We start from the raw sequence: 144179 nt of genomic DNA, 5'->3' as shown, positions 1-144179 counted from the left end.
TTAATTCATGTGCTTGAAGACTTGGTCTAGACAATGAGTGCTAAATCATCCTTGATCACTTGTTTTGTTTGGCAGTTCTTCTTTGTGAATTAGTACAGTTCTTAGTCTTCAACAGGGTCGATACTAAAAATGTTGTTTATTATGTTATTACTTTGGTTGAACTAATCAACATATGCTCACGTTGATTGTGGTTCACTAGTCATCAAGTTCTCTCTGTCGCTCTATTTTTTTTCTTTTCGGTTTAGCGGTTAATTTTTTTTTTTCTGGGTTTTTTTTTCGTAGTTTTCGGTTTAGGTCTTTTTCCCCCTCTTTTTGTAGCGCTCTTTTCCAGTTTGTCTCTTTCATAAACAAAACCATAAAAGAACAAAGCTTTTGGGTCCACAAATCTTTTTCTACTTGCGTTCTCTGTTTTTCTTCGTACCTTCATCTCTCTCTATCCTTTTCAATTCTCTTTTCCCTCTGATTCATGTCGACTTCAAAGCCCCTAATCACTTACCAACATCACTCCAAATCCACACCTCGTGGTGGTGTGGATATCATTCCAATTATTCTTAGGGCACCTAGGTCTCGTTCCTCTCTCTCTGCCCCCATAGGAGACTCCTCCCTCTTTGTGACGCCTGAGGCAACCTTCTTTTTTTCATGATGTCGTGTCCAAATGGAAGTTTGTGCCTGAGAGATCGTATCAAATCGATGCTCTCTCCTCAGAGGCTTGGTGTGCTGCATCTCAGATATTTGAGCACTACCATCTTCATACTCTCAATGCTCTCTCAAGTAAGTTCAACGCCTCTGTCATCGAAGAATTTTACTCCAATTTTCCTGCTAACCCTAGAGGGTCCAATTATCAAGTCGTTGTTCGCACTATGCTCATTGTTCTTCTACCCTCTGTCATCAATCATGTTTTAGGGTTTAGGTCATGCCCTGGTTTCGATTATGAGAAGTTTGCTCTTGCTTCTTCTCAATATATTGTTGCTCTGTTTAAAACCAGGGCCTCCCAATCAAGTCCTATATGTCTCCATATTTCAAATTCCTATGGGATTTTGTTCGCCACAATGTTCTTCCCACTGGGAATAACTCCAATCCCACCTTGGCTGGCTGTCAAGTCATGCTCTCCATGGTTAATCGAGATAAAATCCCTTTTGGTTATATAATCTGTCATGCAATCCTAGGAAAAATAGTCGGTCATGGTACTAAACACAAGGGTAACCTTGTGTTCCCTTGTCTCCTTCAACGTCTCTGTGAGAAAGCAAAGGTGTCTTTCAATGACACTAATAAGTGGAATCCTTCCCTTGCTCCATATGGCAAGGATTTTGTTGCCCTTAGCTAGAAGGTCTCAAACACCTTTCTCACCACTATGTCATCGCCTCTGATAGTGCCACTCTTAGATTCCAACTTGCTGCGAAGGAGAAGTAGATTCAGCATCTTCTAGGCCTAATTCCTTCCTCTTCTAATTCAGCACTTGGGTATGAGAATCCCTCCTCTACTGCTGCTGAAGAGGGACACAGAAGGAACCAGACACTGAGGACTCTGATGCTTATGACGATTCTACTAGTTCTCTAGTTTTTTAGCTAGATTTATGTTATAGGAGGTGTCTTAGATAGGGGGAGTATATTTAGACAGTGTTGGGTGGTACATTTTGTAATCACATTGTGGGGGTAATCTTGGTTTGTGTAGTTTGTGTAGTAGATTCAGGGGTTATGATCTTGTATCCTCTATAGTTCGATAGGGGGAGCTGTTTTGTATTGTTTTGAACACATGCTTTTTGCTTTAATCAAATTGTGCTATGTACCTTGTGGTTAATCAAAATGTGTGTTGATTTTCTCTTCTTACCTTTTTGCACTTTCCTTATCAACAAGGGGGAGAGCATTCTCAACCCCATATTGTTCAAATTTTTGTGATAATATGCTTGTTTTGTGCCTAGGAGATTATTTTTGCAGGTACTTAAATTCATCATCTCTATGGATTTGGTTATGGGTTGAGTGTACTTACAGAGTGTGTTGTCAAGGAAAGCCAAAAAGGGGGAGATTGTACATGTATGCATTTTGTGTTTGACAAAGGTAATTTCTGCATTGCATCATATTGCATTCACTAAATTTCTTAAGATTATGACTAGTCATCTTTCCTTCGTATGACTAGTCAACCTTTGCATCAGTAGGATTTCCAGCTCACTGGTTTCCAGCTGGATCCTAACCAACTTTTTTGTCCTATTCTACGAATTTTCTCAGTTGCCATGTGTACTTTCTGACCTAGGAATTTTTGGGTAAAAGCCAAAGAATTCCTCATTTGGCAGCCGTCTCTTTTAAGTGTAAGTTTTGGAAAGTTTTCTTGCAACTTTTTCTTCTTCTTCCTTAAGAGAAAACCATCATATTTTTCATCTGTGAGTTCTCCAAATTGATTTTTTGAAAACTGCTTTTGAAATATGAAATTTGCATCTAGCTAGATCAAACACTCTCTCATATATATCTAGGTCAGATTCAAGATTGATTTCTTCAAGAGTATGGTTTCTTGAAGAAATTGGTTATTTTTCCTTTGAATCCAAATTTTGGTTTCTGGCTGAGTTTGAGATGGCTAACTGGTACCATGGGATGAAAGAGCTGAAGAAGGAGCTACCATTGCCATAAAGGACTAAGCTGCTGGTTTTGCTAAGTTGGAGAAGAAGATTGCACAAAGGAGGTATAGCTCATCTTCCTAAATAGATCTAGGATTTCTTGAGCTTGCTTGTGTTTCTTTGTAAGAATCTTTTTTGCTTAGTGGATTGCCTAGTCGGTTGATGACCCCCAGTTTTTCCTAATGGTGGGTTTCTGAGTGAACAATTTCTGGTTTGCATCTCTGTAATTTTCTAGGTTTGTGTTCTTGATAGTTGACTAGTCATCGCATGATGTTTATGTATTTCTGGGTTTGTGTTCTTGCGGTTGACTAGTCATCATTATATGTTGTTTGGTGTTTACATGATTATGATGCCTTCACACACTTTCCCCATAGTTGTTGCTAGCACAGGGGATGCCTAGATTGACGGGTCCTTCTGAGTACCTAGGTTGTCACTAGTAATCTTCTAGGTTTGCAGGTACATGTTGGTTTGCTCTGTGTGTGTGTTCTTGGTTATGGTTATTCATGACTAGCAGTTGACTAGTCATAAGTATATTTGGTCAAGGTCTAAAGTGTGTGAAGATTGTTGTGTTTTGTTTAAGTATCGTGCAATTTTACCCCTCGTCACCTAAGTACCATTTTCAAAGTTTTCCCATATTCAACATTTTGTCAATTTTTGAGACACCAATGGTCAAAGATATAACCTTACTTTTTGCCTCATTCAATTCACTTATGAGCTATTTGTTTGAATTCTAGAAACCAATGTTGCTCTCTTTGAGCACATTTACTTAATTTTCAAGATTTCTCCTAATTGACAAAAGCTCAACAGTTTCATTTTCTAAGGACTCAAATTTGTCACTCAACTCTTTTTTGAGATTTTCTTCTTTCAAGGAAAAAGTCTCTTTGAACAAGCAGTCATATTTTCTTCCTAAGGACTCGTATGACTAGTCATCTGAATCTGAAGCAGATTCATCTGACAATAGTTGCACAGAGGCAATGAAGACAATTTGTTGGTGTTGACCAACGCGAATCTCACGGCCTGGTGCTCTGGGCCGAAGGGATCTACGCCAACACGGGTCGTCCTTCTTTGGCGCGGTACGAGTGTGCGTGGGCGTGCCAGCACGGTTTACCGTACGTTTGAGGATGAGTTGATTAGGTGAATAGATGAGTAGTGCGCCTGTTTGAGTCTAACTTCTAATTAGAGCAACTGTGGCCGAGAGAGGGACTGATCTCGGTCGTCAAGTTCACGGCCTGAGCTACAAGGCCGTTAATGGTGATGCTGATGGTGGTTTTTGGGTGGTGCTCCGGCGCGTCGCTGGGTGGCGACGGTCGTATGATATATGAAATGAACGAAAGAGTAACAAAGATGGTGCTCCGGTGCCTTGAAAATCAAGGGTCGTATGATATATTGTTGAATGGATTTTCCTACAAACTGCCACTACTCCTAAGAAAGCTAGTAAAAGTATTGAAAATACATTACAAGAAGATAAATGACAGGAAGTAAATGACAGGAAAATATAATCTGCTCTGTGGGAGGCTTGTGTTTGGTGTTGAACCCTTTAAATGTAATTGGAGCCCGGTATTTATAGGAAAGGTCCTGAGAAGACCATGATTCTGAAAATCTGTATGATGAGGCTGATCAGAGATAGTGGGTAGTCAAACTGACGTTTGGGGACGTGAAGTATGGTGGTGTGACCCCCATAAATCCCGGCCACCGCCCTGATGGTGGGCTCTGCATCTCGGGCGTTGGAGGAACATTTAATGCCCTGGTCTGATGGTTGGTGACTTAATCTTACAAGTTGTGAGATTTTCGCACATAATCCCTGATTTTACTCGCCATATCCTAACTTCAATCACTTCCTATCTTCTCTTGCACATTAAATGCTCTTACGTGACGTGGGTCTTCTGCTGTAGTCAGAGGCGTTACTTCATTAAATGAGGCGTGGGACCTTGTTACCATGTGGCGACACCACTTGACTTTCCTATCTTGGCCGTGTTTCTGAGGAGTTGTTGCTCCCTTTGTCCTCGGCCAGTATCACCGAGGCCGTGATGACTTTGCCTTACAAGCTCACCTTTGCTTTTAACGAAAGAAAGCGAACAACAACTTGCAACGTTCATCCGTGGGTAGGCACTAGGTCCGAGAGGAAGTTCCTTCGGTCAGCTTCATCGGCCGAGATTTATTAGGCACAAACAGTTGGTCATCATCGTCAGAAAAAGATGAATACTCTTGAGATACATCACTTTCACTCTCGCTCCAGCTTACTTTCATGGCTTTGTCCTTTCCTTTGGAGTATTTTTTCTGGTTGTTTGCACAATCGGTAGCATAGTGCCCAATGCCTCCACATGTGAAGCATTTGACTGATTTCTTAGAGTCTTTAGTGAAGGATTTGACATACTTGTTCTGCTCATTAGACCGATCAGTTGATGGTCTAAATTTTCTCTCACTTTTAGAACTATCCTCTCTTGCAAACTTCCCTTTATCCTTGAGGAATCTTCTAAACTTTTTGACAAGCAAAGCCATCTCATCCTCAAAAGCTGAGGATTTTTCACCACCTTTCAGTGAGGTATCATGCACTCCTTGAAGTGCAACATTTTTATTTTTATTTTTTAGTGTCATTTTCCTCCATATTCAACTCCATCTCTTAGGTTTTTAATTTACCTACAAGCTTGTCAATCTTAATTTCATTTAAGTTTTGGACTTCCATGATTGCGGTTTTCTTTGCTCTAAACCTAGAAAGAACACGAAGAATTTTCTGAACAACAAGAAGTTCTTCAATAGGTTAACCAAGACTCATGGCTTCATTTGTGATCTCAACTCTCCCATAAAACTCAGATATAGACTCAGTTTCAGCCATCCTAAGTTCTTCAAATTGAGCAAGCACCATTTGAAGTTTTAGTGTTCTAACTTGATCATCCCCTTCATGAACAACCCTTAGTTTGTCCCAAGCCTGTTTAGCATTAGGAATGTGTTGCATGTGTGAGAACTGTGTGCTAGACAAGGCTGTAACTATGGCATTTCTGGCCTTCTTGTTGGAATGTGCAGCAAATGACTCAAATTCAGTCCATCCAGACCTAGGTTTGGGCACAATTTTACCCTCAACAGTCTTGACTGGAGGTAACCACTCTGTTGTGAGATATTCATTTGCATACTCATCAAGAGCATCAAGGAATATCTTAAATATTTCTCTCCATGCAGCATAATTATTTCCATCAAAGAAAGGGGGGGAGTTACAAGATCCTGCAACTCGTTCCCTTTCTATAGTGAGAACACCTAAACACCAAAACAAATCCTAGGATCTGTCTATTTGTGTTAAGAGCTGACGCTTTGATACCAATTGAAATTGGTACTTAGGTGACGAGGGGTAAATTTAAAAGCTATTCAAAGAAACACAACAATCTTCACACACTTTAGACTTTGACCAAATATACTTATGACTAGTCAACTGCTAGTCATGAATAACCATAACCAAGAACACACACACAGAGCAAACCAACATGTACCTGCAAGCCTAGAAGATTACAAGTGACAACCTAGGCACTCAGAAGGACCCGTCAATCTAGGCATCCCCTGTGCTAGCAACAACTATGGTGAAAGTGTGTGAATGCATCATAATTATGTAAACACCAAACAACAGATAATGATGACTAGTCAACCGCAAAAACACAAACCCAAAAAATGCATGAACATCATGCGATGACTAGTCAACTTAAAAAGCATAAACTTAACAATATAAAAATAAAAATTGAAAAAGACTAAAGTTATAATTCCTGTCATCTATTTCCTAGTTTCAAAAGCCAAAATCTTTTTGGTTAAATGGAGCTAGTTTCAATTGTTTCGACATTCTCAGTAGGATCCTTGTACCTTGCAAATACCAGCAACATCACTTTATAATTAGACAATCTTTCAAACAGAAATATGTTGGACATATTCGGATACCAGCAACGTTCTCTTTAGAATGCATGTTTTTCAACAAACCTTGATTGGAAATTATGAAATAGAACTGCCCAGAAACATGTTACATCAATTCCATTCCATTGAATCAGAGACAAAGTAGGATGTGTAATGAAAGCATTAGATAAATCTGGTTGGAACCAATTCTGTTCATCCACGGATAAATGCTGGATGCATCAGTTGAGAAGAATGGTATTGCCTTTTGCAACTTAAAATGGAATCTCAGAAACTGTTGGCGTCTTATTAACTCACCTCTTGCCTCCCAAGATCATTTCCCAGAAATTTGGTACGTTCCTAGTCCGACAGCAGAACCACTTTGTAACTTCATTGCCTGAAAATTTGATCGTGAATGTAGAGCACTGAGAATAAGAATTTAATCCAAACCAAAAAATATTGCTAAATTTGAATTGAACACAAAATGCAGATATACGACTAGAAAATGCATTTAATGGATTGACATACATTTGCTCCTCATCAATATTAATATGCCTCCGCTTTGGGTGATCCGCTAGTTCTGAAGACGAACGAAGCCATTGCTCTTCATGATGATGATCATGATCATCAACTGCGATGATATTTGATCCACGAAGCCTCTTCCCTGATTCATTCATGTTCATCGTTATATCATCGTCAACAGCCATGACATCACTCTCACTGACATCAGCAACCTGGTGGCCTAATAGGTGGACCCCCCAGGGGATTTTAACGGGTTTGGGCCCTTTGCCATACAAGTCAAATATAATTTGACACATATTACCCTGCTGCAACCGCGTCGGTCCTTCCCCCACACATAATTTGTCCGGATCCAATAATGGAATACAGTAGAGCCACACATGAGTTTCATCTGTCTCTGCATCAGTCATTCGTTCTTGAACGCGTGTACCATTGATGCGTTCTCCATTGATAAGAATATGGGCATGAAAATTTGGATCATGATAACTAACAATACATAGAACCAATCTTAACGTCTCCCATTTTAAATTTGGAGGAATTTCAAAACAAACTTCACATCCAGCATCATATTCCTCTTCACCATCTGGATTAGGATAATGTTCAACTAGTGCTGCATCTTTACAACAGCTGAACCACTTTAGAACTTCATCGCCTGGAAGATGAATTTCAAATTCTGAATATACCTACAATAGAATGGTTTGCTACAATCATCATCTTGATGACATAATATAGAGGGGGGGAGATTGAGAGAGAGAGAGAGAGAAGAGATAGAAACCTGATTCAGAAAAATATTTTCTCCGATGTCATAGCCACGTAGTCTAATGCAATTGATCAAACTCAGATGCTCAACCGCAGGTGGCAGTTTTGGAATTTTTTCCAATGATGTGCAGTTATCCAGGACTATGCAAGCTACTCTTGGTGGAAGCACTTCGTCTGGAATTTCCAGAAGACTCCTGCAATCATGCAAGTAAAGGTGGCGCAAGTTGATAAATTTGTTAATGCATCCCGAAAGCCTGACAAAATTGTTTCCTGATAGATCAAGATATGTTAGTGTGGACCAACAATCAAGAGGCAGGAGGAAATCACTTTCTGATAAATTGCATCCTTTGACATCAAATTCAAATAGGTTGGGAAGCGCTAAGGAGATGTTTGAGTTAGTTGAAAGCAGATGTAATTTGGTGTTGCTGGATGAAACTTCAGAGTTCACCTTATCCCTAAATGAAAGGAGTTTTGGGCACCCATTGAGACTGAGCTCAGTGAGACGTTGCAATCCATATATACTACGTAATGACGTAATTGTAAGGTTCTCACAATAATCAGCACTCAGTTTTCTAAGTTCAGTAAGATTTGCAATTGATGAAGGCAATTCTCTTATGCCACTTCCTTCCATATACAAATTCCACAGTGATTCCATCTTCACCTCTATTTCTGGGAAACTCTCAAGCCTTTTGCAATCAATAAGAACAAATCTTCTAAGAGATTTCAATCCAAGTCTTGTTGCAAACCTCGTAAGCTCGAAGCATCCACCAAGATCCAATTCAACAAGTTTATCAAGGAATCCAACAGAACCGTCAACCTCAACCAAACTCGTACACTCACTTAGATTCAGGCACTTTAAGTTTGGGAGTCCGGATAAGTCAGGGATTTTTTTTAAGAATTGACAACCTCTTAAATTCATAGAAGTCAACTTTGGCAAATTCTGTGATACATAAAACAAATCAGGAAATGATTAATACGTTTCAAAAGATAGAAACTTAGAACAATATATATATTTGTGAAAATAAGAACTGTATTTGAACTAATAATAGAGAAAGCTATTTAAAGTACGTACCTTAAATCTCTCCAATATTCTGATATCACTGCAAGGCATATTGAATACAACAAGATGTTTTGCACGAAAATTGGATGGCAAAAATTGTAACTGACATCTACCCCAATCAATCAACCTTAACTCATTTGGCAGATATTCAATGTGTCCAGATAGAAATGCATTACGGTTTATGAAAATTTCAAGATTTACCATCCCAACGAAGCTTTTTTCATTCAAGGGTATCTCATCTGGTTCTGGAAGCTTCACCATGATGCCTTTAATTTTTCTTGTTCCCTAAGATGGAAAATATTAACATACAGAAACCAGTGTTTACAAACCAAAATGCAAGCACGCATTTTGTTATAAGAAAATTATAGGTTACATATGCTATTCTTTCTTGTCCAATTGGTAATAATAACATATATTATACTCACTGTATTTTCCATTAGAACTTGCTTGACATCCTCGTGAAACCACAATCTACTACGTTTGCCGGGATCATTGGGGGATTCTTCACGAACTATATCCTTGCCCAGTTTTTCTAGCAAGTCATGAATTAAAATCTTATTGCATTCAATGGTTATCATTGCCTTCTCTACAAGGACTTCAATGCAATCTTGTGTGACCTTGTTCTTAGAACTGCTTACTATTTGTAGCACATAGTTCTTATGTTCACCCTTGAAGAAACAAGCAATGTCTAGAAAAACTTGTTGCACGGAATTTTCCAAGGCATCATAACTTTTTCGAAGTACTTTTTGAATACCTGTATAAGGTTCTCCTTCATAATCATCTAATATAACTTGCCAACGATGTATTCGTTTATTACAAAGATGGGAACCTAAAAGTGTTAGAGCTACTGGAAGGCCTTGAGCATAAGCTATTGCACGTTGTGCGAGTTCCGAAAAATCCTTTGGAGGTTCACTTCTTCCAAAGGCATTCAAACTGAAAAGCTCAAGAGCTTGGTCGTCATTTAACTCTTGGACATGGTATATCGACTCAATTCCATGGGAATTTAGCAATCCACTATCTTTTGTAGTAATGATAACTCTACTACCCTCCCCAAACCAACCAACTCCAGCCAAGTTTTCTAACTGCTCCAATTGATCCACATCGTCAAGAACTAATATAATTTTTTTATGCCTCAACCGTTCTTTTATAACACCGATTCCTTCATCAGCACTGTGAATTTTCAACTTTTTGCCTAGATACTTATGAAGAAGAGTCTCCTGTAGCTGGATTAAGCCTCCATGTGGCATTGAATTTTCTCTAACATTTGCCAAGAAACAACTTCCTTCAAACTCATGGGCAATTGCATTCCATATAGCTTTTGCAATTGTTGTCTTACCTATTCCAGATGTCCCCCATATCCCAACCATGCGACGACCATGTCCACCAACATCTAAAAGCATTTCCACATTTTGTACACGAGATTGAATTCCAACTGGGTGCTTGGCCACATTCCAATATGTGCCGCTCAGTACTTGGACTAAGATTCCGTCAACAATGTTGTTGATAAATGTAGCTTCATACCTGCCAGTTTAACCAAATTAGACACATTTAATGAATCAGATTTAAACATCCAACCACGCAAAAGAACGCAACATACTGATAGTTCTTCTGACCAAAAAAAAAAAAAACTGACGTAATAATAGTTCTTTACCATAGACCTCCCAATAATGACTTAGTTTTTTCCTGAAAGTTACTATAGTATACAATGTTTTGAATCATTGATACTTGTATCAAAGTCAAAGGACTTGGATCAAAGTCACCAAATCCGAGGATTAAACCAAACTTCTCAATGGAAATTTGGATCTATATCAACTTTTCTATTAATATTATGGGTTTTGAACGTACAACTTTCGAAAATACAAAAGTACACCAAATACTTTTCTACAGTTTTATATTTTCACAAAAGAATACTTTTCTTTAATGAGTAACAATTAAATGTAACCAAAGAACAAAGAAGGAACAAAATTAAGTTGAAAAAGATAGATAAGCCTGAAATATATAGATTAGAATCAAGACATTAAATTAAACATAATGCACTACAGTGGGTAGAAATATACTCTCCATCCTTGAAAGGATGTCCGGACAAATTTGCTGCTTTTGTAAGAGCTTTCCTCCATATGAGCACCTTCTCCTCGTTATCTTTGAATTTGCTTTCAATAAGGCCTTTAAATGCATCACCAAATTTACTTGTTTGGTTTCGCACATGAGATGGATCCACCTTGTAAAAAATGGGCAAAACTATTTTTTGCTTTGATTCTTTACATCGAAAGATCTCAACAAGTTCATCCAAACACCACCTCGAAGATGCATAGTTTTCAGAGAATACAATGAGAGAAATTCTTGATTCTTCAATTGCTTTGACAAGGGCTGGCGATATTTCATCTCCTCTTGTAAGCTCTCGATCAATGAAAGTGTAGATGCCCTTATCAGACAAGGCATTGTACAAATGATCTGTAAAATTGGTGCGTGTATCCTCGCCTCTAAAACTCAGAAAGACATCATATGTAAATGTTGACCATTGACAAAGGAAGTTCTCCTGATTCGCATAGCCACACACAAGGACTTACATCAATTACACATATATAAAAGTTGAGGAAAAAATATTGCAAAATAAATAACAAAACTTACAGGAAGCTTTCTTCTTTGCACATTAGTAGGTGGATTCATTTGCCTTGAACCAGATGCAAGCAAGGGAGAACCAGATTCCCAAAAAGATTTTTTTTTGAGAATCCTAGCCCCCAAAGTCGACCCCAATTTGGAATGGAAGAGACCAGGATGGCCTGCCTTGTCCCCCAAATGTTTAGTTTCAGTTGCCAGGCTTAGAGATTGATGCTTCCGGTCTGGGGATTGTCGCTTGGCCTTTTATCTAGGCGTTAGTTTTCAGCTAGTGTTTGCTGTTCTTGGTCTTTCTGTTTGTGTTTTGATGTTTATAAAATCTTTCTGGCTGTTGCTGGTGCTTTCCGTTAATAAAATCCTCTAATGACCAAAAAAACAAAGAGACCCAACGTGGCTATATCTCTTGAACGGAAAAAACTAAGAAAAATTGGCTCTGTACCAGCTTAAGTATGATATAAAAAAAATAATATTAATATTGATCATCATTTAGCAAAAATTTGGAAACAAAGAGTCCAGGAAGCTATTTCACATATTAAAGTTTTTTTTAGCATAATTATTGAGAAACCCAGTTTGTAAGAGGTATACCTAAAACAAGTACCAAAAAAACAAAAACAAAAACAAAAAAAATAAGTGAAACTTGCGTCGAGAACAAGAAAGAGAGAGAGTATTGATGAAAGTAAATTACGTAGCCGGCCATGTAAACAAATCATAGATTGTAGAGAGAGTATTGATGAAAGTAAATTACGTAGCCGGCCATGTAAACAAATCATAGATTGTGGTAGCCAACATGGAAAGATAAGGACAGCTCATTATTGACGACGTTGGTGTCATCATCATCATCATCATCAACGGCCATGAGAGCTGAGGGTTCATGATCATCCACATCATTTGTTGTGAAAAATGGACAAACACTTTCACTCTTCCCTAATGATCTTGTTGTTGATGGACTTTGTGACACACACAATGATGGATGAATCACACACACATACTTGAGACAACAACCAAGCACAAAGTGACACAAGAATTTATAGAGGTTCAGCAATTGCCTACATTCTCTTGGTGATCCCCTTGAGAAATTCACTTCATGAAAGAATAAGTTACAACTTTGGTTTTACACAGAAAACCCCCTTAGAACTCTATTATCTCCCCAAGCTCTCTTTTCTCTCACACCCCTTGCTCAACACTTTGATGCACTTGTGAACACTCTCACAACCCTTGGTATTTCCCTCCTTGGTGTCTAGACTCTCAAGACCCCAACTCAGCTCTTAACTTGAACTGATTGCTCTCCCTCACGTTCTCCCTTGGTGAGTTAACCTCCTTTGGACACACTAGCTCCCAGCTACTTGACCACCTTGAGATTAACCACACCCCTTGAGGAATAAAGAGCACTCCCTTGGTGAACTAAGTCACCCCTTGGTGAACTAAGCCACCCCTTGGTGAACTAAGCCACAGCCATAGCCACTCCTAACTTCAACTTGCTTTCTCATCTTATAATGTCTTGCTTCACATCCCATTACTTACACAGACCAATGGACATAAGATAAGGCACCATCTTGTCTTCCACGTTCCTTCCTTTAGTCTCCCACTTAGACTAAAGATCAGATCATGTAAGTAAACAAATCTCACTTCAGCCACCTTCCACTAAACCAGAAAATGGAGAATGGATCCTTCAAAGCAAGACAACCAATTAGCAATGAGTGCTCTCCCAACTATCCAACAGGTAGTCCACCTTCTTTTACCTCAGAAGTGACCCACTAAGCCTCTGAAATCTTGTGGAAAGCGATAGCCCTCGAAAACATAGTTGAAAACACGTAAGGAAAACATCAGCACAGCGCATGGGCGACCGGTCGCGGATACCTTACGACCGGTCGTTGAGACCATTTGGATACCTAACGACCGGTCGCGGATACCTTGCGACCGGTCGCTGCCTGCGAATTTTCCAGACTTCGACTCTGTCCAAAAACGACCGGTCGCCCAAACCTTGCGACCGGTCGCTGCCTCCTTCACTTGCAACCTTAATGTGAGCCAAATTTCCAACATCATTATCATTGCCGTCACTATCTTGATGGTATTCTAGGTGGACTCCACTGTTGTGTGCAGCATAAGCGAATTGCACTGGGTGGACAATACGGAACTGTTGAAACAACAAGACAAATATGAAAATAGCAAAATCCAAGAGACCCAAGGATTTATACTAGTTCGGCCCGTGTGTAGCCTACATCCAATTCGAAGATGGCAAGAACTTCCACTAGTATCCCAAAGGAGATTACAAACAAAGGAGATTAAACACTCTCACCTAGTTTAGGAATTATAGAGTTTAACTCTCACAACCCCAATTCCAAATACACCCAAGTCACTCACACACAAATACCAAAAGAGAGAGAGAGGCTACGTAATTTATAAACAAAGAAGTTCTTCACATCACCATCCCTTCCTCACACAAAAGGTGCAGCAGCAAAGACACCATGGGGCGTACGGCTTGCCCCATGACAATAGCACTCTCTCACCTATTGTGCTCACCAAAACTGCCCACACCTTTCTCTCTGCCAAGCCTTCATTAAATAACCAAGAACTTGGTCCAACATCTGCATGAGCACCTTCAAAGTCCTCCACAAAACAAGGGACATTAATGCCCTGAATCAGCTCAACCACCAGCAATGGAAAAGAAACCAGCCGCTCCTCTCCTGCTGCCAACGAAGTCCCTAATTACGCATAGCTCTAGTTGGCTTCATAAATATAGTAGCCAATCCGTTAATCTAGGGATAAACAATCACATGCAAATAGTGATCAATATGCAGCTAGTCAAACTTGCTTTTCCCATTTTCAAGCTTGCTTCACATGGCTTTTTGTTCCCTTCTTTTTGACAAAGGCTGACTTCAGCCATCATTCCTTTCCTTTGATAGCTTGCCCACGTGCTGCATGTCTTCCTTTTGTACTTTTGTTAATATAAAATTCTATCAACCAAAAACACTCTTCCTTTGCTTTCAGCTAATACATGAGAAAGGAAAGAATAATCTCTTCCTTTCTCAAAGCGGACGACATGCAACACAACAGAGATAGTAAACAAAACAATATTTGAGCCAATATCCACAACTTAGGATTTTGATGCATTTGGACCACCGACCCAATGAAATGTGAATGTTACTTCACAGCTCCTTCCATCCAGTTGTCCCGAGGATTTGTCCCACGGACGACTGTACTTGAACCACACATAAGTGGACTCCAATTTTGTCAAATGAGGATCAAAGCTAAATGAGCACACAAGTGTTCCATCGATTGTAATGGCTACATCACCCGGCAAACGATAATCTCCACTGTAGGTAAATGATTCATCACTTTCAGTAAAGTCAAAAACAGCACACACGGGAATTAAAAAACAAGTCAAAAAGAAAAAAAAAAAGAAAAAAAAAATAACCAAAAAGTTTTTTTGCGACTCTTCTTACTAGGAACTGCCGTTGCGGTGGTTTCCGGCTATCGATCTATTGTTTCCTAAGTGTATGTCTCCCTGAATTTCAATTGCCCATAGAGGAAGGATCCCCTGGTGTCTTTCCCAAGCATTCTCATGTGACGAAGAGGGTTCGGGCTGCTGCGGATTGCGATTCTGAGTGCGATGTGGAGTCTGACTCAAATCCCGATGCAGGGGTTGATCCAAGCGACTAAGATGGATCTGATGCCGGAGTCTGAGCATACTTCTACGCCGATGGTTGATTTGTTGAAAGAATATAATGGTAATAAGATGCCTACTTTCTTACCTGGTATTCATAGCTTTCATGATAAATTGATTAATAAAGTTCATATGACCAAGAATGCGGGGATTGATATTAACTGCTTGGATACTGATTATGAGGGTTTGAATGATGAGGATGATGTGTTCATTTCTCATGGTGAGCGTGGGCCGAGTATACAGTTCTCTGATCGTTGCTATCGCTCGATTTTGTGAACCTTGGAAAAATGCTTTGTTCATTAAGCTCCTTGGTCGCTTTCATACGTATAAGAGTTTGCTGGGAGGGTGGAAGCTTATTGACTTGGTGAATGATTATTTTTTTGTGAGATTTGATCTGGAAGAGGACTTAAATTTTGTGTTGACTGGAGGGCCTTGGATGATTGCGGGGCAATACTTAACAATACAACAATGGGGGCCTGGTTTATGCTTTTCTACCGTGCACATCACAAGAATGGCTGCTTGGATTATAGTATTTGCCATACAACTTGAATGTTTTGATGTTTGGTCTCTTAAGAGGATTGGCAACCTTCTTGGTAAATTGCTGAAAATTGATTCATTGTGTTAGTATGAAAATTGGATTGTCATTTGCTAGACTCTAGCATAGGTTGAAAATTAGTTTGTGAAGAATTGTTACTGGACGTTTTGGTTCAACTCTTTCAACCACATACTTCCGAGGCATGACTTGAGCATATGAGAAACTTGACAACAGGTAAATCATGACATAATCATGCATTCATTATAGGAATTCCTAGTTTGAATTATTTTCACACAAGTATTTTTATGTTAATCCTATTTTTAATAGGATTAGATTTTATCTCTTGATATTATTTTCTACTTGATTGGTCTAATTAATTTGTTTAGGTAGATATTGTTTTAAAAGATTGGCCGTAGTGGAAAGTCATTAGGTTTCCTCACATCTTGCATTAGTTGGCGTCATCACATAGCATGTAAATGGAATTAGAATTCATATTGATAATTGTATAATTGGTTGGCCGCTGTTTTGGCGTCTCAAGGAAGAGACCTTTTTGCATGATGTTTAGGAGTCTTAGTTGAATTGGATTGAGTATCTTTGTTGCAAAGGAAGTGTGGTAACGTGGGTTTCTCTCCAGTGAGAGAAACCTGCATGGAATAAAACCATTGTTGGTTCCTTTCATCAGTTTGCTTTTTCACGCATTGTTCTGGGAGAGCATATTGAATCTGTTTTGTGAAAAAGCTGCTGCGTTTATTTTCTTCAATAAGTCATCAAGTGCGCCTTTGTTGCTTGGTGATTTATTGAATCTTTTCATCATTCATAATTGCATACATATGCATGTCGGTGACTCATATGGTTGAGGGCACCAAGATTGTTGTGGTGTTTATCCTCCGGTGAGCTTGAAGCAATCGTGACCAGTATTGCGTTCAACATAAGGAGTGTCGAAGATCATCCCGTGACAGAAGTTGAGTTATGAAGAAGTCGGTAAACATTATCTAGAATATGTCTAGGATAAGTGTGTGAGTACTTCTTGTAATCATCGTCCTATAGTGGATTTGTGTTGGACTGAGGAGTCCCGTGGATTTTCCCTAGAGGTGGGGTTTTACCACGTAAAATAATTCTCTGCGTGTTCTTTTATTTTATGCCCAGCACGTTTCAAGATTGATAAGCCATATCAATCCTGCTACCGAAGTTTATTTTCTGTTTATTGATTATAATATTAAATTGGCCTATTCACCCCCCCTCTAGGCATTTTTAGTCATCCTACAGGTATTTTCAATTGGTATCAGAACCGGTCGTTAGACACACTTAGCGAGATCCGGATTATTTGAGGATGAATCGTGCCACGGGCTCAATTGTACATCCACCATATTTCGATGGCAACAACTATGGCGCTTGGAAGGCCAAAATGAAGTCGTTTCTTTGGTCCTTAGATGAACGTGTATGGAATACAGTGGTTCATGGATTTCCTAAACCCACAAAGAAGATCGGAAAAGGAGATGAAGCAACCACAGTTGTCAAAACTAGAGATGAGTGGACCACTGAAGAAGTCACACATAGCACTAATAATCAAAATGGGTTAAGTGCTTTATTTACTGCTGTTTCTTCCGATCAATTTGAATATATATCTGGTTGTGATACTTCTAAGGAAGCTTGGGATATTTTGCAGGTTACTCATGAAGGAACAGATACTGTCAAGGGAGCCAAGCTTCAAATGCACACCTTACAGTTTGAGATACTCATGATGGATGAGAATGAAACTTTTTCTGAATTTTATGCTAAACTTTGTGTAATTGTGAATGCTTGTTCAAGTTTAGGTGAAAAAATTCTAGAAGATAGGGTTGTGAAAAAGATTTTGAGATCCTTGCCTCAACGGTTTCAACCAAAGATCACGGCTATTGAAGAGATTCGTGACTTGAACACCTTGAAAGTTCAAGAACTCATATGGTCCATACAAACCTATGAGATGAAACATCTAGCTCCTAAAAAGAGTAAAAGTGTTGCTTTCAAGGTTGTGAATGAAGATGATGATGGGCATTCAGATGAAGATTGCAGTGATGAGGAATTAACGATTCTCACAAGACGATTCATGAATTTTCTCAAGAATCAGGATCCAAGGAATCGAGATTCAAAAGCTATAAATTCTAAAAATAGATTTGTTGACTATACTGATGGTGGGTCTAAATTTCGCAGGTCAAATGAACGAAAGAATCCAAGAGAAAAGGTCAAATGTTTCGAATGTGAAGGTTATGGACACATATCTTTGGAATGTGCCAACACCTTAAAGAAACAAAAGAATGGCAAGAATAAGGCAATGCATACTACTTGGAGTGACAGTGATTCTGACTCTGAAAATAATGAGAAGGCCATTGCGCTTATCACGACTGTAAGCTTGGATGAACCAACAAAGAAGGATGATGATTGTGAAGATATGGATGTTGAGTTTATCATGAACAAATATGATGATTTGTTGGCTGCTTCTTAGAAACTTAGCAAACAAAATGAAGAGCTCATAAAATCCATTGCCGTGTTGAAGCTGGAAAATTGTAGGATTGCAAACGAGTTTCAATCCCCCAATGCAGATTCCGAAAAGGTAAGTGCAGGTATGAATGGAAAATTGATGTTTTTGCAGAAAAAATTGACTGATCAAAACAAATTAATTGCATCTCTAACTTCTAACAACAAAGCCCTTGAACTTGAACTTAAAAATTCAAAGGAAAGGATTGTTTCTTTAACCATTGGTGCAGAAAAAATTGACAAGATGATTAGCATGGGAAGAAGAGATGGTGACAAACGAGGCTTGGGATTTGAACCAAGTAATAAGTCTTTCGCTGTGTCTAAAACAAAGTTTGTCAAATCCTCTTCACCTATTGAACCTTCTGCAGCTCATGAAGTCAAGAAATTCATTCCAATTTGTCACTTTTGTGGAACTCGTGGGCACATAAGACCAAGCTATCTTCAAATCAGTATAGTCAAATCTTATGTTATGGGTGGAAAAGTAAGTATCCAACATAGTATGAAAATTGGATTGTCATTTGCTAGACTCTAGCATAGGTTGAAAATTAGTTTGTGAAGAATTGTTACTGGACGTTTTGGCTCAACTCTTTCAACCACATACTTCCGAGGCATGACTTGAGCATATGAGAAACTTGACAACAGGTAAATCATGACATAATCATGCATTCATTATAGGATTCCTAGTTTGAATTATTTTCACACAAGTATTTTTATGTTCATCCTATTTTTAATAGGATTAGATTTTATCTCTTGATATTATTTTCTACTTGATTGGTCTAATTAATTTGTTTAGGTAGATATTGTTTTAAAAGATTGGCCGTAGTGGAAAGTCATTAGGTTTCCTCACATCTTGCATTAGTTGGCGTCTTCACATAGCATGTAAATGGAATTAGAATTCATATTGATAATTGTATAATTGGTTGGTTGTTGTTTTGGCGTCTCAAGGAAGTGACCTTTTTGCATGATGTTTAGGAGTCTTAGTTGAATTGGATTGAGTATCTTTGTTGCAAAGGAAGTGTGGTAACGTGGGTTTCTCTCCAGTGAGAGAAACCTGCATGGAATAAAACCATTGTTGGTTCCTTTCATCAGTTTACTTTTTCACGCATTGTTCTGGGATAGCATATTGAATCTGTTTTGTGAAAAAGTTGTTGCGTTTATTTTCTTCAATAAGTCATCAAGTGCACCTTTGTTGCTTGGTGATTTATTGAATCTTTTCATCATTCATAATTGCATACATATGCATGTCGGTGACTCATATGGTTGAGGGCACCAAGACTGTTGTGGCGTTTATCCTCCGATGAGCTTGAAGCAATCGTGACCAGTATTGCGTTCAACATAAGGAGTGTCGAAGATCATCCCGTGACAGAAGTTGAGTTACGAAGAAGTCGGTAAACATTATCTAGAATGTGTCTAGGATAAGTGTGTGAGTACTTCTTGTAATCATCGTTCTATAGTGGATTTGTGTTGGACTGAGGAGTCCCGTGGATTTTCCCCAGAGGTGGGGTTTTACCACGTAAAATAATTCTCTGCGTGTTCTTTTATTTTATGCCCAGCACGTTTCAGGATTGATAAGCCATATCAATCCTGCTACCAAAGTTTATTTTCTGTTTATTGATTATAATATTAAATTGGCCTATTCACCCCCCCCTCTAGGCATTTTTAGTCATCCTACAGGTATTTTCACATTGACTACTTCGCAAAATAGGGGTAAGTTTGCTCGTTTATGTGTGGAGTTGGATTTAACTAAGCCCCTTGATGCCTTTGTACAAATAAATCAGAACGGGTACAATATTGAGTATGTGGGATTACCTGATATTTGTTATCTATGTGGGTGTTATGGTCATAAAAGGGAGAGTTGTACTTTGAAATCTGTGAATTTGTCAGATGAGGCTGGGAAAGCTCAAGGCGCAGGAGTGGGACCTATGAATCATGACTCTGTTGGGGATACAGAAACTGCGAAGATGGCTGAGGATAGCTTGCGAGGCCCTTAGATGAATGTGCAATCTAGAAGGCGACCAAAAAATATTCGTAAGGATGTTCCTAGGCAGGGTTCTGGTGGAAGGAACAAAGGGTCTCGTTTTGATGCACTTAATGAGATTGGTGAAGATTTTGACATAAGTGGACTCGATAATGTTACAGGTGTTAACCAAGTTCCGACGAAGGTTTTCCCTATTTTTAAATCTGTGGAGGAAGTTGGTAAGTTTGGACTAAGTCTAAACATGCTAACTCGGGTTCTAGGCATATCCTGAATGATATCTCCAATAAGAATGTGCAGAAAGTCTCTACTAGTAAGGTGATGGATACGAGTTCGGGTTCTTCTGATAAGTTTACAATGGGGGCTTCTAGACATTCTCGTAATCTTGTTGTTGGTGGTAGGAAGCCTTCTACTCTTAGTGCTGTCACTAAGAATTTGGAGAGTTGGGGTGATGGTCAGCATATTCACCAAGAGAAAGAGGTTTATATTTTTGGGCATCAACCTCCAAATATAACAATAGATTTTGAATTTCATGATGAGGTTACTAATTTTCATAAGGATGCTTTTGAGTATGATGATGATAATGTTGCTGTGCCTAGAGTGACTAATTAGCTGGGGCAAGTTGTGAAGATGGATTTGGTTGAGGGCCAAACCAGCACTTCTGGTAGAAATTTTACTAGTAATACCACAGCACTTCTGGTATGGCTTTTGCTTAAGTAAAGGGTTTACCCTTAGTGACTGTCTAACTTTTAGCATATTTTTTATGAATATTATTAGTTGGAATGCTCAAGGTGCTGCGTGCTCTAAGTTTAAGACTACTGTGATGAATTTGAGTCGTACTCATCATATGGATATCATGTTCATTTGTGAGCCTAGAATCAGTGGTAGGAAGGCTACTGCTGTGGTTAAATCTTTGGGGTTTTCCAATTATGAAATTGTGGATGCTAGTGGTTTCTCTGGTGGCTTGTGGTTATTATGGCATGCTAGTAAAGTCACAGTTGATATTGTTGGTACCTTAGCTCAATCTATTTTTGCTTGTGTCTGTCAGCCTGGTCAAACTCCTTGGATGTTTACTGTAGTGTATGCTCATGCTTGTATTGCTAAGTGAGAGAAATTAGGGCATGTTTGGTATGCCTCACTATGCCTCACTGGATTGGACTGGATTAAATAACACTTAAAATCCATGTTTGGTAAGAGAGGGGATTAGCTTAAATGAGACTATATAGTCCAATAGTGAAAAAATAACCGGACTCGCATGTCTAATAGAGTGAGCCCCAAAAGCGGTTCGCAAAATAGCACCATCGCTATTTAGAACTCGCTAGTCTGGCTGGATGTCCTTACGGCTTGAATCAAAACCAAGCCACCACAGACCCAATCGACGTTCTATGGTAGAACCCAACGCCCAGCACTCCCCCTTCTCCCCAGGATTTGTTCTCCCTCATGACCCCTACCCGCAAGCCAGGCACAGACCCAGCACCGAGAAGCCCAAGCCACCCGAAGAACCATCTCTTTTCGCCACCCCCAGCCAGCCGCAAAACCCAGAACCATCTCTCTTCACCATCTCTGTTTGTACACAAGAGAAAAACACGAATTAGAAAGGGTTTAGGTAGGGAATTGGTAAAAGAGAAGAACCAGAAACAGAGAATAATGAAACCCCAAAACAAAGAAGAGAAAAGCAGTTCCAATTCGCAGAAGTTCCAAAAAGAAAAAGCTGGAAATAATTAAACCATAAACAGAGATAAGAAAGAAGGAAAGAAAGAGGAAGAAAATAAAAGAAGAAAATGAGATCAAAAAGAAGAGAGAGAGAGAGAGAGAGAGAAAAGAAGAAGAAAATGAATGCTGCTGCTTGCTGGGTCCTCTTGCTCTTTACTTGATAACGCAAGGGAAAACACTAATTAAATATTAGAATTAAATCCGTTCTTTCCTTGTTGTATGTGGTTTAATGAAATAATGAATTGACAAAAAAATAAATATTAGAATTTTAATTATTTATTTTTAGGTTAAAATTTTTAATTAAATATTTATTTTTTTAGTCCGACACAGCACCAAACATAGGTTTTCACTATTTTTACAATCCAGTTTCTTAGTCCGACATAGCACCAAACGTAGGTTAGTACTTAATCCAGCTTAAGCCAATCCGAGCTAATCCAAGACAGTCCCAGGATTTAGTCCTGTCCATGACAGTCCGCCGTACCAAACGACCCCTTATGGGACTATCTTTCCTTTGTTGGTGCTAATCATAATATGCCTTGGTTAATTGTTGGTGACTTTAATGAGATGTTGAGGTTTGAAGATAAGTTAGGATGAGCTTCTTTATGCAAATTAAGAGGGTTTAAAACCTAGTTTGACAACCATGATATGGTGGATTTGGGTTTTTATGGATCCAAATACACTTGGACTAATAAAAAAGTTTTTGAAAGGCTGGACAGAGCTATTTGTAATTTGAGTTGGCGAAGGTTTTTTGCTGAAGCAATTGTGAGACATCTCTTGAGGACGAAATCATATCATAGTCCCATTAAAATCTGGTGGGCTTCTTGTTTTATTTCTTCCCCCCTTTTCAGACCTTTCAAGTTTGAAGCTATATGGCTCCAAGGCTCCAACATGAGAAATTTCAGGATGTTTTTTATGCTTCTTAGGGGCCTGTTATTGGATCTGCTCTAGATAAGTCCTATGCTTTAATTGCTCCTCTAAAGCAATGGAATATTCAAGTGTTTGGTCATCTGAGGCAGAGGAAGAATAGGTTGTTGGCTCGCATTGATGGTATCCAAAAATCTTTGTGTATGGGTCCAAATTGTTTCCTTAGTAATTTGGAACCCGAGTTAGTTAAAGAGTTTAATGATGTTCTTGAACAAACTTGACCTTGAAAAAGCTTAGGATGTGCTTGATTGGAATTATATCAAGGAGTGTTTGCTTCAATTTGGTTTTTACCCCATCTGGTGTGACAAAATCATGAATTGCATCACTAGTACCTCTTTTTCTCTTATCTTGAATGGTACACCTCAAGGTCATTTTTTTCGCATCTAGAGGCATTCAACAAAGGGACCCTTTATGTCATTATATTTTAATACTTTGCATGGAACCTTTTATAAGGCAGTTCAATCGTCTAGCTCTTTCTTCTAAGTTTAATGTAGGACTGCTTTCCTCTCCTAGAGGTTTCCACATTGCCAATTTGGTTTTTGTGAATGACTGCCTAATGTTTGCTAAGGCCACTCCTATGGCAATTAGAAATATAAATAATGTGATTCCTTTTACAAAGCCTGAGGACTTCATATCAATCTGCATAAATCTACTGTCTATTTTCTAGGAATTTTCCTACTAATGTGAGAACAAATTAATTTGAGTACTTTGCTTCAAATTCAGCATAAAGCTACCTTAAGGTGGTATTTAGGCATCAATAATATTGTTTTTTGGAAAGACCCTCTCAATGCTATGCTTTTGATTGATAGAATTAAGGCAAGTTTGCTGGTTGGAAAGCCCCTCTCATACCTTATCTTGCTTTAAATGTCCTAAGGAAGTTAGTAATAAAGAAATGAACATTAGTTGATGACGATTTTTTTTGGACATCTTCCACTAAGGTTCCCCCTGTGTCTTGGAAGGATGCTTGCCTTCCTAAAGACATGGGGGGTCTTGGTGTGAGATCTCCTTCTCTTTTCAATCATGCTACTCTAGCTAAGCTGGGTTGGATCTATCTAACTGACAACTCCAATTGGTGGGCACAAATTGTTGTTAAAAAATATCTTAGAAGGGATTCCTTCTTAGCTCTCAAGAAAAAAACCTTCTCACTTATTGACCTTCCTTTTACCCTAAGAGGTGATATTGATACTAATATTTTGGTTTCCGATTTTATCATTAATCAATCTTGGAACAAATAAAAGTTGAAAGAAATTTTTGATGAAGACATTACTGAAAAAATTCTTACAATCTTGATCCCCTTCTCCCCTTTGAATGATCAATTAGTCTGGTGTCCTAACCCCCATGAAAAATTTTCAATAAAAAGTGCTTACAATGTTCAAGGGCAGGATAATAAATCCCACCCCCAAGCTACCTGTTGAAGAAAATGTGGGGGATTACTTAGCCCCCTAAGGTTAAACTCTTTTCTTGGTTGCTGATATGTAAAATATTACAAGTTAGAAGCCATCTCTACAAATTCCTCCCTCATCTTAACCCTGAATGCCGTTTGTGCTTGAATCAGATTAAAAACATTAACCACCTCTTCCTAGAATGCCCGTTTGCCTTAAGTGTTTGGCACACCACGACCCTTCTTCCAGCAAACTCTCCACCACCTTTGGATATGTTACATTGGCTAAAAAAATACTCTTGACACTTTCTAGCAGCAAGGCCTTGACAACCTCTCTAAATTTTCCTTCTTTGTTGGCAAATTTGGGAAGCTAGAAACCTTAAGATTTGCTAAGATATTTCCCCTCACCTTGCCAGAGGGTTGAATGTGGCAAGTCATATTGGGGTGAATTACTCGAAGGAAAATTCTCACCACCACTTAAAACAATCACTCCCTGCCTCCATTAAATGGGAGCCCCCTCCTACTGGTTGGATGAAGCTGAACTTTGACGGCTCAGTTCGCAATAAGGTTGCGACTACAGGGTTTGTAATTAGAAATTGGGATGGGCATGTGATGCTTGTTGGTGTCAAGAAAATTGGACAAACTTCCATTTCTGTTGTAGAATGTCTGGCTCTTAGGGATGGTTTGGCCTATGCGGTTCATAAGAGTTGGTGTAAAATTATGCTTGAGGGAGATTCGAAGCTTATCATTGACTGTGTTAATCAGGTGGCAGCTTCCCCCTTAGAGTATCAAGCTTCTGATCCAGGACATCCTCCTGCTTTGTTCTCTTTGTGATGATGTATCTTGCGAACATGTTTACAGGGAAGCAAACTTTATAGCTGGTGGTCTTACTAATTTGGGTCATAGTCTCTCGCTGTCCAAGATTTGGGAGAATGGTCTTCCCCTGGCGTGTTCCTCTTCCTTTTATTTCGATCTTTTTGGGCCTGCGTGCCCACGTCGTATTTTTTTGGTAATTGAACTCTTTTTCGCCTAAAAAAAAGTGGATGATAAATTTGAAAATTTAAAATTTGTGTGAGGATATAATAGGTAAAAAAGATGGATTCCTGATGGGCTAGGTCTCCTGGAATTAGAATACCACATTTCTTCCTAAGAGTCCAACTCCTCCAAAATGAGGAGTGGAATTCCTGAATTTGTGTGGGCTTGCTCACTTTTTCATTTATTTATGTCAAGTAAACATATGAGTAATCCGTAATCGGAATTCAACTCCGTATTTTGATTTTCATTAGTAAACATGCTATAAAAGTAAATTAAATATGAGATATTCTATTTAAACCCCGCACTTCTCTTTGTTTACCACAATACTTAAATTATTAAACTGTTTGTTTTATTATTGTATAAAAGTCAAAAAAAGGTTATTCAACTTAATATTTAACCCTAGTATATCTATCTATACACACACACCCCCACCACTCTTCATATTAAGTTTTAGAAAAATACAAACTCCTCTACATTCTATTGCTAATGGAGTCTAGTCCTGTATAAAAGGGTCTTAACTTGCATGTCAGTGGTCTGAGGTTTTGAACCCTACCACACACATCTTTGTTTGATTAGTTAACCTTTTTATCACATGATAAAAACAACCTTGTGAAAACAACAAAATCTCATGTATACTACAAATATTGTTTAATGATTTAAGTATTGGGGTGAACAAAGAGAAGTGTGGGGTTTAAATAAAAAAAACTCTTGTATTTCTTATTTTTTTCAGCTTGGGGTGTATTTCAAGGTAGTTTGTGAAGATAGTGGAGTTTTCTTAGAAATTATGAAAATTTAAATTAAAAGTTGGGGGGAACTTAGGGTGAACAAAGAGAAGTGTGGGGTTTAAATTGAAAATCTCTTAAATCTACCCACCGTTTGAAATCAACCACCTTCGAGTTTACCTATAAATATTCACCTCCAAACCGTAATCAAACTTACATCCAAACCCTAACAAAGAAATACACAATGACTTAATCTTTCAATGACAATATGGGCTAAGGTGAGAAAACCGGGTGCAACGGCGAAGGCCCAAAACCACAAGAAGCAACTGTAGAGAGTTAGAGGCCATAGACACACAATATGTGTAGAGCGGGGAAAGTTCGGACTTGAGAGCGGAGAGCCGAAATGGCGCCACACTTTCAGAACTTAAAAACCCTAAAACCCTCAAAAGGTTCTCTTCCTTCTTAAACCCTCAGACCACATTTATTCACGAAATTACTCATCAGGAAATGGGGTTGCTCTTCCGTCCTCTACTTGCACAACGTCTTGGTCTGGCTTTCTTCAAGCAACCTCATCTCTCTTCTCTACTCTGCTCCGTCCACCAGGTTGGTTGGTCTCTCTCTCTGATTGTTTTCTTCAAGAAACCTACAGTAGAATAAATTCTTTTTAATTTAAAATAATTAACATTTATTTTCATTGTTTTGGTGTTTTTGCTCCAGAGAGGAAGAAGATATTCGACAACTTGTGTTGGTAATTTTCACATTGCTTCAGTTGGAATTTAGAGTTTGTTATGTGCAGAAATTTTGATGCTTTATTTTTCACAGCTGAATGTGATGGTCTGCTGGATGGTGATGATAATGATGATGCCAAAGCAAGAGAAAAAGATGATGCACTGCGTTTGGCTCTCTCACGGCTTTCTGGCGATTTCGGTAGAGAGTCTATGTTGTCTTTGCAGCGGTTTTTTTGCTCAAGACGTCCACCGGTCATCTCCACTGGCTCCTTGAAGCTTGATTTAGCTCTTGGGATTGGAGGATTACCAAAGGTAGTTAATTGTGTACCTATTACTTCTTCATTAAAACTCATTTTAGCCACCTCTTTACCCCAATCTAACCCGGAAATTCCGAAATTCCGCATATGGCTTGATGATGGTAGGATTTGATACAGGCCTCTTGTAGGATGAAAACAGACAGGTTAATAAGAATTTCAAATATAGGTGCATTGAATTCATGTGATTTTCTTTTTTAGCTGCAAATGGATGAAATAGTGTCAATTTTAGAACTCTAGTCTGAGATGTACATTGCCCTCTGCAGGGAAGAATCGTTGAAATTTATGGGCAAGAAGCATCTGGGAAGACCACACTTGCACTTCACATCATCAAGGAAGCTCAAAAGCTTGGAGGTGTGTATTTAATTTGTGGTCTCATTCTTTGTATAGGAAGTTGAGACAATAATATATTCACTGACTTAGTTTGATAAGGAACACGGAAGATGCCATTTTGCTCATCTTTGTAAAACTGTGATCATCCACTGTACATAAACTAAATATTTTATGCTTTAATTTTGTTCTGTGTGTGTATAATATTGCGTAAGTAAATGAAGTTTTATAGAAGAGAAGGGAATTGCCACCAGTACATGAAGGTACACACAGTTGGAGCATATATCTATAGAAAACCGAAATTTCTGAATGGTAGAACATGAGACGAAATACAAAACTGATATCCATTGATTTAGGGATGAGAGGGTAATATAGTTTTATTTGGTGGACTCTCTAGGACCACACTATTTTCCCTCCATATATGCAACATAATACAGTGAGTGATAGCCTTCCAAATAGAGCTACTGTGATGCTTATTGAGTAACCGCAACAACATAGAGTACGGGTCTTCCACCCACTACTAACCTCAACCTATTTGCCAATATCTTAACTATCCCTTCACACACACTGCGAGTGTAACTTATTGGTATGAAATCTTTAATGAGAAGCTCTAGGTTTCTTCGGGGTTAGAGCAGTGGAGGCACTGAAACTTTTTGTAAAGGAATCAAGATCCTAAAAAATTCCTAGCAAACTGTTACAACGTCTCTCTCAAGGGCAGGCCTACGGACCTGGAAATTTCCATATTAACAACATTAGGGTCCCAAGTCTTATGACCATTCAAATCATGGAAAAACCTCAAAGATTCCTGTATCTGCAAATGGATGTTCCAACCAGCATGTTCCTCTGTATTACTAGATTGAAAATTTGAACCATCCCTACATGAAAACTTATTTCGTTCTAGCACCTGGTAAGAAATATTGAATGACTTCATGGTATCTGTTTTTTGTTCATTTCTTTCTATTTGTCTTCGTAGGAGCAAATCCCTATATGTGACTCATAGGGGTACTTGTTCCATATAACAGAGCTTGGTATTTTTTTTTATAGAAAAAAGTTACAATGAATGCAACTTACCTATAAGGCCTGCCATCTTCTTGACTCCTTCCTCGACAGAGACCATTTGCTCTTAATGAAATTGACTATTTAACCCAAAATTGCTTCAAAGCAAAGCACGTACAGAGAGTTATAATGTGATCTGGTATAGACCCTCATACTTGAACTTTTAGAACTTACTAACTACTCAGTGGAACAATGTAGTTGGTAATATCTATATCTTACTAAGAAGAGATGTTACTCTAACCATGCAATGTTAAGTTCTCTTTCTCCATTTGCCTCTGTCTCCTCTGTGTGTGTATCGTTTTGTATATTTTTTTATTATATAATTTATATATTTTGAGTATGAAATATGTGCAATTTTCTTGCATCTCCTTCACTCATGTGAAATTAAATTATTTAGTAAAATGTTATGTTAAGTGAACTGGGCTTTCGTATTTTCTAATCTTCCTTCCTATCATGAGAAGTCTCATACAAGTAAGATAGAAAATGTTTCTTTTAGTTTTCTCATAGGGGGAAAGCACATATATATATTAAGGGCAGTTAAAATCTTAGTGGTTCATCTCTTTTAGAAACTAGAAATGAAACCAATAGAAGGCATAATCACTTTCACCTAATCATTATGTTTTGATCTATTTCTCATTTATTTGGTTGTGATGTATGGGGCTGGTATATCATATGCCCCTGCTAGCCATTTGTTTAATTCTGATAATTATATTGTTCTTTATCGTCTCTTTTCAGTTCATTATTATAATTGCTTAACCAGACTGTCCTTTTGGCCAGGATATTGTGCGTATCTTGATATAGAGAATGCAATGGATCCTTCACTTGCAGAATCTATGGGTGTAAACACAGAAAACCTTCTTTTTTCACATCCCAATTCAGCTGAGAATGTGCTAAATGTGGTTGACACTCTGACTAAAAGTGGTTCTTTGGATGTAATTGTGGTTGATAGTGTAAGTGATTAAAACTAAATATGCTTGTGGTGTTATTCATTGGAGAATTTGCTTCTTTTGATGTTACTCTTTGTTGAGATTGGATATTTTGGATGTCTCTTACCAACATAGCTGCCCAGCTTTTGCTTTACTTTTTGTCCATGAAGAAAAGACACATCTGCCTGTTTTTAAACACCAGTAACTGCACCAAAAATGCTGATATATAGACAAACATATTATACATACATGGTAGTGGTGCTCAGCCCTCTGTTTGAGGGAGCCTTTGTCATTTGGCAAAGATATGCTATCATCAAGTTATGAACAGGAAAGGTGACATTGTCAAATTGTTGTATTTTAAATACCAATCAAAGAAGGTATATCCGTGGTGTGATTAGACAAACTAGGAACTGAAATGCTCTTTGACTTGTAACTAATGAGATATATAAAGATAAGTTAATTGAGTTGACTGTTGGATGTAAATTAGAGAGTTCATTATTGGACTTGCCCCTTCCTTTTCTTTAATGGGATGAATTTATGCTGCTGTGTTGTCATGGATGTAGATGATACTATTAATCATTTTAGAGTATTTCACGGATAAAGAAACTAACAATTATTGTTTGGGACTTTGATATTTCAGGTAGCTGCCCTGGTCCCCCAGTGTGAACTAGATGTTGTAATTGATGGTGCATACCGAGATGCACAGTCAAGAATTATAACCCAAGCACTACGAAAAATACATTCTTCATTATCCCGTTCTCGAACTCTTATCGTTTTTGTTAATCAGGTTATAGCCACCCTACTTGAACATTTTTACCTATTTATTGTCTATTATAAATTCTTTCTTTTAAGCTGCAGAAGGAGAAATGATGTTTACTATCTAATATTTTATTTTTGGGTATCCAGGTTAGATCAAGTCCAAGCGCAGGGCAAGATTTTGGACCTATGGATGAGGTTACTTGTGGTGGAAATGCCTTGAGATTCTATGCGGCAGTACGATTGAGAATAAAAAGGACACGGTTGCTTAAGACTGAGGATAAGGTAAATCTTTTATTAGTTTAGTAATGACAAGAATACATACAAGCTATCAAAGGTTATTTTGAGATATGCTCATTTTGTGAACAAATTTATTGATGTTATGCTGCGTTTAATGCTACTTGATGCTTCATGCTGTTGTGCTGTTGGTCTCTTTCGATCAGTCGAATCGCTGTTGGGCAAATATATTGGCATATCTGTTAAGACTATCTAATAGTCTGCAAAATGCCAGTTTCTTTGATGTTCTGAGCACTGTTTTAAAAAGCGTTGCCTAGGTGCGCCTTGAGGCGAGCATTTTGTTTAGCTAACTTACCATTTAACTTATGTGAAACCGCTGACGCTGTCAGATGCATTGCAAATCACAGCTGAGGTGCTGCAAATTGCAGCTGATGCGTAAGTGAGGCAAGGAAGAAGAGTGTTTGTGCCCTATTTCTTTTATTCAAAGCGCCGTTGTAGTGCCTTAGCTCAGGCTGGTTCAAAGTGAAACTTTAAAGGCTTAAAAAACAGCCTTTCATTATTCGAATTTTTGAAATGCTAAAGTTTCTTTTGCCACAACCTCTTCTTTCATCTCAAGTCCCACCTACTCAATACTAACAGCCTAAATATCCGTGTCAATCCCCAAGGTTTCAACTGCACAACCCCCTCTTCCCCTCCCAAGTTCCACTCAATTAATAAAGTGAGATGAATAAGTGCATTGTTTGTTTTTGTAACGAATATCATTTGACTGAATGAATATCTTGTGTGTTGGGATTGATTTTTATGCTTAATAACAATTAGTACTTATATTGAACTATTTTATATTATTTATGTATGTTTTTAATTAAAATAATACATGTTCGAAAAGGCAGATGCATTGCCTTACGGGGTTAAAAACGTCTTGCCCTTTAAAACATTGGTTTTGAGCAGTTGGAGTAGTAAAGAAGAGTACCACAATGCTGCTCTTTTTCATAATGCAAAACAATAAACTAATTTTTTAAGAAAACTGATAGGACAAAGAATGCCCGTCCTTAAAGGAGCAATCCTGAAACCAAAGAACAATAAATGGAATGCAATAGGGCTGCAAAGAGAAAGCAGTCAAATAAAAAGTTCGCTTCTGCAATTGAAGAATACTTTTGTCCGTGAATTTCAGCGTGTGCAATCTTGTGTCCTTCCCTGAAAGTTGAGTACCAAGAGAGCATGGTGTTGTCATTCCTCCACAGGTTAATGCGGATTAGGGCCACTTTTCGAGCATTTCGCTTGACAATTATGTAGATGTATGAAAAATTCTATTGCTTAGTATTAGGTTGAGCTACTTAGACTGGTGGTAAAAGCTCCTTAATGCATTGTGTGTGGCGCATTTACATTTCCATAAACAGATGCAGAACACTACGGATATTCAATTTATATGGTTACTGAAGTTTCCATCTTTCAGTTTACTCTTTACTTAAAAATTTTGCTTACCAGATTTTTTACTGTTTCCTTCTGAGGAATTCTGTTCTTTCATTTGATCATAAATTCCATCTTGTTATAGGTTACAGGTCTTGGGATTTCTGTGCAAGTGGTGAAAAATAAATTAGCACCTGCGATGAAGAAGGCTGATCTGGGGATACAGTTTGGGAGAGGCTTATGCCGTGAATCTGAGGTATTTCAGTTGGCTTGTGAGCATGGTCTCATTGCCAAAGAAGGAAGCAGTTACCTCATAGGACGAAAGGTGTTTAGTACTGAACATGCAGCTGAACAGTATCTGGCCAAAAATGATGCGCTTTTTGACAAAGCAGTTATGATCTTAAGGAAAATGATGTTCGAAAGATAGTCGTGTTATGGAGATCCCGAGTGAAGAGCATTATTCAAATGTGAAATTGAAATTGGAGGGCCCTAGCTACATCCGATGGCACAATGCTGCTTGAAGGATCTTTGTGATGACATTTGCAATGGAGTCCCTTCCTGTTTAGGAGGTAACATTTCTATTAAAGATTTGGAGGCTAAATGTGGCCCAATCCATTGACTTTGGAAGTTCCTTCCATCATCCATCACCTTGCAGTGATCATGATTCATATGCAAGTATGATCGAGCCGCTCTCTGGTGTGTCGGACAACTAAATTGCAGCAGTCCATTTGTACGTGTATATAGAAACTTGATTATATATGAGTTGGACTTTATTTTCTACATTGTTTATGAGAAGCATACATCTCGATGAAACTTTGCAGGTATCTCTGATTTTGAATACAAATCATCAGTTGCTAATTGCTATACAAGCTGACAGAAGGCATTGCGCATGCCCACACCCATTTTCTGATATAAAATCAAAGTGAATTCTAGCATCAGATGTCCATCTTTAATGCCTTCTCTGGTGTATTATCTTTTAGTTTTTTTTTTTTTTGGTTTTGAAAACAAAAGTTAATTACAAGGAGGATCCTCTCAGGATCTATAGTGCCTTCTATCATACAACTTTTTAGTAGAAACACTAAAAAGAGGCTTAGGGCCGTTTGGCATTGATTACTTAAAGAATAATAAGTGATTTTTTTAAAATTTTGAGAAGGCCAAATTGTTTGGTAAGATATAAGAAAAGAAAAGAAAGTAATAGTATTAATGATTTGATAATTTATCAATTGTATTGTCAATAATTTATCGAAATTTAATGATTTGATTTTTTTTTATAAAAAAATTAAGGATTTAATGAAATACTCCATTACTAAAGTACCTATTTGATGCCTTTTTAAAGTCTTTTTAACTACCATTGAACCCTCTAATGGTGTGTTTACTAATTAAGAATTGAAATTCTCATCAGGAATTGAATTGCACTTATGGAGAATTCCTGTGTTTACTTCACATTAAGGAATTGAAAAGTAAGTGAGGCCCACACAAAATTAGGAATTGAATTCCTGATTTTGGAGGAATTCAATTCTTGGGTGGAATGTGGTATTCTAATTCCCGGAGAACTAACCCATTAGGAATTCATCTTTTTTACCCATTACATCCTCACACAATTTTCAAAATTCCAAATTTATCATCTACTTTAATCCAACAACGAGGACATTTTAGTAATTAGTACAACTCCTACTCCAATTCCATATGGTTTAGTAAACAACTTCAATAGGAATCCGGAATCTAATTCTCCTCGATCCATATGGTTTAGACATCTTCAATAGGAATCCGGAATCTAATTCTCCTCAATCCATATGGAATATAATTCTTCTCAATCCATATGGTTTAGTAAACAACTTCAATAGGAATTTGGAATCTAACTCCCCTCAATCCATATGGTATGCATTAGTGAACATGCCATAAAGTCTTACTAAATATCAATTGTAATTTATTAAAATTTTCTTCTTTTTAATTTAGCAAGGGCAAAAAAATAACAAATATTAATATCTCAAGCAAATTGGATGCAGCATCAAAAAAGAAAAAAAACATGAAGAACCAAACCAAATGAAATGCAGCATCAAAAATAAAAAAAGGAGAAAAGTTAACCCTAAAAAAAAGGAGAAAAGCTTTTATTTGGGAATATGACCCGATCATAACCCTAAAATATTCCAAAATTTCAAGTTCTGCCAGGGTAGCAATTGAATTTAGGTATTGGTTTTACCTTTGAGGCCAGGGTAGTAACCGATACGGTTGAGTGCCATTTTTCCACATGGGGAATGATATGTTTTTGTATAATTGAGTGAAACGATTTTTTTTTGGTCGAAATCAATCATGTTCATTCAAAACCCATAAATGGGAAGGAAACAAACAAAGAATACAAAGCCAAAAAGGCCAGCTAAAGGAACAAGATGCCACAAACACAGAGAAGATTAAACTAAAACCAGTACAGTCTAGTATAATAGTCTTCCCCATCACAAAACGATGTTAATACAATGTTTGTCATCATGTCTCCGGAGGAAGTCGGCAATATACAGTTGTCAAGGATGAGCACAAACACCATCTCATCGCATGCCATTAGATTTATATTGTCTTTATTAACATCACGAAATTTGGAAGTCAAGCGTAAGCAATACGGATCGCAGCTTCTATAGACTGGTCTGGGCTTCAATTGTCTTATATATCCACCACAAGTTAATTAACTATAAGATGAGGCCAGACAATTATATTTGAAGTGTATGAAAGTGGATTTGAGACCTAAAGGGTTGTTGGCAAGTTCTTACTTCGTTAGGATTTTGATTTCTTACTATGTTAGAATTTTGGTTACTTACTCATTTATCTAGTTCTATTATAATTGAGATTTATTTCCTATTGTAATTTATATTTATTTTCTATTGCAATTCGAATTTATTTCCTATTTTACTAAGGGTTATATTTCTTTATAAATACCTCCATATTGGAGAAGAATAAAAATATGAGCATATATGAGCATAATTGAATATTTGCCTTATTTTGTTTGACTTGGTATCAGAGCCAAGTTTTCTCTTGACCTGTGCTCGCATTCTCCTTGCAATTTAAGTGCTCTCCTCCCCTTCTCTTCAAGGGGAGAGGGGGAGTGAAAAAGATATGTTTATTAACGTATCCCCATTACCTTGACGTACTCCCATGAAAATATTGCCTATTTTTTGGACTTCGACGACCCCTTCTCTTCAGGGGGAGAGGTGGATTGAAGAGACGTTGTGTCTGCGTGAATTAGCTAAAGTTGATATGGAAGAAATGCTGTCACATTGTTGTTGTCGTTGTTGTTGTTGCTGCCGTTGATGTTGCCTTTGCTTGCTTCGCTTTCCGTTGCTTTGGTTGTGCCCTTTGCCTTGCCTTGCCTTTACTTTGCCTTTGCTTTGTCTTTACCTTCCCTTTACTTGGCCTTGCCCTATTTTTAGGGTTTGGTTTTGCCTTACCTACTGTCGTGTTCACAGAGTTTTTGTGTTATTTGCCGTGTTCACAAGGTTTCTGTGTTCTTTGCCTTACCTTTGCTGTGTTCACAGAGTTTCTTTGTTTTGCCTTATCTACTGTCGTGCTCACAGGGTTTCTGTGTTATGTTTTTATGTGTTCTTCTATGTGCCCTATTTGTTAGGGTTTGTCAGTTGTTTTACTCATGGTTTATGACAAGGCCTTCTCTACAGTTGTTCGATTGGTCAATGTCGAGTATGGTGTTCGATGACTCGCTTGTCAAGTTAGGCATGCGAAATATCTTTGCCCCAACTTGAGGGAGAGTGTTGGCGAGTCCTTACTTGGTTAGGATTTTGGTTCTTTACTATGTTAGGATTTTGGTTACTTACCCATCTATCTAGTCCTATTATAATTGAGATTTATTTCTTATTGTAATTTATACTTATTTTCTATTGTAATTTGGATTTTTTTCCTATTTTATTTAGGGTTGTATTTCTTTATAAATACCTCCATATTGGAGAAGAATAAAAATATGAGCATATATGAGCATAATTGAATATGAGTGCTGCTAAACAAACCCTAAAATTAACTGAGTATACCCTATGATCTAAATACACCCTAATATTTTAATCAAAATATAAAATTAACTAAGTACACCCTACTTTACTACCAAAATACCCTTAGTAGACCCTAATAAACTCTATCAAACAACACCCTATTTGGTATTCATGTTTTAGTTCAACAGTTTAATTAGCCAAGTGGTGTTTTCTTTCACACCACGACACTGCAATAGAGTTGCACATGAGGTGGCAGCCTATGTTTCTAGGATGGGTGGTAATCATGTCTGGGGATCAAGCAGGTCCAGCATGGGTCCTTAATATTTGGCTAGTGATGTAAACGATCTTATTCATCTTTAATAAATTAACCTGATGTTTTGACCCAAAAAAAAGGATGTACTAGTATAGTTACAATCGTCAGGAAGCTCACAATCATCCCTCCTAGAAGAAAGCCCTATCGACAACCCCCCATTCACCCAAACTTCCTTGGGTCTGCTCTTGCTTTTTCTGGGGTCACAAGCCTATTTCATTCTCCACAGGTTTCCCAACATGGTTCTTTCGCTTCCTCAGTACCCTAAATTTTGTTGAACACTAACAAGTCTCATAATGGTTGGAATTAGGGAAGCATTTTTCTTGCTTCGGCCTTTCATTAGGGTTGAATATGGTGAGTAGGGTGTACTTATTAAAATTATATTTGTTTCACAATTCAATATATCTTTTTTGGTCATTTTATTTTATGGTAAATTAGTAATTCAATAAATACTTTGGTCGTAGGGTGTACTCAGTTAATTTTAGGGTTCATTTAGCAGCACTCTTGAATATTTGCCCTACTTTGCCCTACTTCATTTGTAGCTCAAATCATTAAGAGTATTTATTATGTACTCAAGGTTTTAGATTAATTCGTTTAATTCTCCGTCCCATTATTACCTGTATAAAAGGAAAATTGGATTTGAGGCCATTGAAAGACTATTGGGTTTAGCCATGATTAAACAAGGCAACCCTCATGAAATATAATGCAAATTATTAAGCACAAAAATGCAGTAGAGAAAGATGGAAATGATTAATTAGCAAACACTTGACCAAGGGATTGACTATTCTTAGTCGTTGCAGGCCACTCTCTGATGTCTATAAATTAAAGAGCAAGAGGCAACATGGAGAGGCACACTTGCAATACTTCTTAGAATATCTATCTTTTCCTTATTATCATGGCTAAATCCAATTCATCAGTTGGTATTTCGATAGTATTTCTACTTGGGCTGCTGATGGCTAGCTTCGAAACAACAGGTATATATCTCTCGCACAAATGCACCCACACCCACACACAAACATCTGCAGGCATGCATGCCTGATGCACGCACATATGTAGACATGTATGCCTTATGTGTGTATATGTGTGTCTGCTCGTCTATGAATCGAGAGCTTCTCCAATAAGGATTTGTGTTAAGGACTAGTTGAAGAATTTTAATCTCAGCCATCCTTTAGATATATATATGTTAGTGAAATACATATTTTTGTTCATATGTATCATACATGCGATTCAATGGGTGAGATTAGAAGTCCTAACCTATGCTTAACATAAAATCTTTAATTAATGGAGAGAAACCCAAAGAACTTTACATTGGCTGAAACAATTCATACATTTTTTGAGCTCCTGTTTAAAATGATCCACATAGAAAATCGATCATAAAACCTCATTATAATTTCTTCTTCAATATTGCAGGAGCCCAAATTGGTGTATGTTATGGAATGCTTGGAGATCGTTTACCACCCCCATCAGAAGTCATTGCTCTGTACAAGCAAAATAACATCGGAAGAATGCGACTGTATGATCCAAACCAGGCTGCTCTAGCAGCCCTTAGAGGCTCTAATATTGAGCTCATGCTAGGCGTTCCAAATGACAACCTTCAAAGCCTTGCCTCAAGCCAAGCCAATGCAAATACTTGGGTCCAAAACAATGTGAGAAACTATGGCAATGTAAGATTCAAATACATTGCGGTAGGAAATGAAGTCAAGCCCTCAGACTCCTTTGCACAATTTCTTGTCCCGGCCATGCAAAACATTCAGAACGCAATTTCTAGTGCTGGTTTGGGAATTAAAGTTTCCACTGCCATAGACACTGGAGTGCTTGGAAAGTCCTTTCCTCCATCGAACGGAGAGTTCAAGTCCGAATATGGAGCACTTTTGAACCCAATCATCCGCTTCCTAGTGAACAACAGATCGCCGTTGCTGGTTAATTTGTACCCTTATTTCAGCTACAGCGGCAACACTCGTGACATTCGTCTAGATTATGCTCTTTTCACAGCTCCATCAGTTGTGGTACAAGATGGCCAACGTGGCTATCGTAATCTTTTCGATGCCATTTTGGACGCTGTTTATGCCGCTCTTGAGAAGGCGGGCGGAGGGTCTTTGGAAATTGTCATATCCGAAAGTGGTTGGCCATCAGCTGGTGGAACGGCAACAACAATTGATAATGCAAGGACTTATAACGCAAATCTGATTCAACATGTGAAGGGAGGGACTCCAAGGAAGCCCGGAAGGGCCATAGAAACCTACATCTTTGCCATGTTTGATGAGAACAGAAAGAACCCTGAGTTGGAGAAACATTGGGGGCTGTTTTCACCAAGCAAACAGCCGAAATACCCAATCAATTTCAACTGAGTAGCTAGGCAAGAGTAGTTGTGGTTAGCAATCTAACCACCAATAAAACTGCAATAAATAGGCTGTCATGTATCGCATCACGTGTACGCAAATAATGCTCACATAGAGCAAATAATCTTATAAAATTACCGTAACTTAAAATATTATGTCTTTTCTTGGCAATATTGATGTATTATAAGTCCCATTATAATCTCATTATGTTAAGAGCCTATTAAAGACAAATTGCAGATATAAGCTTAGTCAAGTTGGATTAGGGGATGTGCTCCCTACTTTACCCCGAGTTTAAATCCTTCTTCCCATAATTTAGAATAAATTAAAATAAAATATTGCTTGTATAAAAAAAGACATTATTTAAGTTGAGATAGATATCAGTGGGTTATTTCGTAAAGGAATATGCCCCATACTTTCCCGACTTTTCTCCCATCTTTTTTGTCTAACCTATTTTACACTTGATAAAGACTACTCCATTAACTCCCTTTCAATTTTCTGTACCCATTCTATTATGCCAACTGTAATTTCTTTGTAAAAACCAGCACTGCTTTCGTATTGCCCCATCTTGTATAGTTGACTTGTCCTTATTAGGTTTACTTGGACTTTCTTATTTACAATTACAATATAAGAGATTTACATTAACACCTTTGAGGTTTTCGGTCTTTTCACAAAACTCCCTAAGGTTATTAACCTCAATAAATGCATGTGCAATTAATCTCAAAAACTAACAGTCATTTGGAGAAATTTTTATATATATAAAATCATCAATATTAAAACGAAAAATCAATGAAAATGGATTTTGGGAAAACAATTTAAAACTTCAAGGGCTGGTCGTGTAATTTCTGAAAACCTCAAGAGATTTTGTGAAAAAATTGAAAATCTCAGGAGTTGTTGATATAAATAACTCAAAATATAACCCTCCTGCGCTCTCAAAGAGCCGAATACATGTTGAACTATTACCCTAAATTGGTGGTCTCAAAATTACTTAATCAAAAAAGTACAGTAATTTATGTGGTTTTCTTGTCTCATAAGGTACGCGAGAGCGATGTTCGACCCTCTCTGTTTACACCATAATCAACCGAGCATATCCAGCATCAAAACGACTGGCACCAAGGTAGACATGCCTTCTCCCCTACTAAAATGCCCCAAAGGGACACACAGACAAATCCCTAGAAAGTGAATGACGTCATCACCTTCTAACATGCCGAAAGAAGACACTCTCCTAAAACGGCAACCAATTGCCGAAGCTCCCAACTACCGAACCTAATTTCCAGGGACACATGTCGCCTCCGCAACAGCTTGCACAAAGTCCCACATCGAAACTTTGTGCAAGACTCCCATTTTCACTTCCCTATAAATGGGGAACAGTGCCCAAGTAAAAAGGGTAACTATTTTCTCACCTTTACTGTTACTCTGCCAAAATTACCACACATAGCTGACTTAAGCATCGGAGAGCCTTCGGCAGGCACCACACCAGTGTCCGAAGCTTGACAACTGCTTCTTCCTCTTTGTCTTCTGCAGGTCCTCCAAATACCGAAGGTCCTCACCTTCTCCCCTGCTGAAGATTCAATCCTCCTTACCTAAGTTGACCGTCTCAAAAAGAGCATCAATAGTTTGGCATCGTCTGTGGGAAACTGACTTCTAAATCCCACCTCCCTCTACCAATTCCGCTGGCTCCCTCATCCATCACGCCCCGTCGTGTCTTCTACCCCCCACACTCTGCCATACCAAGCGAGGCCAGCCTTGATACCCAGCACCTTACCCCTCGTGGAGAGTCATCCCGAAAGAAGCCTTCGGCCGATGCACACCTCCAGGCCGAGGTGAAGCACCTTCGTGCCAGTGTCACGAAGATGACAAAGAACTATGAACACCTTCATACCAAGAATGTTGAGTTGGAGCACGACTGACGAGCCCTAAAGCTTAATTGGGAGAACGCTCGCCACCAGTTCGTTCAGCAAGATCTCACCCAGGGTGTTGAACACACCCAGCCGAACCAACCAGTCGTCTCCCGTTATAGCGCCCCCATTCAATCTAGGCCTAACAAAGGCAAATGCCATCTTCATCCAGAGACAACCAAATCGCGGCTTCTCCATATCTCCCAACCGAAGGATCAGCCCCATGTCCCGACCAAGATCTACAAAGATTGCAAGGACCGTATCTAGGAGCTTCGACCAAGGCCTATTCCTATTCCCGTCGACCTTAGCGACCCACATGTGACACACCTCGACCCCCTACCGAAGCCCACCCGCTTACCCACCAAGGAGGGCACGGGGGACTTGGACGACTGGGAATCTTATCATCCCGAGGATTGGGAGCCTTACCACACCGAAGCGTTCGAGGAGTGGGAAGCTTAGCCACCTCCTACCCACGCAAACCACAAGCCTTCGGCACTCGGTGCTCTCCCTCATGCCGACCCTGCAATGAGACTTCTCTTTGAGAAAGTCCGACGTCTCGAAAGTGAACAGCATCGCAATCATCAACCCCTCTGGACGAAGCCGCGCCTTGGCCCCTTCACTGAGTGCATCCTCAACTATCGTCAAGACAAAGACATTTAGCACGAGCAAGGAGGATCCCAGTAATTTATGTGGTTTTCTTGTGTCGCAATCATCAACCACCTGCCGAAGCTCCCAACAGCCGAACCTAATTTCCAGGGACACGTGTCACCTCCGCAGCAGCTTGCACAAAGTCCCACATCGAAACTTTGTGCAAGACTCCCATTTTCACTTCCCTATAAATGAGGAATAGTGCCCAAGTAAAAAGGGTAACTATTTTCTCTCATTTACTGTTACTCTGCCAAAATTACCACATAAAGCTGGCTTAAGCATTAGAGAGCCTTCGGCAGGCACCACACCGGTGTCCGAAGCTTGACGACTGCTTCTTCCTCTTTGTCTTATGCAGGTCCTCCAAATACCGAAGGTCCTTACCTTCTCCCCTGCTGAAGATCCAATCCTCTTACCTAAGTTGACCCTCCCAAAAAGAGCATCAACAGTTGTTATATTTGAGACTAGTTGGCCATCAGCTGCTGAAATAGCCACAACAATTGATAATGCAAGGACTTATATATCAAATTTGATTCAACATGTGAAGGAAGGGACTCCAAGGAGGCCAGGAAGGCCCATAGAAACTTACATCTTTGCCATATGTTTGATAGCTAATAAAAGATTGAGAAACACTGGGGGCTCTTCTCCCCCCAAAACAGCCTAAATACCAAATCAATTTCAATTGATTAGCTGTAGGTAAGTTTATTGTGACAATAAAAGGGAAGTTGTGGTTGCCAACAATATAACTAATAAAAGATTTTCTTTTGTCACAAGTACCCAAAAAACAGCTCATATAGAGCAAATAGTCTTAATAAGAGATTGTACGAATTATAATTGTATGTATTCTTTGGTAGTTTCACGTATTACAATTTACAGCTGTCATTGTATCCAAGATTGTACGAATTATAATTGTATGTATTCTTTGGTAGTCTTAAAGTTAGTCGGATTTCTTATTAGGCGAGTAAAGTTTTGTCAAGGATAATTGTTGTGAATTGGTTCATCCATGGTTTCTAAATTCTAAAAGGTTTTTGCCCTTCCAAATTCTGTCCAATTCGACATGTCAATAATATTAACCTCGAATTTGTAATTTTACATTGAAAACTCAATATATATATATATAAGTTAAATTAAACTATGTAAATATGCCCTTTAGGGAAGAATGTCTTAGAGTTGACCTCCTCAAAAATAATCTCCTCACAAGAACAGTGTCCAAAAAAGAGGCTTTCATATCAAAGCGAGGTCCAAGGCATATGCCTTGCCTTTGGCCCGGCCCAATATTTTTGAAGACAATCCAACATTTATAATAACCGTATTTCTTTTAAATTTTTTTATTTTTGGTTCAACGACTAGAAGTACTCTTTCTATTTCCCACTATTTTTTTAATTTTATTTTTGAGTCCACCTCTCTGTGTTCATGATGATTGTCTCCTAAACGCACAGGACTTGGTGGAATATTCTGCGATTCACAATGCATCAGGGAAAGTTTATGTATATATACTTTTATGTTTTACTTTTTTTTAAAAAGGTCCATAAGCCAAGCTTTATTTTTATTATTTTTATTATTATTTGAATACAAACGATGGTCTAAATTACAGGGAATGATGGTTTCTCAAGCACACACACAATTAAAATGCCATTATGGTTCGAACCTGAGACCTCTGATTTACAAGTCAAAAACATTATTCCACTGGACTAGGCAGACTAAGCTTTATTGATCTAAGGCAAGAGTACAAGGCAAAATCCACAGGCAAGAAGCCTAACTAACTACTAAAAACCATATTAGGCTAATTAGCCGTAATCGTTGCCAAAAATGCCAAATGAGCCATCAGATGGTGGTTGGCTATCTACTCGATATTTCAAGTCATTTAAACGTAAGAAAGGAGCAACATATATGCTCCTGGACCATTAAGTCAAGTCTATGTAGTCGGTCAATGCAACTTATAGTGCTTAGAGTTGTTCTTTCTTATTTGTATTGCTAATAATCATGGCTTGCTTGACTATTAGATCTATTTCAGAAATTTTTGTTATCAGTTTTGGTCCACAATTAATGCATCCTCACCCAACAAATAACATTCTACAGCTATATACATAAAACACATAAACACTAAGTATGAACACGTAAAACCCTACGGCCATGTTTGGTGCTTATAATTGGATTGAAATTGATAATTCACAAGATTCAAGCTATGTTGAAGTCAGAAATGAAGGTAGAATTGAAGAACTTTTCTTTGTGTGGGCATTAAAAGAGATTAGTTACAAGGTGTATATGTGGGGATTATCAATGGCCCAATACCTTCAATTTGTACAAGATTTGAAAGTTTGCCTCAATTTCTTCCTTTAACATATACATCTTAAATCGAGTGAGCTATCCTATCCAATCCAATCCAATCATAGACACCATATGTGCCCTCCGTATACTCATACTATATGAAGGAACAAATCAAAATGTGTACATCTATATGCATAGACTATATGGTGTTCTATGAAATAGTTTCCACATATAGAAACGTTTGTCTAAATTAAAAGCTTCAATTTTGCATAGTCTACACGCACATTAGTAATGGAGAGTGGAGCCTACAAATTAAGACGTGGTTAGAAGACTATAGATATCATGAACACAAATACAGTTGAGTCTCCACCACTCACATGTCTTTGTGGAAGAAAAGTCTAATAGGGTGTGTTTCGAGCAGTACCGTGCTATAATTAATGCAACGTTTTCTGCAAGCTATACCAAAATTTTGTAATTTCTTGGTGGAATATTTTAATTTCCGGTCCATTGAGTGCATCTTTGAGTCTGTGGCTCCATCTATAAAGAGGGAACCTCAGAACTTGGAGAAGCAGTGCCTCTTTCCTTCTCAGCTTACTTCAACTTTCGACCTGCAAAAATTTGCACAATGGCCAAGTCAAATGTAGTTGGCAAAAGCCCTTCCATGGTTTCCATAATGCTGCTTTGTGGTCTGCTAATGGCTACCCTTGCCACAACAGGTTGTCTACTTTCTCACATAGACAAGAAATAGGAAGATAGAAAAACATGGGAATATATTATTTTGTGCTTTTTCTTATTATTTAAATTATTGTTGATTGTTTCTTTAATTCTATTAAATTATTATTTTTTTACTTGATATAAATGTAAAACATGCACATCACCGGAATTTTGTCAAAAAATTCTCTTAAATTGTAGTATAGATATATACACGTATACCTTGTACATGCATGACTTCCAAGTTTGTAGTGCCTTAGCATACTTTTGTTTCGTCCTCTATGTATATATGTACTTAATTTTTTCAGCGTATATGGATGCTATAAAATTTCTATTCATAAAACGAAAATAAGAAAAACTGACATATATATATATGAATCCGATCATGCAGAAGCAAGGATTGGTGTTTGTTATGGAACACTTGGAGACAACTTACCTCCACCAAGAGAAGTAATAGCTCTATACCAGCAATACAACATCCAAAGAATGAGGCTCTATGCTCCTAACTTTGACGCACTCCAAGCCCTCCAGGGCTCCCCAATTGAGCTCATTCTAGGTGTAGAAAATGAGCGCCTTGAAGAAATTTCTTCTAGCCAAGCCAGTGCAGATGATTGGGTCCAAAAGAATGTCCAAAGCTATAGCAATGTCAATTTCAAATACATTGCGGTTGGAAATGAAGTAGATGCCGTAGGTCCTCGAGCACCCTTTGTTGGCCCAGCAATGGACAAAATTCAAAATGCAATTTCTAAGGCTGGTCTTGCGAACAAAATCAAAGTCTCCACTGCGGTTCACCCTGTAATTCTTGGAAAATCCTTCCCTCCATCAGAGGGCTCATTCCGGCAAGACTATCGTCCATTTCTGGATCCGATCATCAGCTTCTTAGTGCGAAACAAATCTCCGTTACTCTTTAACATGTACCCGTATTTCAGTTACATTTACGATCGCAAGGATATTAAACTTGAGTATGCTCTTTTTACATCTCCCTCAGTTGTAGTGAATGATGGGCAGCTAGGGTATCAAAACCTGTTTGATGCACTCTTGGATGCGGCTTACTCAGCATTAGAGAAGGCTGGAGGAGGTTCTTTGGAAATCGTCGTATCAGAGACTGGTTGGCCCTCGGCTGGCGGGGATGGGACAGTGACAACGACGGAGAATGCTAGAATTTACAACTCAAATTTGATCAAGCACGTGAAGGGAGGGACGCCAAAGAGACCTGGAGGCCCCATAGAGACTTATATATTTGCCATGTTTAATGAGAATCAGAAACTTGGAGAAGAGACTGAGAAACACTTTGGGCTGTTCTTTCCAAACAAACAGCCTGTATATCCCATTGATTTCAATTAAGGGTCTAGTGTTCTAAGGGTACTTGTAACCCTAAATAAAAGCTAAGTGTCTTCTTATGTATGGGCAAGTTTTTTATTTATTTATGAAATCTAAGGCAAAAGCCAAATGTCTTGTGATGTATCCAGGGGGAATATATAATGATGAAGGATTTACAGAATTTACTACTTAGAAGATGAAGTTTACTAGGTTTTTTTGTGTGGCCAAAGTTAGAAAGAGGGAAGGGAAAAACTAACACACACGGGTACCATGAAAACTTGAATTCAGAACCACTTGAGAGCACTTCAAAGGCCTGGGCTAATCCAACAACCCCATTGGTGAAGTTTACTAGTTCAGTAGGTTCTTTAGGAAGTAAATTTCAATCATATATATATATATATATATATATATATATATATATATATATATATATATATATATATGTCAATCACAAAAGCTCGGTAATATTGTATCACACATCCTGTCACGACTCTCTTTGGTTGACCCGGAACATATTGAAAACGTAATGAATAATGTGAATCATAGCACGAACTCAACTCACACAAAGATATGTACAAGAAGAAAACTTATTAGTTTCATGGATAGTGATAATCATAATGATATGATGAGGGTACTCTATCAGGGGATAAAGGTTCTCTCTAATCGCCTTGGCAAGGTGAGGGGTGCTAAAATATGAATATGGGTTTTCAATATGTTCAGATTATTTATTCTTCTCCATAAGGAGGTATATATATAGGTTTACAGAGTGCTTTACAAGGAATAAGATACTATCAGAAATTAGGAAAGTGTCTCCTAATTATACACAGATTTGTCAACTAAATAGAATGGGAAAGTAAATCCCTTAATTAATCAAGGAAATAATTCTCCTTGATTAATTAGGAGACTCACGTCAACACTCCTCCTCAAGTTGGTGCATATACGTCACCAATGCCCAACTTGGTAAGTGAGTCATAAAACACTCTGCTACAAACAGCTTTGGTTAAGATATCAGCTAATTGATCTTCTGATCTTACGAATGGTAGGCGGATGATCTTCTTCTCAATTTTTTCTTTGATAAAATGTCTATCCACCTCAACATGTTTGGTTCGATCATGTTGAACTGGATTATGGGCAATATCAATCGCTGACTTGTTGTCACAATGCAACTCCATTGGCTTTTCTGGCTTGAAACCCAGTTCTGTCAAGAGTCTTCTGATCCATAGCAATTCACAAACTCCATGAGCCATTCCTCGATACTCTGCTTCTGCACTAGACCGAGAAACCACATTTTGTTTTTTACTCCGCCAAGTGACTAGATTACCTCCCACGAAGGTGAAGTAGCCTGAAGTAGAGCGTCTGTCAGTAATGGATCCAGCCCAATCAGCATCTGTATATCCCACAACTTCAAGATCTCTATTTTTTGAGAACATTAATCCTTTTCCAGGGGCTAACTTTAAATACCTTAAGATTCGATCAACTGCATTCCTATGAGACACACTAGGTGAATGCATAAACTGACTAACCACACTCACAGCATATGCAATATCTGGTCTTGTGTGGGCTAAATATATTAACCTTCCAACAAGGCGTTGGTACTGTTCCCTATTGGTTGGTTCTTGATCCATACCTTCACACAACTTGTGATTCATCTCGATTGGTGTGTCAGCAGGCTTACATCCAAGCAATCCTGTTTCAGCAAGTAGATCCAATACATATTTCCTCTGTGACAGAAATATACCATTTGCGGACCTTGCTACTTCAATTCCAAGAAAGTACTTCAGATCACCTAAATCCTTCATCTCAAATTCCTGAGACAAATACTTATGTAGTTTCAATTGCTCTCCTGTGTCGTTTCCAGTCACAACTATGTCATCCACATAAACAATCAGTGCGGTAAGTTTCTTTCCATCACGCTTCAGGAACAAAGTGTGATCCGCATTACTCTGTGTATATCCAAAAAACTTCATGGATTTAGTGAATCTACCAAACCATGCCCTGGGAGACTGCTTTAACCCATACAATAACTTTTTGAGCTTGCAAACTTGATTCCCTTTGTCACGAGTGAAGTTACATCCTGGTGGTAAGTCCATATATACTTCTTCTTCTTCTAGGTCTCCATGTAAGAATGCATTCTTTACATCAAACTGATGTAATGGCCAATCGAGATTTGCTGCTAGAGACAGGAGGATTCTGATAGTTTTGATCTTGGCTACTGGGGCAAAGGTTTCTTGGTAGTCTATCCCATATCTCTGTGTGTATCCCTTTGCCACCAATCTAGCTTTATATCTTTCAACAGATCCATCTGCCTTGAGTTTCACAGTATAGATCCATCTGCATCCCACTGTCTTCTTTCCATGAGGTAATGGCACGAGTTCCCATGTGCCATTCTTCTGGAGAGCTCGCATTTCTTCATTCATGGCTTCTTTCCATTTTTGATCTTCTAGTGCTTCAGTTACACTGTTGGGAACAGGTATTTCGGCTAACTGCTTCACAAAGTGTACTCGTGACTCAGATAATCTGGTGAGAGATACATAATTGTTGATGGGATATTTCCCCTTTGCATTAATATCTGCTTCGTAGTGTACTGGGGGTTTACCACGATTCTTCCTTTTTGGAATCTGATATGTAGGCTCTGCGCCTTCTGAAATGCAATCAGTTATTTCATTAATGTTATCAGTTTCAGGTAGAGAAGTTACCTGAATGACGTCCTCAGCAGATGATTGGTGTGGTACTGGAGCTGAAGAATTTTCCGGAGCAGGCATAAACTCTTCAATTCTCTCCTCCTGAGTGTGATGGCTGGGATCGGACTGAAGCGGAACAATTTCAGCAAAAACTGGGGGGAGCGACCGGTCGTGAGGGTCAGGCGACCTGTCGTTTTCATGCAGAGTCGGGATCGTGCGTTGCGACATGCGGGGCGACCGGTCGTGAGAAGAATGCGACCGGTCGCTTTCAGGCAGAGTCGTGGGCGACCGGTCGTTTTCATCTGGCGACCGGTCGCTTTCAGGCAGAGTATTTGGCGACCGGTCGTTTTCATCTGGCGACCGGTCGCTTTCAGGCAGAGTCGTTTGCGACCGGTCGTTTTCGTTTAAACGAATCTGGAAAAAAAGCTGGAGTAAAAAATTCAGAAATGTGAGAAGGATCCTCCTGGGCATCCAAAAAATAGCTCTCCTGTTCCCGGAACGCAACATCCATGGAAGTATATACTTTCTGACTCGGCGGATGATAACACCGGTAACCTTTCTGATGAGGTGCATACCCAATGAACACACACTTGTCGGCACGGGGATCTAATTTGCCGCGTTGGTGATCATGTAAGTGGACAAAGACCACACAACCAAATATGCGGGGTTCCAGGTTTTGGGTGGGAGGTATTTGGCTATGGTGTTGGAGTGTTTGAAGAGGGGTTCGGAATTGGAGGATACTAGAGGGAATCCGATTGATAAGGTAAGCCGCAGAGAGGACGGCTTCGCCCCAAAAAGACCGAGGCATATTTGCACCAAAGAGGGATGCACGAACTACTTCCAGTAAGTGTCGATTCTTTCGTTCAGCCACACCATTCTGTTGAGGAGTGGACGGGCATGAGCGTTGATGGATGATACCGTGAGCTTGGAAGAACTCATTAAGATCATGGTTGAGAAATTCCCCGCCATTGTCAGACCGAAGAACCTGAATTCGGGTATGAAATTGTGTCTCCACCATGTGATAAAACTGTTGAAACTTGGAACTGACTTCCCCTTTAGTTTTGAGAAGGGAAACCCAGGTCATGCGTGTGCAATCATCAATGAACGTGACAAACCATCTAGCTCCCCCGGGAGTGGTAATTTTAGAAGGGCCCCAAACATCAGAATGAACAAGGGAAAAAGGAATTAAACTTTTATTGGAACTTAAGGGAAAGGGAACATGATGGCTCTTGGCCAGTTCACAAATGTCACACTTAAAACTAGAACTCTCTAAATCTGAAAATAATGAAGGAAATAGCTTCTGTAAATATCCAAACGAAGCATGTCCAAGACGGCGATGCCTGTTCGGTTCATTTTTACACATGATTTTTCATGTTATTCACCCACTATTTTGAGTTAGTTCTTGACATTTTATAGCTTTTTACTTCCTTTTTGTGTTTTCTTAGATTTTGCCTTGGTTGGGATGAAAATGAGCTAAAAGTGCATTATTAGTTATAAATTCTGTTTTTGTTCATTTTCGTAGGTCAACTTCTTGGCCTGGGATCAACATGCTCTGGTGCTCGGATGAGGTCATGATCTTCATGAGACTTGTTCCAATGGATGTTAACTACAACATATCCAAATTTGAGCTCCATTGGACAAGTATTGCCTATCCAACCAATCCATCATGTTACCACAGTTCTGGAAATCCGGATTTGGCCAGCTTTTACCTCCCTTGTGTCATCTTAACTTCTTGTTACCATAACTCTTGGTAACAAGGAATTACATTTGTAAAATAGATATTTTCTGAGCTTTTGGCATCTTTGTGAAGTCAAAGCTCCATCATGGCAAGGGGACAATGGGCTAAGGCTTTATCAAAGGTGGTAGTTTTATATTAAAAGGTAAAAGCTGGAAAGGAGGAGAGAGGGAGGAGAAGTCAAAATTGCAATCTGATATTGGGAGCCTTTTGATCGTGGGAAATCAGGCTATTCCACATTCTACACAACTTGAGAGCAGCTTTTGGGGAGCTAAGAGCAAGGAAGGAGAAGGAGGTGCAGCCAAGGAAGAAAGGAGAAGACTTCCACCATTGAAGACTTCAAGCTTTCATCATTTCCAAATCTGTAAACTCCTTCTAGTTATATTTCGAGTTTGTATTTGGAATAAGTATGAGCAACTAAACTCCATAGCTAGGGCTTAGGTTGAAGCCCTAAACATGATTACCTTATTGTTTTGATGCTTGAGTGTATGAATTTCTAGATGTTGTTGATGAACCCCATTCACTAATTGAATTTTATGATATGTGTTTGCTTCCTTTGCTTAATCACCTTAGGTTGTATGCATGTAGCTAAAGTTGAGAAGTTGTGTAAGATAACCAAGAACACAATTTCTAATTAGCAACAAATGATTGAACTTGTTTAAGTGAGCATCATGTGAATTGGTTTCTTGACAACAATTGATGAATTCCAATTCACCAAATTAATCTATCCTTGATGTGTGTTTTCCTTGATTGATTACCTTTGAAAGCATGCTTCTTGAGGTTGTTGGGATTATGTGTATCTTCATGTTTTCCTAAGCAATAGATGGATGGAGTAAGAACCATCCATGTGAATTGGTTTCTTGAATACCTAATGTAAACACCATGCTATTAGGGTTCTTGTGATGTTCATATTCTCTTTGAACTTAATGGGTTTTCCTTGCAATCGAATCGAAGTACGAACCATACCTAGGTTCGGTTATGAGGAGGGCACAAGTATTGTAGCACGAACCATGCACTTTACGTATATTAGAGAGAATCAATGCGTCTTGAGCCACGACCCATGGTCTTGATTGCGAACATCTTCATCAATACATTTAGAGTTCATCACTTGAGTATCCATGAACATGGGTAGAATTGTTTAGGGTGGATTCCGAAACCCTAGTGTTTGTTACATTTTAATTTCACATTTTGATAATTCATCTCTGCCATTCACATTTAAATTCAAAGTCCATTTACTTTCATGCAATAGAAATAGGTCACTTGAACCAAATCAAAAAACCCCCCCCAATGTGTGTGTGAGTTGCGTGTTTGACACGTTTTGTGTCTTTGTCACTGAATTTTGTTTGTTTCCGTAATTGTTTTGGACTTTTGGTCCGCGTTGTGTTCTTGAATTTTCTGTGCTGATTCCAACCGTATAAAGAACGTGAATTTTGGATAAACGGTTGGAAAGTTATAGGTCAAAAACTGGACAGAGGTCGAAACTGAAAAACAGAGAAACGAATCTGTCCAAATGGTGATAAACGGGTGATAGAAAGTGCTGTTTGTGTTTTTCTTTGTTTTCTTGTGTTGTTTCATTTCTTTTATCTTCCTTACTTCATTTTTAGTTTCCAATTTGTATTGTATTTGTGTGTTGTGTAAAATTAGTGTTCTTTACGTACTCAAATTAGAACTTATAGGAAACCGACAAGTTCTTCGTGGGATCGACCCCGTACTTACATAATCTATACTTCATTAGATTCGTGCACTTGCGGGTATTTTTAATTGGTTGTTTGCACATTAATTTGTGTCCTTTTAGGAATGCAACAATGCCATAACCATACTTCGGAAGTTTTCTTCTCAACACTCGTCCCCCCAATTTTGTAAGCTTGACTGAGGCTGGCTTCACTGTCAGATGCCAGGTCCAAATAATAGAGTTTGCCCCTCCTAGTACCACAACCAATCGTCTTGCTGCTGAGAATGTCCTGAAAAACACAATGAGTAGGCCAAAAGGTTACAATGCAATTCAAAGCCGTAGTAATTTGGGCAACAGACAAGAGGTTATGATGTAAGGATGGAACAATCAACACAGAATCCAAAGTGAGGGAGTCAAAGAGAGAGAGGGAACCCTCCCCAATCACCGGGGAGGGGGTACCATTGGCATTAGACACCACCGATTGAGAAGGCGGTGTATGAGAAATAATTTGTCCCGGATCAAAGGTCATGTGATCAGTGGCTCCGGTGTCAATGACCCATGTGTGTTTCTCTGAGGAACTATGCAAAACATAACCTTGGGTACCTGATGTGGCTACAGAGGCAGAGGCAGGAGCCGGTGCAGGTGGAGCAGCAGGACTTACAGGATCCGTGACGGAAGATGTGTGAAGGGAGGTGCTCTTATTCCTGCGAGGAGCTTTGGAGTGGTCCCACCAATCCGGGTACCCAATTAGTTCATAACAGCGAGCACGATTATGTTTGTTCCCACCACAATGAGTGCATTTGGTTTCCGGACGAGAGCTTGTGGTCTGAGTCTGAGAAGCGCCACCGATAAAGGGTGGAGGGCCCCTCGGACGTTGAGTGGCCAGAACCGCAGTGTCTGGAGTACTGGCCATGGTCAGTCGTTGTTGAGCTTCGCGACGTACATATGCAAAAGTTTGGTCAAGGTCCAATTTGGGGTCTTTGCGTAGGATCTCCCCCCAGACTTGATCAAACTGAGGATCGAGCCCAGCAAGGAAAAGGTGAACACGAAGACGATCCAGTTCAGTCTGGCGCTCAGTGATGTCGGCGTCACAGTGCATGCGATTCGGGGTGCGATGATCAATCTCCTGAAAGATGGTCTGCAGTTGGCTGTAGTATTTGTGGACGAGAGCACCATTCTGTTTAATGGTGAACGCCCATTTGTTGAGATCAAACAGAAAAGTTTCATCCCCCCCATCAAAGTAGGTTTTCTTCACGGCATCCCAGATTTCTTTGGCGGTACTAAAACGGATGAACCGACCCATCAAGTATGGAGACATGGAGTCGATGAGCCACCCTTTGACCCGAAAGTTCGCCGTACACCATTGGTTGTAAGTGGAGGAGGACTTAGGGGGCTGCGGAGTGTCGCCGGTGAGGTACCCCAATTTTTCGCGACTAGCAATACGTAACTCCATGACCTGAGACCATAAGGCATAATTGGTCTCGGTCAAGGTGATGCCGGTAGGAAACGAAGCATTGTCACTCTGAATAGTAACAATTTGGGGGGATGAGGAAGTGGATTCGGTGGTTTGGGAAACGATATCCATGGCAGCGGAAGGAAAATAGGTAGGGTTTCGGGGTGTGTTTAGGGTTTTAGGGATTCAGGGTTCAGAGTTTCAGGATTCAGGGTTTCGAGATTCAGGATTCAGGATTCAGGGATTCAGAGTGTTTTAGGGTTTCGGGGTGTGTTTAGGGTTTTGGGATTCAGGATTCAGAGTTTCAGGATTCAGGGTTTCGAGATTCAGGATTCAGGATTCAGGATTCAGGGATTCAGGATACGAGGATACGGGTTCGAGAAATTCAATACGAGGATTTAGAGACAACCTAGGATCGATTGCTCTGATACCATGCTAAAATATGAATATGGGTTTTCAATATGTTCAGATTATTTATTCTTCTCCATAAGGAGGTATATATATAGGTTTACAGAGTGCTTTACAAGGAATAAGATACTATCAGGAATTAGGAAAGTATCTCCTAATTATACACAGATTTGTCAACTAAATAGAATGGGAAAGTAAATCCCTTAATTAATCAAGGAAATAATTCTCCTTGATTAATTAGGAGACTCACGTCAACAAGGGGAGGGCAGGCTACTGGTTAGTCTGACGACTTTTCCCTTATGTATAGAGAAATTTGCCTAATTCTCTCGGCTCGTGTTCCATTTTAGTATCAATAATAAAATATCATTTTTTATCACAGAAAAAAACAACCTAAATATACCCCTTTGTTGGCAACCTAATTACTAATAAGTGATTGCAAAGGTATCTTAAGTAGGGGTGGGCGCGGTCCGGTTCGGCCCGGTTTGTAGCTCACACCGAAACCGGAATCGGTACTATTCATCCGGTCCAGTGCGGTCCGGTTTTTAAAAAAAACAGAAGAGAAACCGGATCAAGCCGAACCGGCTATTTCCGGTCCGATTTTCCGGTTTTCCAGTTTGAACCGGTTATTTGGCTAGTCACATACACAGTAATAAAAGAAAAGAGGGAGATCAGTAGACAATAAAGGAAAAAAAAAACTTAAATTTAGTTGAACAATTCTTACTTCTCTGATCCAAAATATTTGATTTTTCCTTTCATTCTCAGATCGCTCGACAGAAAAATAACTCTAAACAATCTAATGCTAGGTAAACCAGAAACCATAAACAAAACCCAAAAAAAAAATTACAAAACACCATATCTAATGAAACCCACAACAAAAAAACAAAAAAAAATATACAACACCAGATTTCTCCTTGCATGAGCCTCTGATGCTTGAATCTAGTCCTAGGATCTTCGTTACCAGCATATGAAGAAGGCTCCATAGTAAGAACCCCTTTCATCCTCTTCATCAGATCACAGAGAGAGAGAGAGAGTAAGTGAAAGAGTGAGTGAAGTTGCAGAGAGAAAGAGTGAAGTCGCAGAGAAGAAGAAGAAAAGAAAAGAAAAGGGAAAGGAAGAAAGGAAAGAAAAGTAAAAGAGGGGGGAGAGAGAGAGACAGAGCGAGAGAGAAGTTGAAGTTGCAGAGAGAAAGAGTGAAGTCGCAGAGAAGAAGAAAAAAAGAAAGGGAAAGGAAGAAAGGAAAGAAAAGTAAAAGAGGGGGGAGAGAGAGACAGAGCGAGAGAGAAGTCGAAGAGAAGAAGAAATAAGAAAAGAAAAGGGAGAAGAAGAAATAAGAAAAGAAAAGGGAGAGGGAAGAGAGAGAAGTGGCAGACAAGAAAGAATGAAGAAAAGAAAAGAAAAGGGGAAGGTGGGGAGAGAGAGAGAGATAAAAAGAAGGAAAAAGAGAGTGGCTTCGGGAAGAAAAAAGAAAGGGAAAAATAGGGAGAGTTGAAGTGGGGTTATGAAATGGGCTTTGAAAATAAAAGGTATTTGGGCTTTAAAGTTTGGGTTTTTATTTGGGTTAAGGAGAATTGGGCTTAAGTATGGGATATTTTGAAAAAAAAATAATAATTAATTAATACAACCGGTCCGGTCCGGTCCAATCCGGTTCTACAGTATGTGAAACCGGAACCAAAACTGGTTCAAATCGGTCCGGTCCGATTCGGTGCCAATTTGTTGACTTTTTTAGTCAATCGGTTTTTTTTTCGGTTTTTTCAGCTTGGTTCGGTCCGGTGTTCCGGTTTTCCGGTCCCAATGCCCACCCCTAATCTTAAGTAGCCTAGCAATGAGTAGCTACATGCATTTCCTCTCCATTAGCTAGTGAAAAATTTCCAAGATAAATATATAATTCCACAAAAACTACAAAGATTTCGTACAACTAGCAGAAATTGTTGCAATATTAGTAATCTTCCACAAAGACAAGTGGTGGACATTTAAAGTGTTATGGTCTTCTGATCATGTCTCCTTTGTAAACTCCAGAATGAAAAATGTTCAGGATGGTACCTGTAAATTAAATGAAAAATATAACTTAATTTTTATATGCAAACAATTCTATCGAAATTAATTATTTATATGAGGGGATTTTCAATTAGGATATGAGCAATAAACTCAAAATTAATTATCAATAATAGCCAACGGATCTAGTCTAGTAAAAAAGGACCTTAACTTGTAGTGGTCTCAAATTCGAATTCCTATGACATCCTTGTAGATTGTGTGAGAAACCTTTCTCCCTCTAGTAATTTCTCTTGTATTCAAAACATCATTTCAATTATTAATCCGAACCTCTTTGTACGTTTCGAGTCACTCTTTCTACCTTCACTTAATACAAATGCTCACCCTTTACGTTGTAACTTCCCAGTAAAATGTTATAATATCCTATATTAGATTAACCATTATAAATCACTCCTTTTAACATTTGTTAGCCCAAAAATAATATGTTTGAACTCTTTTAATTATCGGAGAAATAGTCCTTTTGGGACTTTCTTGGATTTGACTGATTGATCACTTGCTTTTTGTTGGAATTTATGTGGTGTATATTTTTTCTTCCTCAAGGAATTTAAGTCTCAAATTTCCATTCCACATACCAACTGTGAAGCAGGATGAGATAGTAAAATAAAACACACGACATTTATATTGTCCTCATTTGCATCATCAAATTTTAAAGTCATGCATATGCTAAGTTTAATTTGGCAACTTGTATAGACTAGTCCCTACAAAACTGGTTGTCTTCTACATTGGGTGGTAGTGTGCCCCTTGGGTTGGAGGTCCATTATCCCTTCACATTTTTTCTCTTTACAACATATTGTAAGGGAGAATATCATTCAAGACACCCTAAAGTTTTCTCTTGTTACAGTTAGAGCCCACATATTTGATTTATTCCACTAACACACTTTAGGCTCGTTCGGTAACATCCCACATCGACCAACGGAGAGGGGGTGATGTGCCTTATATGTACATGCCCACCTTCATCTAGCACGAGGCCTTTTGGGAGCTCACTGGCTTCAGATTCAAGGGGACTCCGAAGTTAAGCAAGTTGAGGCTAGAGCAATCCCAAGATGGGTGACCCACTGGGAAGTTGCTCGTGAGTTCCCAGAAACAAAACCGTGAGGGCAAAGAGAGGGGCCCAAAGCAGACAATATCGTGCTACGGCGGAGCAATCCCGGAATGTGATAATTTAGTATTAGAGCCACTCTACCGTGTGGTGCGAGTGTGCCGACGAGGACGTCGGGCCCCTAAGGGGGGGTGGATTGTAACATCCCACATAGACCAACGGAGAGGGGGTGATGTGCCTTATATGTACATGCCCACCTTCATCTAGCACGAGGCCTTTTGGGAGCTCACTGGCTTCGGATTCATGGAAACTCCGAAGTTAAGCGAGTTAGGGCTAGAGCAATCCTAGGATGGGTGACCCACTGGGAAGTTACTCGTGAGTTCCTAGAAACAAAATCGTGATGGCAGAGAAGGGGGCCAAAGCAGACAATATCATGCTACGGTGGAGCGATCCCGGAATGTGACACGTTCGGTTCACGAAATGAATTGTTTAGAAATGTGTTTCCCATGCCTATTTTCAAAGGATCGAAAGTAAATCATTCCATGTTAGCAAATACTGGAAAATGATAACTAGGAAAGCAAATTTAATTATGTTTCCATGGTTTGTATAATAATAGGAATTAAACTTTGCTTACTTTTATGTAATAGAGAGCAGTAAGTAAACTTTGCTTAATTGTGGAGGGCTTTTCTTCCTAGCAGATTTCGTGCTAGGATTTTGTCTCCCTTGTGTTTTGTAAGTCTTTCTAGTTTTATTTGAAGTTGTAGTTATTATGAACATGAGGAGCTAAACCCCATAGCTAGGGCTTAGGTTGAAGCCCTAAACATGATTACTCTATTGTTTTGATACTTGGGTTTATGAATTTCTAGATGTTGTTAATGAATTCTCATTCACTAATTGAATCTATCATTGATGTATGTTTTTCTTTGATTGATCACCTTTGAAAGCATGCTTCTTGAGGTTGTTGAGATTATATACCCTCATGTCTTCCTAAGCAACAAATGGATGAAGTAAGAATCATCCATGTGAATTGGTTTCTTGAATGCTTAATGTAAACACAATACTATTAGGGTTCTTGTGATGTTCATATTCTCTTTGAACTTACTGAGTTTTCCATATAATTAATTCGAAGCACACCTAGATTGATTATATATGGAAAGCACAAGTATTGTAGCACTAGCCCCGTACTTTACTTATTTTAGAGAGATTCAATGCGTCTTGAGCCACTAAACCCGATCTTGATTGCGAACATCTTAATCAACATATTTAGAGTTCATAACTTGAGTGTCCATGGACATGAGTTGGACTGTTTAGGGTGGATTCTGAAAACCATAGTGTTTCTCATCATTGTAAGCCACATTTTGATATTCATTTTTGTCAATCTTATTAGAATTAGAGTTTGGTTACAATTTGAGCATTAGAATTAGGTCACTGTGCCTTTGCTATTTGAAACACTGTGTGTTTTCTCCACTGAATTCTGCTCACTTCCGTATTTGTTTTTTACATTTGGTGCATGTGGGGTTCTTCATTTTTTTTTGCTGAATCCAACCATATAAAGAACGCAAAATTTGGATAAACGGTTGGAAAGTTATAGGTCAAAAACTGGACAGAGGTCGAAGTTGAAAACAGGGGAATTCGTCTCTGCACTAAAACGACTGGTCGACTTTCAATTTTTTTCAACGTTACTCTTTGCTTCAAAATGAATGGTCGACACTATTCACTCGACCGGTTAGCTACTGTTCACTAGGTGATAAACAAGTGATATAGTAGTGATTGAATTTCCTAATTGTGTTTATTTTTGTTTTCTTGTTTTGTTTCATTTCTTCTACTTTTCTTTACTCATTCCTAGTTTCTAATTTGTATCTTACCTTTGTGTTATGTTAAATAAGTGTCTTTACGTACTCAAACTAGAACTTTGTGTAAGCTGACAGTTCCTCGTGGGATCTACCTCGTACTTACAAATCTATACCCCAATAGATTCATTCACTTGGGGGTATTTATAATTGGATGATTAGCACATTAATTTGTGTCAATTATTAATACAACAATGGAGAAGGAGAAGAAGAAGTCAATGGAGATCGGTCTTGATGTTTGCAGGAAACCAAGGTGACCAGTCTGAAATTGGGCAATTGGGAAGTGGGAAGGTTGAGTTTGCCTGAGTCGATGGAGAAAAGGAGAGGGTTTTTAATGAAGTTTCAAAGGGGTTGAGGATGAAGAGCACAAAAGCCTTTCCATGACTCGCTCTCCCGTTTCTCTTTCTTTCCTTGGTTTTATTATTATTATTTATTTTATGTTTATAATTTTTTTTTATTTCTAATTAGTTTTTTTAATGTTTTATTTATATTTTAAGCAATTTAAGTTTAAGAAGGTGGGTCCCTCAACAATTAACGAAAATTTTAACGTTAAGGCTAACACCAGAACCAAATTGTAAAATATTGAAAAGCTTAGAGTATATAATCATTAAAACTGAGAGTGTGGGGACAAACATACCTTAAGGATAAGAGTTCAAGACATTAAATTGAAATTAACCCTATATTATATCATGTAAATAAAATTCATGTCACATTCGAAAATTGATCTTTACAACTCTTGAGCAATTGTTCCTTTTTTTTCCCCCTTTCTATATTATTAAGGATTATTGAAGTGAAATTTTGCCGATGTACGAGATTGTCAATGGAATCCTTATTCCTAATAAGTTCCTATCCTTTTCTATATCAAGTGAACAATAAACATTATTTGAACTCTGCAAATCAATTTGATTTCATCTATAACACGGCTCTTGCCGTCTTGTTTTGATATGGGAATACTAATAAGCCTAACAAATCCAAGAAATTTAAACATATTATATACAAATGTTCACCATGCGTGCATTTTTGGTCAGTTTAGCATCTATCAATGTATCTTTTCCGAGTAGCATCCATTGAGCATGCATGATGCATGACTTGCACTTGTCTCCTAGTCGGCAATCAAGTCAAGCCGCCCAGGTCCAAGTCCAATTCGACAAGTAGTTATTTCATGACCACGACACTGCTCACACGTTTTGGTCATCCTTGCGGCCTTTTCTACTAAATGATTGATCAAAAGATTTACAGCTTCCTAGAAGGGGTCTTAATTATTTGTCGGAGGATGTTTTTATGACCTTTCTTTATAAATTTTGCAAGCCCTTTGTAATTTGAGTGGTGAAGTGTAGTTACATTTGTATTCCTGTGTTCAGATTTTCAATCTGTTAATAAGTGCAGTTACCTTTAGTCGCGTGTTCACATTCTCAATCTACTAATATCGCTTGTAAAAAAATAAAAATCTATACATATCCCAGATGACATTTTATTGGTCATCTTACATAAGTACAAAAGTTTTGGTACAACTTGCATAAGTACGTAACCTTCTTATTGGACTTTTCTTCCTCAAAGACAAGTGGTGCAGATTCAAGTCTTTTTGGTATTCTATCTTGTAGGCTCTAAGACATTCAAGTAACCCTTAAGTCTCAATTTTCCACAGACCAGCATTATGAAATTTGGAGTCGTCGTTTTGCTAAATTAATTTGGCTGCAACTACCTTCAATTATATTGTCGATTGTCTGACCCCGGACCACAAAACTCATTGTCTTCTACATTTGTTGAACTAATATGGTCATCTTTGTAAAGAGAAAGATGTCGGAAGCTTTGATGCTTACCTCCATATATATTGATTTATCTATTATTGCATTTTTTTTCCTTCTTAAATTATACTATGTAAGGATACCAATATGCCCATTTACTAGGTCTATCACTATACAAAAAAGGAAAAAGACGACCAGAAAACAACGACGACATAAATAAATACCGTCATTGTGTTTAGAAAGACGATGGTAACAAAAAACCGCCGTGGATAAGTAACTTAAACACCTAAAAAATCGAGATCCGCTTGGGTATTTATAAAACACGATGTACCGAACTTAAAAAGCATCGTCTTATTAAACATGTTTTCTCAAGACGTAAACTCTTAACCCCAAAAACAACGACAGCAGGTATGAAGCTACCGACGTAGAAAGTAAAGATGATGTTTTACCAAAACTGCCACTGTGTTAACTGCTAGTTAAACACGACTAACTATTCTTAATTAGCATCGTATAATTTTAATGGAATCCACATTGGTAGATTCGTTATCAGCGCCGTATTAAAGTCATATACCACGATGGTAAAAATAAATTTATCGGTGAATTATGATGTCATGTACTCCAACGGTATTTACTACATTACTGTCGTACAGAGTAAAAGCGAATCACGACACTAGTAGCATAGATAACGGAGTCTAAATGTAAAAATATCCACGTCGTATTTTTACTATTCCAAGACGTATTAAGTTAGTACACCACGAGAATCTGTATAAATAAATGGTCATGGTAAATGTCATTTACCACTTCATTATTTATAATATAGCGTCGGGTTGTTTGTAAATAATCACGTCAGTTTTACCTCTAATTAGGTGAGAAGTGATAAAGAGTATTTACCTCTACCAGATAACCAATACTCTTAACCACCTATTTCTAAGTTTGACATGTGTTATATAAGACAACCAATAAGTAAACATTTACAATAACTAATTTAGAGGATTCTAAGTTTTTGTTGTCATAAATTATTGGAGAAGGCTTTATCCATGTTTGCCGGATTGCAAATGAGGCTGCTCACCGCATTGCTCGTGTTGCTTTACATATTGGAGTGGTCATCTCTTGGTTCGAGGAACCTCCAGATTTTTTAGTTGATGTTTTATTTGAGGATTGTAAGGCATCTCTAGTCATAGAGCTAAATGTAGTCCGGGGCTATACATTTAGTCCTCTAAGATATTAACTTTTTAAAGAATAGTGTAGGGCTAAATTTTTCCATCTCCAGCTATGCAAGCCTATTCAGGGTCCTTTATATTTTATTATTTTGAGAAAAATTATGGTACAACACTCATACATTCCACAACTATGTATTGTTTAATTTAATTAAACTACTATTTAGAGACAATATTCCATATATGACACATATACATTGATAACATTTAAAAAGGCTATTCTGAAGGAAAAAAAATTCCTAATGGCTAGTTGACGTCTGCACGCCTTTAATATTAGTTGTTGGATATGCATTTGCACGAGATGTTTCATATTCTTGCCCACACTTGATAATTTCTCTTCTTGAAAAGCACATGCATGGGGCCCATGATCGGTTCATAATTGTATATCATTTTGTACCCTTCTAGCTTATGATTTGGTTACGTTTTTGAGTTAAACTTGTGCTTTTAATCCTTTTTGTGTTTATCTTTCAGTTCATTGAGCTTTAGGTAATAATGATGGCTTTAGAGAGCATAATTCATGCAATTCAAGCATGTTAAGGCCTAATTTGGATGAATGGATGAAGAGCTTAAAGACAAACTCATTTTGGCTACAGCCCCCTGCCAGTCCAGTTCCGTAGGTCATATTGCAAGCTTTGTTTCAACAACCTACATAGCTCGAATGAGGCCACATTCTTCATGAAAGTTGTTCCAATTGGTGTGTACTATAACATATCCAAATTTCAGCCCCATTGGATAAATCTGGAGTCCGTTACCTAGCAAACACAGAACCATGCTCAGGATGGATCTTATCAGCGCAGAAAATGAGTTAGCAATTTATTTCGGCCTTAACTTCTTCCTCCGATCTTGGATTGGCCCAAATAACATATGGCTGGAAAGAAGACATTCTGAACTTCAATTTCGAGTGCTTAAAGTCCTAAGTTGATTAAGAGAAGCCCAAGTTGTAAGCCCTTGAAGTTGCTGGTCATGCTAACCTCAACATGTGCTGGTTGGATGCTTGGTCATGGTGAGCTAGGTATGAGCTATCATTTCTGGTTGGAAGCTTGGTCATGGTGACATGAAGATGAGCTAGGGCTGCTGGTGGGATCTATTAATACAAGTGCATCACCCAATTTAGATTTTCTAATACAAGTGCATCAACCATTTCAGATTTTATAAAACAAGTGTTGTATGCATTAGCCATATTGAATTCAGATTTTCACTTCCCCTAGGCCTATAAATAGGGAAGTTCTCTAAGCTTGTAAACACACCCCAAGGGGGGGAGCTCTCAAACACTTCTCTAGAGCTCCCTTCCCTTCTCTCCCTCAAATTCTCTTAGTTTTCCTTTCTAGTTCTCAATTGATTGTAACAAAAAATCCTTTTACTAAATTTTCCTTAAGTTTTTCTTAGTTCCACTTTACTTTTCATTATGTAAATTCTTTTCTTTAGTCTCAAGTTTGATTAGTTTCCAAGTTTCAATTATGGTTCATGTTCTTATTCATTATGCTTATAAGTTAATATGCTAGTTTGAATGATTGATCACCATTAAGGCTTGCATGTTAGCTATTTTGGTTTGAATTAAGAGTATACACCATGCTTTAATTCGAATTGAACTATGAATAGGAAGAGTATGTATGGACATTCGACAACAGGGATTAGATACATGCTTGGTTGTTTAAATTGTTCTTCTATGCTTAATGGGTTCCTAATGCTTAATTTTAGGTTAGACAACAAATGATCAAATTAGGGAATTAGGAACACAAGGTTATGACCACACACCATGGCTTAATCATACATTAGCTAGAATCAATCCGTTAATCTAATTGAACTTGGGAACTTATCTGCTTGAGTTAGTTATTTTCTTTCTTCCTTGTTTTATTTATTTCCCTTCTTTTTCATTTCTGTTTTGTGTAGGGAAAATGAATTGAATCATTCAATCACCAATCCTCGTGGGATCGACCTCGCACTTACATACGCTATACTACCGAACGGCTCGTGCACTTGCGAGTATCACAAGTTGAGGATGCAGCTGAATCCATTTTGGTGCAGCTGTATCTACGCACAGCCCACAAAAAAATTTGGTGTTGGCCAAAGCTAGGCTACAATTGGCCTAGTTGGAGGGCTAAGGCTACTTAGTTAGACCGAAGACTAAGCCCGTATGTGTAGAGAAACTCGCCTAACCCTTGATGACATTGCCCAATTTTTGTACTAGTTACACTTCCTATCAATAAAATCCTATCGCTATTCTCCAAAAAAAAAAAAAAAAAACTAATATTCAAATGGTATACTGATGATAGATAATAGAATTTGACATTTATCTTCCAATTTTATCCTAATCTTCGTCAACCACTATATCATTTGTTCCATTATAATTCATTCCTTTATCATGGAAGACAAAAATAAATTATAAAATTGTCAAGATGAGCACCGATGACGAACTAGAAATTAACAGATTAATACATGCTCTTCTTCTTCCGTTTTTTTTTTTTTTTTAATTGATGAGCACCGATGGTGTATCCAAATCCTAACTGGAAGTTCGTCAAATAATTGTATTGGTTTTGTATCAGAACCCTAAAATATTCCAAAATTTCAAGTTCTGCAGGAATATTGGATTGGCTTGGCTAAAATTTCTATTGGTTTTGCCTTTGAGGAATATTGGGTACGTACGTAGCAATTGAATAATAGCAACCGATGCGGTTGAGGAAAAGGTCAAAGAGAGAAGCAAACCTTTCTCAAAGCTCACGTCTACCTTACTGCTTAATTTGACTGAATTTTTTCATTTTCCTCTTTCAAGACAAAATGAGGGAAACAATCCCTAGTGTTGGTTTTAACAAGGAATTTAGGTTCTTTATTAGATTCAATTCGTGCATCATAATAAGGTATATTTGAGTTATTTTATTATAAAGTATTAATGAAGAGTAAACCATTAGAAGAGTAAAAGCCAACATGTTTTTAAAACAAGAAGAATAGTAGCTGACAATTTTGACAGTTTAATATTTCGGTAAGAGATGCTGTTATACATTTTACAGTATTAATTAATAGTTACTTTTTATTGTTTAGATCGTGGGGAAGGATATGTTTTTTTGTAATTGAGTGAAACGATGTTAACACAATGTTTGTCATCATGTCTCCGGCGGAAGTCGGCATATATGCAATGTACCTAACTTTGAGTCTCATTTTTCCACATACAATTGTCAAGGATGAGCACAAATACCATCTCATCGCATGCCATTAAATTTATATTGTCTTTATTAACATCACGAAATTTGGAAGTCAAGCGTAAGCAATACGGATTGCAGCTTCTATAGACTGGTCTGGCCCTACTCACCCACTGACCAAGGGATTAACTATTCTTAGTCCCCGATGTCTATAAATTAAAGAGCAAGAGGCAACATGGAGAGGCACACTTGCAATACTTCTTAGAATATCTATCTTTTCCTTATTATCATGGCTAAATCCAATTCATCAGTTGGTATTTCGATAGTATTTCTACTTGGGCTGCTGATGGCTAGCTTCGAAACAACAGGTATATATCTCTCGCACAAATGCACCCACACCCACACACAAACATCTGCAGGCATGCATGCCTGATGCACGCACATATGTAGACATGTATGCCTTATGTGTGTATATGTGTGTCTGCTCGTCTATGAATCGAGAGCTTCTCCAATAAGGATTTGTGTTAAGGACTAGTTGAAGAATTTTAATCTCAGCCATCCTTTAGATATATATGTTAGTGAAATACATATTTTTGTTCATATGTATCATACATGCGATTCAATGGGTGAGATTAGAAGTCCTAACCTATGCTTAACATAAAATCTTTAATTAATGGAGCTAAACCCAAAGAACTTTACATTGGCTGAAACAATTCATACATTTTTTGAGCTCCTGTTTAAAATGATCCACATAGAAAATCGATCATAAAACCTCATTATAATTTCTTCTTCAATATTGCAGGAGCCCAAATTGGTGTATGTTATGGAATGCTTGGAGATCGTTTACCACCCCCATCAGAAGTCATTGCTCTGTACAAGCAAAATAACATCGGAAGAATGCGACTGTATGATCCAAACCAGGCTGCTCTAGCAGCCCTTAGAGGCTCTAATATTGAGCTCATGCTAGGCGTTCCAAATGACAACCTTCAAAGCCTTGCCTCAAGCCAAGCCAATGCAAATACTTGGGTCCAAAATAATGTGAGAAACTATGGCAATGTAAAATTCAAATACATTGCGGTAGGAAATGAAGTCAAGCCCTCAGACTCCTTTGCACAATTTCTTGTTCCAGCCATGCAAAACATTCAGAACGCAATTTCCAGTGCTGGTTTGGGAATTAAAGTCTCCACTGCCATAGACACTGGAGTGCTTGGAAACTCCTTTCCTCCATCAAACGGAGAGTTCAAGTCCGAATATGGAGCACTTTTGAACCCCATCATCCGCTTCCTAGTGAACAACAGATCGCCGTTGCTGGTTAATTTGTACCCTTATTTCAGCTACAGCGGCAACACTCGTGACATTCGTCTAGATTATGCTCTTTTTACAGCTCCATCAGTTGTGGTACAAGATGGCCAACGTGGCTATCGTAATCTTTTCGATGCCATTTTGGATGCTGTTTATGCCGCTCTTGAGAAGGCGGGCGGAGGGTCTTTGGAAATTGTCATATCCGAAAGTGGTTGGCCATCAGCTGGTGGAACGGCAACAACGATTGATAATGCAAGGACTTATAACGCAAATCTGATTCAACATGTGAAGGGAGGGACTCCAAGGAAGCCCGGAAGGGCCATAGAAACCTACATCTTTGCAATGTTTGATGAGAACAGAAAGAACCCTGAGTTTGAGAAACATTGGGGGCTGTTTTCACCAAGCAAACAGCCGAAATACCCAATCAATTTCAACTGAGTAGCTAGGCAAGTGTAGTTGTGGTTAGCAATCTAACCACCAATAAAACTGCAATAAATAGGCTGTCATGTATCGCATCACATGTACCTAAATAATGCTCACATAGAGCAAATAATCTTATAAAATTACCGTAACTTAAAATATTATGTCTTTTCTTGGCAATATTGATGCATTACAAATCCCATTATAATCTCATTATGTTAAGAGCCTGTTAAAGAAAATTGCAGATATAAGCTTAGTCAAGTTGGATTAGAGGATGTGCTCCCCACTTTGCCCCGAATTTAAATCCTTCTTCCCATAATTTAGAATAAATTAAAATAAAATATTACTTGTATAAAAAAAGACATTATTTAAGTTGAGATAGATGTCAGCGGGTTATTTCGTAAAGGAATATGCTCAATACTTTCCCGACTTTTCTCCCATCTTTTTCGTCTAACCTATATTACACTTGATAAGGGCTACTCCATTAACTCCCATTCAATTTTCTGTACCCATTCTATTATGCCAACTGTAATTTCTTTGTGAAAACCAGCACTACTTTCGTAATTATATACTAGGTATTGCCCCATCTTGTATAGTTGACTTGTCCTTATTATGTTTGCTTGGACTTTCTTATTTACAATTATAATATAAGAGATTTACATTAATACCCTTGAGGTTTCTGTCTTTTTACAAAACTCCTTAAGGTTTTAAAAATTACATGAACACCCCTTGAGGTTTTAGATTATTTTCACAAAACCCATTTTCTTGTTTGTCCAAAAATTGATGATTTTATTTTAAAACAAATTATGCAAATGACAAAATTAACCTCAATGAATGCATATGCAAAATCAATAACAGGACCCGCCCCGAATTCCTCGGAATCTGGGACGAATTCCGTGATATTTCCGACATCATCCCGATGTCGGGCTCACATACTAAAGAACGAGGCTTTCTGTCGAAATTTCGACAGAGTCTCCCCTGAAAATTGGACTTTTCCCAAAATTTTCAACCTGTTAAAAAAACACATTTAAAACACCAATTGGTAGCATGCATAGGTTAACCATCAAGTAGTTTACAAACTAGGCCTCTTGCTTTTCAAATCAAACCCTAGAACAGGCGATAACAGAGCAATCTAAGAATTTCGTTTTACTAACGATAAAAAGTTTAACAGAACAGTAACGAAACCAAACTTATCCTACATAAGCTCGAGGTTCGGAAACTCAGGGCTCGGCTCTGCTGCTCAGCTCAGTCAACTACTGTCTGGGGGGCACAAAACAGAAAGCGTGAACAAAAACAAAGTTTGATTTATCTTGCAAAACAACATACTAACCCCACCATTTGGAAAATAATGCCAAAACATGCATTTGATATCATAATTACGAAATCAAAGTCGACTCAACATATTCTCACTTTCCCGAGAACATATGATCATAACCAAAACAAATCATTTTGACTCCAACCCAAAAGTTACCGAATAACATCCTTATTAACATTATAGGTGAGAATACTTTTAAGATACTCCCTTTATATATATATAGGATAGTGTCACACCGACTTGAGTACTAGGGAAACAATCCAACAAGGGATTGTTTGACTAGCCCGCATGGTTCAACTTTCTGCCCTGCGTCTAGGGATGAGCTGTCTCACTCGGGGACTAACACTCTACAGCACACACGCATGAAAAACTTCAAACCGCCGATCAAGACTTATACCTACATGAAGAGCACATAAAGTGAAGCAACTTTTGTTCTTGGACCTACCCCAAAAAGTCACCGGAAGTGGCCGGAATCGGGGGTCGAAACAGGCCAAAACTTTCATCGCTTATTTTCGTTTGAAAACGCAGAAATTTCTCCTAAATACCACAACCAGTAGCTAGAAAACACTGAAGGGATAAGAAAATATACCAAAATCGCAAGATTTGGTGGTCGGAATCACCTGAACGAGCTTCGTGAATTTTACGTAAAAACTAGTCGATTTTTTGACGTTTTCCAGCGACGGCAGCGGCAGATCGCGGCTGGGATGGGGTGGGGCTTTTAAAGGGAGGAGAGGCAATCCTTTTGGGACCAGTGCAGCCAAGAATGGCGGCGTGTGGCGGCGATGGTGGCTCTTGGAGCCATCAGCTGAACCAAAAAAAACGAGAGGGGGGGTCTGTTATGCGGAGAGAGAGAGAGAGAGAGAGAGAGAGAGAGAGTGTGTGTGTGTTTTAGATATTTAAAAAACCATTTTTGAAAAAATTACGGTTATGCCACTGAGTGTAATTTGATCGTAACTTCTTCGTTACAACTTTGATTCGAACCCACTACGTGTCTACGGACTCATCTCGGTACGATCTACGTAAACGTACGAGTCAATTCCCCAAAATTCTTCCGGATTAAAAAGTGACCAAATTACCCCTACTCCGAGAGCAAAATTGTAAATTCATATTTATTATAATTACATAATTTAAATGGATAATTAAGTTAGGGCCGAGGTGTTACAATCGAAGAAATTTTTTTATATATAAAATCATCAATATTTGGATGAAAAATCGACGAAAAAGGGTTTATGTGGTTTTCTTGTCTCATAAGGTACGCGAGAGCGATGTTCGACCCTCCTTTGCCACCTCATATCTCTCAACATCTTCTCATCTTGTCACGTATTTTCTGTTTCTCTTAAGAAACTTTGGGTTAAAAGAATAAAAACACATTTAATTTAAGTTTATTAAATGAAAAGAAGAAAAGTACAAGGAGAACCAGAAAACAAAACTCCCCGAAGGCAGGCTTGGCCTCATGGTGAAAGTTCAACCAAGACGATAGTTATGACACATAACAAATCTTTGTTACAGAAATCCCACTCTAAACGCAGGAGCCTCATCCCACCAACAAAACCAAGAAACAGCCCTGCCATGATTAGCCAAGGCCCTCATTATAGTCTCACAAAAGATACCAAAAGAACCAGAATGCATCAGCAAAAGACGGAATTTAAACAAACAATTGTGGTTGCAACAATATAGCAGTTGAAATTGGACCCTCCTGTAAAGAGATCTTCAGCAGGTGCAAATCTCTTTCTCATCTCTATAAATTAAGGAGCAAGAGGCAGCCTAGAGAGACGTACACTTAGAATATCTTTTAGAACATTAGATTTTTCTTACCATGGCTAAATTGAATTCGTCAGTTGGCAGAGGCCCTTCTCTGATTTCCATAGTAGTTCTACTTGGGCAGCTGGTGGTGGCTAGCTTAGCAACAAACAAACACACAAAAGTACACGCAGGTATGCATACTTGATGTTTATGTCTATTAATTACACTCTGCATCACCTTCTCATTTTGGGTCAATGACACTTTTGGTTATTGTCTTTTAGAAATTGACAAAAACAACCATAAAGTTACGAATCGTTAAGTATATGATTGGCTCCTCTGTCGATCTAACTGCCAATTTAGCTTTTGTTTTTCTAGCGTATCATTTATCTGACCGATTTTCTTATAACTCGTGATTAACGATAGCCAATGCAAATTGTTAGATGCAACAAACCACGTTTGATTACAAGTTAAGTTTGCATTCCTAATCAATCTCACATGTAAGCAATATTAATTCCTTTTTCAATTTAGGTGCTCCAATTGGTGTATGTAATGGAATGGTTGGCGATGACCTACCACCCCAAGCAGAAGTTGTTGCTCTCTACAAGAAAAATAACATCCCAAGAATGCGACTTTATGATCCAAACCCAGCCGCACTAGAAGCCCTTCGAGGCTCCAATATCAAGCTCTTGCTAGGCGTACCAAATGAAAACCTTCAATACATTGCCTCAAGCCAAGCCAACGCAAATGCATGGGTCCAAAACAATGTGAGAAACTATGCCAATGTGAAATTCCAGTACATTGCCGTAGGAAATGAAGTCAAGCCTTCAGACTCCTTTGCACAGTTTCTCGTCCCAGCCATGCGAAAAATTCAGAAGGAAATTTCTCTTGCTGGTCTTGCAAAGAAAATTAAAGTTTCGACAGCCATCGACACTGGAGTACTTGGAGAGACCTTTCCTCCTTCGATAGGTTCATTCAAGTCTGAGTATGACGCACTTTTGCATCCCATCATCCGCTTCCTAGTGAACCACAAATCGCCATTGCTTGTTAACTTGTACCCTTATTTTGCTTACAGTGGCAACACTCAAGACATTCGTCTTGATTATGCTCTTTTCACAGCTCCATCAATTGTGGTACAAGATGGGAAATTTGGTTATCGTAATCTTTTCGATGCCATGTTGGATGGTGTTTATGCTGCTCTTGAGAAGGCTGGTGGAGGGTCTTTGAAAGTTGTTATATCAGAGACTGGTTGGCCATCAGCTGCTGGAACAGCCACAACAATTGATAATGCAAGGACTTATATATCAAATTTGATTCAACATGTGAAGGAAGGGACACCAAGGAGGCCAGGAAGGCCCATAGAAACTTATATCTTTGCCATGTTTGATGAGAATAGAAAGACCCCAGAGCTTGAGAAACACTGGGGGCTCTTCTCCCCAACAAAACAGCCTAAATACCAAATCAATTTCAATTGATTAGCTATAGGTAAGTTTATTGTGACAATAAAAGGGAAGTTGTGGTTGCCAATAATAAAAGATTTTCTTTTGTCACAAGTACCCAAAAAACAGCTCATATAGAGCAAATAGTCTTAATAAGAGATTGTACAAATTATAATTGTATGTATTCATTTTTACTTGCATATGCAAATTCATTTTTAATTACTGCAATAGAAACGTCCTAGCTCTTAGTTTAGTTATATTTTCTCTCCCAATGTTAGAAAAGATTCCGAATTCAAATCCGTTTAAGATATAATACTGCAATATGTAAACTTGTGCTATAAAAAGTAAAACCGCTATCCTTACAACATGCCGTTGTATTGACACATATTTCTAGACAGATACATAACATAAAGTCTTGCGGTTGCCTTTACTAGGGCTGCAAGTAATCTTTTATTTATGGTTAAATTCCATACGAAAGCTCCCTTGATCTCAGGATACACTGAGTTCACATTCTTAATTGAAATCAATGGAATATTTAGGAGTTTTGTCGGGTAAAAAGAGCCCCCAGTGTTTCTCAATCTCCGGCCCTGTTTTTTGATCCTCATTAAACATGGCAAAGATATAAGTCTCCACAGGGCTTCCAGGTCTCTTCGGAGTCCCGCCCTGCACATGCTTAACCAAATTTGAGTTGTAAGTTCTCGCGTTCTCTTTTGTGGTCACTTGGCCATCGCCACCTTCCGAGGGCCAACCACTCTCCGATACGACAAGTTTCAAAGAACCGCCTCCGGCTTTCTCTAATGCTTCATAAACTGCATCCAAAATTGCATCAAACAGATTTTGATATCCAAGCTGACCATCCTGTTCCACAACTGACGGAGATGTAAAAAGTGCATAGTCCATGCCAATAGTCTGACGATTTTGAACGTAACTAAAATATGGGTACACATTAACAAGAAATGGAGATTGATTGGCCACCAAAAAAGCAATGATAGGATCAAGAAACTGTCGATATTCAGGGTTGAAGAAGGCTTTTGACGGCGGGTAGGATTCTTTGAGAATCGCGGTGTAAAACGCGGTGGAGACTTTAATTTGGGTTGCAAGACCGGCGGCAGAAACTGCTTTTTGAATATTTTCCATTGCAGAAGCAACAAACGGGGCTAATGGACCTTTGGGATCTATTTCGTTCCCAACCACGATGTATTTGAAATTGACATTTCCGTAAGTTATGACATTACTTTGGATCCAAGAATCTGCGCTGGCTTGGCTAGAAGAGATGTCTTTAAGGCCTTCGTTGGGTACATCGAGCATGAGCTCAATGTTGGAGCCTCTAAGGGCTTGAAGAGCCTGTGGGTTAGGATCATAGAGCCTCATTTTTTGGATGCTATATTGGTTGTACATAGAGATTACTTCTTGTGGGGAAGGTAAGTTGTCTCCAAGTGTTCCATAACAAACACCAATCTTTGCTCCTGCATCAAGAATTATGAACTTAGTTATTTTTGTAGCATCAAACAATGAAAAAAAAAAAAAGAGAGAGAGAAGAAGAAATGGCTTTGTAATATTTAGTCTAACATTGAGAAATAAGCATTGCAGCCTTTGATATTTGGAGAAGCTATGACAAATTATTTGGCAGTACGAGGGTTATTTTGGTAACAAAATATAGAATTGGTAGGCATGCATTATTGCTTAAACGATATTGTTTATTCATATTATTATATGTACGTGTTTTATTTAGCAAAATTTTTATAAAATACAAATGAAAAGTTTATATAATATTTTCATATAATTTATTTATATTATTTTAATATATATATTATTTTTATTCAATATATTGTGAAAAATACATGTATAATATGTGGATTTTGTATGTATTATTGAAAATTTTATAAAAATACGTGTATTAAACGTGAAAAATTCGTACGTGCATGTATTGTACATTTGATTTTTAAAAATATATTTATTTTATCGAGTCTTTACATGTATAGAAAACTGACGTATTTTAAAAAAATATGCATATACATATATAATACAAATATTAAACAGAAAAATACAACTAGGCCTAGTAATCCCATCTCTCATGCATATATAGCATGTGTGGAATTATAAGCTGTCTAAATTTTACTTTGTGGGGAGAGAGAGAGAGAGAGAGAGAGAGAGAGAGAGAGACCAGTTGTGGTAAGGCTAGCCATTAGCAGCCCAAAAAGTAGCATTATGGAAACAGTGGAAGGGCTTTTGCCAGTTAAATGTGACTTGGCCATTGTGCGAATCAGATCGAAAATCAAGTAGATATGAAGGAAAGACACGGCCTTTACAACTTCTGAGGTGCCCTCTTTATAGATCGAGTCACAGACTCACAAAGGCACTCCGGGCAATATCTGATATTTTTTTCCAAGCCAATGATAGCTACATGCATTTCCTCTCCACTAGCTAGTGAAACTTTTCCAAAGTAAATATATAATTACTCAAAAACTACAAAAGATTTCGTACAACTAGCAAAAATTGTTCAAATATTAGTAATCTTCCACAAAGACAAGTGGTGGAGACTTAAAGTGTTATATATGGTCTTCTGATCATGTCTCCTCTGTAAACTCCAGAATGAAAAATGTTCGGGGTGGTCCCTTCAAATTAGATGGAAAATATAACTTAATTTTTATATGCAAACAATTCTATCGAAATTAATTATTTATATGAGGGGATTTTTCAATTAGGATATGAGCAACAAACTCAAAATTAATTGTCAATAATAGCCAACGGATCTAACCTAGTAGAAAAGGACCTTAACTTGTAGTGGTCTCAAATTCGAATTCCTATGACATTCTTGTAGAGTGTGTGAGAAACCTTTCTCTCTCTAGTAGTTTCGCTTGTATTCAAAACATCATTTCAATTATTAATCCGAACCTCTTTGTACTTTTCGAGTCACTCTTTCTACCTTCACCTAATACAAATCCTCACCCTTTAACATTTGTTAGCCCAAAAATAATGTTTGAACTCTTTTAATTATCGGAGAAATAGTCCTCTAGGGACTTTCTTGGATTTGACTGATTTGATAACTTGCTTTTTGTTGGAATTTATGTGGTGTATATTTTCTTCCTCAAGGAATTTAAGTCTCAAATTTCCACACACCAACTGTGAAGCAGGATGAGATAGTACAATAAAACACACGACATTTATTTTGTCCTTATTTGCATCATCAAATTTTAAAGTCATGTATAGACTAGTCCCTACAAAACTGGTTGTCTCTACTTTGGGTGGTAGTGTGCCCCTTGGGTTCGAGGTCCGTTATCCCTTCACATTTTTTCTCTTTACAATATATTGTAAGGGAGAATTTCATTCAAGACACCCTAAAGTTTTCTCTTATTAAGTTAGAGCCCACATATTTGATTTATTCCACTAAAACACTTTGGGCTCGTTCGGTTCACGAAATGAATTGTTTAGGAATGTGTTTTCCATGCCTATTTTCAAGGGATCGAAAGGAAATCATTCCATGTTTGCAAATACTGGAAAATGATAACTACGTTTTTGGGCTCTCTAACATAAAAGTAAGCAAAGTTTAATTAGAATCACCCCATCATATGAATAAACTGGGTTATCTCCCAACGTAATTGTGGAGGGCTTTTCTTACTAGCAGATTTCGTGCTAGGATTTTGTCTCCCTTGTGTTTTGCAAGTCTTTCTAGTTTTATTTGAAGTTGTAGTTATTATGAACATGAGGAGCTAAACCCCGAAAAAGGCAAGGCTGCCACTATTCATGTGAATAGTGTCAAACCTTGCCTTACCTTTGCTTTGCCCTTACCCTTTGGGGTGGAGCCTGGAGGTGCTCTTAGGGCAGTTCTAGCAACAAGGGCTGGGGGGCAAGGGGGGGGGGGGGGTGTTTAGGCCCAAAAACGTTTCCAGCAGCAAGGGCTAGGGGGGGCAGCTGTTGGGGCCCACAAAACCAGGCCAGCCCTCAGGCAAGATGAGCCCTAGTTCAAGCCTGGGTTTGCTAACGTCAGCAACAAAAAATTTTAAAAAAAAATTCGCAAAAAATACAAATAAATAAATAAATACTTAGTCATAGTTTTCACTTCCCACACCAAAAATCTATACAAATTTCTCTCCTCAAATATCATGTGAATAGTTGTTGCCATGGCAATTGGTAAACACCACAACCTTTTGCAAGGGCGGCCACTATTCATGTGAATAGTAGCTGCCATAGGCCCCCCTTTGTCATGGCAAAGGGTTCACTGCTGGAAGTCACTACTACAAAAATTGAAATAGACGACGGCGTTTCCCCGTCGTCTTTTTCTTTTTCAAACCGTCGTTAAATCGACAGTCGTCTTTTTGAAAGTCAAACTACGACGGTAATTCACCGTCGTCTATTATATGTAAAAACGACGGTTTTTAAAAGAACCGTCGTCTATTACATGTAAAGACGACACTTTTTCTGAAAAAACCGTCGTTATTGAATGTAAAGACGACACTTTTTTTTATAGAACCGTCGTCTATTAAATATAAAGACGACACTTGATCGGTTCATAATTGTATATCATTTTGTACCCTTCTAGCTTATGATTTGGTTATGTTTTTGAGTTAAACTTGTGCTTTTAATCCTTTTTGTGTTTATCTTTCAGTTAATTGACATTTAGGTAACAATGATGACTTTGGATAGGAAATGATGCAATCCATGCATGTTAAGGGCTGATTGGCATATGAGGAATATGAGCTTAAAGACAAACACATTTTGGCTACAGCCCATTTCCAGCCCAGTTTCGTAGGTCAACTTCTTGGCCTTGGATCAGCATTCTCTGGGGCTCGGATGAGGTGAAGATCTTCATGAAAGTTGTTCAATTGGGTGTCTAGTATAACATATCCAAAATTCAGCCCAATTGAACATATGTGGAGTCCTTAGCCCGTCCAAGACTGAACCATGCTCAGGAGGATTTGCAGCTGCCAGCTTTGAGCCTTGTCTCCTCCTTTAAGCCATGTGCCTCACCCATGCTGCAATTGACTTTGGATCCAACATAATGAGTGAAGTGGGGAGGCATTCCAGCTATGAAATTCTAAAGGAGCAAGTTGGTACATGCTGGAGCTATTATAGAGAAAGCATGTGCATGCATGTAAAGCAAAGAAATGAAATGAAGTCAATTCCAGTCTCTGTTCGGCTGCCAACTTGCAAGGCCCAAAACGCACACTTCTACTGCTCCGATGGGAATAATTTCTTCATAGACGTTGTTCCAATGGGTGTCTACTATAACATATCCAAATTTGAGCCCCATTGGATAAGTTTTGAAACCTCTGGCCTTCCTACACCAAGTCTGGTTCAGAAGACTCGTTTTTGTTCAACAACCAAAAGAAGACCACATGGGTTGGCAGCAAAAGGCAGCCACAATTGATCACCTTTGATCCCATGTGAAGAAAGCTTGAGGTGCAGCAAAAGAAGTATGGGATGAGATTGATTCCAACCACACTAACATAGACAAGATGAAGTGTGAGTTATGGGTTGTATTAAAAGAGGAATGGTGGTGTTGGATTTCATCATGTTGTTCCTCCCTCTTAGCCCTATAAATAGAGAAGCCTTCAAGCTTCAAAACACACCCCAAGAGGGGAGCTCTCAAACACTTCTCTAGAGCTCCCTTCCCTTCTCTCCCTCAAATTCTCTTAGTTTCCTTTCAAGTTGTCAATTGTTGTAACAATAATGTTTTTACTAAATTTTCCTTCAAGTTTTCTTAGTTCCACTTTACTTTTATTTGTAATGTACATTCTTTCTTAAGTATTCAAGTTTAATTAGTTTCCAAGTTTCAATTATGGTTTTTGTTCTTATTCATTATGCTTATAAGTTAATATGCTAGTTTGAATGATTGATCACCATTTAGGCTTGCATGTTAGCTATCTTGGTTTGAATTAAGAGTAGACACCATGCTTTAATTCGAATTGAACTATGAATAGGAAGAGTATGTATGGACATTCGACAACAGGGATTAGATACATGCTTGGTTGTTTAAATTGTTCTTCTATGCTTAATGGGTTCCTAATGCTTAGTTTTAGGTTAGACAACAAATGATCAAATTAGGGAATTAGGAACACAAGGTTTTGACCAAACACCATGGCTTAATCATACTTTAGCTAGAATCAATCCATTAATCTAATTGAACTTGGGAACTTATTTGCTTGAGTTATTTCCTTTTTTCTTGCTTTATTTATTTTCTTTTTCATTTTTGTTTTATGTAGGGGAAATGAATTGGATCATTCAATCACCAATCCTCGTGGGATCGACCTCGCACTTACATATGCTATACTACCAAACGGCTCGTGCACTTGCGAGTATCACAAGTTGAGGATGCAGCTGAATCTATTTTGGTGCAGCTGAATCGAAGCAACCATATAAAGAACGTTGGGTTCTTTGTTTTTCTGTGCTGAATCCAACCATATAAAGAACGTGAAATTTGGACTTGCGGTTGGAAAGTTATGGCCTAAAAACTGAACACAGGTCGAAGCTGAAAAACAGAGAAACGAATCTGTCCAAAGAGTGATAAATAGGTGATAGAAAGTGCTGTTTGTGTTTTTCTTTGGTTTCTTGGTTTGTTTCTTTTAGTACAACAATTTATTTCGTTTGTTTGAGTTTGTTTAGAGTACTTAGTTCATTTTCATTTATGGTTTGTTGTTTCATTTTATCTTAATTTGTTTTTGTTTTTTTTATCTTAGAAAATAAAAAAAGATTTTTTATATGAGCTGACTTATGGTAACCCCAGTGAGCACTTCCGTCAATACAGTGTCTAGGAGTTCTTTAGGCGACACCTTCGGTGTCTAAGAAGTTTGGGTTTTAAGCGGGACCATTGTGACCCCTCCAACCTTCCCGGATCCCCTGACTGTGTTTTCTGAGGCCCTTAACTGGTCATCCGTGAGTTGCTTGTATATTCGTGTGTTTTTAAATTAAGTTTTTTTTTATATTTTCTTTGTTATCTTTTCTGTTGAGTATTTGTTCTTGTTTTTGTTTTGTTAAGTTAGTTTATGTATTTTATTTACGTGGTATGGTTAGTTAGTTTATTTCTGAGTGTTAAAACACATTTTTATTTTATTTCAAACTCTGCATTAAAAACAAACAAAAACAAACAACAAAAAAACAACAAAAAAAAAAAACAAAAAAAACTTCTTCTTCTTCTTCATCTTCTTTATCTTCATCTTCATCATCATCATGGCTTGCTTCTATTGTCTCGCACTTGTAGAATCTGCAGCAGCTCTACATGGTCATCATTTTTCCTCTGCAGTGCTTCCACATGCTGAGTGGCACAGTAAAGCCGCTTCTGCAAATCTGCCACCATAGCCTTCAAGGAAGCCACTTCCTCGTTCAGCGCTGTGCACTCCCGCATCCTCGCCAGTAATCGCATGCCCAAATTGGTAGCTGAGACTGCATGGAGCACAGATAAAGAGTGGGACTCATCCACTGCCATCTTGTCAGACCTACGTGCCACATGCAGATGATCTGCCGGTGTGAGTATACTGCCAATCATGCCACCCAGCAGCACTGCTCTGTTCGGCCTTGCCTCAGCAAAGTTCGGTATTGCCTCAGCAAAGTTTGAGGCCGTGCCGTGATGATATGTGGAGTTTGGGAAGACAGGAGTTGGAGGAGCCCTTGTCTGGGCATTCGGTGGTGCAAGTGAGAGCTCAAGGTTGAGATCATCAAGGTGAGTGCATGAGGATGCCATTTGTTTTGCTTCTGAATTTTTTGATGTTTTTCCTTGAGTTTGCAGGAAGAAATGCTGGGTATCATCCGCTTGCAGAGGTGTGGTTTAAATAGACATATGCTGATGAGAGAGAGCCAACACCATTTCGGATTTCCCGGGCATGCTCGACCTAATCGCTTCAAGGGGGAGCACATTAACTTTCACTTTACTTTTCTTTTTTCCGTGTTTTCTGGTGTTTTGTGTTTTTGCCCGTTACTTTCATTTTCTAGAGCTTTGTGTTTTTGCTTTTCCCTTTCGGCTATCATCTTTATTTTATTTTAGTTAGGGAACTGTGCTTTCTTTTCCGTTTGATTTAAGTTTGGGAGATGTGCTTTCTTTTTCCGTTTTCTTTTTCCTTCTGCAACTTTACTTTTATTTCCGAAACAAAATAACCAAATACAAAAACAACAAAATAAAATAAAAACAACAATAATGCAGTAGGAAATCATTTCTTCTCGGTGCTTGGTGTCTCGACCATTGGAGCTTTGAGTTTGGCCCTCTGGCTGTCCTCTTCCGGGGCTTCACGCACAGCTTCTTGGGGCTCATCACTTGAGCTCCCAAAGATCGCAATCTTAGCTTGAGCGTAACTACTCTCGCGATCTGCTTGTTTGCGTTTACCCGGTCGGTCTAGGTCCTCCAGCTGTTTTCGCATGTCGCGAGAGTACAACTCTACCATTTTTGATAGGTTTTTATTCTCGTCCCGCAATACTTCTAGCTGGTGTCGATTCACCTCCACTATCCTTGCCCTCTCCCTTTTCAAGCTTTTTATAGCACTCTGACACTCCTCAACCATACTTCGCTCCGCCGCCAACTGACCCTTTAGCACCTCTACCTCATGGGACTTCGCAAGTAGGCGATGACCCAAACTTGCCACTGTTGCCGTACTCTGCACGCTCAGTGCCAGGGCATCGCTCACGACCCGGTTGTCATCTCTTGTCCCAAACACACGTATATCTTTAGGAGTCACCAGATTTCTGCCCACTCCAATGGCAACATCGTTGTCCAGGAGTATTGAGTCAGTTACTGTCACAGGCCCCCGTGCGGAAGCAAAGTAGGGCATCCATACTGGTGCCGCTGCTTGGCCTCGTGTCTGAGTCGGTGGAGCTAGGTTGAGATCCAACGAAAATGGGTAGTTAGAGGCCATTTGATTTCTCACTCTTTGTTCTTCTTTCTTTTCTGTTTTGTGTGTTTCTGAGTTTGTGTTTTTCACCCGTTCTTTTTACCTTTTTTATAGACTTAGTCTGCTAAACCCTAGCCGCTGCGGTTCTGGGTTATGTGTGGCCCTTACGGCTTATCTCTATATATCGCCGCACCCATTTCCCAACCTCCCCTTAATTGCATTTTCACCTTTCACAACCTTCAAAGTGAAAAAGTCGTCCCGCTTCACCCAAGAAGCCAATAATTCTGGCTTGGGGGATGTGATAGCTGCCTCTGCGCGACGACACGTCCCTCACCTCTTTTGCCCGTGACTTCCCAGGAACCAAGGCATTATGGACCACATTTTCTCTTTTCAGAAATCCCGCCTTTGCGCTCCCAATTCACGTTTCATTAAATTTAAAAATTAAAAAAATAATAATAAAAAAACGTGTGGGCTTCGGATTTCATTGTGGGTCGGGTTTCCACCGTTGTATAGGTTTCAAGGTGGGTTAACTTCTTTTGGGTTGGGCTTTCAAACGTTTGGGTTTTGGTTTGCGTAAGACTGTTTGTTTAGGGCTTTTTGTTTCGAGTGTTTTACTGTTTCGTTTCTTTTTTATTTGTTTGTTTGTTTTGTAATTTTTATTTTGTAATTATTTTTTTTGGTATTTTAATTCTTGTGTGTTTTGTGATTTTTTTATTATTTGCTTTAATACCTTCATTTGTTATTTTTGACATTGCTTGTGCCTAAATTTTAAACATTGAGGACAATGTTCATTTCTAGGTTTGGGGGTATTGGAGTTTAGCATGTAAATTTGGTTTTTCCTTAATTTAATTTAATTTAATTTTTTTATTTGCTTGTTTTTATTTTTATTTTATTTTGTTTAAGTCTTGCTTTTATTTTTATTTTATTTTGATTTTGATTTTATTCACTTTCCGAACACATTTGATGAGATTGTGATAAATGTTTGCATGACTTAAATGAAAATTGAATTTTATTTATTTATTTATTATTTAATTTTTTTTTTCCTTGTAAATTTCTATTGTTAAAAAAAAAAATAATTAATTAATTAATTTGGCATCGTTCTAGCATGATATGTTTGAAACCTTCTTTGCACTTGCCATTTGTTTCATAATTCTCCAATTAAAGGATTTGCATGACCTAAAGAATTGTATCAAGCATAAATTAGACTTATATAACCATATAATGTGAGCTTTTGAGCCTTGTGCTTCATTTCATGAGTGTTATACACATACTCTTTATTTTCTTGTCATCAAAGTTGTTGTTTGATCTCATTATTCATTGATTTGGTTGAACACTTAAAAGTCATTCATTCTTTTGCAATTTGATTTCATGACATTTAAGAAATGATATTAAGGCCCTCTTTGGATCGTTTGTGCCTTTCAAGCTAACCTTATGCATGCTTAAGCATGATTTTCCATTGTTAACCATTTTGAGCCTACATGTAAACCTTTTCTTTCATTTTACCAATTATATTTCCTCGCCTTAGCCCGAAAAACAAATATTTACCTTTCTAAGGAACTCATGAGCTCTAATTCGGATGTGTTTTTCATGCTAAGTTTGGGAAGGGATATTACATAAAGAAAAAAAAAAAAAAAAAGAAATTCACACAATTGGTGAAAGAAAAGAAGAAAAAAAAAAAAAGTTGTGATTAAGTGGTGGTTGATTGAAAATTCATTTTTGGGCCTTCAAAATAAATTGGTGTTTGGAAAGGAGTGTGAATCAATGTAAATGAAGGTATAAGGAGTTTTGATCATGTAAAAGAAAAAATCTAATCGTGATGATTCGAAGTCTTGTAAACTATTATTTTATGCTCTTACATTTTGAGTTCCTTAGACTTTGTATTATCCATACCTTTCATTTCTCACTTACCTTACACCCTTGGCCCCATTACAACCTATAATAAAGACCTAAATTGATCTTAAATGTCATGTGGTTGAATTGCATTCATTTTTCTACTTTTAAGTGTTTGGCATCCTTCTTGAGATCATATTAATGCAAGTTCTTCATCTTCCTATTTTTGAGTTAAGTCCCTTATGATTTAACTCTAATCTCATGTTTATAATTGAGTGTTGCATTGTAGCCCTCTTCTGAGTGATTCATTTGTGAGAGGACAACTTTGGTGAGATTTGAAGTTGCATTTGTGTTTGGTATGATTTTTGAAATTGTGTAAAAACTAAGATTGGAGAATTTGTTGCATTTGGCTATCACACTATACACTTTGAGCATGTTGTGCTTTGAACTTTGCCGCCTTGTAAATAATGTCTAAAATTGAGTTTTAACTTTTGAGTCATGTGCATGAGTCATTTCTCTTCAGAAAATGTTCGGAAAGATTGTTTTGAGTTTACTTTTTACATTTTTTATTTATTTATTTATTTATTTTGGTTTTGTAATTATTTTTATTTTGGTTTTTGTGTTTATTTTATTTTGCTTAAGGACTAACAAATCTAATAAGTTTTCTAACCACCTTGTTTTGTAGAGTTAGTAAAACGTTTGTGGGTATCGTTTCTGTTAAACCCTCAGGAGACACAACTCCTCCTACTAGGGATGCCTAGAGGTTTAAAGGCTTGTTGCATATGCTCAATGCAATCGAGTTACCTGCGGAAGTGGTTTAGTTAACTTCTTGTTTTGTTTTTAACTTTGTTTTGTGTTGTTTTGCTCGAGGACTAGCAAAATCTAGGTTTGGGGGTATTTGATCGGTTCATAATTGTATATCATTTTGTACCCTTCTAGCTTATGATTTGGTTATGTTTTTGAGTTAAACTTGTGCTTTTAATCCTTTTTGTGTTTATCTTTCAGTTAATTGACATTTAGGTAACAATGATGACTTTGGATAGGAAATGATGCAATCCATGCATGTTAAGGGCTGATTGGCATATGAGGAATATGAGCTTAAAGACAAACACATTTTGGCTACAGCCCATTTCCAGCCCAGTTTCGTAGGTCAACTTCTTGGCCTTGGATCAGCATTCTCTGGGGCTCGGATGAGGTGAAGATCTTCATGAAAGTTGTTCAATTGGGTGTCTAGTATAACATATCCAAAATTCAGCCCAATTGAACATATGTGGAGTCCTTAGCCCGTCCAAGACTGAACCATGCTCAGGAGGATTTGCAGCTGCCAGCTTTGAGCCTTGTCTCCTCCTTTAAGCCATGTGCCTCACCCATGCTGCAATTGACTTTGGATCCAACATAATGAGTGAAGTGGGGAGGCATTCCAGCTATGAAATTCTAAAGGAGCAAGTTGGTACATGCTGGAGCTATTATAGAGAAAGCATGTGCATGCATGTAAAGCAAAGAAATGAAATGAAGTCAATTCCAGTCTCTGTTCGGCTGCCAACTTGCAAGGCCCAAAACGCACACTTCTACTGCTCCGATGGGAATAATTTCTTCATAGACGTTGTTCCAATGGGTGTCTACTATAACATATCCAAATTTGAGCCCCATTGGATAAGTTTTGAAACCTCTGGCCTTCCTACACCAAGTCTGGTTCAGAAGACTCGTTTTTGTTCAACAACCAAAAGAAGACCACATGGGTTGGCAGCAAAAGGCAGCCACAATTGATCACCTTTGATCCCATGTGAAGAAAGCTTGAGGTGCAGCAAAAGAAGTATGGGATGAGATTGATTCCAACCACACTAACATAGACAAGATGAAGTGTGAGTTATGGGTTGTATTAAAAGAGGAATGGTGGTGTTGGATTTCATCATGTTGTTCCTCCCTCTTAGCCCTATAAATAGAGAAGCCTTCAAGCTTCAAAACACACCCCAAGAGGGGAGCTCTCAAACACTTCTCTAGAGCTCCCTTCCCTTCTCTCCCTCAAATTCTCTTAGTTTCCTTTCAAGTTGTCAATTGTTGTAACAATAATGTTTTTACTAAATTTTCCTTCAAGTTTTCTTAGTTCCACTTTACTTTTATTTGTAATGTACATTCTTTCTTAAGTATTCAAGTTTAATTAGTTTCCAAGTTTCAATTATGGTTTTTGTTCTTATTCATTATGCTTATAAGTTAATATGCTAGTTTGAATGATTGATCACCATTTAGGCTTGCATGTTAGCTATCTTGGTTTGAATTAAGAGTAGACACCATGCTTTAATTCGAATTGAACTATGAATAGGAAGAGTATGTATGGACATTCGACAACAGGGATTAGATACATGCTTGGTTGTTTAAATTGTTCTTCTATGCTTAATGGGTTCCTAATGCTTAGTTTTAGGTTAGACAACAAATGATCAAATTAGGGAATTAGGAACACAAGGTTTTGACCAAACACCATGGCTTAATCATACTTTAGCTAGAATCAATCCATTAATCTAATTGAACTTGGGAACTTATTTGCTTGAGTTATTTCCTTTTTTCTTGCTTTATTTATTTTCTTTTTCATTTTTGTTTTATGTAGGGGAAATGAATTGGATCATTCAATCACCAATCCTCGTGGGATCGACCTCGCACTTACATATGCTATACTACCAAACGGCTCGTGCACTTGCGAGTATCACAAGTTGAGGATGCAGCTGAATCTATTTTGGTGCAGCTGAATCGAAGCAACAACACTTTTTCTGAAAAAACCGTCGTCTATTTAATGTAAAGACGACACTTTTTCTGAAAAAACCGTCGTCTATTTAAATGTAAAGACGACACTTTTTATGAAAAAACCGTCGTCTATTTAATGTAAAGACGACACTTTTTCTGAAAAAACCGTCGTCTATTTAAATGTAAAGACGACACTTTTTCTGAAAAAACCGTCGTCTATTTAAATGTAAAGATGACACTTTTTCTTAAAAACCGTCGTTTATTATATCCAAAGACGTCTATTAAATCTAAAAAAGACGGTTTTGTTCCAAAAAATCACCGTTTATTATCTGTAAAAATGATGTACTAATTTCATTTTAGATATCCTAAAAAATTATTTCTTTCATAAAACTTGAAGATTCAATTGTAATTACATTGTTTACCAATCTTGATTCCTACTATATCCATACAAAATACCATATTTATAACATTATACCCTATAATTACAAAATACCATATCCAAAGCATTAACCTATGGTTGTTGTATCTTCCACAATTTGTACTTGTTCTCCACATTCAGCTGTCATCTTGGAGTAGTGTTCTAAGTCATCTTGGTCAAATGGATCTTATATTCTTCTAAGTTGTCATCTTGGCCTTTGAGCTACACTTGATATAAGCTGCAGCACCTATTTGCCATGTCCTCTTACCTGAGCAATCAAAAACCACAATAAGATTACATTATCTTGCTGTCATTTTAACTAACAAAAAATATGCATAAGCTTATGCAGGAAAAGTTCATTTGTAACACAATAAAGAAGAACATTTTGACTAACTTAGAGTTTCTTTTGTGACGTGGATGGCGAGCTCACCAAGAAGGCGCGATGGAGATCTGTCATTGAACCTCAAGCGACATCGAAGACCAAATCTGATGTTCTAGGATTTTCCCATCTCGCAAGGTCTCTAGATCTGTTTTCAAGGTCATCTTAACTAACAAAAAATATGCATAATCTATACAAGCATAAGCTTATGTAGGAAAAGTTCATTTGTAACACAATACAGAAGAACATTTTGACTAACTTAGAGTTGCTTCTGTGACGTGGATGGTGAGAGCTCACCAAGAAGGCGTGATGGAGATCTGTCATCGAACCTCAGGCGACATCGAAGACCAGATCTGATGTTCTAGGATTTTCCCATCTCGCAAGGTCTCTAGATATGTTTTCAAGGACATCATCGTCGTTGACTGTGAATATGGCGTCGATGGCAGCTAGTGATGACTGATGCGAAGAACAATGGCGTTGATGGCGTCGCTGCGTCGATGGCGTTGATGGCGTCGCTGTTTCGATAGCGTCGATGGCTGGTAGGTACGTATGAGGAGTAGAAAGGTGAGAGATGGAGTGTTTCAGATAGCTCAGGAGGGTTTCAAGAAGAGAGGAGCTCAGGAGGTTTCAAGGAGGGAGAGATAAAGTTTTCAGAGACGGGGGAAAATCTGATAATTTGTCGAGCGCGAATTCACTTAAGTGGCCTTTTTTTAGCGTGTTTTAAAAGACGACGCTTGTTAATGAGAGATAAGGTTTTCAAATACGGGGGAAAATTTGAAAATTTGTCGAGCGCGAATTCACTTAAGCGGCCTTTTTTTAGCGTGTTTTAAAAGACGACGCTTTTTATAAAAAAATCGTCATCTTTACATATAATAGACGACCCTTTTAAAAAAAAACCGTCATCTTTACATATAATAGACGACTCTTTTCATAAAAAAACCGTTGTCTTTACATAATCCGTCATTCGTTTGTTTTAAAATTAAGTCGTTTATTATGATTTACAACGTCTTTAATTTCTTAATGCCGACGTGGTTTGTGGGTTTTATTAATAATATTTTATTCTATTTAATTCGAAATATTCATAATAAATTTAAAATAAATCCAAAAAATGCAACATCAACTCCTATGAAGTCATTGAGATATTTTCTTCCCCCTTAAGCTTTAAAAAATTAAGTTTGAGTTATACAAATTTAAAATTACCACCAAAAAGAAAAATGTTTTCATGAGTCACAACATCACTTATACTTTAATGGTTTAGGGGGATAAAGGTTTATTTTTGGGGTTTAGGGTTTATGGTTAATATATATTAGGCCGTAAAACCATAATCCCTTTTCTAAAATTATTTAAACATATATATATAATTTAGGGTTTATATTTTATGGTTTAGGGTTTAGGGTTTAGGGTTTAGGGTATAGATGTAATAAGCGTCATGTTTATTTATATTGTTAACGACGGTTTTTTTGTTTTCCGTCGATGATTATCGAAGAGCGCATTTCTAAACCATGATTTCTTTAAAATGACGTTGTACACACATAACAACGTCATAGTTTTTTAAAAAGCGACGTAAAAGGTTTTTCAAACGACGCTATTTTTCAAACCGTCGTCTTTACATATAATAGACAACCCTTTTTATTAAAAAACCGTCGTCTTTACTTCATAATAGACGACCCTTTTTATAAAAAACCGTCGTCTTTACATATAATAGACGACCCTTTTTATAAAAAAACCGTCGTCTTTACTATAATAGACGACCCTTTTTTATAAAAAACCGTCGTCTTTACATATAATAGACGACCCTTTTTATAAAAAAACCGTCGTCTTTACTATAATAGACGACCCTTTTTATAAAAAACCGTCGTCTTTACATATAATAGACGACCCTTTTTATAAAAAAACCGTCGTCTTTACTTATAATAGACGACCCTTTTATAAAAAACCGTCGTCTTTACATATAATAGACGACCCTTTTTATAAAAAAACCGTCGTCTTTACTTATAATAGACGACCCTTTTTATAAAAAACCGTCGTCTTTACATATAATAGACGACCCTTTTTTTAAAAAACCGTCGTCTTTACTTCAAAATAGACCCTTTTTATAAAAAAACCATCATCTTTACATATAATAGACGACAGTTCTTTCAAAACAACCATGTCTTTACCAAAAAAAGGACACTTGATTTTTAAAAGACGACGCTTGTCATACCTGCTGTCGTTGTTTTTTGGTCAGATTTTAACTCTAAAGAAAAGCTTTTTAATAAGACGACGCTTTTTTATTTGTGTGCGTCGTTATAAAAAAATTCTCAACAGTATCTCCATTTTTTAGTTGTTTAAGTCACTTATCCACGACGGTTTTTTGTTACCGTCGTCTTTTTAAAAACAACGACGGTTTTTTGTTCTACCGTCGTCTTTTTCTGGTCGTCTTTTGCCCTTTTTGTAGTAGTGAGTGCTCTTATAGATTGAGTCAAAGACTCACAAAGGCACTCCGTGCAATATCTGATATTTTTTTCCAAGTCAATGAGTAGCTACATGCATTTCCTCTCCACTAGCTAGTGAAAAATTTCCAAGGTAAATATATAATTCCACAAAAACTACAAAAGATTTCGTACAACTAGCAGAAATTGTTCAAATATTAGTAATCTTCCACAAAGACAAGTGGTGGAGATTTAAGTGTTATGGTCTTCTGATCATGTCTCCTTTGTAAACTCCAGAATGAAAAATGTTCGCAGTGGTCCCTGCAAATTAAATGAAAAATGTAACTTAATTTTTATATGCAAACAATTCTACAAAAATTAATTATTTATACGAGGGGATTTTCAATTAGGATATGAGCAGCAAACTCAAAAATAATTAACCGTGGGTCCCTCAGCAATTAACAGTAAGGTAAATTAATTAAATATTTAAGATAAAAGTTAAGAAGGTTTACATTGAAACAAAAATGTCTTTAAGTTGGCTTCACACCTTGCTTGTTTCATGGAGTATATTATGTTTTTATTGGGTATTAAATGGATAGCGTTTGGACGTTCCTTCTTACAGATAAATTACAGTTTCATATATATATAAAAATAACTCATTAAAATTACACAAATCTTACGGTCTGTGATTTGTTTGTAAGGAGAAATAACTCCTTATATGTAAAGAATCAAGTTTTTGTTTTCTTTTTAATTGAATGCAAACTAAGAACTGTTCTTTCTGGTCAGTTTAGCATCTATCAATGTATCTTTTCCAACACTACTACATTTTTCTATTTGCGCGACGATAGTTTGCGCGACGAAGGACAAATCGTCGCATAAAATATCATCGCGCGACGGATAATCATATGCGTAGCGCAAACAAGAGCGACGAAGAACTTTCGTCGCATAAAAGATCCTCGCGCGACAGACACTCTTATGCGTAGCGCAAATTAGCGCGACGAAGAAATTTCGTCGTATAAAAGGTCATCGCGTGACGGACAATCATATGCGTAGCGCAAAATAGAGCGACCAATACATTTCATCGCGCAAAACAACTTTGCGCGACAGAAAAACGACCGTCGCGTAAAACAAGGGGAAAAAACCGCGAACAAATATTATGGCGCCTAATTCTTGCGCGACGACTAAACTCGTCGCAAATGACATCTTTGCGCGACAAAACATTATCCGTCGCGCAAGGTACGATATACAAAACCATTAATCCTAAGCCTTAATTTTAATTTTGCCATCTAAATCATATGTTTTTCATTGATTTTAGTGAAGATCATCATTCATACCCTTTTAATTATGGGAATGGTTGAGGAGAATCTTTTTGTATGGTTATCAACCTCCATACGAATAAATTTCAGGGTTATCAATTTCCCTACAAAGAGAACAGCGCGAAATATGTTTTGAAACTAAAAAGTGTTCATTCAACTCTACAAAACTATTTTCAACGATCCAACCGTTAAACGTGTTTGTATATACTGTGAGATTGTATACCCCAAAAATCGCAAATAACAAATATTCAGAGATCTAGAAATTGGACAAAATATTCAAATGGTATAAATGAACACGTTTGCGCGACAACTATTTGCGCGACGATGATATATTCGTCGCACAATGATGTTTAGCGCGACAACAAAATAATACGTCGCGCATAATAAATAGCGGGAAAAAAATAGTGTTTCATACTTGCGCGACGGAAATTCTAGTCGCGCTAGGGTGTAATGCGCGACAAACACAATTTTCGTCGTCGCGCAAAAAAACAGCGGGAAAAAAGCCGCGGGTTTATCGCTTTGGCGCAAAATGATTGCGCAACGTATATCGTCGCGCGAATGCATTGTATTCTTGCGCGACGACTATTTGTATTTGAGCGACGGATATATGCGCGACGGTTAATGTTTAATCCGTCGCGCAAAAATGGATGTCGGCATCACCATGCGCGCCGGGGAAGGAATTTTGCGGGACGGCAAATACGTTTGCGCGTCGAATAATATGCAACGAAAATTGTTATTTGTCGCGCAATGGCTTGCAGTTTTGCGCGACGAAAATATACATCCGTCGCGCAAAATCGTCGTTTATTACTTATTCAGTTTCAGCCATGGCAGAGGCAAACTGCAAAAAAATTGCAGCTTGCCTCAACCACTCTCTCCCTCTATCTCGAACGTCATATGCCAAGCAAACGCATCAATCTCATTTCGTTTATGAGTTAAACTATTTCTGCCTCCGGTAAGTTCATTGATTATGTATTTTTTGTCGTTAGTGTAAAAATATTACTGTAAATTCATACTAACGCCATTAATTTCGTTGTATATAGGGATATTATATGTGATTAGCGATTGGTGGAGAACGATTGCGAAGGTATTATATAAAATTAATTACATTATGTTTAAATTGTGTTGTGAAATTATATTTATATTATGTTGTTCAGTTATGCACGTTGATGTACGAAGTTAATTGAAATTAACTTCATACATTTTTTTTTTGTAAAGCTTAGTTCCCGTTCGAGGTTAGTTGGACCACGCATGGGTGGGTAAACCACGACTACGGTCCAATTAATTCTTGAATTGTCCCATATTTTGGACAGTTTGGAAATGCATAGTCGTGTCACGTAGTTTACAGCTACAGGATTAGGTTTCGATTGTGGAGATTTCGGTGTCATCTCGGTACGTTCTTCGGGTGGTACGTAGGTATTTTATATCTACGGTACGCCTCAAGAACTGTACCGAGATGCTGTCGAAATTCATCCACGTCGAAATCTAATCTCATGTAGTTGTAAATTACGTGACATGACTATGCATTTCCGAATGGGATAGGGCCTTTACCGGAGGCATAAGGTGACGTTATGATTTTGTAAGAATACAACATGATTGTTGTATTGTGATTGTGGTTCCAGGAATTATGAGCAGAAGGTGGATACAGAACCCTAACAGGTGCGCAGACGAATACTTGGATGGAATCGAGGACTTTATTCACTTTGCACGGTCACACAACCCGGGTGCAACTAGAATTCGGTGTCCTTGTAGGAAGTGTAACAACATGTTGTGGGAGACAATTGAAACTGTTCGATTTCATTTAGTAAGGAATGGAATGATTGAGACATACAGCACTTGGAACCATCACGGGGAACAATTAGACATTGCTTCGTCTTCAAGGGCCACAAGAGTGGACAATGTTGAACCTATTGTGGAACCTAATGAACAAGTCATGGATATTATAAATGATGCTTTTCCATTTGCATCGACGAGCAGCAATCAGCAAGGGGAAGATGATGTGCCTACACCAACGGATAGTGCAGAGTTTGAACAGTATGAAAAACTGTTAAGAAATGCCAACCAAGAGTTATATCCGGGGTGCGAGAGCTTTTCCGTTCTGACGGCCATTGTGGAGCTAATGCATGGAAAAGTAAAGTACCGTATGTCGAACCTGAGTTTCGATTACTTTTTGGGGGTTTTCAAGAGAATGCTTCCGACGGACAATTGTTTGCCGAAAGACCACAGACAGGCGCAGAAGATGTTGAGTGGTCTTGGATTGGGTTATGAAAAAATCCACGCTTGCAAAAACAATTGCATGTTATTCTACAAAGAGTATGAATCATTGGATACATGCCCTATATGCAATGAGTCGAGGTTCAAACAGAAGTCTCAGAATAGAATGACTAAGGTTCCACAAAAAGTCATGCGTTATCTGCCCCTGAAACCAAGATTGCAGCGATTGTATATGTCGACGCATACTGCCACAGACATGAGATGGCATAAGGAAAAACGGGTAGACGACGATGTGATGCGGCATCCTGCAGATGGGGAGGCATGGAAAGAGTTCGATCGAACGTTCCCCGAGTTTGCTGCTGATCCCCGAAATGTTAGGCTGGGACTTGCCACTGACGGATTTAATCCGTACGGGGTTCTAAACCAACATCACAGTACTTGGCCGATTTTCGTATTCCCATATAATTTGCCGCCTTGGAAATGCATGAAAAAAGAGTACATGATGATGACTGTTTTGATAAATGAGGATCCTGGCAGGTCAATCGATGTGTACTTAAGGCCGTTGGTTGATGAGCTCAAGGATTTATGGACAAACGGTGTGCGCACGTACAATAAATCCACTGGGAAGATGTTCACTTTGAGAGCGGCAGTTATGTGGACTGTGAATGATTTTCCCGCATATGCAATGGTGTCGGGATGGAGCACAAAGGGTTATATGGCATGTCCTGTATGCAAGGAAGATGTGACTTCTGGTTGGCACGCTGGAAAAGTGTGTTACCTTGGGCATCGAAGATGGTTGCCATGGGATCACGAGTGGCGGGAAAAGGATAAAGAGTTCGACGGGAACAAAGAGCATCGTGCAAGACCTAGAGAATCGTCCGGTGATCAGATCTTGGATCAGCTTAACCATTTGGATTTTGCTCCGTTCGGGAAAACTGTTAGTCGAACCAGACCTGCTACACATATGAACTGGACGCACAAGTCTATGTTTTTTGAGCTCCCATATTGGTCGAAACTAAAATTGAGGCACAATCTCGACGTTATGCATGTTGAGAAAAATGTGTTTGACACATTGATGGGAACGATTCTAGATATCAAGGACAAGACAAAGGACACGATAAAAGCTCGTCTTGATTTAGAAAGAATGGGCATACGAAGGGGTTTATGGCTGAAAAGGGGCAATGATAAAGCTATAAGGGATCTTGCGTTTTTTTCCATGAAACCGAATGACAAAAAAGAGTTTCTACAATTTGTGTCGTCTGTAAAGTTTCCTGATGGGTATGCTTCTAATATCGCACGTTGCGTGAATGTTGACGGGGGTAAATTTACCGGACTCAAGAGTCATGACTGCCATGTGTTTATGCAACGCCTACTTCCTGTTGGGATTCGACACCTGTTGCCGGAAGATGTAGTCAAGCCAATCATATTGTTGTCCAGATTTTTTTCCCAACTGACGGCAAAGACATTGCAAAAGACAGACATTCATCAGTTGCGCGATGACATTGTCCAAGTCCTATGCAAGTTTGAGATGATATTCCCTCCGGCTTTCTTCACAAGTATGATCCACGTGATGGTTCACTTGCCAGAAGAGGCATTGCTTGGGGGTCCAGTCAACTATCGCTGGATGTATCCTATAGAAAGGTATATAACTTGGCATCATTTCTGTATGCATCATTGGTTCGTATTCTTGCTACTTCCTGATTTTCATCTTTTCATTATATTTTGGCAGGCTTCTCGGAGAGCTGAAAAGAAGCGTACGCAACAGAGCGAAGCCCGAAGGATCAATTGTAGAGGCTTGGGTTCAATATGAGGCGCTGACTTTCTGTGGAATGTATTTAAAAGATGTGGACACGGCTTTCAATCGACCTCAGCGCAATAATGACGGAGGTGTGAGAAATGAGCAACTTTCTGTTTTTTCTCAAAGCGCACGATCCTTTGGAGATCTTGTACAAGGGGAGTCATTTTCCAGGAAAGATATGGAGGTAGCTCATTGGTTCGTATTGAACAATTGTGATGAGATAATGGCATACTTAGATGAGCATGAAGAGATGATGAAGCGAGAACATCCATCACATTTGTATTCCAAGAAACACCGTGAATTATTTCCAAAATGGTTCTTGCAATATGTAAGTTATAAGTATTTTGTAATTGACCTATATATTGTAGTATTTGAAATTGTCAAACTAACATTTCCATGCTATTGAATTTTTTTTTTAATAATATTAGGTGACCAAGTTGAAATCAGAGAATTCCCCCACTTACAGTGAAGAGTTATATAACTTAGCATTCGGCCCACTTCGGGCTGAATTGTTCTCGGGTTGCCATGTTAACGGCGTCAAGTTTTTGGTGAGTGCACGAGATGACAAGTTGTGTACGCAAAACAGCGGTGTCCATGTTCCAGGTGGAGGCGAAAGTACAGACATTGATTTCTATGGCAAACTCACCACTGTCGTGCAATTGCTTTACAAAGACCGATACCAAGTGATCATGTTTAAGTGTCGATGGTTTGATACGAACCAAAATAGGCAGGGAAGTATTAAAATCGATCATGGGTTATTATCTGTGAACATGAGCAGAACTTGGTATGATGACGACCCTTACATTTTGGCAACCATGGCAAAACAGATTGTCTATCTAGATGACCCTAAAGCAGGGAGCGGGTGGAAAGTTGTTCAGCAGATGGGTCAGAGGAATGTGTATGCTATACCAGAACTAGACCCATCTGACAACGACGTCGACGTCGCTGACCAACGTTTCGAATCTTCCATGGAACATGATGCACAAACACTTCGAGATACAATTGTCGTACAGGAACCTTTTCAGCTTGAAGGAGTGTCTCCAAGAGAAATACCGATTCAGTCAATTACAATTGACCTCGGTTATCTTCCGCGATACGATCCAACCGTGGGCCCGAACAATGATGATGATGTACTTGAGGAGGAGGAGGAGGAGGAGGATGATTGGGAGACCGACAGTGATCATAGCGACGAAAACGAAGATTATTATAGTTCAGATGATGAATAATGTAAAATATTTGCGACTTGCCATGTAAAACATATTAAATGATTATCCAAACCTTAAATATTTGTTTGAATATTGTTCGAATATTTGTGGAATGTATATCCAAACCTTCAATATATGTGGGGAACTTTGTAACGTGTTTGCAACGTTTTTCGTTTCTTTTATTGAATTCTGTTCATTTTCGTAACTGTTTTTGACTTTTGGTCCGCTTTATGTTCTTTGTTTTTCTGTGCTGAATCCAACCGTATAAATAACATGAAATTTGGACATATGGTTAAGAAGTTATGGATTCAAAACTGAACAGATGTTATAAGTGGTAATCAGCCAATTACAATCTGTCAAAAAACGACCGGTCGTCTACACACCGGTCGTTGACTTTGCGAGACGAACATTTGGTCCGCGTCGCACAATCACACTTTGCGGGACGAACATATTGGTCGCGCATAATAAGGTTGGAAGTTAAAAAAAAAATTAGAATATGTGGAAAAACGACCGGTCGTCGAAACTAAACGACCGGTCTTTAAATTTTCGCGACGGACATCAATTGTTGTCGTCGCGAAATCATACTTTGGGGGACGGATATTGTCGTCGCGCATAATAAGGTTGGAAGTTAAAAAAAAAAAAATTAGAATCTGTGCAAAAACGACCGGTCGTTAAATTGGCGCGACGAAATTAAATAATCGGCGTCGCACAATCATACTTCGAGGAACGGATATGTTCGTCGCGCAAAATAGGTTGGAAGTTAAAAAAAAAATTAGAATCTGTGCAAAAACGACCGGTCGTCGACACTAGACGACCGGTCGTTAAATTAGCGCGACGAAATTTAATTGTTGGCGTCGCACAATCATACTTCGAGGGACGGATATGTTCGTCGCGCAAAATAGGTTGGAAGTAAAAAAAAATTAGAATCTGTGCTTAGAATCTGTGCAAAAACGACCGGTCGTCGACACTAGACGACCGGTCGTTAAATTAGCGCGACGAAATTTAATTGTTGGCGTCGCACAATCATACTTCGAGGGACGGATATGTTCGTCGCGCAAAATAGGTTGGAAGTAAAAAAAAATTAGAATCTGTGCTTAGAATCTGTGCAAAAACGACCGGTCGTCGACACTAGACGACCGATCGTTCAATTCGGGCGACGGAGTTAAATTGTTGGCGTCGTACAATCATACTTGGAGGGACGGATACATTCGTCGCGCAAAATAGGTTGGAAGTTTTAAAAAAAAATAGAATCTGTGCAAAAACGACTGGTCGTCGACACTAAACGACCGGTCGTTAAATTCGCGCGACGAAATGAAATAGTTCGCGTCGCACAATCATACTTGGAGGGACGGATATATTCGTCGCGCAAAATAGGTTGGAAGTGAAAAAGAGCAATTACAATCTGTGAAAAAACGACCGGTCGTCTACGCTGGACGACCGGTCTTTACATTTGCGCGACGGATAATATTTTCAAAATCGCACAATCTTTCTTTGCGGGACGGACATCGTTGTCGCGCAAAAGCAAATATGTGATAATAATGTTAAAAATCATCTTTGCGCGACGAGTACGATTTATCGGTCGCGCATTGTTCCAAATATTACAAAAATTTACGAATTAGATAAATCATCTTTGCTCGACGAACATGATTATACGTCGCGCAAACCTTCAGAGACGAACAAGGAGCTCATTCGTCGCCCAAACCAAGTTTTTAAATTTTATTTCTTTTATATGGCATGATAGTTAAGAAATTAAACGAACTATCCATTAGTGTAAATAATTTTAAATGAAGATCAACTTCAGTAATTGTATTCATATACAGTAAAGAGGTGCACCCATAGAAAATCTTGAACATCGGAGTTAAAATACCCGTTCAATCGTGATTTTTCATATATATCCGTCGAAAATTGTGGTCCCGTTATGTCATCTAGGACTGTATATTTTTTCCAATTTTTTTTAAGTACGATCTCTACGTTTAAAGAAACAGGTTTGACGGTTGGATCGTTGAAAATAGTTTTGTAGAATGCGTATGTAGCCAATTACTATATATTCACAAACATTAAGAGTTGTTGATGTACTTTTGTTAAATATAACATAAGATGTTGTGGTATCCACTAGTGTAAATATTTTTCAATGAAGATCAAATTCAGTAATTGTATTTATATACGGTAAAGGAGTGCATCCGTAAAATATCATCAAAATCGGAGTTAAAATAACCGTTAAATCGTGATTTTTTGTTTATAACCGTTGAAAATTTTGGTCCGGTAACATCATCTATGAATGTATATTTTTTTCAATTTTTGGCGTGTACGATCTCTAAGTATAAACAAACAAGTTTGACGGTTGGATCGGTGAAACTAGTATTGTAGAATGCGTAGCCCCATTAAAACAATATACTCACTAACATTTCCATGATTTTCTTGCGCGACGAATAACATTATTTCCGTCGCGCAATAGCTCTGCGCGCGACGTATGAAGTTATTTCCGTCGCGCAATGTAAGTAAGGGTTTCTGGACCAGGTTTCAGGGTTTAGGGTTTAGGGTTTAGGGTTTATCTTTGCGCGACGTGTTGAAAAAATTGTCGTCGCGCAAGTCGCCCAAATTTTTGGCGGAGTTTATCCCGCGAATTAAAAATTCTTGGCACGACAGGTTAGACTTATTTCCGTCGCGCAATGTAAGTAAGGGTTTCTGGACCATGTTTTAGGGTTTAGGGTTTAGGGTTTAGGGTTTAGGGTTTATCTTTGCGCGACGTTGTAAAAAATGTCGTCGCGCAAGTCGCCCAAATTTTTGGCGGAGTTTATCCCGCGAATTAATAATTCTTTGCGCGACAGGTTATTTTATCCGTCGTGCAAAGTGCGATATTTATCTTTGCGCGACATTTTACATCTTTCGTCGCGCAAGTTGGCGAAGCTTTTATGAAAAAAAACGCGCATTTCTGTTCTTCTTCAACCTCTCTCAGCCCCTCTGTCTCTCTCTCCTCGAACCCTAAAATCCGTCGAACCCTCAAATCTCTTAGCCACTCTCTCTCTCGCGTTCAACCTCTCAGCCCCTCTATCTCTCTCTCCTTCGAACCCATTGATCTCTCACCCGGTCTCTCTCCTTCGCACCCCCAAATCTCTCACCCAGTCTCTATCGCAAGCTCTCAGCCCCGCCCCTCATCCTTCTCAGCCGCTCTCTCCTCCGTCCCCACTCATCCCTCTCTCCTCCGTCTCCACTCATCCCTCTCAGTCCCTCTATCCTCCATCCCCACTCATTCCTCTCTGTCCCTGTCTCCTCCGTCCGCTCTCAGTCACTCGCTCCTCCATCAGACGACGGCCCTTCGATTTTTCTCTCGCTCTCCACCGTCGAAACCCATACGGTAAAAGTCCCGACTCTAGCCCCGATTTATAATTACAAGTTTTTGGATTTTTTTTTTCTGAAAGTTGTGGATTAAAATATATGTTAGGATTAAATTTCTGAAATCTGCTGTTTGAATTTGTATATTTATTTTGTAAGTGTTTACATTACTTAGTCTGGTGGTTGGTTAGGATTGCTCCGTTTCAATTTCCTTTTTGTATTGGATTTGCATTTGTGATTTCAGATTTTATTGGAAATGTTGAAATAGTGTTGGATTTGTGATTTTGTATTTGGTTTGGTTTCAGATTTTAAATTTGATTGGAGCACAATTTTATGTTTTCTGTTTTTTGTATTTTGATTGCTTTTCGTAATTTTCTGTTTTTTGTATTTGGATTGCTTTTCAGATTTAATATATGTGCAACTAACCAAATTAGATGTTCATTTTGTTGAGATGAATATTTGTTTCTGTTTTTATTTATTTATATATATATATATGTTTTTGTTTTGTTTGCAAACAATGTGCATATGTTATTTTTAATATATATCTGTTTTTGTTTTGTTTGCTTTAAAACAATGTGCATCTGTTTAATTTTTATTTATTTATAAGAATACATGTTTCTGTGTATTTGTATGCTAAATATTGAATTTGCTGTTGATTAGTTGTTGAGGTTGTTTTTTTAAAAATAAACAAACATTTTAAGGCAAGGATGTTTTAATTTTAAGACCTTATCAGTTGTGCAGATGTCGAACCTTATCAGACGTCGTAAGACGGTGACGAGTCCTCATAGTTTGCCTCCCCCGATTGCGACGTCAGCTGTCACTGCTCCAGCACAGTTGAACGAGATCCCATCTGTTCCGAACGTCTCCCATGCACAGGCGTCATCAGAGTCCTCAGTTGCGCAGCCTGTTAGCTCCAGGCGGCGTCATCGCCCTCCCCACTTGATCGACACCGCTTCGACCTCTGCTGCTGGTGCGTCGGGTTCTCAACCAGGTAAAGATTTCCTTTACCTACCAATAAACTGTACCATTATTTTTTTTTAATAATTTGTTAATTAACGTTAATTTTAAATATCTTTGCAGCCAAGAAGAACACCCGAGGACCTTGTCGCCAGTTGAGTACGGCGAAGCTCACTCGGGTGACCAACAGTCGTATCAACATCAGATACGACGAGCGTCATCGGGCTGCACCTACTGCGGACCAACATAGCTCATTGGCCCACGATGTTGGTTCAGTCATTCGGACCCATTGTCCCATGAAATGGAAGTCTTGGAAGGCCATGCCTAACGAGGTGCAGATGGAGGTGCGTGGACAGCTGTCGGTATGTATCCTACCTTTTAATTGTTTTCCCTTCCAATTTTATATATTTCTAGTACTTAATGCATGTAATTAATTTATTGCAGATCAACTACAATTTAGAGAATCTCAACGACGATTTGTTCGGGTATATCGATAGACTGTTTGCGGATAGGTACAAGCAGTGAAAGAGCGACCTGCACCACCATTTTCAAGCATATGATGATCCGCAGGTTGCTCTTCTGGAGGGTTGCCCGAAGGAGCTTGAGGGGCGGGAGGATAGTTGGGAGTGGCTCTGTGGTCATTTTCAGGGGGCAGATTATGTGGTTTTTTTTTTTTTACTAAGTTCAAAATTCTGTTTTCATTTCATTTTCAACTAAAATATTTTATTTTTTGTATAACAGAAGATGGCCAAAGCAAATAAGGGCAATAGGGCGAAGAAGACTCTTCTCCACCATTCAGGTGCCAGGCCCTTCTCCTATAGGATGGAGGCGCGGCGGCAGGTAATAATTGTATAATTTTTATTTACTTTTTAATGTATTTAATATTAATTTGTTTTTTTTGTACTAACAATTTTTTTTCTCTTGTTCAATTAGGAGGGGTCCAAATTCCCAGAGATTGATGTCTTTGGCGACGTTTATGTTCGACCTGGGAATGAGTTGGCGGAGTCCATTCATGTAAGTAGTCTTTAATTATAATTATTCTCTTACACGTTCAAGTTTCAACTTTATTATATGAATGTTTTAATTAATATTTTATGTTATGTCAAATAGATGACCATGATTGAGAAGAGCCAGTTGGTTCTTCAGGAGTCCGCCTCTCAGCTTCCTCCCGATACGCCGCTCGAGTCCGTGGCTCCTCCACCAGATGCAGGGTTTCTGATCTTGACGGAGGCTTTGGAGCAGACTCTCGGGAGGCGGCCAGGGACATATTGTCGAGGGATGGGGAATGCCCGGCGGCGGGAACCTAGATCCCGTTCATCGTCCCAGTCAAACAGTGCTATGACAGCAATGATGGCCCAATTTGAAGCCCGGATGTCCCAGATGGACCAGCTTCAAGCCCGGGTGGCCCAGATGGCCGAGCTTGAAGCAAAGGTGGCCCAGATGGGCGAGCATGAAGCCCGGATGTCCCAGATGGATTCGTTCTTACAGTCCCTCGCCCAGTCCGGCATTCCTGTACCGTCTTTTGTTCCTTCATCCACCTCTGAGCCCATCCAACCCGAGCATGGCCATCAAACCTCTGCCCCTGTCGACAATGTCCAGATCGGAGACCAAGTAGATTATCAAACAATGTTTGATTAGTTTTCTATTTTCTTTATGACATTTGAAACATTTTTCTTGTATTTGACTCTATATTATGTTATAACAAAAACTTTCTCTTAATTACATTTTTTTATTGTCATTTCATTTAATTATAAAAATAAATAAACCAAACAAAAATTTCCCCAAAAAGAAAAAAATAATAATTTAATTACTCTTTTGCGCGACGAACATATGCCGTGATGTCGTCGCGCAAAATTTTCCACAGGAAAATACAAACCATTATAATTTAAATGGAGAAACAATATATTTACGTTTGCGCGACGAAAAATGTCGTCCCCTAAAGGCAACGCGACGACGAGAATTTTGTCGCTCTATGTTTGCGCGACAAATGGCATTGTCGCACAGGGTTTGTTCGACAATCTATTCTTTGTCGCGCATAAGACTGCGCGACGAAAGTTCATCGTCGCGCCAGGTTTGTGCGACAGTTATTTTTCGACGTGCATAAAGCTGAGCGACGACCCTTATGCTGCCTCTCAAATGTCTGTGCGACGATGGTAATTCGTCGCACCAGGTTTGAGCGACAATTTTTTTTTCGTCGCGCATAAAGGTGCGCAACAATTCTTATGCCGCCTCTCAAATGTCTGTGCGACGACGAAAAATCGTCGCACAGTTTTGAGCGACGAACACATAATCGTCGCGCAAAATGTTTGCGCGACGAATTGTAGCCGTCCCAGCACTGTTGGTGCAACGAGCTTGTTGCGCGACGAAATGACCAATGTTCTGTCGCGCAAGGGCTTTCTTTACGGACTTCGCGCGACTGAGTTTGCGCGACGGTCATTTCGTCGCGCTGTTATTCGAGCGACTACTTTGTACTTTGCGCGACAAATTTGTCTTCGTCGCGCAAACAGTGATATTTAGTAGTGCAAGTAGCATCCTTTGAGCATGCATGATGCATAGACTTGCACTTGTCTCCTAGTCGGCAATCAAGTCAAGCCGCCCAGGTCCAAGCCCATTTCGACAAGTAGTTATTTCATGACCACGACACCGCTCGCACGTTTTGGTGATGCTTGCTGCCTTTACTACTAAATGATTGATCAAATTATGATTTACAGCTTTCTACACGGGGTCTTAATTATTTGTCGGAGGATGTTTTTATGACCTTTCTTTATAAATTTTGCAATAAGCACTTTGTAATTTGAGTAATGCAGTTACCTTTTTACTTCTGTATTTAGATTCTCAATCTGTGGTTAAGTGTAGTTACCTCTGTTTTCGAGATCCTATGTTCATATTCTAAATCTACTAATATCGCTTGTGAAAAATAAAAATCTATACATATCCTAGATGACATTTTATTAGTCATCTTGCATAAGTACAACTTCCATAAGTATGTAACCATATCTTATTGGACTTTTCTTCCTCAAAGACAAGTGGTGCAGATTGATCAAGTCTTTTTGGTCTTCTATCTTTGTAGGCTCCAAGACATTCAAGTAATCTTTAATAAGTCTCAATTTTCCACAGACCAGCATCATGAAATTTGGAAGTCGTCGCTTTGCTAAATTGATTTGGCTGCAACTATCTTCAATTATATTGCCGATCGTTTGACCCCCGGGCCACAAAACTCATTGTCTATATCCATTTCGACAAAAAAAAAATGTTTATTGTGATGGATATGTTCAAGGCTTAACATGATTTTTTTAATTTCTGTTTTACAAACGACAACATATTTGCACGATACTTTAACACCACGGTTAGCTATAACTTCCTTCCTATTCATGTTTCTAGTTTGCACCAATGCATCTAAATTCATCACTAACCCATAAAAATTTACTTTTCCTTTCCAAAAGGAACATCACGATTTTCTTTACTTTTCCTTTCCAAAAGGAACATCACGATTTTCTTCATCTGTCTCTGTCTAAGCTTCACATCAAAGATGAACAAGATTTGATACATCCTTTTTATCGATTCCAAATTTCTTGACTTTATACTCTCGCATGTGATTTCTCTCTCATCTATTATAATGTTGTTTGCTGAGTAAACTCAAGAATTGTTTTTCTGGCAGTTATTTACTATCCTCCACAAGGGCGCTTGTTGTGAAATTATTGCAAGCTTACAATCTGCACAAGTAATATAGAATTAAATAGAGTGTCGTTCCCACTAAGACTGTAAAATCCTATTAATTACCAATTATGATTAATTCAAAAGTTTATTTGAATCGTTGATTAAGAAGATTGATTGATTTATTAAGCAGAAATAGTTATGAAAAATACAAATTTAATTAACGATGGAGAATCAAGTTAATGAGACACTAGAGCATTTGATTTCACCATAACCAATTCCACTTAATTCTCATAGCCAATTAACCCTAATTACTATCCATGTTGACAATTGGTTTCTAGATATCCCCTCTTGGGTTCAACCAACAGGATTCTTAATTAACAACTCATTCTCTCTCGAGCAACGGATTTAGAAAATCAAGAACCCATTAAGTTCTATGAGAACCTGCAAGAAAACTGCATAAGTCATATTAGTCCCTCTCAGACACTCATTCAAGACATAGTATTTGTTACGAGAAGCAAACACCAAACATCTCCTCTCGGTCTCCACTTGAATCATCAATTAAATACTAGCTAGATATTTAAAGCATTAAAAGTAGTAACAAATACTCAACATGGAATAGTAATAAAAAATTAATATAACTATAAAAATTAAGTGTTCATGGTAAGGCTACATCACAGCCCTAGTAAGGAAAATTAGTTCTTGACAAAAGAGAAGGTAAACATGTTGAAGTTGGCTCACCATAAATGCAAAAGGAGGACGAAGAAACGGCAAAAGAAGACCAGTTCTCTAGGTTCTGGTGCTCGAGCAGAAGCTATAGGCGCTCAAGTAGCAGGGAGACGTTTTTCCGCCCAGTCCTAGGGGCTCAAGCGAAAGTGCAAGTGCTCAAGCGGACGTCGCAAATCCAACACAGATCCTTGGCGTTTGACTTGGTGTTCCTATTATTCTGAGGTTTTCTAGCCTAATTTAATAGGGTTTTAGTTTCCTATTCCTACTTAACTTATAACCCAAGTCCTATAAGTTATAAATAGGACTTTTAGGGCTAGGTTAAATTTCATGAGAGGAAAATTCAAAAGAGAATTTGCAAGAGAATTCAAAGGGGAACTCTGCCTTTAGCCAGGAGAGAAAAAGAAACGCCTAGCCTTTCAATCAATGCATCTTTTCATGCATGACTTGCGGTTCTCAGCAATTAAGTCGAGCCGCCCAGGTCCAAGTCCAGAAGTATCACTTCATGACCACCACTTTGGCTATGATTGCTGTCATTTAGCAAATGGTTAAAACACTCGTCGGCTTTCTAGATGGATTCATTTGGGGTCGTATGTTACTCATGAATACTTAGAAAATTAATTGATTATTTATTGGATGTATTATTCACAGCAGCAATATATATCACTGTATCATTGGAACATAGAAAACGATGTAATTCCGTTTTTTGGCCTGAGACGTTTTCCCTTCTAGTTTCTATGTGTATCCATCCTTATGGGTACCGAAAGCAATATTAAGAGTTAATCTTGAGGTATATATTGTCCCTCAACTCAAAGATTTGAAGGAACTAGGTTTTTTTTTTTTTTTTTTTTTTTTTTTCAGTACAAGCATTTGGGGGAGAGGGATTTATACAAATAATCATTGGGTGTCTGAGAATTTCGAACCTCAGCCGACATGAGTGGAGGTGGAAGAGCTCAACCAATTGAGCTATTTCCTAGTGGCGAATTAAGTAGGTTAACATAGCAGTAGACAAAATAATTGAGCGTAGCTGAGCAAGGCCAGCCCTATAGAAGCTGCCAACCAAACCTAGCTACTATTATATATGCATGACTTGAGAATTAAATGATGTTAATAATGTCAATATAGATGGCGTAAGATCCTTGACAGAGGCCTAGGCCTGTGTGTGGATAGTTTTGAGACAATTATATGTATGGCACACAAAGCATTGACTTGCTTCACTTTATTCGACTCTTGTCCTCTCCTTCTAGCTAGCCATCGAACTTTTAACATTGAGTGTGAGTACAATGTCGCGGAAAAGTATAAAGAAAACCTGTGAAGAAATTAACGTAATTATTAGTCCATAAAATCCAAGTATATCTCTCAAAATAGTTTGTTTGTTCGTAGTACATGATGAGCACCATAGAGATAGAGATACCCTCAAGTATATCTCTTAAAACCAATGGGGTTTTGACACTTGTCAAATTTCAACAAAAAAGAAAAAAGAAAAAAGAAAAAATTGACACGTGTCAAAACCACATTTATGGTAAGAAAGAGTTCCTCCTCAATGTGAGTACAATGTCACAGAAAAGCATAAGGAAAACCTTTGAAGAAATTAACGTAATTATTAGTCCATAAAATCCAAGTATATCTCTCGTATAAGCACAATCTCAATAGTTTGTTTGTTCGTAGTACATGATGAGCACCATATAGACACCCTCAAAGAGCATGGCTTGGCTCCTTCAAATTAAGGAGGAGATTCTCCTTAAAACCAATGGGATTTTGACAAAATTTTCAACAACCAAAAAAAGAATATTTAAAAACTTGACATGTGTCAAAACAACATTTATGGTAAGGAGTTCCTCCTTAATTTTAAGGAGCCAAGCTTTTTCCATTAAGATATGGACGTCCATTTTCATGGGCATGGCTTTTTCAATGCATTAATTGCAATTTATTCTCAATAATTTTACGGAGATCAAATTTTTTACTCACATTTGAAGATTAAATGACATGACATGCATTTTAAAATGTAGATTTATTTGAAATTGATGTTTTTTTTTATCCATTTTGACATGTTACTGTACTTATCATTTGCTACTGAACCTCATTGCATCATGTGGACACCATTCGTTCACATAAAATCATTCGTAATTTTCTGTTATTGTAACATAAAGAAAGAGGGGTAATATTATATTTCACACAAATTCTGTGTGCAATATATCTTCGAAAAATTATTTTTGCATGACGTTAATTCTATCTTTAATTAAATACCGGACTATCAATATTCACATAGATATTTTATTGAAGTTGGCAAAAGTATATCGTTAACATATCAATATTTTTATTATTGATGATAATAATATCGATATCGACACATTATCAATTACAAGTGGACAATTCTCTTTATTGAAGATCAAATGCTTGATACATAGCCAGACTATAATAATTGACACGTTACCAATTACATGTCGAGAGTCTTACCTTTATTAAAGATCAAACGTTTAATATAGAGCAGGACTAATTATCGACACATTACATGTCGAGAGTCCTATCTTTATTAGAGATCTTGTCCTTTCTATAGTTCATATTTATGTATGCTCATCATGGGCAGAAAGTAATGGCGTAGTTAGGTCCACCAAAGCACGTAAATAAACCCTTGTTGTCATCATAAGCGTAGCTGTAAGCGTCGGGGCATGCGTTATGGAATATCTGAGAGTAATTTGTCGGTGGGCATTTCTCTTTAGTTTCGTTAGGCGGAGTGCAACAGTACTGTGGGTCACCGAATGCAACACATGCGCTCAAGCAGGCAACCACGCTCCCATCGGGCCCTTTCTTTTGCAGCTCACTCGGACAAACTCCATTCACGTCCGCCGGGCAACTACCCGTCCTGCAGTCTCCGGTACCGCCTTGTGGAGTCACAGACATGCGCAAGTTGAAGCCATCAACAAGACTAACGTCGTAGAAATCTTGTCCTCCGCCTGCTGGAATATTGAATTCCGCTAAAGTTGCTGGCGGAATGCCACCTTTACCGTTGCACGTGACCTGACCAGAGTCACAGTCTGCGGTGGTGCAGACGAACTTTCCAGAGGCGTCCGTGGAGCATCCAGTTCGGCCCCAGAAGCGGCCGTTCCACGGCACCGGAGTGTCTAGCTGGAAGCTAGCTTGGGATGCTAACTCGAACCCTGTGGTTGATAATTGAGGTTTTCCATCGGAGGTTAGGGTTGCTGGCCAGACCGTGTAGGGGCAATTGTTTTTGAAAGAAATTGTCGCTGCATGTGCACCTGCCATGCAAAGTAAACCACACTTAATTTGATGCAGTAATCACAAACCACACTTATTGTGACCAAATATTAAATTAAAATTAAAGAAAAAAAGAAGCTTCGACTTTAAGAAAAGATCAATGAGTATTTCTGTCGTTTGGCCAAAATGAAAAACTTAAAGAAAATAAGAAGCTTGTTTACCTCCGAAGGAAAGGATGGTTAAGCTGAAGCTGAGGACAACTACTAGGGTCTTCATCATCGGAATGTCTTAGCTTGCTTTGCTTCGAATTTGATGAGCTTGGGCTTTAGTTATATAGGCTTGGTGCGGGCCTAACCATTTGTCCTTTTAGTTTGTGGTATAGTCAACAAACGTAATTTTGACCGTATATTTAACATTTTCATCACGCAGTATTTACCTTTAGTAGGCTCCAGTTGATGGATTCTTTAAATATATAGTTGAGGGATTCATTGTGTGGTCCCCCTCATCATTAATTCAATGATATAAAACATCATTCTTGATGGATTCTTTAAATCAATGTTTAACTAAAAATTTAACATTTAAGATAAATAAATTATATAAATTCAAACTTCAATATAAAAATCTAAAATAAGAGAAATCCCCTCCACAACAACAAACTTAAAACTTCCAAATTTACAATCAATTAGAGCTTAAAAGAGTTGAAACACCCCATGTTACTTTTAAAAAAAAAATATTAAAAGAATATATAATAAATATAATATACCTCTTTATAAAATTAAAATTTTAAAAAATTTGGGCCACCCTGGACAGTGGATCCAGAGTAGTCACACTGACTTCCCCTGTCCCGGGCCAACACTGATTTCAACTTAAGAGGTTCTGAGTTTGCATCCTTCTTTTTGTTAATAAAAAAACAAACAAAATCAAATTACTTCATTTGTTTTTGTATGAAGATTTATTTATTTTTTCGATTCTATCTATTTGTTTATTTCTTGTTTTTTGTCAAATCGTTTTTTATGAAAGATCAACATTCACATCCTTCGCCAATGTAGAAAGTGCCACTCTAGGAGAAGAAGCTGCCACAAACAAACAGAGGTAGAATTTACAGCACAAGATATGCCACTAAAGTCTAAATGTGCAACTGTACTAAACTGTAGGGCCATTGAAATGTGTATTATTAAATCCCCCTAAATTGCCACGAACAAGCAAAGCTAGAATTTTCAACACTCAGGACACGTTTTCTTTTCTACAGGTGGTGAAGAAAATTAATATGTCTACCTTGACCGGTGAAGAAGGAGAAAAATTTAGTTGCAACAAGGATAACACTGGTTGCTATTTCCAGCCAATAATACTATGTCATGTTAAAGTGTTAACACGTTTGTCATAACATTATTGGTTGGTTATAGCAAAATAGTGTTATCCCCATTTTATAAAATCTTTCTTGTGAAGAAGGGCCAAGAGGAGAGACCAGTGGTAAGACTAGGAAAATTACTACATAGTTTGTTTCCTTTTTCTTTAAATAAAATTGATTAATCATTATTACTGGTAAATCATCATTTGTTTTCCATTCGCTGAGTAGAAATAATTGATTTTGTTATGTAAACAGGAAGTTGGTGTCTATGTTTTAGTGCGGCTCAGCAAAAAGAATACATACACTACTACATTTTTCTATTTGCGCGACGATAGTTTGCGCGACGAAGGACAAATCGTCGCATAAAAGATCATCGCGCGACGGATAATCATATGCGTAGCTCAAACAAGAGCGACGAAGAACTTTCGTCGCATAAAAGATCAACGCGCGACGGACAATAATATGCGTAGCGCAGCCTAGCGCGACGAAGAAATTTCGTCGTATAAAAGATCATCGCGCGACAGACAATCATATGCGTAGCGCAAAATAGAGCGACCAATAAATTTCGTCGCGCAAAACAACTTTGCGCGACAGAACAAACGACCGTCGCGTAAAACAAGGGGAAAAAACCGCGAATAAATATTCTGGCGCCTAATTCTTGCGCGACGACTAAACTTGTCGCAAATGACATCTTTGCGCGACAAAACACTATCCGTCGCGCAAGGTACGATATACAAAACCATTAATCCTAAGCCTAAATTTTAATTTTGCCATCTAAATCATATATGTTTCATTGATTTTAGTGAAGATCATCATTCATACCCTTTTAATTATGGGAATGGTAGAGGAGAATCTTTTTGTATGGTTATCAACCTCCATACGAATAAATTTCAGGGTTATCAATTTCCCTACGAAGAGAAGAGCGCGAAATATGTTTTGAAACTAAAAAGTGTTCATTCAACTGTACAAAACTAATTTGAACGATCCAACCGTTAAACGTGTTTGTATATACTGTGAGATTGTATACCCCAAAAATCGCAAATAACAAATATTCAGAGATCTAGAAATGGGACAAAATATTCAAATGTTATAAATGAACACGTTTGCGCGACAACTGTTTGCGCGATGACGACGTATTCGTCGCTCTAGGATGTTTTGCGCGACGACTAAACTCGTCGCATATGACATCTTTGCGCGACAAAAACTGTCCGTCGCGCAAAGTACGATATACAAAACCATTAATCCTAAGCCTTAGTTTTAATTTTGCCATCTAAATCATATGTTTTTCATTGATTTTAGTGAAGATCATCATTCATACCCTTTTAATTATGGGAATGGTAGAGGAGAATCTTTTTGTATGGTTATCAACCTCCATACGAATAAATTTCAGGGTTATCAATTTACGTACGAATCTTTTTGTAGGGTTATCAACCTCCATATGTTTTGAAACTAGAAAGTGTTCATTCAACTATAGAAAACTAATTTCAACGATCCAACCGTTAAACGTGTTTGTATATACTGTGAGATTGTATACCCCAAAAATCGCAAATAACAAATATTCAGAGATCTAGAAATGGGACAAAATATTAAAATGTTATAAATCAACACGTTTTGCGTCACAACTGTTTGCGCGACGACTAGTTATTCGTCGCCATATGATGTTTTGCGCGACCACAAAATCCATACGTCGCGCAAAATTAATTGCGGGAAAACAAACAGTGTTCGAGGTGTTTCGCGCCACAACTTTGCGCGGCGAAAACAAAGTAGTCGCGCAAGGAGGCTAGCGTGGCTGCGTGCGTGTCAAACTGGACTTTTGCGCGACGGAAATTCTCTATTGCGCGACTAATATCATGTGCGACGAAACGATTTTGGCGTCGCGCAAAGGTGTGATGTCGGCACGTCTTTGCGCGCCAAGCATGTTGATTTTGCGCGATGAAATTTGTTTTGTGCGACGAATATCTGTGTTCGTCGCGCAAAGATGTGATGTCGGCAGGACTTTGCGAGTCGCTGAAATGGAATTTGCGCGACTTATTTATTTGCGCGACGAATTAAGCCTTCGTCGCGCAAAGCCGTCTTCTATAACAGATTCATTTCAGCCATTGCAAAGGCAAACTGAAAGATCAGTTTTGCCTCTGCTTCTGCCCCTCTCTCTCTCCGTTCTCTCCATTTTCTCAGCTGCAAATCATTTCAGGACATATTGAAGAAGGTATTTTATTTGTTTTGTATTTATTTAAAATATCAATTTAATTTCTTTATATATTATTTTTGTGAAATTATATTTGTATTTTGTTGTTAAATTATGCACGGCAATGTACGAAGTTAATTGAAATTAACTTCATACATTTTTTATTGTAAAGCTTAGTTCCCGTTCGAGGTTAGTTGGACCGCGCATGGGTGATTAAACCACGACTACGGTCCAATTAATTCTTGAATTGTCCCATATTTTGGACAGTTTGGAAATGTATAGTCGTGTCACGTAGTTTACAGCTACAGGATTAGGTTTCGATTGTGGAGATTTCGGTGTCATCTCGGTATGTTCTTCGGGTGGTACGTAGGTATTTGATATCTACTGTACACCTCAAGAACTGTAGCGAGATGCTGCCGAAATTCATCCACGTCGAAATCTAATCTCATGTAGATGTAAATTACGTGGCATGACTATGCATTTCCGAATGGGATAGGACCCTTACCGGAGGCATAAGGTGACGTTGTGATTTTCTAAGAATACAACATAATTGTTGTATTGTGATTGTGGTTCCAGGAATTATGAGCAGAAGGTGGATACAGAACCCTAACAGGTGCGCAGACGAATACTTGGATGGAATCGGGGAATTTATTCACTTTGCACGGTCACACAACCCGGGTGCAACTAGAATCAGATGTCCTTGTAGGAGGTGTAACAACATGTTGTGGGATACAATTGAAAATGTTCAATTTCATTTAGTAAGGAATGGAATGATTGAGACATACAGCAGGTGGAACCATCACGGGGAACAATTAGACATTGGTTCGTCTTCAAGGGCCACAAGAGTGGACAATGTTGAACCTATTGTGGATGCTAATGAACAAGTCATGGATATTATACATGATGCTTTTCCATTTGCATCAACCAGCAGCAATCAGGAAGGGGAAGATGACGTGCCTACACCAATGGATAGTGCAGAGTTTGAACAGTATGAAGAACTTTTAAAAAATGCCAACCAAGAGTTATATCCGGAGTGCGAGAGCTTTTCCGTTCTTACGGCGATTGTGGAGCTAATGCACGGAAAAATAAAGTATTGTATGTCGAACCTGTGTTTCGATTACTTTTTGGGGGTTTTCAAGAGAATGCTTCCGACGGACAATTGTTTGCCGAAAGACCACAGACATGCACAGAAGATGTTGAGTGGTCTTGGATTGGGTTATGAAAAAATCCACGCTTGCAAAAACAATTGCATGTTATTCTACAAAGAGTATGAAACATTGGATACATGCCCTATATGCAATGAGTCGAGATTCAAACAGACGTCTCAGAATAGAATGACTAAGGTTCCACAAAAAGTCATGCGTTATTTGCCCCTGAAGCCAAGATTGCAGCGATTGTATATGTCGACGCATACTGCCACAGACATGAGATGGCATAAGGAAAAACGGGTAGGCGACGATGTGATGCGGCATCCTGCAGATGGGGAGGCATGGAAAGAGTTCGATCAAACGTTCCCCGAGTTTGCTGCTGATCCCCGAAATGTTAGGTTGGGACTTGCCACTGACGGATTCAATCCGTACGGGGTTCTAAACCAACACCACAGCACTTGACCGATTTTCGTATTCCCATATAATTTGCCGCCTTGGAAATGTATGAAAAAAGAGTACATGATGATGAATGTTTTGATAACTGAGGATCCTGGCAGGTCAATCGATGTGTACTTAAGGCCGTTGGTTGATGAGCTCAAGGATTTATGGACAAACGGTGTGCGTACGTACGATAAATCCACTGGGAAGATGTTCACTTTGCGGCGGCAGTTATGTGGACTGTGAATGATTTTCCCGCATATGCAATGGTGTCGGGGTGGAGCACAAAGGGTTATATGGCATGCCCTGTATGCAAGGAAGATGTAACTTCTGGTTGGCACGCTGGAAAAGTGTGTTACCTTGGGCATCGAAGATGGTTGCTATGGGACCACGAGTGGCGGGAAAAGAATAAAGAGTTCGACGGGAACAAAGAGCGTCGCGCAAGACCTAGAGAATCGTCCAGTGATCAAATCTTGGAACAGCTTAATGGTTTGGAATTTGCTCCGTTTGGGAAAACAGTTAGTCGGACCTGACTTGCTACACATATGAACTGGACGCACAAGTCTATGTTTTTTGAGCTTCCATATTGGTCGAAACTAAAATTGAGGCACAATCTCGACGTTATGCATGTTGAGAAAAATGTGTTTGACACATTGATAGGAACGATTCTAGATATCAAGGAGAAGACAAAGGACACGATAAAAGCTCGTCTTGATTTGGAAAGAATGGGCATACGAAGGGGTTTATGGCTGAAAAGGGGCACTGATAAAGCTATAAGAGATCTTGCATTTTTTTCAATGAAACCGAATGACAGAAAAGAGTTTCTACAGTTTGTCTCGTCTGTTAAGTTTCCTGACGGATATGCTTCTAATATCGCACGTTGCGTGAATGTTGACGGGGGTAAATTTACTGGACTCAAGAGCCATGACTGTCATGTGTTTATGCAACGCCTACTTCCTGTGGGGATTCGACACCTATTGCCGGAAGATGTAGTGAAGCCAATCATATTGTTGTCCAGATTTTTTTCCCAACTGACGGCAAAAACGTTGCGAAAGACAGACATTGATCAGTTGCGCCATGACATTGTCCAAGTCTTATGCAAGTTTGAGATGATATTTCCTCCGGCTTTCTTCACGAGTATGATTCATGTGATGGTTCACTTACCAGAAGAGGCATTGCTTGCTGGTCCAGTCAACTATCGCTGGATGTATCCAATAGAAAGGTATATAATCATCATCATTCGTGTAAGCATCATTATCTCATGCTTCCTACTTGCTAATTTGCATCTTTTCATTTTATTTTGGCAGGCTACTCGGAGAGCTGAAAAAAAGCGTACGCAACAGAGCGAAGCCCGAAGGATCAATTGTAGAGGCTTGGGTTCAATATGAGGCGCTTACTTTTTGTGGAATGTATTTAAAAGACGTGGACACGGCTTTCAATCGACCTCAGCGCAATAATGACGGAGGTGTGAGAAATGAGCAACTTTCTGTTTTTGCCCAAAGTGCACGACCCTTTGGAGATCCTGTACGAGGAGAGTCGTTTTCCAAAAATGACATGGAGGTGGCGCATTGGTTCGTATTGAACAATTGTGATGAGATAATGCCATATTTAGATGAGCATGAAGAGATGATGAAGCGAGAACATCCATCGCATTTGTATTCCAAGAAACACCGTGAATTGTTTCCAAAATGGTTTTTGGAATATGTAAGTTATAAGTGTTTTGTAATTGACATATATATTGTAGTATTTCATTTTCTCAAACTAACATGTGAATGTTGTTGTATAATATTAGGTGAATAAGTTGAAATCAGATAATTCCCCCACTTACAGTGAAGAGTTGTATAACTTGGCATTCGGCCCAATTCGAGCTGAATTATTCTCGGGTTGTCATGTTAATGGCGTCAAATTTTTAGGGACTGCACGTGATGACAAGTTGTGTACGCAAAACAGCGGTGTCCATGTTCCAGGTGGAGGGGAAAGTACGGACATTGATTTCTATGGCAAACTCACAACTGTCGTGCAATTGCTTTACAAAGACCGATACCAAGTCATCATGTTTAAGTGTCGATGGTTTGATACAAACCCAAATAGGCAGGGAAGTGTTAAAATCGATCAAGGGTTACTATCTGTGAACATGAACAGAACTTGGTACGATGACAACCCATACATTTTGGCAAACATGGCAAAACAAATTGTCTATGTAGATGACCCTAAAGCAGGGAGCGGGTGGAAAGTTGTTCAGCAGATGGATCACAGGAACGTATATGCTATACCAGAACTAGACCCATATGACGTCGATGTCGCTGACCAACGGTCAGAATCTTGCATGGAAAATGATGCGGAAACGCTTCGCGATACAAATGTTGTTCAGGAACCATTTCAGCTCGAAGGAGTGTCTTCAAGAGAAATACCAATTCAATCCATTACAATTGACCTCGGTGATCTTCCTAGATACGATGTAGTTATGGAGGAGGAGGAGGAGGAGGAGGATGATGAGGATGATTGGGAGACTGAAAGTGATGATAGCGAAGACAACGAAGGTTATTATAGTTCGGATGATGAATAATGCAATTTATTTGTTGCTTAATATGTTTTAGTATTGGTAATTTCTTGTAATGTAATTACGTTAGTGTAAATATATTGGCAACTCTACTTTTGTTGAATATATGTACTTGTTATATCTAATTTCCAATTATATATGTATGTGGAAAAATAAAACGAAGTTTAAAAAATTTGGATATACTTACTGAGAAGATTAATGTAAAAAGCAATGAACTCAAGTCATTCATACTTTTGTAATTAAATTATTTTACATTTAATTATGGCGTAAATGCAAATTATTACGGTTAGGAAATGAATCTCGTGTCTGAAAAGTTGCACGTCTTCCCAATTGGTCAGCGACATCTCAAATTGAGAAAGAATCTCAATGCTCATGTACTTGAGTTGTACTAAAAAAAAAAAGTACTTTTGTCTAAAACGACCGGTCGTCATTTTTGCGGGACGGAAATCTTCATCCGTAACTGTTTTTTACTTTTGGTCCGCGCAGTGTTGTTTGTTTTTCTGTGCTAAATCCAACCATATAAAGAAATCGAAATTTGAACATACGGTCAGAAAGTTATAGATTAAAAACTGAACAGAGGTCGGAATTGCAAAAAAGGGCCAAAGAATCTGTAAAAAAACGACCGGTCATCTCTGACCGGTCTCATTTTTGCGCGACGAATACTATTATAGCGTCGCGCGAGAGGGTTTTGCGGGACAAAAAATTTCGTCGCTACAGTTAACAAATATGCAATAATCTTTGATTAATAGAAAATAATCTTGCGCGACGAAAATATTTACCCGTCGTAAGAGGAGGTTTTGCGGGACGACGGATTTCGTCGCGGCAGTTAACAAATATGTAACAAATTTTTGAAATAATAGAAAATAATCTTGCGCGACGAAAAACTTTACATGTCGCGCAAAAGACATGTCCCTAAAAATCTCAACTTAGTGCGAAATAACAGAAAGAACCTTGTGCGACGAAGACTATCGTCGCGCAGTTATCTGCGCGACGATGTATACGGCCTTGTCGCAATAATCGTTTAAAAAATAATCAATATAAATTATTTATTATTTTCAGTTTCACTTTGCGCGACGTATATAATCGTCGCGCAAAGTGTGTTTTAAAAAAAAAGTCGAAATTAAATTGTAAATATTTTTAAATGAACATCAAATTCAGTTACTATATTCATACGGGGTCAAGGTTTGTAGACGTAAAAAATCATCAAATTTGGAGTTAAATTAATCGTTCAAATTTGATTTTTCATTTGTAACCGTCGAAAATGTTGGTCCCGTTACATCATGTGTGAGTGTATATTTTTTCTAAATTTTGGCGTGTACGATCTCTGAGTATAAACCAACAACTCTACCGGTTGGATCGTTGAATACATTTTGTATATGTTTGTTAAATAGAACATACAATTTTGTGGTATCCACTATTGTAAATATCTTTAAATGACGATCCAATTCAATCATTGTATTCATATATAGTAAAGGAGTGCACCCGTAAAAAATCATCAAAATCGGAGTTAAAAAAACCGTTAAATCGTGATTTTTAGTTTATAACCGTCGAAAATTTTGATCCCGTAACATCATCTATGAATCTTGCATTTTTTCAATTTTTGGTGTGCACGATCTCTAAGTATAAACAAACAAGTTTGACGGTTGGATCGGTGAAACACCCATCGTACAATGCGTAGCCCCATTAAAACAACATATTCACTAACATGTTATATTGTTTACTTTTTGTAGTTTGCGCGACGAATATGTCTGATTTGTCGCGCAATAAATGATAGCGCGACGTAATGAAATTGCCGTCGCTCAATGTACTTCTCAGGATTTAGGGTTCTGAAAGGGTTTAGGGTTTAGGGTTTATATTGCGCGACGATTTTGTTCATTTCGTCGCGCAAGTTCTCAAATTTTTTGCGGTTATAATCCCGCGTATTAAAAATTTCTTGCGCGACGCCATTTATTTATCCATCGCGCAAAGTACGAAATTTAACTTTGCGCGACCGATGTATTTTCGTCGCGCAAAGACGCAAACATTTAGGGGAAGAAACGCGCAGTTTTGGTCTATCTTCAACCTCTCTCACTCTCTCAGTCTCGACATCAAAAATCGCAGCCTCCATTTCCGATTCGAACCCTAACTTGCAGCCGCTCTCTCTCCTTTCCCTCTATCTCATCCCTCTCTATCCCTCTCTCCTCCGTCCCCACTCATCCCTCTCAGTCCCTCTCTCCCCGGAACCCTCTCATCCCTCGCATATCGTGGCTCCTCCGGCCCGCTCTCTCTCCGTCCCCACTCATCCCTCTCAGTCTCCTCCGTCCCCACTTATCCCTCTCAGTCCCTCTCTTCTCCGTCCCCTCGCATCCCTCTCAGTCCCTCTCTCCTCCGTCCCCTGTCAGTCTGTCGCCTCCTCCGTCTCCGCTCATCCTTGTTAGACGGCGGCCCCCCACTCTCTGTCTCGCTCGCCACCGCCGAACTGCCGTGCTCTCCGGTCTCCCTCGAAACCCAGTTGGTAAATTTCCCAACGCTCCCCGATATTTATTTTTTCAATTTTTAAGTTTTATTTCAGAAATTTTCGGATTAAGTTTGGAATTGTTTTGTTGTTTCTATTTGTATATTTATTTTGTAATTGTTTAAATTGCTGCTTAGTCTGATGGTTGGTTAGGATTTGGATTGGATTTGTATTGCGGCATATTAAGTGTTTAAATTGCTGTTTCAATTTTGTTTTTTTATTGGATTTGTATTTTTTATTTCAGATTTGTTTTTGTATTGAAATTGCATTGTGGTGTACGATTTGTGAATTTTTAGGTGTATTGCTGTTAGATTTCAAATTTGATTGGAGCATTTGCTGCTGTTTTTTGTGTTTTGATTAATTTTCGGGGGCTTTAAACTATGTGCTACTAACCAAACTATTTCAAAATTGGGCAGCAATTTGATTTTTCTTTATTATGTGCTTCTGATTTTTGTAATATCATACATGTTTCTATTTTGTTTGCTTTAAAAAATGTGCTTCTGTTTTTTGCCATATAAAGAATACATGTTTCTGTTTGTTTTTTAAATATTGTATTTGTTGTTCTTTAGGCTTTGAGGTTTTTTTTTTTACAAAATAATAATTTTACCCAAGGATGTTTTTTTAATTGTAAGACCTTATCAGATGTCACAACTAATCAGACGTCGTAAGACGGTGATGACTTCACCTAGTTCAGCTCCCCCGACTGCGGTGTCAGCTCCCACTGGTGTAGCACAGTCGCAGGACATGCCAGTTTCTCCCCACGTCTCCCGGGCCCCGGTGTCATCAGAGTCATCAGTGGCGCAACCAGTTAGTGCCAGGCGGCGTCACCGCCCTCCCAGCACGACCGACACCACGTCGCCATCTGCTGCTAGTGCGTCGGGGTCACAACCAGGTAAAGATTTTCCTTCAACTCTAGTTGTTTCAGACCAAGAATGTTAGTAGGATTTGTTATTTAATGTTAATTTTATATTTCTTTGCAGCCAAGAAGAACACTCGAGGACCCTGTCGCCAGTTGATGACGGCCAAAGTCACCCGGGTGAACAACAGTCGTATCAAAATCGCATACGACGCGCGACATCGGGCTGCACCAACGGCTGACCAGCACAGCTCGTTGGCCCATGACATTGGATCCATCGTTCGGACTTATTGCCCGATCAAATGAAAGTCCTGGGGGGTCATGCCTGATCAGGTGCGGATGGAGATGTTAGGACACCTGTCGGTATGTATTTTATACCTTTTCATTGTTTTTCCCTTCAAATTTTATTTCTAATATTTAATGTATGTAATGAATTTATTTTAGACAAACTACAATTTGGAGAACGTCGGCGAAGAGTTGTTAGCCTACATCAACAGACTCTTTGCTGACAGGTACAAGCAGTGGAAGAGCGACCTGCATCACCATTTTCAGGCATATGATCATACGCAGGTTGGTCTTCAAGAGGGTTGCCCGAAGGAGCTTGAGGGCCGGGAGGATAGTTGGCAGTGACTCTGCGGTCATTTTCAAGAGGCCGATTATGTGGTATTTTTATATATTAAATTGAAACTTATTACATGTTTCTTACTAATGTGTATTTAATTTTTTTTTAAATTCACTTTCAACTAATACTTTTTATTTTTTGTATAACAGAAGAAGGCCAAAGCAAATAAGGGCAATAGGCAGAGGAAGACTCTTCTCCACCATTCAGGTTCCAGGCCCTTCTCTTATAGGATGGAGGCGCAGCGCCAGGTAATAATAAAGTCGTTTTTATTTATTTTTTAATATGTCATTAATATTAATTTGTTTTTTTCGTACTAACATTTTTTTTTTCTGCTCAATTTAAGGGGGGGGTCCAAATTCCCAGAGATTGACGTATTTGGCGACGTTTATGTTCGACCTGGGAATGAGTTGGCGGAGTCCCTTCATGTAAGTAGCCTTTAATTTAAATTATTATGTAAGCCTTCAAGTTTTTATAGTTATTATATGAATGTTTTAATTCATATTTTATGTTATGTTCAACAGACGACTATGATTGAGAGGAGCCAGTTGGTTCTTCAGGAGTCCGCCTCCCAGCTTCCTCCCGATACGCCGCTCGAGTCCGTGGTTCCTCCATCGGATGCAGGGTTTCAAATCCTGACTGAAACCTTGGATCAGAGTCTCGGGAGGCGCTCAGGGACATATTGTCGAGGGATGGGGAATGCCAGGCAGCGGCCACCTAGACCCCATGAATCATCAGAGTCAAATGAAGAGGTGACTGCTTTGAAGACAGAGGTGGCGGACCTCAAGAGTCATTTGTCTCATATTCTACAGTCCCTCGCTCACTCCGGCATTTCAATCTCGCCTTTTACTCCCCCGTCGACCTCCGAGCATGGCAACCACACCTCTCCCCCTGTCAACAATGTCCAGACCTCCGAGCTGCATTTGCCAGACGACAATGTAGATCTTGGAGGGTTGTTTGATTAGATTTTAACATTCTTAATTACATTTTAAATATTTCTATTGTACTAAATACATTATGTTATAACATTTTACATATTTCTCTTTATTACCTTTTTCTAATTGCAATTTCATTTCATTATTATTATTATTTTTTTTTTAAAAAACCAAATTTATTTTTTTTACCAAAATAATTCAATTTAATTTTAAATTAAAAATAATATATTTATTTTTTACGCGACGATAGTTTCCGTCGCGCAAATTTTTTTTGAAAATACACAACCGTAAAAATAAATTTTAAAGAATTTATTTTATTTTGCGCGACGAAATAATTTGTCTCTCTAAGTAAATGCGGTAAAAATATTTCGTCGCGCAAATATTTTAAACACGAATCCACTCGTCGCACAATACCTGCGCCACGAACGTTACTCGTCGCGCAGTGTCCTTACAACGACTATATTTCGTCGCGCAAATATTCTAGACACGAATATACTCTCGTCCCTCTGCTTTAGCACGACGACGGTTTCCGTCGCGCAAATTGTTTTTCAAAATACACAACCGTAAAAATAAATTTTAAAGAATTTATTTTATTTTGCGCGACGAAAGAAGTTGTCTTGCTAAGTACATGCGACAAAACTATTTCGTTGCGCAAATATTTTAATCACGAATATACTCGTCGCACAGTACCGGCGCCACGCATGGTAGTCGTCGCGCAGTGTCCTTACAACGACTATATTTCGTCGCGCAAATATTTTCGACACGAATATGCTCTCGTCCCTGTACTTTAGCGCGACGCTTATGATTCCTCGCGCTATGTTAATGCAACGAATGTATTTTCGTCGCGCAAAACTTTGACCGACGAAAAATCTCATCGTCCCGCGAAATAGTGTGCAACGAAGGTTTACCGTCGCTCATTTTGCGCGACAATTTTAATATGTTCGTCGCGCAAAGTGTATCTTTACGATCTTTGCGTGACATATTTTGCGCGACGAATATTCTGTCGCATTACTATTTGTGCGACACAAATGTACTTTGCGCGACCAAAACTCCTTCGTCGCGCAAATACAAAAATCTAGTAGTGATTGTTGGCACATGTTGTAATTAAAAGATTCATTAATTACCTTCTTGTACTGTTTTATTCGACTTTAATTATCAATGGGGTGTTAGTTGGATTGACCTAAGACTTTGGTGTGCTTCCAAGTGCACTTGGGTTCAAGTCCTCATTGTATCCGTGTGTGTGAGTTTTTCCTTTTGTGCGAAAACACTCCAAGACTTTGTCATTGATGGACTACGCAAGTATCACACACAAGCCACACAAAGATAAAGCACACACGAAACCACAAAGTAAACACACACACAAAGAACACAAGAATTTATAGAGGTTTGGGATTGTGCCTACGTCTTCTTGGTGATCCCCGAGAAATTCACTAGTATGAATGAACCCTTTGGTTACAATGAAAAACCCCTTTGATCTCTCACGAATCCTAGCTCTCTTTTCTCTCACCCTTGGCTCAAACCCAATTTGATGCCTTAGCTTTCTCACATTACAATAACCTAGCGCTAAAGTGCCTATTTATATGTCATATGGCTTTAGTACAGTTATGGAAAGAATAGGAAACTTAAAGGACTCCAAAACTAGGAGAAAATTTGTCTGATGTGTCCGCTCGAGTCTGAGTACTGCCGCTTGAGCAAGCGCTCAAGCGCCTTGGTCTAGACAAGAAGTAACGCTCTGCCGCTCGAGCGCCTGTAGTTCTGCTCGAGCGGCGGAGCCCAGTTGAACTGCTGCAGCTCTTTTAAAAAAATTGTCGCTATGCACCTGCCATGCAAAGTAAACCACACTTAGATGTCAGTTTTTGTTTGTGCATGACGTTGATCTTCATATATTTACCTCGTTAATAATGGTTTACCACATCATGTTTTATAAAACAAAGGAAGCGGAAAGATGACTAATAACGACGGTTCGGTAAAAAAAAAAATGTGGCGTAGTATATATTAATAACGTCGTATGTCGTTAAGTAGTCGAAGTGAAAAGCTTTTTGTACGTTGTCCTTTTACACATACGACGTTATATATTGAATAACCACGTCGTTGTGTTTTTAATCTATGTCGTTACAGTATGATTACACGTCGTTTGACTAGTAAACTGAGCCTTCTAGGGTCATTGAAACGACTCTTATTTGCTCATATGTCATGGAACATGTATTAAAAACGTCGATTGCTTTTAAATTACTGTCATGGTATATCTCTTTTACGGGAGTATTTTATCAAACTACATCATATTTGGTATTTTTAAACAACATTGATTTTTGAAAAGGGTCGTGTATTCTTATTCCAGTTGATTTTTTTGGCTCATTTTCTATAGTTAGATGTCGGTTTTTGTTTGTGCATGACGTTGTATGTGTTTACAACGTCAGGGATTTACCATCGTGGTTTTGTTTTTTAAAAGATGTCAGTCGATTTCACTACCGGCTAGAAAACGGTAAATTTCCGTCGTCTATTGCCTTTTTTGTAGTAGTGTTTGCCAGTGAAATGTGACTTGGCCATTGTGCGAATCAGATAAAAAATCAAGTAGATATGAAGGAAAGACACAGCCTTTACAACTTGTGCAATATCTGACATTTTTTTTCCAAGTCAATGATAGCTACGTGCATTTCCTCTCCACTAGCTAGTGAAAATTTTCGACAAAAACTACTGTTTGAGTGTGTTTAAAAATCCACCATCCAAGTAGTTAGTATGAAGGAACGCATGCACAAGTTGGCTATGGGAAGTTGGAGTTGAGCATATGCAATTGATGAAAGAGGCGTGGGATTTCTCTACAAAAAGATGAGGAAAGATGCTCAACAAGGTGGAGGATTGCAACTTTTGTAATATAAAACTATGTGATGATGGGAGAAAGTGACGGCAAAGCTTTAGTGTTTGCATGATTATGGTCACTTTATATATATATATATATATATATATATATATATATATATATATATATATATATATATATATATATGTCATGATTGATTGGTATTATTAAACCCACCCACTATGTGTGATAAAAAATCCTCGGTCGAACCAAAAATCCTCGGTCGAAATAAAAAATCCTCGGTCGAACCAAAAATCCTCGATCGAACTAAAAAATCCTCTGTCGAACTAAAAATTCTCGGTTGAACTTAAGGATCCTTGGTTGAGTGGAAAAATCCTTGGTTGGATGGAAAGATCTGTTGGAGGAAGTTGGCTCAACTAAAAGATACAAGGAATTGAAGAAAAGCAACCGGCCGTCTAGTTTCTGCTGTGCTATTTTTTCTACATGTTTTTAACCTCTCTCTTTGGGTTCCTTGGGTGTTTTTCCATGGAGGGCTTTTGTTTTAAGTTGCTTTTGATTGGCCAAGGAGAGAACAACCTGCAGGAAACATGGAAGCCTAATTTGAGGACTTGTTTCAAGATGTTCTCATCTTTGGTCGAAGATATAGCTAAGCTAAGATAGAGGCAAGAGTGCAGCCGTGAGAGAGAGGTAAAGTAGCTGGAAACTAGTGAGTGCATGAAATACCAAGGGTAGATTGAGTTCTCCAAGGTGTGTGAGCAAGGGTGTGAGAGAAACAAATTGTCAGGATGTTCACGCCTAGAGCTCCGGAAGGCATTAATGTTGGGAAGACTTCCAAGACATCGGGTGGTTCGTGCCTAGAGCTCCGGAAGGCATTAACATCGGGAGGATTTTCAATGAAAGTTAGTTGAGGCCATTTAATGGCCAAACCCATGAGCTGAAGGAAACTCTATAAATTGGTCGTCAGAAGAAGATAGAAAGACCTCCAACTCAACACACAAAATCTATCTTTTTATCCTGTACTTTTCAATTCATAGTCTAGAATTTTATCGTTCAAGTTTTTCAGATTATCCAAGTTCTTCGTTTTCCTAGTGTAAGCTTACATTCTTGCAATTTAATTTCAATTGTCTTTACATTCGAATTTAATTCAAGTCTTTATCGCTTTAATCTAATTTATCGCATTTACATTTCTGTCATTTCTTTTATTGCATTTACATTCATTACACTTATCACAAAAAATCCTAAAAATAGTCATACAAAGCTCGATCATCCTTGACCTCAAGGAAGAAAAAGAACCTAGGCCAAGAAGAGGTTCCTTGCTTGGTCGATCAATCGTTTGATTAAGAAGTCAGAAGTGCAAACATACTCACACAATCTTTCCGTCCAAGCCATCAAGTGGTTTGGTGGTGGCACGCCTACGCATCTCAAGAGAAGAAGGACCAAAAACTCCTTCCATCGGCCTACCCGGCCGAAAAGAGGGAAACAACTACAAAAGATTTCGTACAACTAGCAGAAATTGTTGCAATATTAGTAATCTTCCACGAAGACAAGTGGTGGAGATTTAAAGTGTTATGGTCTTCTGATCATGTCTCCTTTGTAAACTCTAGAATGAAAAATGTTCGGGGTGGTCCCTGCAAATTAAATGAAAAATGTAACTTAATTTTTATATGCAAACAATTCTACGAAAATTAATTATTTATGCGAGGGGATTTTCAATTAGGATATGAGCAGCAAACTCAAAAATAATTGACTGTGGGTCCTTCAGCAATTAACGGTAAGGTTAATGCCGGAATCGAATTGTAAAAAATTGAAAAGTTTAGGGTATATAATCGTTAAAATTGAAAGTGTAGGGACAAATAGGCCTTAAGCATAAGAGTTCAGAGTACTAAATTGAAATTAATCCTATATTTTATCATTTAAGTTATAAAATTCATGTCACATTCCAAAATTGAAAGTGTAGAGACAAACAGGCCTTGAGCAATTGTTCCTTTTTTTTTTCCCTCTTTCTATTATTAAGGACTATTGAGGTGAAATTTTGTCGACCTACGACACTGTCAATGAAATCATCGATTCCTAATAAGTTACTGTCCTTTTCTATATCAAGTGTGAACAATAAACATTATTTGAACTCTGCAAATCAATTCGATTTCATCTATAACACGGTTCTTGCCGTCTTGTTTTGATATGGGAATACTAATAAACCTAACAAATCCAAGAAATTTAAACATTATATACAAATAAAGATAAACGCTTAGCCTTACCAAATAAAGATAAACTAATTAAATATTTATGATAGAAGTTGGAGTATATTATATTTTTATTGGGTATTAAATGGATAGCATTTGGACATTCTCCTTGCACATAAATTACAGTTTCATACATATGCAAATATAACTCATTAAAATTACAAAAATCTTACGAATTGTGAGCATGCATGATGCACTTGTCGGAGGATTTTTTTTTGTCGGGGTCTTAATTATTTGTCGGAGGATTTTTTTTGACCTTTCTTTATAAATTTTGCAATCACTTTGTAATTTGAGTGGTTAAGTGCAGTTACCTTTGTACTTTTGTGTTCAGATTCTCAATCTATGGTTAGGTGCAGTTACTTTTGTTCTCGAGATCTTGTGTTAAAATTCTCAATCTACTAATATTGCTTGTAAAATTAAAAAATCTATACATATCCCAGATGACATTTTATTGGTCATCTTGCATAAGTACAGAAGTTTTGGTACAGCTTGCATAAGTATGTAACCATCTTATTGGACTTTTCTTCCTCAAAGATAAGTGGTGCAGATTCAAGTCTTTTTGGTCTTCTATCTTTGTAGGCTCCAAGACATTCAAGTACTCTTCATAAGTCGCAATTTTCCACAGACCAGCATCATGAAATTTGGAAGTCGTCGTTTTCCAAAATTAATTTGGCTGCAACTACCTTCAACTATATTGTCGATCGTCTGACCCCGGACCACAAAACTCATTGTTATCTACATTTGTTGAACTAATATGGTCATCTTCGTAAAGAGAAAGATGTCGGAAGCTTTGATGCTTACTTTAGCTCCATATATATATATTAATTTATCTACTATTACATATTTTTTTTTCTTCTTAAATTATACTATGTAAGGATACCAATATGCCCATCTACTAGGTCGATATCCATTCTGACCAAAAAAATTGTTTATTGTGATGGATATGCTCAAGGCTTAACATGATTTTTTATTATTTCTTTTTTACAAACGACAACATATTTACACGATGCTTCGGCTAGCTATAAATGGGCTTAACATTAACACTAACTATAAGAAAGAAAGAAAAAACTCAATAGCCCAGGTTGTTAATAATATACTTGCTTCTCTTTGGACCAAAGGTTGATGTGGAAATTTTTGGCCTTACAATCAGCCGGCGGTCTATTTTATGGAATGGACATTTTGGTTTTCATAAAGCGACGTCGCAGCAAATGTAATGCCAAGAAGAAAAAAATAATCAACTTGTTCTTAATTTGCTTTTAACCTCCACGAAGTTTGCTTTAGTTAATGTTAATTATGTTTAGTTACTTGCTGAAACCTTGAGAATCATAATATTATATTTTCAATGAACTATATATTGACTATTAACTATGTGCTTGTCGCTCCTTCTCAGCTATTCAGAGCCTTTTAGTACTATTTTGGTGTGGATCGAAAGATAGTTTGTTGAGAGGAGCATGTTTGTAAATTCTATAAAAATATGTGTGGTCGTGAAAAGCTTGATCCTTTATTCTATTGCGACAGTTTTTCTAATCCAAGACCAGTGAAAATGTATTTGGTGGGCCTGCAAAATTTGAGGTTTGTATATTTGTAAGGCTTTTTAACTTTTCATGATGATCCCTCAAAAATAAATAAATCATGTTTTGATCCCATAGTATTAGTAGTAAACACGTTCTAATGCTAAGACATCTGGGGCCTCCTCCACAAAAAGGGAAAAAAGAGGAGAGAAATTATTTAAGGCAAGAACCATCCTTAAGCTGTTACCCATTGTACCTCGTGTTGTTCGTGCTCTCTCTCTCTCTCTCTCTCTCTCTCTGTGTGTACCTGTATAAATTAAACTACTGCAAGTACTGGTGTCAGTTTCAATGTACTTTTTAAACTCTCTCTCTCGATCCATCTTATATGAATCATCTCTTTAGTCATACTTCACTAGGACTTGCTAATTATATCCAACTTTTCTGGTATTAGCTTGTAACATGCTTCTTGCTGCTGCTCATACTTCATAGGATATCTCCTATCATTAATAAGCTTCAGTTATGGCGGACTCCACAGCCATAAGGTTAGCTAGTTTTTTCTTCTTCTTTAATTCCTGATTGAATGGTCAGAGTTTCTTTCTCTAACTCTTTTTTCACAAACATAATATTTGACTATTTGCAGGAGTCTGACATTATTTTGTGGAACTGTCTTTTAAGATGACATAAAACAATTAGAGACATTAATCACTGTTCAAACCAGGCAATCATTCGAAATACAATCCATAAGCGAACCAGTAGGTCAGGTCTCTAACTTCCACTTTTCTCCATATTTGGCTACTATTCGCAGGAGTACGTACTCAATATTATTTGGAGCTGTGGTTTAAGGATAGCGAGCTACTTGGTTTTGTGAATAATTCGTACACTTGAGAAAGGATCTTGCGTCATAAATAAGCTCGAGACATGATCAATCAGGTTGATCAAGTATCAATTGAGTTGAGGTTAATTTCTTTGTGTACTCTAAGACCTTTTTCTTTTTCATTTTTTTGAGAAGATTTTTCTTTTTCATTAAACAATAGGCTCTCTCGCATTTGCAGTGGCTTAAACATGTTTTGTTAGGATCTCCATGTACGTATCGTAGATGACTTTAATCCAATCCAACATGACCAATTAAACAACCTTTCTAATAATAATAATAATAATAATAATAATGCATGGGCATTCGTGTGCCTATTGACCTTTTTATTTATTTATTTTATTATTTAGTAAATTAAATTAAAATTTTGAAAAGAAAACTGAAAAGTGAGCTATGTGGATTGAGTGGGGAGTGACTGCTTTCATGAAATTATTTAGGTGGAATTTGTTTTTTTAATTTATAATTTAGAAAATTAATGTTTACTATTTTACCCTTATTATATTAGATTATGATATTTTATCATCTATATATATAAAGCAAAAGGTAGAGAATGGTGAAACATTCAAAATATCAGAAAATGCCCTTGGTTAATGCAAACATCAAGAATTGAAATTATTAATTAAATTAGGATAATATGGTAAATTCACACCTTTTCATATTTAAAAAAATTAAAAATAAAAGAAAAATCAGATAATGGATCCTATTTTTATGGAACACAACTACCCATTATCTTTTTTAATTCTAAAATAAATTTTTAATTTTTTAAAAAAACCTCTCGCAGGCGCGGAAGCGCGTGTAGAGAGGCTAGTTTCTATTATGCAAGGACATAATAAGGGGTTTTGAATGTTTCACCGTTTGAGGCCTTTGTCTTCAGACGTCCGGACATTATTAATGTGTGAACGTCATGTATTTTCCACTATCCCTACTTACTTTCCTCTTAATTTACAATGGTGTTTGCAAAAGAAAAAAGAAGAAGAAAGAACTGTGTATATATATAAAAGAAAATAATAATAATGAGCTATATATATATATATATATATATATATATATATAAGAAAATAATAATAATGAGCTATATATATATATATATATATATATATATATATAAGAAAATAATAATAATGAGCTAAACTAGAACAAATTTGGGTTTTTAAATAAATAAAAGCTACGTTTCGTCTCCAGACCAAGACAAAAGCACATGTTTTTAGAAAATGCGAATTTCGTATATATAATACGGAGAGCTTTCATTGAGTGATCTTTCAAATAAGTTTATTTGAGGGACACTCTTGTAGAGCTCACTCAGCATTGTATTTCACTAATCCAAATGTTCTATTTTGTAGATATTTATTCAAAGATCATCTTTATAAAAAATCACTTGAATCCATATCATTTGACTACTTAATTAAATTATTAAAATTCAAGTACTTTCTTAAAGCACCATGTTCATTGATTTCGTTGGTCTCAATTAGATTCCTTAATGATTTTAAATATGCATGATTTTTTGTAAGGATGATCTCTAAATGAATATGTGAAAAATAGATGGTTTGGATCATTGAAAAAAATTTCGTAGGGTACCCTAAAGGGTGTTCCTCAATAGACGGGGAATATATTTATATGGTTGTTAGGAAAAATCTATTTTATTGCTTGATTAATTATAGGGCCTTTCAATATAGACCCAGTCAACGACCAAAATGTTAATTTTTCTTTCTGTTGGACGCGATTTTATATTTGTTAATTTGTTGTGTCTTGTTCAGTAATCTAGATGAGGAGGGGGAATCTTCCAAGTTCAAGGAAGTTGTTAAAGCATATCAGACTCATCATCAGCCAAAAATATTTCCAAAGTGGGATATCATATTTACAGTAGCATCTGCATTTGCTGTGTTCGTTGATCCTTTGAGCTGCTACATTCCCATCATCGACGACAATCGTACGTGCTTCTATTGGGACAGAAAGTTGGCATGGATAGTTTTTTCCTTACGAACAGCCGGCGATCTATTTTATGGAATGGACATTTTGGTTTTCATAAAGCGACGTAGCGGCAATGTTAATGCCAAGCCATTTGGGGCCTCATTCCAAAATTTGGAAGGTGTTGAATGGCCAGAAATCACTTAGGTTCTTAGGCATTCTACCCCGCATTTGTGCTGCTCTTCCCATTATGCAGGTATATAATATCGTACTTCTTCCACGTAATTAAATATCTTATCCTGAAAATAATATGATAAAGCCAACCATGTTCATCATATTTGCAGCTTTCAAATGATCAAATAGGCACCTAAATATATGAATTGAAATCATGAGTGTTTTTTTTTTCAACATAAAGGAGAGTGTCAAATGAATATTTGATAAGGACAAAAACCTCATATATACTGCAACTACAGTAGCCCCAATTTCTTCCATGCCAGCAAATTGGGTAATATCTTCATGCAAGACGAAGGTAGTACGATCTATGCCAAACACCTCATTCTCAATTGTAAAGGTCATAGCCTTCTCCTGAGGCTTTAGTGTCGTTTCCACATAACTACAAAGGGATTGTAAAGAAGATGGCAACTCCAGCTTTGAATAATCTGGTACTTCAGTTTTCTGTTTGAAGAAATAAAGCAACATAAAGTGACGTGGTAAATAAATAAACACGATGAAATAAATAAAGTGACGTCGTTTGAAAATAAGTCACACGACAGGGGAAAAATACCGTCGTAATGAATACTTTATTACGTCGTTTAAATAAACCCGACGTCTAATTCAAATGTAAAATTCATAATTAATGAATTTACCTTTTCAATTTGCTTTTCTCCAACACTGGATTGCTGTTTTAATAAATAAAGAGATATATATATAAGAAAGCTTGTACAACAATTTAAACATTCAATTAAATAAAAACTGCCGTGGAAATTTAAAACAAACGACAGTTTAAAGAAAATATAGACGTCTGAAAAAGGCAAAGTTATGAGAATTTACCTTTTCATCTTTCTTTTCTTCAATCTTTTCTACATCCCCAAATTTCTGTTATAAGAATAGAAATAAAGAAATATATATACGACATTGTATAAAAAGTAAAAAAAAATTAAAAAGTAAAAAAATTAAATTAAACCGTCGTGGTACTGAATAACAAACGACGGTATGTAAGAATTACAGATGTCTAAATATAATTAAACGACGGTAAATAATAAACGTCGTGGTAATTCATGTATTACGACAGATATGAGAATTGAAAAACATATGAAAAAGGCAAAGTTATGAGAATTTACCTGTTCAACTATCTCAACTATCTTTCCTTCTACTCTCTTTTCTACTTCCCCGGATTTCTGTTTTAAAAAATAAAGAAATATATAAATGTCATTGTACAAAAAGTAAAAACAAGTAAATAAACCGTCGTGGTAAAGTATAACAGAAGACGATGTGTAATAATTACAAACGTCTAAATAACATCAAACAACGGTTTAATAAAAAATACGTCGTGGTATAACTTTTAACACGGCGGTAAATATAAACAGAGAAATATAGAATTCAAAGTTCAGAGACGTTACCATATCTTCCTGCTTTTCCCCATTCTTGGCTGTATCCTCCTCAAATTGTAGGGCTCTAACATCAAGTGCCCCAGAGCAGCTTGCTTTGTCCGACATTGGATTTTTGGGACTTTGCCCTTGGATTTGGGACATTGTATTCAGTTTCAGCACGCTTGGATCAAAATTGGGGATGAGTTTGGAAAGTTGACTCAGCAAATTTTCCCTCTCAGCTTCTACCAATTGCTTGGTCCTAGCCTCCATCTTTAAACTCTCTTCCCTTGATCTAGCCTCCATTTTCAAAGTCTCTTCTTGAAGGACAAGTCTTACACTTTCCTTCAATTGATCGGCAAACCTTACCTTCTGTTGTCTAGGTAAATTGAAGTATTGCTTAGGGGAAATCCCAGCCCCTACCCCTCTAACTCTTCCTGGATGCTCGGGACCCAAAGCCAATGTCAACACATCATTGGTTCCTGACAGAGTAAGAGTGCCTTCAGAGACTTGCTTTTGCAAATCATCCTAACAAAAAGACATAATAAAAAGTCAGCATAAGAAAACACACGACGGTTATTTATAAACAATAGACGTAATAAAATATTTCACACGACTCAATAACATAACAATCAATGTAATATATTATTTCAGACGACGCTACCTAAATACCGACGTTATTAATTTATTAACACGACGTCAATAATAAACCACCGACGTCTTATGATATAATTACAAAAAACAGAGTGAGTAGGCTTACAATGAATTTTGCTTTCTCTGCAGCCTTTGGATCCGGGATGTTACCATGTTTGTCTTCTCTAGCTTTTTTCCATAAGGTAGATCGATCAATATCTACCCCAGGCATGATTTCCACCAAGTGCTCCTCCAAACCAACATATCCTTTTCGAGACAATCGATGATTGTACTCAAATTTCTCCCTCCTCTGTGATTGTTCTTCATGCACAGCTTCAAATTTTTCAGATAACCTTGAAGCTACAAAGGCATCCCATTGAGCTTTCTCTATGAATTTGTATGTTTCAGGGGGTTGCCTTAATTTCTCCTTCTCCTTGCTGAATGGAAGGATATGAACCCTCGTTAGTGTAGACTTGAAATCCTTCCATTTCTTGGCAACAGAAGATAACACCAATTTCTTGCCCCCTTGACCAACCACAAAAGCCATGTCAACGGCTTCCCAAATCTGCTCTTTTATATCCTTGGATATTTGAACCCATTTCTTGTCCACAAGTGGGACTCTGGAGCGTGCCAACACACCAATGTAGGACTGCATCTCACTATGTGCACGGCCACATGGTTTCCCCTTGGAATTGTACTCAACAACAGGCTTGATTTTCTGAAATTTTCTCTTCACAACACGGGGCATTGTGCTTATACCCCGACCTGACTTTGGCTCCTCAGAAAATGTTGCCGTGCTGGCTGGTTCTGTCTTAGAAGATGAAACAAACTTCATCTTCTTCGAGGACTTGGCTTGAGGATTTACAACTCTAAGCTCCTTACATTCATTTTTTTTCAAGCCAGACTCCTTACTTTGGGATTGAGAAACCATGGTTACAGACAAATCAAACCTGCAAGTGAAAATACTTCAGTGAAATTAAGAAAAAACACGACGGTTATTTATAAAATACGATGTATTATAATACTTCAAACGACGTAAGAACAAAACAATCGACGTAATAATAAATTTTCACGACGTTAATTAACCACCAACGTGATAAAATATTTCAACGATGTCAATAATAAACAATCGACGTCTTATGATATAATCACAAAAAACAGAGTATTAAATATTTCAACAACGTTAATAATAAAAATTCACCGTGGTATTGAAAATAAAACGACGTAAATATTAATATACCGTCGTCTATACCACAAAAACAAATTAGGAAAAACGTAAAATATTTTCAACAGAAAAATAATTAAAAAGATTTTCAAAACAAAAACCATTGTTCAGAGAAATCAAACCTGCGATGAATATACCCTTAAAAATCAAATACAAAAAAAGAATATCATTTTAAAAAACAACGAGAACACTTTCACACGACGCTAAGGTGACTGACGAACCATCGTGGTCTAGAAATCTAACCACGTAAATAACAAGCCACCGTCGTCTTATTTAGTTTAAGTAAAAGAATCAGAGTAGTGTTCAAACTTGGAAACTTTCCGTGTTTGTCTGCAAATTTTATCAAACTTGGAAAGAAAAAATGTAAAAAGATTTAAAAAAACGAAAATGATATGCGCATGCAAAACAGGAACAAAAATCCTTCCAGACATGCTTACCCTTTGCGTGCAATGAAAGCTTTCTCCTGGAGTTTGGTGTTTCAGTTCAGAGACGAAGACGAAGAGGAGAGGAAGACGAAAAGTTTTCTCTCGGAGATAAGCTTGAAAGTTTGAAACAGCGCTTTGAGAATGAATAATGAGAGAAGCTTGAAAGTTTTTCTCGGGTTTGGAAACAATGCAAGTATGGGTCAGGTAGGTGAAAAGTTTAAAATAATAACAAACCATTTCATAAAACTACGCTATTAATAGAAAGCGCCCTAGTATGAAACATTATACGGCGCTATAGGTTCAAACCGCCCTATAACATGACTTTACACGATGCAAGGTTTTAATGAACCGCCGTTTTTATATCTAATTACACGATGCATTTTTCTTCAAAAAGATGAATCATGTCATTTCCAATTTACCCAATGACCTTATACTCAATAATAACGACGTTAAAAATTCATACCACGTCGTTTTAATTACTCATACCGACGTGTAACTTTTTTAATTACACTATAAATTAGTTTTCCAAAAAATTACAACGTCGTTTGTATATAGCGTCGTTGTTAATTAATTTATACGACCTTATTTTAGTTTTAAAGGACGTTTATGTTTTCATATAAACGTCGATAATTTAAAAAAAAAACGACGTGGTATATAAGATTTGTTTATAAATAAGGGGTTTTCTGTCTTTCTGTCGTCTTCATTTTTCAATTAGGGTTTTAACTTTTTCTCACCTCTCTGGAGGCACATCACCTCTCTGTCTCACCTCGCTTTAATTTTTCAGTTTGGATGTTGATGTGTGTGCGGGTTTGTGTATCTGAAAGACACAAACACGCACACATCATCTAAAAAATTGTCTTTCTGCACAGAAGGAGAACAAGGTCTGCATCAGCCCTCTTTCTCAGCTCCTCCATGATGGGGTTCTCTGGGTTGATCTCCATGGTCTTCTTGCTTGATATGTACCCAGCCGCTCTGTTATCCCTTAAGGCCTGAGCCTTCATGATTCTTTCCATGTTGGCAGTCCTGCCATACTCGCCTGTCACCAAACAGCAGGGAGAGTCTACCACACGGTCAGACACCACAACCTTCTCCACTCTGTCACCCAAAACATCCTTCACAACCTTGCAGAGTCCCTCAAACTTCTCCTTCAACTCTTCCTTCTTCTTTGCCTCGTCTTCACTCTCATCAAGCTTGAGACCTTCCTTGGTGGCTGAGACAAGCTTCTTGCCCTCAAACTCCTTGTGAGAGTAATTGGCACATCATCCACTTCTAAAACATTGCCTTTGTTCATTCTGGTTTGATTATGATGAGGAACAATGGTAAAAAAATGAATAATGGTTCGATTATGATGAGGAACAGAGTTCATTCTGGTAATGATAGACGAATAATGGTAAAAAATTTGTACGTCGTTAATTTAACAAACCGTCGTGGTTAGTACAATTATGCGACAGTAGAGTTATGGATACTGTCGTAGTATAGTATAATTAAAAAGTCGATAAATTTATATTTACAGTCGTGGTAACTTAATTTAAATCGACGAATTTTTTTGTAATTAACCGTCGTAGATTCCTTTGAATTTATGCGTCGCTGACTAAGAAAATTGGGTCGTGTTTATTAATCAATTAACACAGCGTCTTATTTTTATACCGTCGTCTTTACTTTCTACGGCGGTGATTTCATAGATGCAGTCGTTGTTTTTAGGTTCAGATTTTAACTCTGAAAAATACGTTTGTAATAAGACGACGCTTTTTTAATTTGGTGCGTCGTGGTTTAAAAATATCTATACGTGTACCAGTTTTTTAGGTGTTTAAAGTAGGTTTTTTCGACGGGTTTCTATTACCGTCGTCTTTTAAAAAACAACGACGGTTTTTTGATCTACCGTCGTTGTTTACTGGTCGTCTTTTGCCTTTTTTTGTAGTAGTGGTACTTGTTTTGGCTTTGTACAATCCACTAGGTTTCTTGTTAAGTAATGATCTTGTGACTCAGTAACACCTTTGAATAATGACAAATTTGATTTCTCAAAATATTAAGTGTCTTTTAACCTCTAGGCAATAGTTATTGTAAGAGTGTTTTCATTTGGCTAATTTACACAAACACTGTTTTTGCATTTAATAATAATAATAATAATAAAGATAGAGTGCTACTATTTTCACCTCTGTCTTATTTCCCCCACCCATCTTATCTTCAAAATTTTAAAGACAAATTTACTCCTTTGTAAAATGACTTTTAAGAACTTTAAGAAAAAACCTGTAAAATGCCCTTCTCCTCTGAGCTTCCTCCCAGCTAGCTCCCCCAACTTGTTTTTATTTAATTTTTAGTTTTTTGAAAAGGGGTAATTACAATTTTGTTAACTGAGTTTAGGCTCAAATTTAAATTTGGTCACCAAAATTTCAATTTTTCGATTTTCGTCACTGTACTTGCAGTCGCTAACAAATCAAGTCGAATCCATCAATTTCGTCAATTAAGTCCTAAAATAAATAAATAAATAAATAAAGTATACTGGTTATGCGCTTTTTTAACATAATCAACATCAGGATGAATCAAATTAGCAACCAAATCCAAATTCCACCCAGCTTTCTCCATCAAAGTTATCAAAATTTCAGTAATTCTGTGTGTTAATCTACAAGCATCATGTAGAACCGAATCAAAGACTCTAACGGACAACAAAACTTCACAAGAAGAGTTCAAAGTAGCAGATAACCTCCTAGATAGTTTCAAATTAGACTTTTGAATCTCACCCAATTTTTCCCTCAGAGCCATAACTTCATTGTCTTTTTTATCAATTTCTGTATGTAACCTGTTGGACATGGTTCCCAAAATCCTAAGCTTGCTCTGATTCTCTTGCACCTGAGCTTCCAAGCTTAGAGCTCTTAAGTAAACTAGCTTAACAAACTAACAGCTAAGCTTAACAGTAACTAGAACACGTGACCTTTAATCTAATTTTGCCTCCACAACGATATATGGTCGAGTTTGATCTTAAGCATACCTAACAAAAAAATGTAGAAAACTTGAGGCAGAAAAATGGAGGAACAATAAACTTGAGGCAGAAGTAAAGCCGTAAGTGCTAAATGTGGTAAGGTAATCAATTGATTAATTTATCTCTCATGAATGACTGACCTTTCTTGATGCGCAAAGCCCCATTTTCTCATGATTCATGAATGACCACTACTACAAAAATGGAAAAAGACGACCAGAAAAAGACGACGGCATAACATAAAACCGTCGTTGTATTTAAATCGACGACGGTATAAAAAAAAACCGTCGTGGATAAGTTCCTTACTGTTGAATATTTTTAAAAGACGACGCATACAAATAAAAAAGCGTCGTTTTTAAAAAAGGATTTCTTCAGAGTTAAAATCTGACCAAAAAATAACGACAGCAGGTATGAATCCACCGACGTAGAAAATAAAGACGACAGTTCACCAAAAAACCTGCCGTGTTAACTCCTAACTAAACACGACCAACTGTTCTTAATCCGCGTCATATAATATAATGGAATCCACGTCTGTATACTACGACGGTGCATTCTCTGTAAACCGCCGACTTATTATTTTGGAGTATACTACGACGGTACCTACAACACTTCTGTCGTTTTTATTTACCACGTCCTGAGTTCAAATTACCGTCGTATTTTTATAGTTTATACGTTTGCCTTCTCTGTAAACCGCCGTCTTATTTTTATAGCTTTTTAAAATTAATTAATTTTTCTTTTATTTTGGTAATATCTTAACACAAAACAAAATTTAATTCTCAATCCTCAACAACATTTTCATCTTAAAAGGCAAATCTCTTCGTGTTAAATATTTACACAATATATGTACACAAATTTGGCAAATATATGTTCAACTGTTTCTTCCTCTCATATGCAAGCTGGGCCCTCTCCTTCCTCTTGTTCTCAAGCTCCTGCACAGCCTCAATTCCTGAAAATCAAAATCAAAATCAAAATCAAAATCAACAAAGTGTGAACCCTAACTCCTCGATTCCTGGTTACATTGTAGTCCCCTTTTCCACAGTGATCAACTTCAAAACTCCTGTGTAGCAAGGTGGAACCAGCCTTAGAACCTGTTGTGGGTTGTGCCTTTGGGGTGAAGCTGGGAGTGGGCTTGAGGTTCAGAATGAATAGACACCACCTACTCATTCTGAACCTCAAGCCCACTCCCAGCTACAGCCACCACCTGAGTCCATCTCTGCGAGCATCAGGAACACCCATGCAGGTTCTCAAGCTGGTTTCACCCTTGCTACACAGGAGGATGTAGCAAACCCATGCTTGGTCTTGTGAGGAATCATTCTGCAAACCCATTTGCTTTCAGAAAGACAATTTCTTGTGAGGAATCATTCTGCAACCCTAATTGAAAACTGAGAGTTAAAAAACGCGTGAAAAAATCATATTTAAACAAATTATCGAAGTACAACGTCGGTTCTAATATACATAGCGACGTCATATTTTAATAATCAACGTCAGTTTAGATAAACAAGCGCCGTCATAACTACATCGGAAATCCAAAAGTCATTTGGCGCGTATTAAAAATAGAACGACGTTGTTTCAGAACCATAAAGTAACCACGTCGGTTTTTTAAAATACACAGTCATTGAATTTCTAAGTACAGCGTCCGTTAAGATAAAAAAAGCGCCGTCATAATTGCATCGGAAATTCAAAAGTCATTTGGCGCGTATTAAAAAGAGAACGACGTCGTTTTCAGAACCCCAAAGTAACCACGTCGGTTTATTAAAATACACAGTCGTTGAATTTATAAGTACAACGTCAGTTTATAGGAAACAAGCGCCGTCATAACTCCATCGGAATTCCAAAAGTCTTTCGGCAGTTCTGATAACCACGTCAGTTATGAATTATGTACCGTCGTTATAACTAAATAATATGGCGGTTGTTTAATAACAACGTCGTTGTATTGAACTCTGGGAAAATATATAAACTTTTCGTCACCTGACCTAATATTCTACGGTTTTCTCTTCCCGATAAAGTATCGTAGTTTCCCTCTCATTTCCCAAAAGCAGCATCATCGTCTGAATCTTCATTTTCATCTCCAAATCACCATTTTCGTCTTCGTCTTCGTCGGAAGGAAACATTTCTTTGCACGCCAAAGGTTTTTTCTCACTCTCTTCCCTTTTTTTACTTTTGATTTGAATGTCGTAGTTGTCTGGAAACAAGATTCTGTCAAATTGAAGAAATCTTTCACTGGTTTTGATTAAATACATAAGTAGATACTCTCACAACGCCAAAAGACGACAGTTCTGTCTTGTTTTCGACGATAGAATGGACACACCACGACGCCCGTAATGCAAACTGCACGACGGTGGCTAAAAACCGTCATGGTGTGACAATTAATACGTCAGAAGCAAGATGAAACCGTCGTCTAGTGAGAGAAGAACAATCATTTGGAAATTTTAAACCACGTCGGTATTATTAATAACCGACGTAGTTTATACACATTTACGTCATGAAATATATAAAACCGTCGTCTTATTTTGTATTATAAGTAGACTGTTTAATAGGACGTCACTTTTTTAGTGTTACCGTCGTTGTTTTGTATTATTACGTCGTTTCTTTTTAATAACCGACGTTGTTTTCCTTGCAGATTAATCAAAAATGGTTTCGAAATCTCAAAACAAGGAAGCTGAAGCGTCAAAGGCCAAAGCAGGTTCAATGGCACAAGGGGATGAACCCAAAACAATTTCAAAGGCTCAAGTGGAAGTTGAAAAATCAACTCAAAGCAAACCCTCGAAGAGGATGAGATTTTCCTTAACCTCAGAGAAAGACTCGAGCACAGCCACATTTGTTGAGGAGCCAAAATCTGGTCGCGGTATCAGCACAATGAGCCGTGTTGTGAAGAGGAAAATTGAGAAGGTTAAGCCTGTGGTTGAGTTCAATAAAGATGGCAAACCACATGGCAAGGCTGCTGTTGAGATGCAGTCTTTCATTGGTGTTTTGGCACACACCAGAGTCCCTCTTGTGGACAAGAAATGGAAACAATTACCCAAGGACGTGAAGGAGCAGATTTGGGAAGCTGTTCAAATGTCCTATGTTATTGGGGATAGTTACAAGAACTTGGTCTTGTCATCTGCCGCCAAAAAATGGAAGGATTTCAAGTATAACGTAACTAAGCAATATATCCTTCCATTCGCACATGACAAGGAGAAATTAAAAGAAATCCCATTGCTTTATAAGTTCATAGAGAAATCGCAATGGGATGCCTTCGTAGCTTCATGGTTAACCCCAGATTTTGAGGCTAAGCATGCTGAGCAAAAGGAGAGGAGGGAGAAATTGGAGTACAACCATAGGTTGTCAAGAAAAGGGTATGTTGGTTTGACGGACCAATTGGTAGAAACCATGCCCGAAGGTCAAGAAATCGATCGAGCTGTTCTGTGGAAGAAAGCAAGAGAAGATAAAACAAGAAACATCCCTGATCCAAAGGCTGCAGAGAAGGAAAAAATAATCGTAAATCTCACTAACTCTGATCTAAATTTGAAAAACGGAGTGTTTTATTTTGGTATAGACGTCGTTTATCTTTACATAAGCGACGTTATAAAATGAACACCACGACGGGCTTAATTTACGGACGTTTAAAAATGAATAGGACATCGGTTTTTGAATAAAGTAGACGTCTAGATAGAATTAATACGACGGATTAAATTATTCTATGAACTGCATTTTTGTTTTAAGTTTACTCACGCACACACTCTCCATCTCTCTGTCTATTTCACTGAAATTTGTGGTGCACAATTTCTGGAAAAGAATGCATATTTCAATCGAATTTTTTCACTTCTTCATTAAAACTTACGACGGTTTTATCTTATCTAGACGTTAGAATGCTTATACAACGACGGTAATTTTGTGCAGCCGTATGGAATTGGACATCTACGTCTGTTTGTTTAATAATCCGTCGTCTTACTTTGAATACTACGACGGTCTTTGATTTATGTCTTAATCTGTTTTATTTTGAATATACGACGTATTTTTATATACCGACGTTGTAAAGTATAAACAACGACGGTATTTATATACAGACGTTTTAAATCAATACCACGTCAGTCATTTAAGAAAAACCGTCGTTTTTTATAATTTACAACGTCGGTATATGTATCTGTCATACACCCTGCTCAGGTTCTAACAATCTCTCTTTCTCTCTTTTAGGATGATTTGCAAAAGCAAGTCTCCGAAGGCACTCTGACTGTCTCCGGGAGCAATGATATTTTGACTCTGGCTTTGGGAACCCCCGAGCATGGTGGGAGAGTCAGAGGAGCTGGTGCTGGCGTTACCCCAACTCAGTTCTTCAATTTGCCGAAACAGCAGAGAGTGAAATTTAGTGACAAATTGAAGGAAAGTGTGAGGGAGGCAGTCAGTGAAGAGACCTTGAGGATTGAGGCGAAGTCAAAGGAAACTATAATGGAAGCAGTCAGAGTAGAGAGGGAGGCTATGTTGGCATATATCCGTCAACTAGTTCCTAATTTTGATCCCAGCCAGATGCTCCAAACTCCAATTTCTCCAAGGACTCCAATTCCTCCAATTATTTTACCCCCTCAAGGTCAAAGCCCAAAAAATCCAATGTCTGATAAGGCGAGCTGCTCTGGGGCTACTAATATCAGACCCCTAGCTTTGGAATTAGAAGATCCGAAGCCTGAAGCTGATACTGCTGGAAAAGAGAAAGAGGACACAGTAAAATCTCTGCTATTTTCTATTTCTGCTTTTTAAATTTTAAATAGACGTCGCTCCTTTTAATAGCCGACGTTAAAATTTAAAATAACGACTGTATATACATCTGTTTCTTACAAAACACGTCGTGTTTCGTTAAATACCACGACGCTTTTATAAACTGTCGTCTATTTCATGATTTCATTAACTGCATTTATATTAGACGACCTTTCTATAGTATAGCGACGTTATAAATTCAATACAACGACGATTATCTATTTACCGACGTGTATAACCTTTCCTCCGTCAGTATTAACTAGAAACCGTCGTTTATATTATATACCACGTCTGTTTTTTGAGTTTAGTTAGAGTCGTTTATTTTAGTTCACACACAAACTAACTTATATTTCTTTATTAATTTCTTTTAACAGGATCTCTCAAAGCTAGACATGCCACCTCCTCTGTTAGCCTTATGCCAACATTTCCGAACCAAGTTGTTGCCTGGTAATGAGGCTCTAACAATTCACATGCCCAAGGAAGTGTTTGGCTTTGAGCATGATACCTTCCTCTTCACTGAAGATGTTTTGCAGTTTGGTTCCATGGTTGAGATTGGAACCACAGTGATATCAGTATACATGAGGTAATTCTCCCTAATCCCATTTTATTTTACATTTTCCTTTCTTTTAAATTAAAATCTCATTTAATTGACTTTCATATATTTAGGTTCCTATTTGACTATTTAAAAATGGCAAATATGGTAAACCTTGTTGGCCTCGTGGACCCTGGGCTAGTGAGCTCTGGAGCTGGATCAATATCAGACCGAATAAAAAACCTGTCAAATCGCCTGAATACAGCAGATGGGAGTCAATTTTTCTTGGTCCCTTATAATCCAGGGTTAGTACCATTTAAAGTATTTTCCTGAGCTTCTAATATTTTTCTTTGTAGTACTATTTAACCTATATGAATCATTATGTGCAGGGGTCATTGGGTGATGGTAATTGTGAGACCAGCAACGGAGACTGCCTATTACATGAATTCACTGCCAAAACGCATGGTTGACGACGACATGAAAAATATAGTGAATACGTAAGTTGATTTCTTCTGATTTAAGATTTTTCCTATAAAGTATTTAAATAAACGACGGTTTTTAATAATACCGACGTTATTATAAAATATAACGACGGTAAGATATTACCGACGTTTTAATTTAACTACCACGTCAGTATTTTCTTAAAAACGTCGTTTTAATTTAACTACCACGTCGTTTGCGTTTTATTTAAGAACGTTTTAATTTTTTCTGCTCAATTTTTTGTCATACGACGTTTTTTACTCTTACCGACGTTATAACGTTACACAACGACGGTTAGGTTTTACCGCCGTTTTAAACAAAATATAACGTCTTGGTTTAAGAAACTCCATCATTTTGACTGATTTACCACGACGGTTACTATTTGTATTTAAATTTTTTGTTTTGTCATTAACACCCTTTGTTTTCTTGTAACAGGTCAATTAAAATGTTTAACATTCATATAAATAAAAATTCACGTAAACAGCAGGCCATTTGGAAAAATCTACACGGCACTCCTGAACAACCAACAAGTGTAGAGTGTGGCTATTACGTGATGCGATTCATGAGAGATATAATTCATGATCCAGACCTAAATTTCGAGAAGAAGGTAAAACGCAACATTTTAGATATACTTTCTTTATTTTACTACGTCATATTTTTGTTTAAAACCGTCGTTTGTATCTTTATAACACGTCGATTTTTTGGTTTATTTTGCAGTTTGAGAAGAAAAAAGATAAAGTTCAATATAAACAAGAGGATATTGATGAAGTTAGGCATGAATGGGCAGAATTCGTGAACAAGCAATTACCGAAGGATAATTGATGTAGATAAATATTTATGAACAATGTTTAGGTTTAATTTAGTTTATTTAAAATGTACATAAATATTTTGTTGTAATCAAGCGAACAAAAATCAAAAAAATTAAATTTTGTTTTAAAACTTGTTTAGTTCCCAAAAACCGACGTTTGATTCTAATTTACACGTCTCATACGTGTAAACAATGGTCGTCTTGCAGTAACTGGAAATATAACATCGACAGTAATTCTTAAAAACGACGTTTAATAGTCATAACAACGACGGTTTATAATTAATTCATCCTGTATAAATGAATTTGTACTCATATACTACGTCCGTTAGTATAACCTTATCGACGTCTTAATACTATACAAAGGCGGATATTCTTAAATATCCGCCTTTGTATATCTAAACAACGTCAGTTATATACACTAAAATGACGTGTAATAGACATAACAACGACAATTTATAATTAATTCATCCTGTATAAATGAATTTGTATTCATATACTACGTCGGTTAGTATAACCTTATCGACGTCGTAATACTATACAAAGGCGGATATTCTTAAATATCCGCCTTTGTATATCTAAACAACGTCAGTTATATACACTAAAATGACGTGTAATAGACATAACAACGACGGTTTATAATTAATTCATCCTGTATAAATGAATTTGTATTCATATACTACGTCGGTTCGTATAACCGTATGGACGTCTTAATACTATACAAAGGCGGATATTCTTAAATATCCGCCTTTGTATATTTAAACAACGTCGGTTATAAAAAGACGTCGTTTTATATTAGTTCAACGTCGGTTGATTATGTTTAAAGTCGTTGTAAAGGGATAGAACGTCGGCTAGGTCATTTTTAATTTAATTTTTATTGACTTTTATATTTTATTTAAACACCATATTAAATTCATAACTAAATCCAAAAATTAAACTGAAAACTACCAAGCATTGGAATATTGTCTCTATCCTAAAGCTTTAAAAAATATAATTTTGGAAATATTTTTTTATTGTATTTAATTACTAATATTAATAATATATTCAAAACAAAATCCGAAAAATATACCGGCAAATTCTATGCACTGATTGAGACAATATCTTGCCCGTTAAGGCCTGAAAAATGTAATTTTAGTTTTCAAAGTTCAAATGATAACAAAATTCAAACAAATTTAGAGACAAAGTATGATACTCCTTATACTTTACATAACATAACCCTAAGGTTTATGTGATCCATTGGTGCCCATAAATTCAAAATTATGAAATCCATATTTTAGCCTACTATTGTAGAAGGCATGTTGTAAGGAATCCATAGCAATTTTCGGTTCATTTTTCTCGTACTTGTGTATTTTTTAAAAATTATTTTAAAATTTAAGGTTTAGGGTTTAGGGTTTAGGGTTTTTTGAAATGACGCCGGTTTTCTCCCGTTGTTTTTGGTCAACTACATTAACAAAGACTAATTGAATTCGGTTTACGACGTCGGTTAAAAAATAGCGACGTCCTTAGTGTTTACAACGTCGGTATTTTTATAAAAACCGCCGTTGTAAGTAATTATTAGACGTCAGTGTAAGTGTTGACCGTCGTGGTTGAAAAACGCGGTACTTTAAAATGTTTGACCGTGACCTAAAATTTTCAGAATTTCCCTTTAACCCTCAAATAGTTCATTCTCTCTCTTCAACATAAATTTGTCTGAAAGTTTTCGTTCTCCCAGCTCTCTCTCAATATCCATGTAAGTACAACTCTAGTCCCTTTAATCCTAATTCTCTCAGCTCTCTCTCAAGCTTTTGTTATATTCTCTCAGCTCTCTCTCAAAGCATTAGGTACGTAGATTCTCCAAGATCTCTCTCAAAGCATTTGGTACGTAGATTCTCCAAGATCTCTCATTGGGTACGTAGATTCTCCAAGCTCTCTCTCAAAGCATTGGGTACGTAGATTCTCCAAGCTCTCTCTGAAGCAGTTGTTATATTCTCGCAGCTCTCTCTCAATATCCATGTAAGTACAACCCTAATCTCTTCTTAAATCCATAAATGTTTTCGTTGGTAGCTATATTAGGGTTTTGGTGTTTGCAATCTTGTAATAATTGCTCTCTGTTTGGGTTCTTTTATGTTTGTTTGGCCATGTGTTCTTGGAAAAGGAATGGGGATGGGAGATTTAAGCTGTTTTTTTTTAACTACGACGACGGTTGAAGGATCAAACCATCGTCCAAATTTTTATTATACGTCGGTTGTTCATTTACTCCCGTCGTCTGAGTTTTAAGCCGCAACTGGTAGCCTAAAGACGACTGTTTCTCCATTAAACGTCATCTTTAGGCTACCAGAACACCGATCAAATTTCTGGGTTTGGGTATCTTAATGACGACGGTGACTATAGATGCCGTCGTCGGAATGTATATTAAACGACGATTATTTTTTTAAACCGTCGTCTTTTCCATGTTTTATATTTAATTTTCATTTTGTTCTCTGCTATTTGAATGAGGTAGTGTTTCATTGCTGGTCTTTCCACTTTAATATATATATATTTATATGAATTTGATAGAGTGTGAGATGGATAAGTCATGGATGCATGCGGATAGAAGATCGAAGGCATATGAGTTAGGGGTGGAAGGATTTTTGAATTTTGCGTTAGAAAATCTTGGAAATACAACTGAGATTCGTTGTCCATGTGTTAAATGTGGGAATATTCGATTGTTTGGGGTTGGAATTATAAGGGAACACTTATACTTTAATGGAATTGACCAAAGCTATAAGATTTGGAGATGGCACGGAGAACCTTGGGAATGGACTACCAATGCTAGTAGAAATGTGGAAGAAGATGAGCAAAGTAGGTTCAGTTATGTTTCTGAAGAATTAGGGATGGATGGTAATGATTTTGCCAATATTGGATCTGATCCTTATGAGTTTGCCAATGTGATTGGGGATGGCGATGAACCCTTGTACCCTGGTTGCAGTAAGTACACGAAGTTGTCGACTTTGGTGAAGTTATATAATTTGAAAGCAAAACATGGATGAGTGATGTTTGCTTTACAGAATTATTGATACTTCAAGGAGAATTTCTTCCATAAGGAAATACACTACCTTCCTCTATGTACGAGGCAAAAAAGACTTTGTCTGCTTTAGGGATGAGTTATGAGAAAATCCACGCATGTTCCAATGACTGCATTTTGTATCGGAAAGAGTATGAGAATGCAACTAATTGTCCTACTTGTGGTATCTCAAGGTGGAAGGAAACCAAGGATGGGTTCTTGAAAGAGGGTGTGGCAGCGAAGGTGGTGTGGTATTTTCCTCCAATTCCAAGGTTTAAAAGGATGTTTCAATCACATAAGACAGCTAAGAGTTTGACTTGGCATGCTGCATGAAAATCAGTTGACGGTTATATGTCTCATCCAGCTGATTCCCCGTCTTGGAAACTTGTTGATGAAAAATGGCCCGACTTTGGTAATGAGCCAAGAAACTTGAGATTGGCTCTCTCATCTGATGGATTCAATCCCCACAGTTCTTTAAGTAGCAGATACAGTTGTTGGCCAGTTATGTTAGTTACATAT

General features: G+C 37.9%; 12 protein-coding genes, 1 long non-coding RNA gene and 2 pseudogenes across 14 annotated transcripts; 10 read left to right on the top strand and 5 right to left on the bottom strand.

Moving 5' to 3' along the window:
- Positions 1-5363: 5363 nt before the first annotated feature.
- LOC148293192 (uncharacterized) lies at positions 5364-6545 on the bottom strand. The gene is made up of 2 exons (XM_088244619.1): positions 6521-6545; positions 5364-5854 (listed from the first exon to the last, which is right to left on the bottom strand). The coding sequence occupies exons 1-2, from the start codon at positions 6543-6545 to the stop codon at positions 5364-5366; spliced, it is 516 nt and encodes a 171-aa protein (XP_088100745.1).
- Positions 6451-11868, bottom strand: LOC110761935 (TMV resistance protein N-like). Its single transcript, XM_088255952.1, has 7 exons — positions 11436-11868; positions 10865-11343; positions 9233-10328; positions 8820-9092; positions 7764-8687; positions 6998-7671; positions 6451-6866 (listed from the first exon to the last, which is right to left on the bottom strand). The coding sequence occupies exons 1-7, from the start codon at positions 11472-11474 to the stop codon at positions 6860-6862; spliced, it is 3492 nt and encodes a 1163-aa protein (XP_088112078.1). The 5' UTR covers positions 11475-11868; the 3' UTR covers positions 6451-6859.
- Positions 11869-17027: 5159 nt separating this feature from the next.
- On the top strand, positions 17028-18384 carry LOC148293191 (uncharacterized). The gene is made up of 3 exons (XM_088255951.1): positions 17028-18056; positions 18129-18212; positions 18367-18384. The coding sequence occupies exons 1-3, from the start codon at positions 17028-17030 to the stop codon at positions 18382-18384; spliced, it is 1131 nt and encodes a 376-aa protein (XP_088112077.1).
- Positions 18385-26144: 7760 nt separating this feature from the next.
- Positions 26145-32453, top strand: RECA3 (RECA homolog 3). The gene is made up of 8 exons (XM_021964500.2): positions 26145-26489; positions 26604-26634; positions 26709-26926; positions 27195-27282; positions 29092-29264; positions 29881-30027; positions 30147-30281; positions 31786-32453. Exons 1-8 carry the CDS (start codon positions 26394-26396, stop codon positions 32065-32067), a joined length of 1170 nt encoding a protein of 389 aa, XP_021820192.1. The 5' UTR covers positions 26145-26393; the 3' UTR covers positions 32068-32453.
- Positions 32454-36749: 4296 nt separating this feature from the next.
- Positions 36750-38427, top strand: LOC110761925 (glucan endo-1,3-beta-glucosidase, basic isoform). The gene is made up of 2 exons (XM_021964509.2): positions 36750-36907; positions 37344-38427. Exons 1-2 carry the CDS (start codon positions 36829-36831, stop codon positions 38279-38281), a joined length of 1017 nt encoding a protein of 338 aa, XP_021820201.1. The 5' UTR covers positions 36750-36828; the 3' UTR covers positions 38282-38427.
- Positions 38428-43638: 5211 nt separating this feature from the next.
- Positions 43639-45299, top strand: LOC110762055 (glucan endo-1,3-beta-glucosidase, basic isoform-like). Its single transcript, XM_021964652.2, has 2 exons — positions 43639-43796; positions 44183-45299. The coding sequence occupies exons 1-2, from the start codon at positions 43706-43708 to the stop codon at positions 45133-45135; spliced, it is 1044 nt and encodes a 347-aa protein (XP_021820344.1). The 5' UTR covers positions 43639-43705; the 3' UTR covers positions 45136-45299.
- Positions 45300-47049: 1750 nt separating this feature from the next.
- LOC148293190 (uncharacterized) lies at positions 47050-52784 on the bottom strand. The gene is made up of 2 exons (XM_088244618.1): positions 51803-52784; positions 47050-47054 (listed from the first exon to the last, which is right to left on the bottom strand). Exons 1-2 carry the CDS (start codon positions 52782-52784, stop codon positions 47050-47052), a joined length of 987 nt encoding a protein of 328 aa, XP_088100744.1.
- Positions 52785-64304: 11520 nt separating this feature from the next.
- Positions 64305-65980, top strand: LOC110762109 (glucan endo-1,3-beta-glucosidase, basic isoform-like). The gene is made up of 2 exons (XM_021964716.2): positions 64305-64462; positions 64897-65980. Exons 1-2 carry the CDS (start codon positions 64384-64386, stop codon positions 65832-65834), a joined length of 1017 nt encoding a protein of 338 aa, XP_021820408.1. The 5' UTR covers positions 64305-64383; the 3' UTR covers positions 65835-65980.
- Positions 65981-68680: 2700 nt separating this feature from the next.
- LOC110762086 (glucan endo-1,3-beta-glucosidase, basic isoform) lies at positions 68681-70390 on the top strand. The gene is made up of 2 exons (XM_021964695.2): positions 68681-69065; positions 69403-70390. Exons 1-2 carry the CDS (start codon positions 68948-68950, stop codon positions 70344-70346), a joined length of 1062 nt encoding a protein of 353 aa, XP_021820387.1. The 5' UTR covers positions 68681-68947; the 3' UTR covers positions 70347-70390.
- Positions 70391-70648: 258 nt separating this feature from the next.
- On the bottom strand, positions 70649-72632 carry LOC110762064 (glucan endo-1,3-beta-glucosidase-like). The gene is made up of 2 exons (XM_021964663.2): positions 72475-72632; positions 70649-71776 (listed from the first exon to the last, which is right to left on the bottom strand). The coding sequence occupies exons 1-2, from the start codon at positions 72563-72565 to the stop codon at positions 70824-70826; spliced, it is 1044 nt and encodes a 347-aa protein (XP_021820355.1). The 5' UTR covers positions 72566-72632; the 3' UTR covers positions 70649-70823.
- Positions 72633-90248: 17616 nt separating this feature from the next.
- On the top strand, positions 90249-93451 carry LOC110763244 (uncharacterized). The gene is made up of 3 exons (XM_088244616.1): positions 90249-92068; positions 92157-92553; positions 92654-93451. The coding sequence occupies exons 1-3, from the start codon at positions 90333-90335 to the stop codon at positions 93449-93451; spliced, it is 2931 nt and encodes a 976-aa protein (XP_088100742.1). The 5' UTR covers positions 90249-90332.
- Positions 93452-97504: 4053 nt separating this feature from the next.
- LOC148293189 (uncharacterized) lies at positions 97505-99358 on the top strand (annotated as a pseudogene).
- Positions 99359-104395: 5037 nt separating this feature from the next.
- LOC110762036 (glucan endo-1,3-beta-glucosidase) lies at positions 104396-105672 on the bottom strand. Its single transcript, XM_021964631.2, has 2 exons — positions 105538-105672; positions 104396-105357 (listed from the first exon to the last, which is right to left on the bottom strand). Exons 1-2 carry the CDS (start codon positions 105593-105595, stop codon positions 104678-104680), a joined length of 738 nt encoding a protein of 245 aa, XP_021820323.1. The 5' UTR covers positions 105596-105672; the 3' UTR covers positions 104396-104677.
- Positions 105673-116528: 10856 nt separating this feature from the next.
- On the top strand, positions 116529-123345 carry LOC148293188 (uncharacterized; annotated as a pseudogene).
- A 1351-nt stretch (positions 123346-124696) lies between these two features.
- Positions 124697-127591, top strand: LOC148293187 (uncharacterized). 2 transcript variants are annotated; one of them, XR_015825832.1, is made up of 4 exons: positions 124697-124821; positions 124923-125013; positions 125277-125427; positions 127097-127591. It is a non-coding gene; the product is annotated as an uncharacterized LOC148293187 (long non-coding RNA). The 2 variants fall into 2 exon arrangements; XR_015825831.1 differs by lacking the exon at positions 124697-124821 and having other exon boundaries at positions 124838-125013.
- The last annotated feature ends 16588 nt before the right edge of the window (positions 127592-144179 follow it).

The sequence above is a fragment of the Prunus avium genome, chromosome 7 (genome assembly GCF_965620075.1).
Source record: "Prunus avium chromosome 7, drPruAviu1.hap1.1, whole genome shotgun sequence".
Lineage (NCBI taxonomy): Eukaryota > Viridiplantae > Streptophyta > Magnoliopsida > Rosales > Rosaceae > Prunus > Prunus avium.
This window is presented reverse-complemented; position numbering and strand designations above follow the sequence as displayed.

Coding starts and splice junctions, on each gene's coding strand:
- LOC148293192 (XM_088244619.1), bottom strand. CDS start 6,545: ATGCATTCTAAAGAGAACGTTGCTG. Junction 5,855..6,520: donor TTCTAAAGAGAACGTTGCTG/GTATCCGAATAT, acceptor TTTGGTGTTTAG/GTGTTCTCACTATAGAAAGG.
- LOC110761935 (XM_088255952.1), bottom strand. CDS start 11,474: ATGAATCCACCTACTAATGTGCAAAGAAGAAAGCTTCCT. Junction 11,344..11,435: donor TGCAAAGAAGAAAGCTTCCT/GTAAGTTTTGTT, acceptor TATGCGAATCAG/GAGAACTTCCTTTGTCAATG. Junction 7,672..7,763: donor AAAATATTTTTCTGAATCAG/GTTTCTATCTCT, acceptor ATTCTATTGTAG/GTATATTCAGAATTTGAAAT.
- LOC148293191 (XM_088255951.1), top strand. CDS start 17,028: ATGAAGTCGTTTCTTTGGTCCTTAGATGAACGTGTATGGAATACAGTG. Junction 18,057..18,128: donor ATGATTGTGAAGATATGGAT/GTTGAGTTTATC, acceptor CAAAATGAAGAG/CTCATAAAATCCATTGCCGT.
- RECA3 (XM_021964500.2), top strand. CDS start 26,394: ATGGGGTTGCTCTTCCGTCCTCTACTTGCACAACGTCTTGGTCTGGCT. Junction 26,927..27,194: donor GGATTGGAGGATTACCAAAG/GTAGTTAATTGT, acceptor TGCCCTCTGCAG/GGAAGAATCGTTGAAATTTA. Junction 27,283..29,091: donor GGAAGCTCAAAAGCTTGGAG/GTGTGTATTTAA, acceptor CCTTTTGGCCAG/GATATTGTGCGTATCTTGAT.
- LOC110761925 (XM_021964509.2), top strand. CDS start 36,829: ATGGCTAAATCCAATTCATCAGTTGGTATTTCGATAGTATTTCTACTT. Junction 36,908..37,343: donor GGCTAGCTTCGAAACAACAG/GTATATATCTCT, acceptor TCAATATTGCAG/GAGCCCAAATTGGTGTATGT.
- LOC110762055 (XM_021964652.2), top strand. CDS start 43,706: ATGGCCAAGTCAAATGTAGTTGGCAAAAGCCCTTCCATGGTTTCCATA. Junction 43,797..44,182: donor GGCTACCCTTGCCACAACAG/GTTGTCTACTTT, acceptor CCGATCATGCAG/AAGCAAGGATTGGTGTTTGT.
- LOC148293190 (XM_088244618.1), bottom strand. CDS start 52,784: ATGGATATCGTTTCCCAAACCACCGAATCCACTTCCTCATCCCCCCAA.
- LOC110762109 (XM_021964716.2), top strand. CDS start 64,384: ATGGCTAAATCCAATTCATCAGTTGGTATTTCGATAGTATTTCTACTT. Junction 64,463..64,896: donor GGCTAGCTTCGAAACAACAG/GTATATATCTCT, acceptor TCAATATTGCAG/GAGCCCAAATTGGTGTATGT.
- LOC110762086 (XM_021964695.2), top strand. CDS start 68,948: ATGGCTAAATTGAATTCGTCAGTTGGCAGAGGCCCTTCTCTGATTTCC. Junction 69,066..69,402: donor ACACACAAAAGTACACGCAG/GTATGCATACTT, acceptor TTTTCAATTTAG/GTGCTCCAATTGGTGTATGT.
- LOC110762064 (XM_021964663.2), bottom strand. CDS start 72,565: ATGGCCAAGTCACATTTAACTGGCAAAAGCCCTTCCACTGTTTCCATA. Junction 71,777..72,474: donor GGCTAGCCTTACCACAACTG/GTCTCTCTCTCT, acceptor TTCTTGATGCAG/GAGCAAAGATTGGTGTTTGT.
- LOC110763244 (XM_088244616.1), top strand. CDS start 90,333: ATGCATGGAAAAGTAAAGTACCGTATGTCGAACCTGAGTTTCGATTAC. Junction 92,069..92,156: donor TGGATGTATCCTATAGAAAG/GTATATAACTTG, acceptor ATATTTTGGCAG/GCTTCTCGGAGAGCTGAAAA. Junction 92,554..92,653: donor CAAAATGGTTCTTGCAATAT/GTAAGTTATAAG, acceptor TAATAATATTAG/GTGACCAAGTTGAAATCAGA.
- LOC110762036 (XM_021964631.2), bottom strand. CDS start 105,595: ATGATGAAGACCCTAGTAGTTGTCCTCAGCTTCAGCTTAACCATCCTT. Junction 105,358..105,537: donor AACCATCCTTTCCTTCGGAG/GTAAACAAGCTT, acceptor TTTGCATGGCAG/GTGCACATGCAGCGACAATT.